This window comes from Lampetra planeri, chromosome 38, assembly GCF_965212315.1.
Source record: "Lampetra planeri chromosome 38, kcLamPlan1.2.h2, whole genome shotgun sequence".
Lineage (NCBI taxonomy): Eukaryota > Metazoa > Chordata > Hyperoartia > Petromyzontiformes > Petromyzontidae > Lampetra > Lampetra planeri.
The window spans coordinates 5,410,424-5,537,406 of record NC_136144.1 but is presented as its reverse complement, the minus strand read 5'-3'; the positions used below and the strand labels follow the sequence as shown (position 1 = coordinate 5,537,406).

Sequence of the window (126,983 nt, the reverse complement as noted above, 5' to 3'; positions counted from 1 at the left end):
CTCACTCTCAATCCAGTTGCTCACTCACTCACTCTCATCCAGTTGCTCACACACTCACTCACTCTCATCCAGTCGCTCACACACCTCACTCACTCTCATCCAGTTGCTCACTCACTCACTCACTCTCATCCAGTTGCTCACACACTCACTCACTCTCATCCAGTCGCTCACACACTCACTCACTCTCATCCAGTTGCTCACTCACTCACTCACTCTCATCCAGTTGCTCACACACTCACTCACTCTCATCCAGTCTGCTCACTCACTCACTCACTCTCATCCAGTTGCTCACTCACTCACTCACTCTCATCCAGTCTGCTCACACACTCACTCACTCTCATCCAGTTGCTCACTCACTCACTCACTCTCATCCAGTTGCTCACACACTCACTCACTCTCATCCAGTCGCTCACACACTCACTCACTCTCATCCAGTTGCTCACTCACTCACTCACTCTCATCCAGTTGCTCACACACTCACTCACTCTCATCCAGTCGCTCACACACTCACTCACTCTCATCCAGTTGCTCACTCACTCACTCACTCACTCTCATCCAGTTGCTCACTCACTCACTCACTCACTCTCATCCAGTCGCTCACACACTCACTCACACACTCACTCACTCTCATCCAGTTGCTCACTCACTCACTCACTCTCATCCAGTTGCTCACTCACTCACTCACTCACTCTCATCCAGTCGCTCACACACTCACTCACTCTCATCCAGTTGCTCACTCACACACTCACTCACTCTCATCGAGTCGCTCACACACTCACTCACACACTCACTCACTCACTCACTCTCATCCAGTCGCTCACACACTCACTCACACACTCACTCACTCTCATCCAGTTGCTCACACACTCACTCACTCACTCTCATCCAGTCGCTCACACACTCACTCACACACTCACTCACTCTCATCCAGTTGCTCACTCACACACTCACTCACTCTCATCCAGTCGCTCACACACTCACTCACACACTCACTCACTCACTCACTCTCATCCAGTCGCTCACACACTCACTCACACACTCACTCACTCTCATCCAGTTGCTCACTCACTCACTCACTCTCATCCAGTTGCTCACTCACTCACTCACTCTCATCCAGTTGCTCACTCACTCACTCACTCTCATCCAGTTGCTCACTCACTCACTCACTCTCATCCAGTCGCTCACACACTCACTCACTCTCATCCAGTTGCTCACTCACACACTCACTCACTCTCATCCAGTCGCTCACACACTCACTCACACACTCACTCACTCACTCACTCTCATCCAGTCGCTCACACACTCACTCACACACTCACTCACTCCACACTCACTCACTCTCATCCAGTCGCTCACACACTCACTCACTCACTCTCATCCAGTTGCTCACTCACTCACTCACTCTCATCCAGTTGCTCACTCACTCACTCACTCTCATCAGTCGCTCACACACTCACTCACTCACTCACTCTCATCCAGTCGCTCACTCACTCACTCACTCTCATCCAGTTGCTCACTCACTCACTCACTCTCATCCAGTTGCTCACTCACTCACTCACTCACTCTCATCCAGTTGCTCACTCACTCACTCACTCTCATCCAGTCGCTCACACACTCACTCACTCTCATCCAGTTGCTCACTCACACACTCACTCACTCTCATCCAGTCGCTCACACACTCACTCACACACTCACTCACTCACTCACTCTCATCCAGTCGCTCACACACTCACTCACACACTCACTCACTCTCATCCAGTCGCTCACACACTCACTCACTCACTCTCATCCAGTTGCTCACTCACTCACTCACTCTCATCCAGTTGCTCACTCACTCACTCACTCACTCTCATCCAGTCGCTCACACACTCACTCACTCACTCTCATCCAGTCGCTCACTCACTCACTCACTCTCATCCAGTTGCTCACTCACTCACTCACTCTCATCCAGTTGCTCACTCACTCACTCACACACTCACTCACTCTCATCCAGTCGCTCACACACTCACTCACTCACTCACTCTCATCCAGTCGCTCACACACTCACTCACTCACTCTCATCCAGTCGCTCACACACTCACTCACTCTCATCCAGTTGCTCACTCACTCACTCACTCACTCTCATCCAGTTGCTCACTCACTCACTCACTCACTCTCATCCAGTTGCTCACTCACTCACTCACTCTCATCCAGTCGCTCACTCACTCACTCACACACTCACTCACTCTCATCCAGTTGCTCACTCACTCACTCACTCACTCACTCACTCACTCTCATCCAGTTGCTCACTCACTCACTCACTCTCATCCAGTCGCTCACACACTCACTCACTCTCATCCAGTTGCTCACTCACACACTCACTCACTCTCATCCAGTCGCTCACACACTCACTCACACACTCACTCACTCACTCACTCTCATCCAGTCGCTCACACACTCACTCACACACTCACTCACTCTCATCCAGTTGCTCACACACTCACTCACTCACTCTCATCCAGTCGCTCACACACTCACTCACACACTCACACACTCACTCACTCTCATCCAGTTGCTCACTCACTCACTCACTCTCATCCAGTTGCTCACTCACTCACTCACTCTCATCCAGTTGCTCACTCACTCACTCACTCTCATCCAGTTGCTCACTCACTCACTCACTCTCATCCAGTCGCTCACACACTCACTCACTCTCATCCAGTCGCTCACACACTCACTCACACACTCACTCACTCTCATCCAGTCGCTCACACACTCACTCACACACTCACTCACTCTCATCCAGTCGCTCACTCACTCACTCACACACTCACTCACTCACTCTCATCCAGTTGCTCACACACTCACTCACACACACTCACTCACTCTCTCATCCAGTTGCTCACACACTCACTCACACACTCACTCACTCTCTAATCCAGTCACTCACCCACTCAACAACCGCGAAGAGGAAACTCATCGCGCGACCAACAACAACAACAACAACAAAACCGGGATCGCGACAATAACTCACGGAATCGCCGAAGAGGGAAAATCGGTGCGGCGGGCGGGGTGGGTTGGGACAAAGGTCACGGTAATTCTTGTGTAACAGCTCCTGTTTTGGCAGCGCCCAAAGTGATTGTTCTCCGGCAGGTTACAACAAGACTGCCGCCTTCCCTTCCTGGACGCTGCTCCGATCAAAACTAAACACAAAACAATCGATGCCGGCGTGTTCGAACCCCGGCCAGCCGCTCGCTCGCTCGCTCGTGCCGCGTCTCCCACGGCGACGGTGCCGGCCGCGCCGTCGGTCCAGGAACGCGAGCAAGCCAAATCGTCGCGGCGACGGCGGCTGGGAGGAGCGCGGTGGGGGGCGGTGGTGGCGGTGGTGGCGGTGGTGGCGGTGGTGGGGGGCAGGGAGCGGTGGTGGCGGTGGTGGCGGCGGTGGTGGCGGTGGTGGCGGTGGTGGCGGTGATGGGGGGCAGGGAGCGGTGGTGGCGGTGGTGGCGGTGGTGGTGGTGGTGGCGGTGGTGGTGGCGGTGGTGGCGATGGTGGGGGGCAGGGAGCGGTGGTGGCGGTGGTGGCGGTGGTGGCGGTGGTGGGGGGCAGGGATGGTGGGGGGCAGGGAGCGGTGGTGGCGGTGGTGGCGGTGGTGGGGGGCAAAGAGCGGTTGTGGTGGTGGTGGCGGCGGCGGGGGGCAGGGAGCGGTGGTGGCGGTGGTGGCGGTTGTGGCGGGTGGTGGCGGTGGGTGGCGGTGGTGGGGGGCAAGGAGCGGTGGTGGTGGTGGTGGCGGTGGTGGCGGTGGTAGCGGTGGTGGGGGGCAGGGAGCGGTGGTGGGGGTGGTGGCGGTGGTGGTGGGGGGCAGGGAGCGGTGGTGGCGGTGGTGGCGGTGGTGGGGGTGGTGGCGGTGGTGGGGGGTGGTGGCGGTGGTGGCGGTGGTGGGGGGCAGGGAGCGGTGGTGGCGGTGGTGGTGGGGGGCAGGGAGCGGTGGTGGTGGCGGTGGTGGCGGTGGTGGCGGTGGTGGGGGGCAGGGAGCGGTGGTGGCGGTGGTGGCGGTGGTGGGGGGCAGGGAGCGGTGGTGGCGGTGGTGGCGGTGGTGGCGGTGGTGGGGGTGGTGGCGGTGGTGGGGGGCAGGGAGCGGCGGTGGTGGCGGTGGTGGCGGTGGTGGGGGTGGTGGCGGTGGTGGCGGTGGTGGGGGGCAGGGAGCGGGGGGGGGGGGGGTTGGTGGTGGTGGGAATGTGAATCGGACCCTCTCGTCCGATTTACGTCGCCAGAAGTCGCAAGGCCAATCCACCGCGCTGTTTTTGGTCCTGACAATGAAAATACACTATGAGACCTCCCCTTTACCAGTGGCAAAATATAGTAGTAGGTTTTTACCCTTTCAACTGGTACAAAAACTGACACCTTTATACAAGGCATCATGTTTGCAATAACCACAACACAAGCAGTCAAAATGCAAACAAAAAGAAACAACTCTGAAGTATAGTACTATAGTAATAGAGCAAGTGCAGAATCACTGAACCAGCTTGACAACATTTAGAGCGGGCCCTTGAAAGTGCGGGGCCCATAGCTACTACACGTGTAGCTACTTGTGATACTGGGATCATCCGGCACTGCCCCCCACCGCCGCCTCCCCCCCTTTCCTTTACTTTTACTTTTGTTCCTTTCCCCCTTGCCTTCCTCTTTCACCCCCCTGCCCCCCCTCCCTCCCCCCCGTGTAATAAAAATCCGTCGGCTCACGCTCGCCCGACTACTAGGAGGCGTGGGGGGGGGGCGGTGAGCCCCAATCGTCGTCACCTTCCCCACACCCAGGAGCAAGGGAATTCGGCCTTTGGTCGTCCGCGGAATTTCTGTACCCCCCCCCCGCTCCCTCCCTCGTTACAGGTTCGTGCCTTTTACTAGGCTCTTGTCAATAAAATGTTTACATTTTTTAATATACAGAGAGACGACGACGACGAAGATGTTGACGACGACGACGAAGATGTTGACGACGACGATGATGATGATGATGACGATGTTGACGACGACAATGATGACGAATGATGATGACGACGATGATGACGATGATGACGACGACGATGATGTTGACGACGACGATGATGTTGACGACGACGATGATGACGATGATGATGACGACGATGATGATGACGATAATGTTGACGACAATGATGATGATGACGTTGACGACGACGACGATGATGACGGACTGCGCGCAAGCGGCGTAGGTTAATTGCTCGGGGCGCCGGGTGCGTCGAAGCCAGCGCCGGGGGCAGGTTCCCAGCCCGTGTCGCTGAGCGTTTCATTGGTGGCACGTCGATTCTTTTGATTTTTCCCCGCGGCCCCCGCACGCACGTACAGTGCGTAGCAGCCAAATGTCACGTCGCCAAAGACTTGGCGGCGAAGATCAAATTCCAAGTTCTAACACCACACCCCCACCACCACCACCCACCCCCACCACCCCCCCCCACACTTTTTGATCAATGTCGCCAGCTTTCCCGCAGTCAAGAGCGACGAAAACTTCACGTCGAAGTCTTCGCCGGCGGTGGATCGTCTTTTTGCCGGCGTCAGCGGGCACCCCCCGTGCGTCACGAACCACACGGCCAGACGGGTGCAGGTGCCAGCCTGCCATTGGTTGCTCTTCCCAGCGATTAGGGGGCCGTCCATAAATGACGTCACGTGATTTTGGACGATTTTTGCCCCCCCCCTTCCCCCCCTTGTCACACGGCGTCACAAAAAGCCAGACCCCCCCCCCTCTCAAAGATGACGTCACAAAGCTCTGCCCCCCCCCCCCAAAAAAAAATAAAACATGCTTCAGATCGCTTTAAACTATTGTCGTTGTAGTGCGTATTTAATGTGGCGCTGCACTCTGATGTTGTAGGAGAAAACATTAAAGTCTATTTAATTAAATTTCGATTTAAAGCTTTCGTGACTGCAGGGATTCATCTTCTTGGTTCTTTCGGTAAAGTCACGTAGAATGGAAATAATAAAATAATAAACATTTATTAAGTAGAACGTGTTGTCTATATTTATTTTAAAGTTGCGCATTTTGACGTGACGTCACATTTATTAAACCCCCCTCCCCCCTCGTCACACATCGTCACAAATGTCTGACACCCCCCCCCCCCCTCTAGGTGCGTGACGTCATTTATGGACGGCCCCTTAGCATGGTTGGCTAAGGTGCATTGCGAAAGACTTTCAGCGTACTTAGCAGAAGGACTTCTGGCTGAACACACTTAAAGGGCATCTCCCAAGACATGGGCCATTTACGCCTTTCATCAACGTGGGGAGTGTTTTTTTGTCCCCCCCAATCGGAGAAGTCCCTAATAGTAGCGCAACTTTACACTCAAGCTTTGCTTCTTACAGAGAGCTCGTGCATAAAAGCTCTCTCTTACACCCGAGTAAAAACATTTGGTAATCTAAAGTCACAGGCGAGTCGCCGCTCAAATGGACATCTAAACGGCACTCATCCCGCCCCCCCCCCCCCCTGTGTATAGCCCCGAGCCAGCGGTGGAAATTCCACATTACTATGGCGAGGGTCGAGGGTGGCGAAGGGTCAGTGGGGACGGGGCAGTCTATCCAAAGCACAACCGCCTACAACTCTCTCAAAACCAAATCGCAGCTCCCGACGGCCGAACCGCCCGGCCGCGTGGGCCGGTCAACAAACATCGGCGCGCCGCTCAACTCCGGCCGGCGGGGTTGGAAGGCGGCGACCGCCACCGCCGGCGTGCGAAACACCACCGCCGGCGTGAGACCCACCGCCACCGGCGTGCGACCCACCGCCGCCAGCGTGGGACCCGCCACCACCGGCGTGGGACCCACCACCGCCAGCGTGGGACCCGCCACCGCCGGCGTGCGACCCGCCACCGCCGGCGGTTCACAGCGGCCGTGGCCGTGCCGAGCGCCCTCGCTTCGGCGGTTGCGAGGGCCGTTCTCGTGCACGCTCAGGGGGCCCGTGCGGTAAATATAGCCGGTGCCGGTGGCGGTGGCAGTGGCTGCTCTTGCTCGGGTTACAGCGCCCATCGTCGTGGTGGGGGGTGGGTGGGGGGGGATCGCGTCCCGGCGCCCTTTCCATAAAATCGCCGCGGCTAAAACCGTCTCATCCCAGCGCCTCTCCCGCCGGTGCCAACAACAATTATTTTCGTTCTCTCATCGACGGGAGGCGCCGTCGGTGCCGAGGGCGAGTGGGTGCGGGGTGGGGTGGGGCAAGCGAGGTGCCGCTGCCGCCAGCTTCGCTCCGGACGTGTCGGCGGTGATACATTCACCAATTTGTTCGTTTGTTTGGCGATCGCGCGGCGGACGGAGAGTTATTTTTTTCATTTTCAAACCCCCCCGACGTTTTATTTATCGCCTGACAGCAGGTTGCTCAGGTTTTTCCTCTCCGCATTACCACAATTTTTGACATCTATTATCCCGACACTTTTACAAACGTCTGGGCAATCAGTCGCGTTGCTCAATTTTAAAACCGCAGTAGCTCCCGCGATGGGGTTCCAGCAATTATTTTGGCAGGCGGCCGCATTCATCTCGCCGAACGTTGCGCTCACGATGACGTGATATCTCACCGCCCCTTCGCTGACCATCGAACAAAGACGGTCCTCCCCGCTTCGGCGGCCGTCTGGAACGCTCTCCCCTCCGACATTAGGAAGCCACTGGAGCTTTGCACTCTTAAATGTAAACCGAAAACTCATTTCTTCACAGCTGGCTGTGGCAGCGGTGGCTGTGGTGGCAGTGGTGGCTGCGGTGGCGGTGGCGGTGGTAGCGATTAGCGCTGCGCTACGAACACGGCGACCAGAGTCCGATTCGCGCTCATGGCCACCAACACCGGTGATGATTATATGAACCGGTCGTGGGCCTCCCCGAGGTCGACTCGGTCTCAAATGGGTGCGATGTGTAAACATCGCAGCTCGCGAGACAAAGGTGGCCGGGCGTGGTGCCGGAAACCCACGCCCTCGTGTGCCGTGCAGGCCTTCAATAGGTGCTCGCTCAACAGCACTTGCCCCGAAAGTCTGTTGAGGCTATCCGGGGGATCTTTGTTTTTGGTGGCGGCACACACACGTGTGCGCACACACACACACACACGCACGCGCAACATCGCCACTTGGAAGACAAAGGCGGCCGGGCGTGGTGCCGGCCTTCGCAGGTGCTACTCGCTAACAGCACTTGCCCCGAAAGTCTGTTGAGGCTATCCGGGGGATCTTTGTCTTTGGCGGTGGCGGCACACACACGTGTGCGCGCACACACGTGCGCGTCGTCGCGCGCGTCGCTCCGAGTCTGCGTCGCGTAGCTGCTCACGGAGGAGAGTGCTGGGAGTCACCAAGCCCCAGAGCGGTCTCGGAGTGGACAGATCGGGTGTCCAGATAAACGCCGGGCCCCACGACGCGCCAACAACACGCACACAAGACCACGCCGATCGCAAGAGAGGGGGCGAAATTTTACTCTCCGACTTTACCGAACGTCTGACAGCAGCCAGGCGCCACAAGGGACAAGTCACGCGCCTACAGCGATGTCCTTGCTCCGGAAACTTGTATTGCCAATCTCAAATTAACTAACTACTTGTCTTGCCAATCTCAAATTAAACTAAAGTAAACATTGTGTAAGCCCTCCAACTGAGATATAATATAGTTATTTTTCAGAAGTGACCTGGCTACCACAAATTATAGCTGTGGCTTCTCATCATCATCACCACAGGGAGAGAGAGACACTCAAACTCCAAATATACAGCAGCAGGCGTCAGGGTCGGAGATCGAACCCACGAACTCCTGCATAGCAGGCGAGGTAGTTAACATCTCATAGCCACCGTGGTGATGATGAGAGAGAGAGAGACACTCAAACTCCAAATATACAGCAGCAGGCGTCAGGGTCGGGGATCGAACCCACGACATCCAGGCGAGGTAGTCAACATCTCGCCGCCCGAACCAACGTGTTCTACTACGAGTTTCCATCTAACGTAAATCTAAATTCCATTGCGCAACACGCGGCCTGCCAACACTTCGCGGGGAACGTGCCCGTTCTAATCAGATCTCAGAGGCGAAGCAGATTTGAGGCTGGATTTCAAGTTTCAAGTTTTCAAGTTTCATTGATTAGGTATAGCCCTGTGAGCCATTCGGCTCTTGAATCGGGTGCAACCGCAACAAACAAAAAAACTAAAACATGAACAAGAAAACATCTTATAGTGACTATGTGCAAACAGAAAATCCAAAAAAAGACAGCAAAATATTGCAGAAAAAGCACCGTACACCAACGCTGTGTGCAAAATTCCCAGTGGGATGCAAGTCAAACAACAACTACAAGACAACTTAGATTACTCCGTACTACAACAAACAAAACACGGCCAAACCAAAAAACTTTTCAAAAATCACCAAAATAAAGCCATGAAAGCAGGATGAAGCTTTGTGGGTGGCATGAGCCACCACTGTGCCCACGAGTTTGTCACGGGGATGTGGGGCTGCTTCAAGCCGGCCACTGCACCAAAAACCCCATCGTTGTACCGCACTTCTGTGCGCCCACACTTATGCAGCACCCGCTACCACCTGCGTGCACTTTTAAATAACACTGGTCAACATACTTTTTCTGGCATAAGGTATTCCAACGGCTTTAATGTAATTTGGGGTGCTGATTCCAAATCTGGCATCAGTTTTTGTCTATCACATCAGGTTTTTGAGATATCAAATATTGCATTTTCAATAAAAACTGCAGAAGAAAAATATTAAATAAATGTGGATATCTACATAAAATGATATTATAAACACACTATCCTAAAAATACAGCACCATATTTTAACACTAAAGCAGTCACTGACTCGCAACAACCTGCAATCTTAATGTGTGACAGAGTTAATTTCGGGTAAAATCAATGAAAATGGGGTATGCCGATAGCATAAAAATGAGATGTGATAGAGCAAATCTGAGATCAGATTTGGAATCAGCACCCTGAAATTAGTATAAAACAGCTGCAAAAGTCCAGGCCAGAAAAAAATGTTTTTTTTGTTGACCAGTATAATCTTGATTAACAAACTCATTTCTTTAGAACTGCTTTTTGTGTTTAGTTTGTTGTCCTTCCCCTGCACCTCCAACTAGCGCGGTTGGCTACGTACAGTGCGAAAGAAGTTCAACACGCACGTACATATCCAATGCAGCTCATGTCAACCTTTTCAACGTACAACCAAATGCCCCTTTTGCCCAACGCACGGCCACTGTGCAGTCTCCATATGCGGCGGACACCGTCTCTACAAACAGCTGGGGGAGGGGGAGCGGGGGGGGGTGGGGGGAGCAGGGGGGGTGGAGGGCGGGGGTCGGGGGGAGGGGGGGCAGGGTAGCCCTCCCTAGTAGAATGGAACAACTGCCCCCCCCCCCAAACACCTGCCCCCCCCCCGAAACAGCAGGGCCACAGACTCGATTCCCGCAGCTGTCTCGTGCAAATCCCAGCGACGAGACGGACGGGATCGTCGTCGTAGTCAGCGGGGCGTTCCGTGATCGGGTCCGCCAGACTTAATCCCAAAATCATGAATGTCACGCGTACAGAGTATTCGACTGCTCTAAATTACCACGTGATAAGCCAGTTTTATTCTTTGGTTCTTTCGGTTAAGTCACGTATAAAGATAAAATAATGAATAAAATGCTATTACTTAATTTATTATTTTATCTTTATACGTGACTTCACCGAAAGAACCAACGAATAATTCCTGCAGTCACGAAAGCTCCAAAATTGAGAATAAGCCAGTTTGTTGAGCGATCATTTGTGGCCAGATCGCTTCTGAAAAATATCCATATAGCTCAGTGGGGCCTTACCTGGTAAAATAAAAAATTGTTTAGTTTACAGTTTTTAGAAGGCTGCCTGCTGATGTTTAAGTGCCGGGCGTCTCTCCGATACGTCCCCCGCGCCGCGTGCTGTCGTGCGGACGAGACGTCCGACGTTTTGCTCCCACGTCCTGGTGGCTTTACATATTGCAAACTACAGGGACATCGTGGCTCGTCGGATTCGACCTCCTGCCGTCTAAACAAAGACTCCGATCGCGATGCAGTTCCGAGTCACTAAATGCCTAGAATGACTTTTGCGCTGCATCTCTGCGCTAAAAATATCCATCGAGTCAATCCGCAAGTTGGCCTTCTCGATTAACGTTCATCATCGTCGTCGTCGTCATCATCATCACCGTCGTTGTCAGCCATGATCAAGCCAAAGCCTCCCCCACCAGGCAACCACCATCCCTCGCGATCCGGCGATGCAATGGATCCACTTGGCACCTGCACAAGAGCCGATTTTTTTGATTTGCTCCAACTCCACGATTGGGACGTTGACGTCGGATGCCCCCCTGGGCACGCGAGCTCCACATGAACCACCGAGAGGGGGGGGGGTGGGAGAGGGGCCAGCATTCTGTTTTGAAGCGAGCAAAAATCGACTGGAGGCGGCTTTGACCTCCCGGGTCTCATCAGCGGAGGCGGCTTTGCTTGCCAAACAAATATCCGCCGGTTGCCGTACACGCCGTTGTGTTTTTCCCCGAAACTCTGAATTCTCCCCCCTTGTTTGTTCAGAGTCTCCCCCGCGGGACGGAGGTCACACGTTTCCCCTCCGAGGTCGTGCGTCTCTCTCCTCCTCCTCCTCCTCCAACGACGACGACGATGACTCCGTGACAGTCACGGAACCTTTGGCCACAACAACCGCAACAACAACAACCGCAACGGCAGCGCAGGTGATGGCCCAGGTCGCGAAATTCTCTGATCAAGCTGGGCTGTCGTCCGATCATCCTAGTCACCGATGACTTTACCGATCGTCGGTTAGGATAACTCGACTCCAGGAGAATCCCTCTTATTCGCTGTGGCTAGGAGATGTTAACTACCTCGCCTGGTATACAGGAGGTCGTGGGTTCGACCCAGACCTTGACGCCTGCTGCTGTATATTTGGAGTTTGCGGTGTCTCTCTCATCATCATCACGGTGGCTCGGAGATGTTAACTTCCTCGCCTGGTATACAGGAGGTCGTGGGTTCGACCCAAGCCTTGACGCCTGCTGCAGTATATTTGGAGTTTGCGGTGTCTCTCTCTCTCATCATCATCGCGGTCGCTCGGAGATGTTAACTACCTCGCCTGGTATACAGGAAGTCGTGGGTTCGACCCTGACCTTGACGCCTGCTGCTGTATATTTGGAGTTTGCGTGTCTCTCGCCCCCTGGTCGCGTGGATTTTTCTCCGGGTCCTCCGTTTATTTCCCTCTTCGTTTAGAATCAACAACGCGCGTTCAGAGCATTTGGCTGCTAGAAATTTCCGCGTGATGATGATGATGAGCCACTTCATTGAGCTATCACCTGTGGCCAGGTCGATTCTGAAAAAAGAGCTACATAGCCCAGTGGACCTTACCTGGTGAAATAAAAAGTCTACGTGAGATATGGAGGTTGGGGGGTGGAGACCACTATCACGAATCCTGTTATCCGAAATTTTATTCTTATCCGCGGGGTAAAAACATCGCAGGTAACCCCCGCGAGAGGCGATATTTACAAATTGCGCCAGGTACTCATTTGAGGCCGAGTCGACCTAGGGAAGGCCCAGAATCGGTTCAGATAATTGTCACCGGTGTTGATGGCTGTGAGCAGGGAATCGAACTCGGGTCGTTGGGTTCGTAGCGCAGCGCGCTTAATGCTGCACTACCGCGCTCCCCGTAAAAAAAAACACAAAGACATAGATCCCCCGTATAGCCTGTGGCATAGTGTAGGGGCAAGTGCTGTTAGCGAGCACCTGTGAAGGCTCCCCTGCATACACACAAAGACAAAGAACCCCCGTATAGCCTTAACAGTCTGTAGGGGCAAGTGCTGTTAGCGAGCACCTATGAAGGCCGGCACGGCACACGAGGGGGTCCAGTGGCCAGCACCACGCCCGACCGCCTTTGTCTCCCCAGTGGCGATGTTTACACACCGCACCAGGTACTCATTTGAGGTCGAGTCGACCTAGGGGAGGCCAATGACCGGTTGAGATCAACGTCACTGGTGTTGACCGTGAGCGGGGATCGAATCGACACGCCGAGAACGACGAGCTAAAGGGCAAATGCCCCGTGGGTGAGCGCGTGTGCGCTGTCTGACATTTCAGCCCAAGAATCTCAAAAACCCGAGGTGGCCCAGTGGCTCGTATGTCGTGTGCACCACGCTTGCCCCGGGAGCCTAGGTTCAACTCCTGGTGTCCGTCACCAGCTTCTCGGGTTGTTTTTGCGGGTTGGCAATTTTCAGCCTCAGTCTCCCAAATGGATGAAACGCACAGAGCCATGGACACGTCCGGGAGTGGCTCGGAGACTCGCACGGTGAGCCGGAGGACGACTTGCGTGCATCCAGTTTAAAATGGGTTCTCAAGTTTCGATTTAAAGCTTTCGTGAGTGCAGGGATTCATCTTCTTGGTTCTTTCGGTAAAGTCACGTAGAAGGGAAATAATAAAATAAAATACAACAAAATAAAATACAATTCTCACGACGTTTCGGCCACAACGCAAGCAGCGTCGGACGCCGTCTTTCCGACAGACCTGTTCTTCACCTGAGGACGGCTGCTTGTGTTGTGGCCGAAACGTCGTGAGAATTGTATTTTAATATGTTTCATTTTTATTATTTTATTATTTCCCTTCTACGTGACTTTACCGAAAGAACCAAGAAGAAGTGCTCTCAAGTGTTAGAGGGCTCGAGTCAAGTCACCAAAATGACTACGCACGCACACACACAACACCCCCCCCCCCCCCATCACATTAAATCAGAGTTCAATCCCTGACAGGTGAAGCGGTGGATAGCGCACTACGCTACGAGAGCTGGCGGGCCCCAATTCACGGCTAACATTAGTGGCAAGCGATATCTGAACCGGTTTAGGGGGTTCCCTACCCATGTCGCCCGCCCAACCCCGGCCACATATTTCAACAACCCACACTGACCGTTGTGGTGAAGTATGGCCCATACAACCCCCCCCCCCCCCCCCCCGCGTGCGACCGACACGGAATAGGGGAGGCCCTTCATCCAGCAGTGGATCGCCAAAGGCCATTAGATTAATTTTAAGGAACTCGATTGCGATCCGTTAAAAAAATATATGAACATATTTTCGGCCCGCAATCAAAAGTCAGAATTTGTAAGTAACGTCCGGGTGGGCTCTCACCCAATTAAATAATAAAAATATATATATTTTTTTTAATAATAAAAATATATATATTTTTTTTAATAATAAAAATATATATATATTTTTTTAATAATAAAAAAATATATTTATTTTTTGTATTTAACCGATGGTAACGGCTGACATTTCTAATGTTGTGAAGGGTTAAAGGCGCAGCCGTGCAATGCCCTGCCCACTCCACCGCCGGGTGGAAGGGCCGGGGGCGCTCAAAAAGCCCCCCCCCCACCGCCCCTCTCGACGGTAATTTGGCCTACTCTTCCACACTGGCCAGCCAGACATATTGGAGCAATTTAGAGGCGCCCACACTTTACCCCACCACACTTTACCCCACCACACTTTACCCCACCACACTTTACCCCACCACACTTTACCCCACCACACTTTACCCCACCACACTTTACCCCACCACACTTTACCCCACCACACTTTACCCCACCACACTTTACCCCACCACACTTTACCCCACCACACTTTACCCCACCACACTTTACCCCACCACACTTTACCCCACCACACTTTACCCCACCACACTTTACCCCACCACACTTTACCCCACCACACTTTACCCCACCACACTTTACCCCACCACACTTTACCCCACCACACTTTACCCCACCACACTTTACCCCACCACACTTTACCCCACCACACTTTACCCCACCACACTTTACCCCACCACACTTTACCCCACCACACTTTACCCCACCACACTTTACCCCACCACACTTTACCCCACCACACTTTACCCCACCACACTTTACCCCACCACACTTTACCCCACCACACTTTACCCCACCACACTTTACCCCACCACACTTTACCCCACCACACTTTACCCCACCACACTTTACCCCACCACACGTGACCTGCCACACGTGACCTGCCGTACGACTAACTTGGGGCGCAGCCACTTATCCTGCTGGGTCTGTGTATGCATGTTGTATGCGTGTTGTATGCATGTTGTATGCATGTTGTATGCATGTTGAATTTCTTTGGCACTGCACGTAGTGCTAATCGGAAGTGGACAGAGGCGGTGGAATTGGGCAGGAAGGGGGGGTGGTGAAATAAACTTGCACCACAGTCTCAACTACCACGCTGGGTGATTGATTTGAACCGGTGACCTCTGGATTGCCATTACAGTGGCCCAACCGTTACCCCCCCACGACAGAATCGCCCCCCGCCCCCCGCCCCCCATCACGATGCGTCTAACGTTACAGGCATCACGCTGTGCCACGGGGGGGGGGGGGGGGGGGTATTGTCTTACGTAACGCCACGCATCACGTCCGCCCGCTCAGACCACCATTCGTCTCTTCATTGCACCCTTGGCAAAGGCGCCACGCGGCTCGTGAAGTGCTGACGAGCGAGCGGAGCGCGCAATCCATGGCACCAAGGTGGCATGATAATGAGCGCTTCCCAAAAAAAAAACACGCAATGCGGAGGCGGACGTGGTCAACGAGCACCCCCCACCCCCCACCGTTGGCACCACGACGAAATACTTAACTCAATATCGCGACGGTTCGTCGTCGATTTCTGGGTCGGATCGCCGCCGCGCGAGTGAAATGTCGCATTGCCGTATGCCCCCCGCCCCCTCTTCCTCGTCCCACCCGACACGGGCCAGCTGATGGGAGCTGCGACGTGATGAGCGGAACTCGCCGAGTGGTTTTCCGCTCCCAACAACACGGGCCACGTGCGTGCCCCATTTAATTGCTGGAAATCGATTTGTCGCCGCAATCGCTGGTCAGGGTTGTTCGTCCCGCAACAAGCCCAATGAGTTGTCCGTGTCGGGCAGGGTTAAGGGCAGAGGTCGCAAACGGGTTTGAATTCCTTACCCGTATCCGTACCCGGCCGCACCAGCGTCGCAAACGGGTACCCGTACCCGGCCGGGTATGGGTAGAATACGGGTATCGGGTACCTGATTGCGACCTCTGGGATGAAGCCATGTTGCAGGCGTGGGTGGGTTGATTCTAGGAACTTGAATTGTGAGAAGAGACAAGACGTTGGGAAATGAGTGACAAACGGTGACTCACCAGTGACTCACGGCCGACCTGTACCCGTACCCGGCCGCACCAGGGTCGCAAACGGGTACCCGTACCCGTACCCGGCCGGGTACGGGTAGCCGGGTGTCGGGTAGGGTACGGGTATCGGGTACCCGGTTGCGACCTCTGGTTAGGGCCCTTCAGGACACAGCATTCTACTTACGTGGTCGGACCCAAAAATCGACTGTGAATTGCGGCGAAACAATAATCGTGCGATATCAGGGTGCCCCCCCCCCCCCCCCCCCCCCCCGTAATCGTCACGTCAGGTTTTGCAAATGATACACGCTTGTTTGAATGTTAAATGTTTACCCTGTAAACTCACTTGAGATGCAGCATCCATCACGTTTGCAAGGCACGTGAAGGTCGGGGCTTATTTGTCCATTTCTTTTTTAACCGGGCGACGAAAAAACTCAAGGAAGGGCCCAGGAGTGATCCCGAGCCACGAAATTGACGAAACATTTGTCTTATTAAAAAAATGTTATAATTAAAAGCTATCGAGCAAACAGAAATCAGTGCAAAAACAACAGCGTTACCTGGGTAAAAATTATTAATTCAATCGTAAATTATCATTCCTCGTTTATACGTTTAATTCGCATTTAACTTCTCGGTGAAACATTTGTTTTAAAAAAACTGTCAGTTAAAGTTGCAACGAAATGGCGAAATTAAGTGCTTTGCAAAATGTCCGTCAGAGTAATTCACATTTGGGCGCTTCTCCAACACCGCGACGATCGCGGTTAATTTCGTGATGTCCTGTATCGCTGGCAGCAACGTGCGTTACGAGCGTCAAAAACATCGCTTGCGTTACAATCAACAGAAGGCATACGTTGAGCAAGACCGCAGACGAACAAATTCTAATCTTTCTTCGTACCAGACGTACAGCAAAAGTGCACAAACAAAGCGATCAAAATGTGACACCGTAGAGAAAATTCACCTGGTGATAATTGTCATATCGCGTAAATACGACACCGCCCATACCGTGAAACGTGATATCGTGTCCAACAACAAAGACGAGCGATTGTGGCGGTGCAAACCAAACGAGGACCTAAAGCGTAAAAACCCAGAGACACACAGAAACATAAAGACTCGTAGAAATACAGAGACTCAAAGAGACACACACGGATACATAGAGACCCTTAAAGATACTTTAAGGACAAGCCACAGTCGTGGGATTGTGGCCAAGCAACCCAAACCACAGCCCAAATAGTAAATCCATAGAGACACAGAGAAACACAGAGACACATGGAGACACATCTTGGCCCACAGAGATACATAGACACCCATAGAGATACATTCAGGACAAGCCACAGGAGTGCGATTGTGTCCACGCAACCCAAACCATGCCCCAAGAAGTAAACACAGAGACACATGGAGATACACAGCAGCTCACAGAGATACGTAGAGACCCATAGAGACCCATAGAGACACGCAACCCAAACAAATGGACGACATAATAAACCGCTGACGTCTACGTTCCTTCAGTGGAGGAGGATTGTCAAAACGACACCAAACTCTCAACCGAAGCCCTCTCGTGCCAAGCCGACCCCGACAATGGCATCGAGTCTCCCGAATATACGGGGTGCTTCTAAATGTCTTTACTGGTAGGAACCTCCTGGTTACACCAGCCCACAGGGGATTATTGTGTCCGTCGTGCAGGGAGGGGCTGGGTGGGAAGGGAGGGGCTGGGTGGGGAGGGAGGGGCTGGGTGCGGAGGGGAGGATGGGGAGGGGCTGGGTGGGGAAGGGAGGGTGGGGAGGGGAGGGTGAGAAGGGGCTGGGTGGGGAGGGTGGGGAGGGGCTGGGTGGGGCTGGGTGGGGGGGGTGGGAGGGGTGGGGCTGGGTGGGGTGGGGAGGGGCTGGGTGGGGAGGGTGAGAAGGGGCTGGGTGGGAAGGGTGGGGAGGGGCTGGGTGGGGAGGGGCTGGGTGGGGAGGGTGGGGCTGGGTGGGGGGTGGGAGGGGTGGGGCTGGGTGGGGTGGGGCTGGGTGGGGAGGGGCTAGTCACCCCGTGGTGCCCTTATAAAACTCAACGTTTAACCTACTCACGCCGGCTTGTGCCCACCCTCACAGTCGGGCATATTTGCGGAATACACCACGCCGCCGTTGACCCTGCAGGCCATTGACCGAGCAACCCAACGTTCCCACCAGCTCCCTCCGCAGGAATGTGTTCACACTTCTGATCATTTGCAACAACACCACAAGCAATGTGTTGCCTCCGGGCTCTGAAAACCACCTGGAGAAGATTCCAGACGTAGCGTTGAGAATAATGGCGAACGAATGAGACTAGGCTCTAAAGAAAGCTGTCTGGTGTGGATCAATCAGTTTCAAAGACAATGCATCATCATCTACTACCAGAGCACTTTGTTTTGCATGTTCACCACAATTATATGTGGTTAATGCAGACATGGATCCTTGCAAAAGGTTTCAGTTTGGCGTTTAAACATCTTAACACAACTGTTTTATTGCCAGAAAGGGTAAAACCTATGCTTATATAATTGGAGACTCTTGACTTTTGAAAGCTATTAACATGCATTTGTTATCACATTAAAATGTATATTATATGTTCTAGATTTGAAGCTTTCGTGACTGCAAGGATTCATATTCTTAGGTTTCTTTCGGTAAAGTCACGTGGGTGAAAAATAAAATAAAAAATAAATAATAGAAATACTAATAGAAATAAAATTATAAATCACGACGTTTCGGAGGCAACATGATGACGGAGACTTGTGTTGCCTCCGAAACGTCGTGATTTATTATTTTATTTCTATTATTATTTATATTATTTGCTTCATTTTTTACCTATTCAATTTCGATTTAAAGCTTTCGTGACTGCAGTGATTCATCTTCTTGGTTCTTTCGGTAAAGTCACGTAGAATGGAAATAATAAAATAATAAAAATAAAGAATGGAAATAATAAAATAATAAAAATAAAACGTAATAAAATATTTTATCATGTTTTATTTTTATTAAGAAGACTATATTATATATTATTTTTCCATTAAACACGATAGTCGCATGTATGTGTTCACATTTTTTTAAGCACACTGTATTTGCTGGCCTGACCCAAGTACAGAACACGCAGTCAACCCCGGACATCTTCTTGGTTCTTTCGGTAAAGTCACGTAGAATGGAAATAATAAAATAATAATAATATAACAATGACTCTGTCTACTCGACAGACCTGCTCTCCACCTGAGGACGGCTGCTTGCGTTGTGGCCGAAACGTCGTGAGAATTATTTTATTATGTTTTATTTTTATTATTTTATTATTTTCATTCTACGTGACTTTACCGAAAAAACCAAGAAGATGAATCCCTGCAGTCACGAAAGCTTTAAATCATTATTTTATTATGTTTTATTTTTATTATTTTATTATTTCCATTCTACGTGACTTTACCGAAAGAACCAAGAAGATGAATCCCTGCAGTCACGAAAGCTTTAAATCATTATTTTATCATGTTTTATTTGTATTATTGTATTACTTCCATTCTACGTGACTTTACCGAAAAAACCAAGAAGATTAATCCCTGCAGTCACAAAAGCTTTAAATCGAAACCCCGAACCTTACAACATTCCCGACCCACGTCGCGTGGCGCTCATCAGCAAGCCACGACCACTGCATCATGGGACCTCCTTTGCCAGTACCAAAATATACTAATAGGGTTTTTCCCCTTTTTCTGACAACAAAACTGACACCTTTTGCAAGGAATCATGCTTACATTAACCACAATACTTGCAGTCAAATGCAAACAAAAAACAATACTCTGATAATGTATGCATTGTCTTTGAAACTGATTGGTCCACACCAGAGACAGCTTTCTTTGGAGCCTAGTCTCATATGGTGTTCGACCAGATGACGGCAAAAGGCGCACAGTTCAAAGACAACGCACTACCAGAGTAATGAGAGCTCGGGGTGAGCAGCTACATAATGGGACCTCCTTTGCCAGCACCAAAATATACGAATAGGGGGTTTCCCCTTTTTTCTACCACGGCCACTACTCAACGCGGTTGCCAGCATGCGTTGAAGCCCCGGTGGTGAGATGACGCAGCACCAGGGAAGCATCAACGGAGGAGCCGGGCTCGCGGGACCACGACCTCTCCTGGGACGTCCCCTTCGTGGAAGTTGCCCGTCAAATGTCAGCGGCTCCGTGATGAGCGCCAAGGGCGGTGAAACCAACCGGAGCCCGCCCATTGCAATGGACGATTTGTCTCACGGGAGGAAGATCCGTGACGTTTTGTTCGATTTCGTCGTTTGCTTTTCAGCGGCAACTCCGATCACGAGGCGGCCTTGTAGCTGGGCAAAGCGCGTCAAACAATTCAGGGTCGCGATTCGGATGGTGCAGCAACGCGTCCAAAACCTTTCTTGATCGCGGGAGAGAAATGCGGCGTTGATGAATGTCCTCTGGCGAAGTGACGGGGTTTTACCCCGACCCAGTGCCGGATGACCCTAGTAGCACAAGTAGCTACATGTGCAGTAGCTACTACATATGTAGTACATATGTAGTAGCTACTGCACTTTCAAGGGCCCCGCGCTAAATGCTTTCAAGCTATCAATTCCGGTTCAGTGATTCTGCACTTGCTCTATTACTATAGCACTATACCGCCTTCAACTTTTACGAATAAACCGGGTGTTTAAGGTTAGCGATTTGTCGTATTATCTGGCTGTATAGCAAATGAAAAAATACAATTACTTTACTACGCAAGTTAAACATTTACGTGTTTTAATGTTTGTTTTATTTAGGGTCTCTTCATAACATATGCTACAGGCCCTGCACTAGCTTAATCCAGCACTGCCCCCATCCACGTTGGGATGATGCCACGGAGTTTTCTGTGGGTGCGATAGATCATCGTCGGACTCGTTCCATAAATAATCCGCGTTATTGAAACCGCAGGGAGGTCACCGTTCCAAAATGACACCTCCCCCCCCCCCCCCACACATATGGTTCAGATGCCCTTTGTGAATTTGACCGAGGTGTCCGTGTGACACGTACATTTGAAGATACACGGTGACCACGAAGCACCTCTCTCGTGCGTGAAGCTTCGGGTGAGAGGAGTTACCGAGGCAGAACAATGCACGGTTTGTCAACGCAGACGAACCTACGTTCATACTCTTTGGTTCTTTCGGTAAAGTCACGTAGGTATAAAATATAACTAAATACATCACGACGTTTCGATTGCAACACAAGCAATCATCATCAGGTGGGTAAAGCACAGCAAGGATTTTTTTTTTTGCGGAAACTTTCAAATCTAGATTGAACCTACGTCCGCTATCAAACCGGGTAACCGTCACAACCAGCCGGGCCAGAAAGCCAACAGAATGGCCAATTAGCCCAAAAACCTCAACATCTACATCTGCCAACTCTGCAACAATCAGAGTTAATCAAACCACCACCATCCCACCAAACCAACCATTCACCGATCCAACTGGCCATTTACCCAAGCAGCTATACAACCCAGCAACGGATTACACAATCACCCAGCAAGTCACATGCAACCAACCAGCCAATTAACTAATCAACTACCCAACCGCCTTACTAATCCACAATGCAACCAATCAGCCAGCCAGGCTAATAACAAACTGTGGAGACAATCGATCAATCAGCCATACGACCAATCAGCCATACGACCAATCAGCCATACGACCAATCAGCCATTCAACCAATAAGCCATTCAACCAATCAGCCAGACAGCCAGCCATGCTAATAACAAACTGTGTAGCCAATCGATCAACCAGCCGATCGACCAATCAGCCATACGACCAATCAGCCATACGACCAATCAGCCAGCCAGCCATGCCACAAAACAAACCGACACAATTAACACTGAACAATTCAACCAATAAACCACTCGGCCACAACGCAGTCAATTGATTCTGAATGATGCCCCCCCCACTCACCGCTGACCACGTGCTTGAGCCGCGCGTATTGCTGCCTCAGGAACTCTGGCTTCTGCTGCGGGGCTGTCATGTCGTCACCACCTCCACCACCACCTCCACCTCCACCACCACCTCCACCTTCTGCCATTGGGGTCGAGCAGGACGTGAACGGGCTGACGTGGGGACATTGCCCCATGGGGCCACCAGTGCCGACGAGACCGGAGCCACGGCTCTGCATTCGTGTCTGCTGGTGAATGTGTCCACAGTGGTGGTGGTGGTTGTTGCCATTGTGCTGCTGCTGATGTTGATGGCAATGGTAATTCCTCTGCTGTTGCTGCTGCTGCTGATGTTGATGGTGGTGATGTTGGCGATGGGTGCTGGACACGTTGTCGGAAGAGTGCCCACCGCTAGCGGCCACGCTCAAGATGTGACAGCTCCTGGAAGCTGCCGTCCTGTAGACGGCACGAAGGGCTCCAACAGGGGGCATGGCGACTCGCTGAGATCCGTGGTGGTGTAGGGGAGCAACCGCGCCTGTGTGTGTGTGTGCGCTGAACTTCTTTCGCTCCCTACGTAGCCCAGCCAAGCGGGCTATTATGGGAGTGTGTCCGAGCTAAGCGAGGGTTTGTGAGTGGAACGAGGGCGCATTTACGAGTATGCGTGTGTGTGCTTTCGGCCTATGTGGGTGTGGATTAGGTTGTGTGTGCGCGTGTGTCGGTCTGTGTGCTAGTGGAGTGTACGTCGGAGTGTGCGCGTTAGGTACTTGCAGTATTACTTGGGGAGGAGGTGCCGTGGATCGAGTGTCGCATGGAATGTACGGCGAACTTCTCTCGCACCGTACGTAGCCGGCGGTGCTGATCGGAAGTGCGGTGCACCGAGTGTTGGTGAGTGGTGACGCTGAGCGTGTGTGTGTGGTGGATCGCGTGTATCGGTGCGTGTGCGTTAGAGCGTGTGTGTGTGTGTCTCTCTGTCTCTGTGTGTGTCTCGCTGTCTGTGTGTGTGTCTCGGTCTCTGTGTGTGTCTCGGTCTCTCGGTCTCTGTGTGTGTCTCTGTCTGTGTGTGTGTCTCTCTGTGTGTCTCTGTCTCTCTGCGTCTCTGTGTGTGTCTCTCTCCGTGTCTCTGTGTCTCTCTCCGTCTCTGTGTGTGTCTCTCTCCGTCTGTCTCTCTCTCTGTGTGTCTCTCTCTGTCTCTCTCTCTGTGTGTCTCTCTCTCCAACCCACGCCGACTGAAGCCGGCACCGGCGTGAACCAGCCTTATAATAGCCACTGGCCACGTCACGGCCACACACTCACGCCCACCGCCCGCGTTTAACCCCTTCGGCTCACAGACTCTGCCTTTAAAGTCAGGACCGCCACCCCGGGGTGTAGGAACTTAGCCACTGGGGAGACAAAGGCGGCCGGGCGTGGTGACGACCACGCCACAAAAGCCCCCTTCGTGTGCCGTGCCGGCCTTTCATAGTTCTGCTGCTGCTGCTTCTCTTTAGCAGCACTTGCCCCAAGCATACTCTTAGTTCTTTCGGTGAAGTCACGTAGGTAAAAAATGAAATTAAAATAAAAACTCATTTTGTTACCTACGTGACTTTACCGAAAGAACTAAGAGTATGAATCCTTGCAGTCACGAAAGCTTCAAATCTAGAATTGCCCCCAGCAGTATGTTAAAGCTATACGGGGGATCTTTGTTGTTTGTGCAGTGATGAATGTAATACGTTGCACTTGATGCATAGGTGGTTGTTGTGGTCTGTGACACGTCTAGGTTGCCTCGGTCTTCAAAAATATACATTAGTCGGAGGTCAACTTAATTATTGCAGAGTGGTTGTGGTCGTGCCGGTGGTGATTTTTGTTTATTGGTGGGTTGTGATGATGGGTGGTGGTTGCGGTGGTTGTGATGGTGGTGGTGGTGGTGGTTGTAGTGGTGCTATTGGTTTGTTGTGGTCGTGTTGGTTATATTGCTGTGGTGATTGACTTTTCGTTTTGATTGGTTGTGATGTTGGTGTGTGACGCACCTAGGTCGGCTCGGCCTAAAATGCACGTAGCACTTGTTGCATTGGTGGTGGTGCTGCTCACGAAGTTTGCGGCAATTGTGTTGGTTGTGGTAGTTGTGGTTGTTGTGGCGATGATGATGATGGTGGTGGTGGTGTTGGTTTGTGGCACACCTGGGTGAACTTAGCATGAAATAAAATAAGTACAATCGCACGTATTGAAATAGTTGCGGTTGTGGTGATGGCTGGTTGGTTGTGATGTTGATGGTGGTTGCATTTGAGGTTCTTTTGGTGATGCGTGTTATGTGGTGGTGGTGATGGTGGTTATGGTGTTAATTTCTGCTGGTGGTTATGATAGCGTTAATTGCTGATGGTAAAAATTGAGGTTTGTGGCGGTGATGGCTGTGGGCGTTATTGTGGTGATGGTTGTCCTGTTTTTCTCATTTGTCCGACCCCACGCTCCTCGGATTAGCATGGTTGGCTACGTACGGCGCGAAAGAAGTCTAACGTACACACCTTTTGTCTTTCTACCTCGGTAATAATTCCAAGCACGTATCTGCCCGTGCCAATGTGTGCAACATTTCAATTTTTTTGTTCAGTTCTCTTAACGAACGACTTTGCATCTCTACGGTAATTTCCGTTGGGCCGGTGGTGGAAATTCCACATTCCTATGGCGGGTGCGGATGTCTACCCAGAGTGTTGCTTGATAATAATATAATGCTTTTACGCATACGGTTGGAATGCACGTGCGGTCAATCGACGCTGGTTTTCGTCAACCCCAAGTGCGGGCACAGACAATGTTTTATTTACACGTTTTATTTACACGCTTTCTTTAATTAACTCTGTTGTCGTTGTTGTATCCTCTGAAAATCTTGCAACTCAATTTTAACCCACTTCCAAATGTGCTATCGACTGCAAACTTGGTATACTCATGTCATACCGATGACTATAATTATATTCTATCATAAAACAAATTAAAATTATATATTTTTAAACGTTCTTTTTACACGCTTTTATTTAACTCGCTCCGTCTGTTGTCGTATCCTCTAAAAATCTTGTAACTCAATTTTAACCCACTTCCCAATATGGTATCGACTGTAAACTTTGTATACTTACACTCTGAATGACAATACTATATTCTATCATAAAAATAAATAAAAATATGTTTAAACATTATTTTATATGTGATCTTTCGGCTTGGGTACAATTGTCCACGCTCAACTCACGTTGGCTGTAATTGACCAACGGTCCCTTACGTTGTGGCAAGCTTCGGGGCCACTTCATGGAGTCGTGGAGTTCTTCCATTACTTGTACATTTCATAAAATCGTGTTTTTTAGAAAAGTTTTTTTTTTAATATTACTTATCGTCAATCCACTTACTGGATGAGAGGGCCTTCCCACGCCGTACAGGTCACCGGGGCTATAAGACCAGACTAGACCATACCAGTCAATGCGGGTTGGTGAACAAGGAAGGGGGTGGGGAGTGGCAGGGTGCTAACTCTAGATGTGAGATCAAAGTATGGCACAGGCAACAACAACAAGAAGAAATATTTTACTGGTTACACCAGCCCACAGGGGATTATTGTGTCCGTCCGTCGTGCATACTAAAATGGGAGGGGTGGGGCTGGGTGGAGAGGAGTGTGGGGAGGGGCTGGGAGGGGTGGGGCTGGGTGGGGAGGGGCTGGGAGGGGTGGGGCTGGGTGGGGAGGGGCTGGTCACCCCGTGGTGCCCTTATAAAACTCAACGTTTAACCTACTCACGCCGGCTTGTGCCCGCCCTCACAGTCGGGCATATTTGCGGAATACACCACGCCGCCGTTGACCCTGGTGGCCATTGACTGAGCAACCCAACGTTCCTACCAGCTCCCTCCGCAGGAATGTGTTTGATTTTTTCGGTAAAAAAAAAACTCAACAAAACTTCAAGAGCAGCCGCGCACCGTGTGGTGAACACGAGGTGGTGCGGGTCATCGATACGACGCGTCACGAAGCAGCAGTTCCTTAATGAGCCGCAGACCCCCTTGTCCATGGTAAACTGGACTTCGATGGTGAACTGGACTCCAATGGTGAACTGGACTCCCATGGTGAACTGGACTCTCATGGTAAACTGGGCTTCCATGGTGAACTGGACTCCCATGGTGAACTGGACTCTCATGGTGAACTGGACTCCCATGGTGAACTGGACTCCAATGGTGAACTGGACTCCCATGGTAAACTGGACTTCGATGGTAAACTGGGCTTCCATGGTGAACTGGACTCCCATGGTGAACTGGACTCTCATGGTGAACTGGACTCCCATGGTGAACTGGACTCTCATGGTAAACTGGACTCCCATGGTGAACTGGACTCCCATGGTGAACTGGACTCTCATGGTGAACTGGACTCCCGTGGTAAACTGAACTCCCATGGTAAACTGGACTCTCATGGTAAACTGGGCTTCCATGGAAAACTGGACTGCCATGGTGAACTGGACTTCCATGGTAAACTAGACTTCCATGGTAAATTGGACTTCGATTGTGAACTTGACTCCCGTGGTGAACTGGACTCTTGTGGTGAACTTAACTTCCATGGTGAACTGCACTTCCATGGTCAGAGGTCGGCAACCAAAATAACAAAAAGAGCCTCTTATATTTTTGTTTTCGAATTTCAAGAGGCGCCTCTGCAGGGCCCTTAAAAGGGCCACCCACTGCAGCTCCACCCCGCAGGTTGCCGAGCCCCTGGTGGTAGCAGCAGCAGCAGTAGCACATCGATGTAATTTCGCTGCACTGCCCCCTAATCGCTGCTGCTCAAAACGCATCCACCACGCAAGCCGGTTGCGTGCGGGTGACCTGGATAACTGATTGTTGTTGTGCCTTCAACGCAGCGGTCGTCGCCCATCCGAGAATTGTTCTGGCTCAAGTCTGCTCAGCTTCCGAGATTCTGACGCGATTAGGAGGATTGATTCATTAGCAGCCGTGCGTTTTTGTTACAAAGCCTCTGGTGCAAGTGGCAATCCCCATCGGCGTACAGGGGAATCTCGAGGTAGGTACTTTTGAACGGCAATTCCTATTAATCAACAATTGCAGAAAGTGACGTCACTTCTCTATTTTGTATTTGGGGGCCGTTCTTCCTGTAATATAGAAAAGCGCAGCCCTGCAATTTCTTGCTCGCATCATTGCGAGCGGAGAGGGCCCTCCAATTGAGGGGTCGGTACCTTGGCCTCCTCTTCCTCCAACCTGCCCAGACATCTTGGCATGGGTGGGGTGGTGGGGGTACCCACACTTTAACCCCACTGCACGCAAACTGCAGGTCGATTAAACTACAGCGTTACCCAATCACTGCTGGATGGACGGAGGTGGTGGGGGGTAGATTTGATAAAGTTTCGCAATTGTTTCAAATGCCGCGCCGGTAGATCGAACCAGCGACCACTGGTTTGCTATGCCAGCATGCAATTTACGCATGACCTTAAAACGCTGTGCCACTGAAAATCACTACATTTGACACTACAGGAAGCGTCTCATCACAGCGACCGGTGTTGCAATGTCAACAACTCAGCCAGACGTTGTTGTCCATGGAGCTCCTCGATTTAATTTTACCATCACCCAGGATAGTTCACACTGTCACCTTGTGTGCTACACGTGCACATGGCTATAAAAACACAAGCAGCAATTACAGTGATTGATCATTATTGATGTTTGGGCTGGGCCACGTAATCTCCCCCTGTTCCCAATGCATTTTGTCCACAACACAGTGGCCTTAAAATAGAGATGCTAGATTTGAAGCTTTCGTGACTGCAAGGATTCATACGCTTAGGTTTTTCGGTAAAGTCACGTAGGTAAAAAATAATAGAAAAAATAATAGTAATAATAATAGAAATAAAATAATAAATCACGACGTTTCGGAGACAACACAAGTCTCCGTCATCAGGTGGGACCGTCACAGCTAGATTTACTGTCTCAGGTAAATCACTCCGAAACGTCGTGATTTATAATTTAATTTATATTATAATTTATTATTATTAATTTTTTTTACCTACGTGACTTTACCGAAAAACCTAAGAGTATAAATAGAGATGCGTTTGGCGACATTCCGGGCAGTAGGAACTTTGTTGTAGCATATCCTGTAAATGGAAAAGGGTCATTGTCCGTCATTTACGAATGTGTCGCGTTTTTTTTTAAATGCATTAATTGTGCAGTGTGTACCACTTGTCAACGCAGCAGCATTCCCAGATGTGGACCCCGATGTGTCTCGTCAAACCCCTTCACCGCCCGACACAGCCAACCAAATTGTCACGGCCCACAGGCGTTTCAACGCCCCCAATATTCGTTTCAGAACGAAGCTCACAATCCAACTGAGCAATTAATATTCAAAATCATATTATGAATAATAATAGTGCTGGCTACGGAAAAAAAACATCTATCGTGTTTAAGTTATACTGGTAGGAACCACCTAGTTCCACCAGCCCACAGGGGATTATTGTGTCCGTCCGTCGTGCATCCAAAAATGGGAGGGGTGGGGCTGGGTGGAGAGGGGAGGGTGGGGCTGGGTGGGGGGTGGGAGGAGTGGGGCTGGGTTGAGAGGGGCTGGTCACCCCGTGGTGCCCTTATAAAACTCAACGTTTAACCTACTCACGCCGGCTTGTGCCCGCCCTCACAGTCGGGCATATTTGCGGAATACACCACGCCGCCGTTGACCCTGGCCATTGACCGAGCAACCCAACGTTCCTACCAGCTCCCTCCGCAGGAATGTGTTTAAATTATCGGATTGTCTAGATTATAAGACTTTTTTCGCTGTTAGTTTCAAACAAGAGTTGAGGGTGCATCTTATAACATGGAAAGCACCATAGGTGTGTGATGAGATGTGTGTAACTTTAAAGCACAGCAAGTTGGTACAGTAGGGGGCACAGGTGGTGCATCAGCCAGTCATCTCGGTCAGTCGACCCGTGGCACCTGCTGGGTCTGCCCCGTGACCTCCTGCCAGCGGGCGTTCGACACTTCATGTGACCTCAAGGTGCACATGGCCTGGCACAAGCGTCGTGGTGACGTCACCGCCACTTAGTGGCGAATGGCGGTTGTTGTTGTTGTAACTTTATCGGCACTATCATTAATAGTTTCCGGGTGCGTCTTACTTTCCGGAGCGTGATATAGTCTGGAGAATACGGTACGTACATCTGACCCGTCGACCATACCTATAATGCCTGCAGTATAATTGGGTTTCAGACTCGATGAGTGACCCTGTGAAAAACGCAGGGCAGCAAAGAAGAAGTTTATGAACGTTAAACAAATAAAGATAGAAACTTCCAAGGTCAAAGATGTTTGCGCACTGCAACCGACTGTTTCTCAATCCTCATCGGTGAGCTGGAGCCAATAACCCGGTCGACATGGAACGATGGGCCAAACTTCGATTTAAAGCTTTCGTGACTGCAGAGATTCATCTTCTTGGTTCTTTCGGTAAAGTCACGTAGAATGGAAATAATAATAAAATAATAAAAATAATAAACTAATTCTCACGACAGACCTGTTCTTCACATGAGGACGGCTGCTTGCGTTGTGGCCGAAACGTCGTGAGAATTGTATTGTTTTATTTTTATTATTTTATTATTTCCATTCTACGTGACTTTACCGAAAAAACCAAGAAGATGGGCCAAACGTTGATGCGTCCAATGGTTCCAACGGAAAGTCAACTTAGATTTGTGGTAAGACCGCAGTATTATTGACGAATGTATTTCGATGTTTTTGTTTTTGCTGCAAGGGCGTCCTAGGGGGGTTTATAAATCAACACGCTATGATGAGCATACATTGCAATGCATTCTATCAACTGAAGCCTGTTTTCTTCTTTCGTATGGCATAGTGAAAAGCAACAGTTTTTATTTTTTCATAATCATAAATTAATGCAAATGTTTCTCATTCATCTTCTTGGTTCTTTCGGTAAAGTCACGTAGAAGGGAAGTAATGAAATAATAAAAATAAAACATAATAAAAACTATTCTCACGACGTTTCGGCCACAACGCAAGCAGCCGTCCTCAGGTGAAGAACAGGTCTGTCGGAAAGCCAGCGTCTGAATGAACACCGCCAAGCTTGGCAGCGTATATTTAAGCTGGGTTAGAGGGGGAAGGGCGCCTTGACAAAAGGAATTTGCATATCAACAGATGAATTTAGCATATTTATGGAAATGTAGATATGGGATTAGTCACTACTTGTGGAAAAGTTTCTCATTCAGTCCAATAATGTGGTTGACGCAGTGTGTATTTCAGCGACACCGCCAGGATGTGCATGGATGGAGCATTCATTGGTGATGTGCTTGATGGTTTGGACTCATCCACAGTCGCACAATCGGTGACACTTGATTGACAGCTCATAGAGCTGAGGGCCAACCCCACGTGGTTGGCAAAGACAAAGATGCCCCGTGTAGCCTTAACAGACTGTAGGGGCAAGTGCTGTTAGCGAGCAGCACCTATGAATGCCAGAACGGCACACGAGGGAGTGGGTGGCCAGCACCATACCGCCTTTGTCTTCCTCAGTAGCGATGTTTACACACCGGTTACTCATTTGAGGCCGAGTCGACCTAGGTGAGGCACAGGATCGGTTCAGATAATCTGTCACCGGTGGTGGCCGTGAGCGGGAAATCGAACTCGGGTCGCCGGGTTCGTGGCGCGCTCACCGCTGCGCCACCGCTCCCCCAAACAGGAAGAGCGGAGGGCCACCCCACGTGGTTAGCACGCGCACACGCGGTGACGTCACCCAGAGAGGCACATCCGCGCACGTGACCGCCGACCGCAGCGCTCCTATTGGGCGAGGGCGGGTCATGCGATGACGTCGACGCGCAAATCTTCCACCCCCACGAACCCCTCTCTAGCCCCGCCCCTCCCTCCCCCCCACCGTGTGCACGTGACAGCCCCGATCGCCCCCCCACCCCCACGAACCCCTCTCTAGCCCCGCCCCTCCCTCCCCCCACCGTGTGCACGTGACTGCCCCGATCGCCCCCCACCCCCACGAACCCCTCTCTAGCCCCGCCCCTCCCTCCCCCCCACCGTGTGCACGTGACAGCCCCGATCGCCCCCCCACCCCCACGAACCCCTCTCTAGCCCCGCCCCTCCCTCCCCCCACCGTGTGCACGTGACTGCCCCGATCGCCCCCACCCCCAAGAACCCCTCTCTAGCCCCGCCCCTCCCTCCCCCCTCCGTGTGCACGTGACTGCCCCGATCGCCCCCACCCCCAAGAACCCCTCTCTAGCCCCGCCCCTCCCTCCCCCCACCGCGTGCACGTGACCGCTCCGATCGCCCCCCCCACCCCCACGAACCCCTCTCTAGCCCCGCCCCTCCCACTCGCCCCGCCCCCCTGTCCTGCAATCGGCCAATGTTAAATGCCCGGCACGAAGACGCTGCTGCTACTGCTGCTGCGTTGTAAGGTCAATCGCAATTAGCGCCGTTATCTTAATAATTAAACCTTCGGCTGTGACCTCCCCCCACACACAACAACCATCATCACCCATTGAAGCCGGATTAATATCGCGTGCCCCCCCACCACCACCACCAGCAACAACGAGGAAGAGGTACGCAACTTGCATCGGGCATCGAGCGCTGTGCTGCTGATGCTGATGGACCCGGTTTGACCCCAGTGCCGCGTTAAGGGCCCCCCCTCCTCCTCCTCCCCCACTCTCGCCCGCTCTCTCACGGCTAACGCCAGTGGCGAGCTGACGCCTGAACTGGTCCTGCGAACGATCTGCTCCATCGTCCTCCCTTCGTTCCCTCCTCCTTCCACTCTCTCAATCATCGTGAAGTGTTCAATCGGATTAACGTGGGGGGCCGTTACGCAAGCGGCTGGCGTGGTTGGCGGTGGTGGTGGTTGTTTTGGTGGTGGTGGCGGTGGTGGTAGTGGTGGTTGTTGGTGGTGGTTGGTGGTGGTGGTGGTTGTTGGTGTTGGTTGGTGGTAGTGGTGGTTGTTGTTGGTGGTGGTGGTTGGTGGTGGTGGTTGTTGTTGGTGGCGGTGGTGATGGTTGTTGTTGGTGGTGGTGGTGGTTGGTGGTGGTTGTTGTTGGAGGTGGTTGTTGTTAGAGGTGGTTGTTGTTGGAGGTTGTTGGTGGTGGTGGTGGTTGATGATGATGGTGGTGGTTGTTGTTGGCGGCGGTGGTGGTTGTTGTTGGTGGTGGTTGTTGGTGGTGTTGGTTGTTGTTGTTGGCGGTGGTGGTTGTTGTTGTTGGTGGTTGTTGTTGGTGGCGGTGGTGGTTGTTGTTGGCGGTGGTGGTGGTTGTTGTTGTTGGCGGTGGTGGTTGTTGTTGGTGGCGGTGGTGGTTGTTGTTGGCGGTGGTGGTGGTTGTTGTTGTTGGAGGTGGTGGTTGTTGTTGTTGGTGGTGGTTGGTGGTGGTGGTTGGTGGTGGTTGGTGGTGGTGGTGGTGGTTGATGGTGGTGGTGGTTGTTGTTGTTGGCGGTGGTGGTGGTTGGTGGTGGTGGTTGTTGTTGGCGGTGGTTGTTGTTGGTGGTGGTTGGTGGTGGTGGTGGTTGATGGTGGTGGTGGTTGTTGTTGTTGGCGGTGGTGGTGGTTGTTGGTGGTTGTTGTTGTTGGCGGTGGTTGTTGTTGGTGGTGGTTGTTGTTGGAGGTGGTGGTTGTTGTTGTTGGTGGTTGTTGTTGTTGGTGGCGGTGGTGGTGGTCGAGAAATATCTTTAAATATATTTAAATGCATCCCCTTCATTGCGCCTGGTTACATCTACACTGTACACGACTGTACGAATACATTGTTAACATTTCGTTAATTAAGGAGGCCCCTTAACTTCATCTGAAAACATATCAACGTTTACTTGATACAACACTTTATCAATCCGCTACTGGCCGAGGGGTCGTACATAAATGACGTCACGCGATTTTTGACCCCCCCCCCTCAAATATGACGTCACAAAGCTCTGCCCCCGCCCCCCCCCCAAAAAAAAAAACCATACTTCCATTTTGAAAATAAAACGTGCTTCAAATCGCTTTAAACTATTGTCATTGTAGTGCGTATTTAATGTGGCGCTGCACTCTGATGTTGTAGGAGTGTTGTTATAACAATTAGTGTTATAACAATTTTCTATTTATTTAAAGTTGCGCATTTTAATGTAACGTCACATTTCTCAGTACCCCCCCCCCCCTCTCGTCACACATCGTCACAAATGTCTGACCCCCCTCCCTCCCTAGTTGCGTGACGTCATTTATGGACGGCCCCTTAAGCCACACCCGGGTCGTGATGGTTATCTGACCATACTTCACCACACCGGTCCAGATGAGGTGGACGAAGGGTCTGGTTTTGCGACGCCACTCACCACTTGATGTCAGCCGTGGCCACCGCTCCAATTGTTGTAAACACCTGGGGAGAAAATAGCCCTCGGCTGAGGCAATTACCTAATGGATCGTTGTTATTATAATTGGAAGTGAAATCCTTGAGGGAAAACAGCCTTCGTTCTTTAAATCAGGTGAAATCCCTTCACCGTTCCTGAGCGCGTTAACACACCTTGGGTTGCATAACGTTTGAAACAGACAGCCACACAGACAGGCACACAGACAGCTACACAGACAGCTGCACAGACAGCCACACAGACAGCTACACAGACAGCCACACAGACAGCACACAGACATCCACACAGACAGCCACACAGACAGCCACACAGACAGCTACACAGACAGCCACACAGACAGCCACACAGACAGCCACACAGACAGCTACACAGACAGCTACACAGACAGCTACACAGACAGCCACACAGACAGCTGCACAGACAGCCACACAGACAGGTACAGCCACACAGACAGCTACACAGACAGCCACACAGACAGCCACACAGACAGCTACACAGACAGCCACACAGACAGTTACACAGACAGCTACACAGACAGCCACACAGACAGCTACACAGACAGCCACACAGACAGTTACACAGACAGCTACACAGACAGCCACACAGACAGCTACACAGACAGCTACACAGACAGCCCAACAGACAGCCACACAGACAGCCACACAGACAGCCACACAGACAGCCACACAGACAGCTACATACACAGCTACACAGACAGCTACACATACAGCTACACAGACAGCCACACAGACAGCCACACAGACGGCCACACAGACAATTTGTCTAGTGCTTCAACTGGGTCATCGAGCTCATGACCTCTGGGTTGCAATTCCAGTGTGCTGACCGTAATACCGCAGCAGCATTCATATGCCAGGCAAGTTGTCTCACGGGATGCGTAAGAACAGATAATTAATTAGCAGCTGACGCAAATAATGTCCAGGTGACACAAAATGTTACATTGAGCCTGATGGAGCGAACGAACGAACGAGGAACTTAGCAGACGAGGCGGTAAACAACACGTGACAAAAATAATCGATTCCTCACTTGGATCGCATCTCACGAGACCTCGACGTGTCATCGAATTTTGCCTGAGCGGAGGGAGCCGTGAACTTGATGCATGGTCCACGAGATAAGGAGCGTGTATTTGTCGAGTAGGGGGTGGGGGGGGGGTGGACGAGTGGTGGCGTGGTGGCGTGGTGGCGTAGAGCTGAACACACTGCACCCTGAACCCGGATACCCAGGATTCGCCAACTCTCCCGTGGCCATGGCTGACAGCGCTGCTGGTGAGTGAGAATTGAACGGTCGTGAGCACCGGCGACCCGCACTGACCATCACGGTGAGGTACGGCACAACGACCCGACCCGTGGCCCACGCGCGTCGTGGAAGAGGCACAACATCCAGCAGCGGAGCGACGAAGAGGGCTGCTGTTACGTGAACACCCGGTCGTGTTTTCCGCTAACCGCTGGGCTCTCTGTTCTGCTGCTGCTGCTGCTACTTGTGCTGCTGCTGCTACTGCTGCTACTGCTGCTGCGTATGTTTCCGCGGTTGTGCGGTGCTGCTCTCCGGAGTTGTTTTTGGTCGTTGTGAGGTTTGATTGTACCGGGTGTTGTAAGGGATAAGTACGCCGGTGTACATTTCCATAATAGAGGGTTTTTTTTGCGTGGCGGGGGGGGTGGGGTGTTCGATGGGGTTAGATCGGGGTAAGTATAAATGCTGCCGTTGACCCCGTCGCCACCCGACACGGCCAATCCGTAAGGAGGTTTGTCACGTAAACAGAACGTGGCAATTCGTTACCAGTCCAGCATACCCGTTGTGTTTAGGAGAAAAAACCCACAACCCGATTTAATCCCAAAAGAAACTAAAAAAAGCCTCTGTTATGGATAACATTGGGTGCGAAAAGCCACGTGATAAACAGACGTGCATTTAAATTTCGATTTAAAGCTTTCGTGACTGCAGGTATTCATCTTCTTGGTTCTTTCGGTAAAGTCACGTAGAATGGAAATAATAAAATAATCCCATAGACTCCAATGTTAAAGTCTCCCATAGACTTCAATGTTAAAGTCTCCCATAGACTCCAATGTTAAAGTCTCCCATAGACTCCAATGTTAAAGTCTCCATAGACTCCAATGTTAAAGTCTCCCATAGACTCCTATGTTAAAGTCTCCCATAGGCTCCAATGTTAAAGTCTCCCATAGGCTCCAATGTTAAAGTTTCCCATAGGCTCCAATGTTAAAGTCTCCCATAGACTCCAATGTTAAAGTTTCCAATAGGCTCCAATGTTAAAGTCTCCCATAGACTCCAATGTTAAAGTTTCCCATAGGCTCCAATGTTAAAGTCTCTCATAGACTCCAATTTTAAAGTCTCCCACAGACTCCAATGTTAAAGTCTCCCACAGACTCCAATGTTAAAGTCTCCCATAGACTCCAATGTTAAAGTCTCCCATAGACTCCTATGTTAAAGTCTCCCATAGGCTCCAATGTTAAAGTCTCCCATAGGCTCCAATGTTAAAGTCTCCCATAGACTCCTATGTTAAAGTCTCCCATAGACTCCTATGTTAAAGTCTCCCATAGACTCCTATGTTAAAGTCTCCCATAGGCTCCAATGTTAAAGTCTCCCATAGGCTCCAATGTTTAAGTTTCCCATAGGCTCCAATGTTAAAGTCTCCCATAGACTCCAATGTTAAAGTCTCCCATAGACTCCAATGTTAAAGTTTCCCATAGGCTCCAATGTTAAAGTCTCCCACAGACTCCAATGTTAAAGTCTCCCACAGACTCCAATGTTAAAGTCTCCCACAGACTCCAATGTTAAAGTCTCCCATAGACTCCAATGTTGAATTCTCCCATAGACTCCAATGTTGAATTCTCCCATAGACTCCAATGTTGAATTCTCCCATAGACTCCAATGTTAAAGTCTCCCATAGACTCCAATGTTAAAGTCTCCCACAGACTCCAATGTTAAAGTCTCCCACACACTCCAATGTTAAAGTCTCCCATAGACTCCAATGTTGAATTCTCCCATAGACTCCAATGTTGAAGCATAGCTGTCAACCCATACAGTTTACCCGGTATTCTTGTCCAGGAAAATTTAGATTTTTAGGTCCACAAGGCGTACGGCCGTTTCAATACGGGCAAAAAATGTCTATTTGTTAGTGCTTCTACCTTGTGATGGGAATTTATAGGATTAACGTTGAGATTTATAATGAGCATGGGGTGACCAATAGGGTCTGAATTGGCCTGCAATAAGGTAGGCACTGATAGTAAGGGGTTGACTGGTATGAGTATGGTTATGTAAGGTCTGTTATCCTACAAAGCCACGTGTTGTTTTCATAACGCCAATTTGTATATAACCCGATGAATGTGTTGGAACACATTTTTGCATAGCGCCGACACGAAGTGGATATTCACGGGATCTGAGTGAATGGAACTACGTCGCGTGAGTAGGAATAAGCTGTTGTACGGCTGCGTCGGAGTAGCGTCACGCGGGGCGGGATGCTGCTGGATACTTCTAGACGCTTCCCACGCGCCTCAGCCTTTGTTCGGCCTGCGCACGCATCTCAGGTGTTATCGCGGACCGTGCTTTAGCCAATATTATTAATTTATAACGCAGATTTTTCCATAATGTGGTGTTCTTCGGGAACGTAACGACGACCGCGTTATAGCAGAACATGCTGTGTATGGTCAACAAAGCCATGGGGACCGTGGGAAGGCCTTCATTCAGCAGTGGACTGGCACGTGCTGTCCGTGGGGGAACAGCACTTGCCCCATCGTTCTGCTTGGCTATACAAATAATGACAGCGTACCGGAGCACATTTCGTATTGATGTGCGTGCCATCCTCATAGCCCATGGCTATCACGAAGGTGCTGTGTTTCACAGATAATATCGTCTGCCAGGGGGGTCAGCGATACTGCTGTGTGTGTGATCCCAACTCAACAATTCGCAGGTAATTTTTGACGTACTTTGGACCGTTACGCTGGCTCGTGTTCGAACGACGTCGGAGGATCTTTAACAGTGTCCTACGGTTAATACGCCCGCAGTAGTAACCGGGGAGAGCCGCCGGATTCGAACAACGAACCACAGCTGTACCGTGGCACACTGCTCCCCCCGATACGGGTGATCCTGGCCTCCTTTGTCTTCCTCCTTTTAACCCGTCGGCGGCCTCCGTTCGCTTTTGTGCCGAGCAGGAGGAGGAGGACACGGCGGAGGAAGAGGCACGGTGGAGGGGGTCAGGGTCCGGGTCGGCCACGTCTGTCCCGGCTCCGCGTCGGCCGCGATGGCTTCGGCCGCGGAAGCGAAGTCCTTCCCACGGAAGGATCAGCCGGATCCAGGCGGAGTGACCGCCGCCGAGATGGGACCGCTGCTGCCGGGACGCACCGTGAGTCGCCGGGAGCTGGCAGTGGCCGTCGGGTGTCGGGGCGGCACATGTCACCGCGTTCAGTTGTCGGGTCCGCCTTCGCTAACCCGCAGTGACCAACGTGGTGAAGGATAGGCGTTCAATCCGACAGAGAGACACTTGATAATTGTTTTTTTTTACCCTTCTATCTGCCAACAAAACTGACACCTTTTTACAAGGAGTCATGTTTGCATAGACCACAATACCTGCAGTCATAATGCAAACAAGAAACATAACTCTGATAATGTATGCACTGTCCTTGAAGTTGATTGGTCCATACCCGAGACAGCTTTCCTTAGAGCCTAGTCTCTCATGGGTTGGACCAGATGACGCCAAAAGGCGCACAACTCAAAGACAATGAACCATCAGAGTATGAGAGCTCGGGTAAGCATTTGCACCACTTGCGTGGAAACTGTCCACAACGGCCACATGGGCAGACACACAGGGCAGTCGGACCGCCAGGCAAGCGGCAATACACAGATGCACCCATAGCCGCAGAGACGCACAGATACACACAGATACAAATATCCCTCGTACAGCCTTTAACAGTCTGTCGGGGCGAGTGCTGTTAGCAAGCACCTAATGAAGGCCCGCACGCGTGGTGGGGGTGGGTGGCCAGCACCACGCCCGGCCATCTTTGTCTTCACAAGTGGAGATACTCTTAGTTTTTTCGGTAAAGTCACGTAGGTAAAAAAATGAAATTGAAATTAATTATTTTTATTAATTTTAATTTCATTTTGTTACCTACATGACTTTACCGAAAATACTAAGAGTATGAATCCTTGCAGTCACGAAAGCTTCAAATCTAGAATAAGTGGAGATGTTTACACACCGCATCCAGGTGCTCATTTGAGGCTAAGTAGACCTCAGGGAGGCCCAGGACCGGTTCAGATGATCGTCAATGTTGTTGATCGTGAGGGGGAATTGAACTCAGGGGGCCGGGTTCGTAGCGCAGGGCGCTAATCGCTACAATCTACCGCTCCCCACCATCACACAGCCACGTGTACAGCAACATGGACAGATACATAGACCATCACACAGACAGCCACACAGCCAAATGGAGAGCCACAAACGCAGCCACACAGGTGCACAGATACATACAAACAAGAAAAAATTAACCCGTAAAATCAAAGTTCTTCACTATAAATCCTTTATATGCATGGCATCGGGGCGGCTAGAGTCCTCTCGTCCTCTGGCTTGAGATGGCTGCCACCTATGGGTCAGATGATTGTCTGGCAGCATTAAAAATTGGTAATTAAATATTTTAAAAAAATTCCCTAAACAGTGTAAAATTTTGGAAATTTTTTTTTCACGAAAATAAATTGTCACGCACAACGAGTCTGTGTGCAAAATGTCAGCTCGATTGGATCACGGGAAGTGGGTTAAAAAACGACCGAAAGATTTGCACGGTCCTAAGCAAGCAAGCGAACTTAATATAAAGGATTTAAAAAGCTAGATTTGAAGCTTTCGTGACTGCAAGGAATCATATTCTTAGGTTTTTTCGGTAAAGTCACGTAGGTAAAACTACAAAATTAATGAAAATAAAATAAAATAAAAACAAAAATCACGACGTTTCGGAGGCAACACAGAGACTTGTGCTGCCTCCGAAACGTCGTGATTTTTGTTTTATTTTATTTTCATTAATTTTGATGTTTTACCTACGTGACTTTACCGAAAAAACCTAAGAATATGATTTAAAAAGCGCAAACGTCTGGGCTTTGTGTCAACACTTGGCGTCGCTTAGGTGCTTTCAGACTTGGCGAAACAACTGTTTCAACATCACGCGATTTAAATAGAGCTTTGTGTCACCCCGCAGTGTGAATAGGGTGCAAAATAACGTTCTCCCGTTGGCAGCGGAGCGTGAAAATGCATTTAGAGGAGAGGGTGTCATCTTCTTGGTTCTTTCGGTAAAGTCACGTAGAAGGAAAATAGGTTTTATTTTTATTATTTTATTATTTTCCTTCTACGTGACTTTACCGAAAGAACCAAGAAGGAGAGGGTGTCTTTTGTATCTCGGCGCTGCACTGTCTTGCAATGTACCAGTCCGGTCCTTCTACCAATCCCCTGCTGGGTTTATGGCCTCCCCATGGCAAGTAGGCCGTGAGCGATATTTGACCATGCTTTCCCCGCGCTGCTCAGTGTGGGTTGGTCAAGGTATAGATGTGTGCGCATCTATACCTTGACCAAGGTATAGATGCACCAGCCCAGAGGGGATTATTGTGTCCGTCGTGCAGGGAGGGGCTGGGTGGGGAGGGAGGGGCTGGGTGGGGAGGGGAGGGGAGGGTGGGGAGGGGCTGGGTGGGGAGGGAGGGGCTGGGTGGTGAGGGGAGGGGCTGGGTGGGGAGGGTGGGGGCTGGGTGGGGAGGGTGGGGCTGGGTGGGGAGGGGAGGGTGAGGAGGGGCTGGGTGGGGAGGGGCTGGGTGGGGAGGGTGGGGAGGGGCTGGGTGGGGAGGGTGCGGTGGGGCTGGGTGGGAGGGGTGGGGCTGGGTGGGAGGGGTGGGGCTGGGTGGGGAGGGAGGGGCTGGGTGGGGAGGAGAGGGGCTGGGTGGGGAGGGTGGGGCTGGGTGGGGGGTGGGAGAAGTGGGGCTGGGTGGGGAGGGGCTGGTCACCCCGTGGTGCCCTTATAAAACTCAACGTTTAACCTACTCACACCGGCTTGTGCCCGCCCTCACAGTCGGGGAATACACCACGCCGCCGTTGACCCTGGCCATTGACCGAGCAACCCAACGTTGCTACCAGCTCCCTCCGCAGGAATGTGTTTCGATGGATTTCGCTGCACTGCAAACAATGCCCCGTTAACACAATTGCAGCGTGGTTTGGTAAAAAGGCTAAGCTGGTCTTTAAACGACGAATTTAAACAAATGTATGCCATATGCTCCCATTCTATAACGGGCACCACGTGTGTTTTATCAACGGGAATACGTATATAATTAGCGGTAATGTATAATTAGCGATGATGATGATGATGATGTAGAGACGCCGACACATGTTCTTGCTACTACGAGCCTTTTATTTTGGACGCAACACGAATTCTAGGCCCAACCGTCCCTTCCCCTCGTGCTGTCCCCTTTTATTTCCCTCAAGTTCAAGTTCATTTATTAGGTGTAGCCCTGTGAGCCATTCGGCTCTTGAATCGGGTGCAACCGCAACAAACAAAAAACTAAAACATGAACAAGAAAACATCTTAAAATGACTATCCAAGAAAATCCAAGAAAATCCAAGCAATATATTGCAGAAAAAACACCGTACACCAACGCTGTGTGCACAAATCCCAGTGGGATGCAAGTCAAACAACAACAACAACCACAAGACAACTTAGATTAAGGCCATCAGTCTTACTCCGTACTACAACAAACAAACATGGCCAAACCAGTAAACTTTTCGAAATCACCAAAATAAAGGGCCCCTTTCTCGAATGTTCGCTCACCGCCACTCCCCGCAGCCAGTCCTCCTTCCCGAACGGTCGTCAACCGTTACCCCCCCGACAGTCCACCCTCGTTTTCACCGCCTTCTTACCTTCGAATTTTCCTTCCAATCACTTCAATTCTGAGACCTCCCTTGCCAGTATCAAAATATAAGAATAGGTTTTACAGTTTCTGGCCATCATAAAACAGCTGTGTTAAGATGTTCAAACCCCCAACTGAAACATTTTGCAAGGAATCGTGTCCGCGTTAACAACACGTACCTGTGGTGAACATGCAACAACAACAAAATGCTCTGGTAGTAGATGATGCATTGTCTTTGAAACTGATTGGTCCACACCAGAGACAGCTTTCTTTGGAGCTGCTGCTCACCCCGAGCTCTCACTCCTGCCCTTCTCATCTCGCTTTGCTCCCCTCAATCTCCCACCTCTCTGCACCCATCTCGCTCTCTGTCTTCTCATCCCATGCTAGGCCACTCCACACCAGATGTCGCAAACGGGTTTTGATTCCTTACCCGTACTCGGCCGCACCAGGGTCGCAAACGGGTACCCGTACCCTACCCGATACCCGGCTACCCGTACCCGGCCGGGTATCGTGTAGGGTACGGGTACGGGTACCCGATTGCAACCTCTGGGATGAAGGCATGTTGCAGGCGCGGGTGGGTTGATTCTAGGAACCTGAATTGTGAGAAGAGACAAGACGTTGGGAAATGAGTGACAAACGGTTACTCACCAGTGACTCGCGGCTTACCCGTACCCGTACCCGGCCGCACCAGGGTCGCAAACGGGTACCTGTACCCGGCCGGGTATGGGTAGCCGGGTATCGGGTAGGGTACGGGTATCGGGTACCCGGTTGCGACCTCTGCTCCACACAGACTGTCCTACAGCTCCCCGCTCATCATCTCACTCTACCACCCTTCCCACATCCTCTACACTCCGGCAACCCAGCCTTTTTATAATGGAAGTCCAACAGTCAACCTTCGATTAGTGGGAAGTTGTTTATTCCCATCTGCTACCCTCATTTCTGGAAATGGATTTCTCCAGCCATCTGTACTATCGACTCCCTGCCTCAAATCCAAACTAAAGTACTTCCTTTTTTCACAATGACTCGCTGCCTTCGTGCACATATTAAATAAATAAGTCCACGGTTTCTGTACAGTTTCTTCAGATGTGGTCACAATTTGACACTATCCGAAACCAAAATGTGTGGTCATTTTCAGTGTACGGAGACCCCCAGACTCACATAGAGCCTATAGACTCACATAGAGCCCATAGACTCACACAGACTCGTAGACTCACATAGAGACCCATAGAGTCAAATAGAGACCCATAGACTAACATAGAGATCCATTTACAGTACAATACTCACACGAGACTCGTATAAGTGGGCTGAGGCTTTAGGCACGAACTTTCATACAGAAATTCGTAGCAGCAGCAGCAGCAGCAACGGCCAACGTGGACTTTCACCCGATAAAAGATTGTGCGGTGCTTGTGAAATTGATGTTGTTCCGTGTAAATCCTCCAAGGCGGACATGCGGGGGGGGGGGGAGCGCTGGTCCGGACCGCTGAAAAGTCCGGCAAGCCGCTACACTCAGTTGAACACGCAGTAGTAGGGCTTTCGAGACAAATATCATCCATAATACAGGTTTTTTGGGTTAGATCGGGGTAAATATAAATGTGTCGTTAAACCCGCCACCACCCGGACACAGCCCAATTAGTTAATGTTTGTCACGTAAACAAAACGTGGCCAATTTGTTATTAGTACAGCACACCGGTGTGTTGGAGAGCAAATCCACAACATTAAAATCGACGTAAAACAACAGCAACAATAACACCAAGCCATTGTTGCTATATATGTATGACTGTAAATGTTTTAGGGTCTGTAGTGTGTGTTATTGTACAGACCAACACGTAAACTGCTGCTAATGCTACGTGTTGTGTACTAGTGCTGTACGGCAATTATGTATTGTCCAGTACGCGTGAACGCTGGTCCCCCCCCTCCCCACCATCCCCCATCACCCCTCCCCTATCCCCCCCCTCCTCACCACCCCTCCCCATCACCACTCCCCTACCACCCCCTCCTCACCACCCCTCCCCTATCCCCCCTCCACCCCACCCCCCACCACCCCCCCACCCTCCACCACCCTCCCACCACCTCCCCCCTATCACCCCTCCCCACCATCCCCACCACCCCTCCCCTATCCCCCCTCCCCACCATCCCCCACCACCCCCTACCACCCCCCTCCCCACCATCCCCCACCACCCCTCCCCTATCACCCCTCCCCACCACCCCCACCACCCCTCCCCTATCACCCCTCCCCACCATCCCCACCACCCCTCCCCTATCCCCCCTCCCCACCATCCCCCACCACCCCCCTCCCCACCATCCCCCACCATCCCTCCCCTATCACCCCTCCCCACCACCCCCACCACCCCTCCCCTATCACCCCCACATTATACACAATATATAACGTATACCCAGTGCTTGTGTACTATACGTTACATGACGTATTTTACGTAGTACAGTATGTCATTGTCCTATTATATTGACTATCTCTTTGCATCCCACTGACATTTTAGATTATTTATTTTTTTCAAATACCCAACCAGTCCGGCTAAATACTAAATCCGGCTAGCGAGATTCTGGTTATCCAGGGTCCAGCGAGCCAGGGATTTACTTCATTACAGCAGTGAGTGCCGCCAGTGGTCAGCGCACTGCTCTACGAGTCCGGCGGACCTGAGTTCGATTCCTGTTCACGGATAACATCAATGGCGGGTGTAAATATCTGGCTGCCCACGTAACTTCACTGGCCAGCATGGTGAAGTATGGACGAAGATGCCCCGAGACTGACATAGCGTGGTGTAGATCTTCTTGGTTCTTTCGGTAAAGTCACGTAGAGGGGAAGTAATAAAATAATAAAAATAAAACATAATAAAATAATTCTCACGACGTTTCGGCCACAACGCAAGTAGCCGTCCTCAGGTGAAGAAACAGGTCTGTCGAGAAGACAGACCTATTCACCTGAGGACGGCTGCTTGCGTTGTGGCCGAAACGTCGTGAGAATTATTTTATTATGTTTTATTTTTATTATTTTATTACTTCCCATTTACGTGACTTTACCGAAAGAACCAAGAAGATGAATCCCTGCAGTCACGAAAGCTTTAAAGCGTGTTGTAGATGTTTAGTTCTTGGAATATTTCATTTATAATTTTCTGTGTAGTTTATCTTGTATATATATGAAAGGGAAATTAGTGAATGTGTGTGTCTGTTCGAAATGTTTAGCATACTTCCCAACATGCAACAAACTTTAAATTTGGCATGTGGGTAGCTTCCAGATTGTACACAATGCAAAAAGCATCAAAATCAACTTTTGTATTTGGGGGGTGACGTCACATCTGTGATGTCACCCGCATGCGGAAGCATTAAGCAGTGTGCCTGCTGATGTCACGCATCCTCCCCCCCACCCTCCGCGTAGGCCGTGTATTAATCCAAGACAAGAATCCAAGTCTCGGGCGAAGCCGGCGAGTAAAGCTAGTGTGTTATATGATGAACTTCTTTTGCACCGTACGTAGCCAAGCGTGCTAATCGGCGGTGTTTGTGTTTGCGTACCGATTGTTGTCACTCGTCTTGGTAGTAAATCCACCTGTGGCCACCCAGCAGAATAAACAGCACAGTCGGTCAATCGGCACGTCGTGTGTGATGGGGGTCAAAGTGTGGGTGATCCCACCGCTTCTGAGATGTCTGCCTAGCGTGGAAGACCAATCAAGGCAGGGGGGGGGGGGCGGTCTTTGGATCTTCTTCTAAAAACTAAACTATTTTTTTTTTTATTCGAAGCTTTCGTGACTGCAGGAATCCATACTCTTTGGTTCTTTCGGTAAAGTCACGTAGGTAGAAAAATAATAGATCACGAAGTTTCAATCACAACTTCAGAAGTTTTTTCTTGCTGTGGTTGTCCCACCCGATGACGATTGCTTGTGTTGCGATCGAAACGTCGTGATCTATTATTTTTCTACCTACGTGACTTTAGCGAAAGAACCAAAGAGTGTTTTAGATTTTTCCAGGTTACGCCCACAGAGCTTTATAGCGCTTTTTCAGAAGCGACCTGGCCACAAATGACAGCTCAACGAAGTGGCTCATCTATCACGTGAAAATGTATGTCAGCCAAATAGTCTAAACCTGGGGTCGGCAACCTACGGCTCCGGAGCCGCATGCGGCTCTTTACGGGCTGCTTCTTGACGATATGTACGTGAGTACGTACTCAGATGCATTGCGGCTCTTGAAATACTGAATTTTGTACCGAATTGGAAAGAAATGGCTCTTCTTGTTATTTTGGTTGCCGACCCCTGGTCTAAACCCACGTTGAACATGCAAACTCTAAATATACAGGCGTCAGGGTTGGGATCGAACCCAAGACCTCCTGCATGCTACGTTGCGAAAGATGTTCAAGATAAACGCATACAGGCGAAGTAGTTAACATCTCTTCTCGGTTCTTTCGGTAAAGTCACGTAGAAGGGAAGTAATAAAATAATAAAAATAAAACATAATAAAATATTATTTTAAAAAATAAAATATTTCATTATGTTTATTTTGTTTTATTTATTATTATATTATTTTATAATGTTTTATTTTTATTATTTTATTACTTTCCTTCTACGTGACTTTACCGACAGATATTATTTTTTAAAATAAAATATTTTATTATGTTTTATTTTTATTATTTTATTACTTCCCTTCTACGTGACTTTACCGAAAGAACCAAGAAGATGAATCCCTGCAGTCACGAAAGCTTTAAATCGAAAAATAGTTAACATCTCGCCACCGTGACGCCTCCAGTGGAGGGCCTTCTGCCAGCGGTGGCACGAGCGAGGCATTTCAGGGCTGCGCCTTTTACCAATCTGCGGGTGTGCAGGATGCGCGGACGACTTCTGGTGGAGCCACTGAGGAGGAGGAAGAGGAGGAGGAGGTGCCCCTGAGAGTCATCACGCTGCCCGAGCAGGCCCACCACGCCATGGAGAAGATGGAAGAGTTTGTGTACAAGGTACGTGTGTTGTGTGTGTACGTTGAACTTCTTTCGCGCCATACGTAGCCGACCGTGCTCATCGGAGGTGCGGGGGAAGGACAACAAACTATGTACAGATAAATTTCGATTTAAAGTTTTCGTGACTGCAGGGATTCATCTTCTTGGTTCTTTCGGTAAAGTCACGTAGAATGGAAATAATATAATAATAAAAATAAAACAATAAAATAATTCTTCACCTGAGGACGGCTGCTTGCGTTGTGGCCGAAACGTCGTGAGAATTATTTTATTATGTTTTATTATTTTATTATTTCCATTCTACGTGACTTTACCGAAAGAACCAAGAATATGTACAGATAGTCCCCGAGTTACGATGGTCCGACTTGCGATAGTTCGATCTTACGATGGCAGGCAAACGCAGCAGCAGCGTACGAGGTACGAATCTTGGTGAGTGCAGTACAATATGATACGTTACGATACGTGCAATGCATGTGTGATGCGTAGCTTTAGCGATTTCATTTCAGGGTTACCACGATACGATACGTTTAATGCATGTTAAAAGTTTTTTTTATAGCAGATCGGATTGTTTCCTGAAAAAAACTTTCTATTAAATTGCAGTTCATATAGGGCGGCGAAGAATATACCTTGTTTTTTTACTTTACATTTTACCGTGCAATACAGTATTGTAATTAATAAATACATACAGTATATAGTTTATACAGTACGCTACTGTAAATTGCTCTGTTTTGCTAAATAATCACCATTCTTTAAGACTCCTGGGTAGGCTAGGCCATCTTCGACTTACGATATATTCGACTTACGATGATGGGGTCGTCGTAACGCATCTCCATTGCAAGTAGAGGACTTACCTGTATGTTGAACTTCTTTCACACCGTACGTAGCCGACCGTGATAATGGCAGGTGCGGGGGAAGGACGAAGCTGCCACGCTTCTGAGAGACTCAAGCACGACTCATGAGGAGTCCCTCTCACCCTCACACTCTCAGCACCGCCCACAAGAAAAATACAAATATCCCCCGTGTAGCCTTAACAGACTGTTGGGGCAAGTGCCGTTAGCGAGCAGCACCTATGAAGGCCGGCACGGCACACGAGGGGGGTGGGTGGCCAGCACCACGCCCGGCCGCCTTTGTCTCCCCAGTGGCGATGTTTACACACCGCACCAGCTACTCATTTTAGGCTGAGTCGACCTATTACATAGCCACGCTCGCTCAGCTTACTACCCCACCTCCTTGCTCTTTCTGATGTGCCTACGAGTATATTTAGTGGCCACTCCATACGCTCATAGGTGCTGCCCACTCCTCTGCATCCCGGATAGCTCTGCCCCGCTGCATCATGGGTCGCGCACGAGGGTAGAATGATTTTACACGGAGATTAAAAAAATCTCTCAAATTTCACAAAAACAAAAACCCGTGGACATCGGTCGCAGTGTCTGTCGCGTAAGTGACGGCATTTTCTGCGTGATTATCATCGTCATCGTCATCAACGTTGTTATCATCATCGGAATCATATTAATCATCATTATCACCGTCATCATCATCATTACTCTCATCATCATCATCATCACGATTGTCGCCGCGATTATCGTCATCGCTGCCTCTTGTTTATTTTACACTTTTTTTTCTCTGCCAAAAGGTCGTGGCTTCCGAAATATGCAGCTGCCTTGCCCGTCTTTTGACCCAGAAGACCCCGTTATAGCAACGTGGGAAGTGGTTGTTTACAGTGAGCATCATCAACTGGGCACAGCTGAACAATAGCGGGGGGGCGGGGGGGCGTGTGAGCAGCTACAAACACAAGCGGAATTGCAGCGTAAACGAATGCAAGTCGATTACCCATTGTCTTTGGTGGGCAGAGGGGGGGGGGTCACGAGGCAGTCATAACAAGAGAGGTGGAGGTCAATATTTACACTGGGATATTTGCACAGGGTTGGTGTACGGTGATTTTTCGGCAATTTTTTGCTGTCTTTTCTTGGATTTTCTGTTTGCACTCAGTCACTTTAAGATGTTTTCTTGTTCATGTTTTTTTGTTTGTTGCGGTTGCACCCGATTCAAGAGCCGAATGGCTCACAGGGCTACACCTAATAAATGAACTTTGAACTTTACCAAAGGTCACTGAGGTTGGTTACATAGGTTTGTAGGTCGACTCAACCTCAAATGAGTACCTGGTGTGGTGTGTAAACATCACCACTGGGGAGACAAAGGCGGCTGGGGTGCAGTGATGGCCGCCCACGCCCTCGTGTGCCGTGCCGGCCTTCATAGGTGCTCCTCGCTAACAGCACTTGCCCCAACAGCCTCTTCAGGCTATACGGGGGATCTTTGTCTTTGTATCGGGAGAGATGGTCCACTAATCTTCTTGGTTCTTTCGGTAAAGTCACGTAGAAGGGAAGTAATAAAATAATAAAAATAAAACATAATAAAATAATATAATATATTATTTTATTATGTTTTATTTTTGTTATTTTATAATAATAAAAATAAAACATAATAATATAATAAAATAATATAATATAATATTGTTTTATTATGTTAGATTTTTATTATTTTATTACATAATAAAATAATATAATATTATATTATTATATTATATCATTTTATTATGTTTTATTTGTATTATTTTATTACTTCCCTTCTACGTGACTTTACCGAAAAGAACCAAGAAGATGAATCCCTGCAGTCACGAAAGCTTTAAATCGAAAATCAAAAGCGATTTGCGAAGAGTCGAATGACCGAGGAGCGTTTTTGGAAGCGGTTGGAATTTCCAGCGTCTCTTTCTTGTCTAGAGGTGTTACGGGAGGGCGAACAAACACACCAGGGGTGGTTATGCCCGCACGCGGAAGGATGCTTAAACGGCGCTGTGATTCCCCATGGCCCCACACCTCGGTGGGGGAGTTGCTGTACAAGGCGGTGAGCCGGAGGGCTCGCGGTTCAGTATTTAGCTTAAACCAGCGAAGAAGGAAGACCGGCTAGATAGGCCCTGGGACTCCACTGGATCGCCGTCCTTCTAAGGACCGACCAGGGCAAGCCAGTGGCGTGGCCCCGAGAGCCCAGAGCCGATGCTCTTGTAAGAGGCGGTCTGGTGACTCAGGGTGCCGTGATCCCAGCTTGGCCAGAGCTGGGTCAGCTAGCCTCCCCTAGCTCTGTAGTGGAGGACCTGGGAGTAGGCTAGCCGGGATAGAGATTGTGGGATCTCCCTGTTAGACGGGTAAAGGGGCCGATACCCCTTCGAGTGTCGTATTCCTTGGCCTGTATATAGTGGAACGTTTAATAAAGAAGTGTGTTTCCGACTACGTCGTCCAAGTCTCTTTGAACCTACTACACATGTGTGAACCCATCCACGGCGCAGGTGTGGGAACGGCGCTGGCAGGTCATCCCGTTCGACCTGCTACCCAGCTGGCTGCAGGACAATGACTATCTCCTGCAGGGCCACCGGCCGCCCATGCCGTCGTTCCGCGCCTGCTTCAGCAGCATCTTCCGCATCCACACGGAGACCGGCAACATCTGGACGCACCTCATCGGTGAGAGAAGGTTTTTGCGCGAATCGCGGCACCAGGATCGCGGCGATGGCTTTGCCGTCTTTTCTTGGATTTTCTGTTTGCGCATAGTCACTTTAAGATGTTTTCTTGTTCATGTTTTTGTTTTTTGTTTGTTGCGGCTGCACCCGATTCAAGAGCCGAATGGCTCACAGGGCTATACCTAATACATGAACTTGAACTTGACGATGGCTTTGTACGTTTGTTCGAGACGCAGGGGTGTCGCGAATGTGATTTGTTTTACAGACGCAGCCTTGCAGTGGTTTAGCAGTAGGGGGCGATGCTGCTACGTGTAACGAGTGCTTTGCTGGTGGTTTTATGTCGTTGCAAATTTGGAACGTGAGGCTTGCATACAATGGCCTATGTGTGTGTGTGTCTGTCTCTGTGTGTCTCTGTGTTATCTCTCTGTGCTTATGTGTCTGTCTGTGTGTGTCTGTGTTGTCTCTCTGTGCTTATGTGTCTGTCTGTGTGTGTCTGTGTTGTCTCTCTCTACTTGTGTGTCTGTCTGTGTGTCTGTGTTGTGTGTCTCTCTCTGTGTGTCTGTGTGTGTCTCTCTCTGCTTGTGTGTCTGTCTGTGTGTCTATGTTGTGTGTCTCTCTCTGTGTGTCTCTGTGTGTGTCTCTCTCTGTGTGTGTGTGTCTGTCCATGTGTCTATGTTGTGTGTCTCTGTGTGTGTCTCTCTGTGTGTGTGTGTCTGTCTGTGTGTCTATGTTGTGTGTCTGTCTGTGTGTCTATGTTGTGTGTCTCTCTGTGTGTCTATGTTGTGTGTCTCTCTCTGTGTGTCTCTGTGTTTGTCTCTCTCTGCTTGTGTGTCTGTCTGTGTGTCTATGTTGTGTGTCTCTCTCTGTGTGTCTCTGTGTGTGTCTCTCTCTGCTTGTGTGTCTGTCTGTGTGTCTATGTTGTGTGTCTGTCTCTGTGTGTCTCTGTGTTATCTCTCTGCTTATGTGTTTGTCTGTGTGTCTCCGTGTCTGTGGTTTGTCTCTCTCAAATTTAGCAATCTTTGGAAGAACGTAATCAACCAGGTAGGGTGTTGACTGTTATGTTAGCCGACTCTCTGTGCTGTAAGTTTGCTAGGTTTGTTTTATCTTTTATTTGTACCTGATGATGATTGCTTGTGTTGCAATCGAAACGTCGTATGCTGTTCTTTGATAAAGAAAAATATTTCTACGTGACATTACCCAAAGAACCAAAGAGTAATTCCTGCAGTCACGAAAGCTCCAAGTCAAGTTTTAATGGCCTACCCATTTCGAATGGCGTAAGGGGATCGTTACCGTTCTACTGTGAAGAAGGTTAAATTCTAGATTTGAAGCTTTCGTGACTGCAAGGATTCATATTCTTAGGTTTTTTTCGGTAAAGTCACGTAGGTAAAATTTTTATAAATTAATAAAAGTAAAATAAAAATACATTTTATTTTACTTTTATTTTTTTTTTAAATGTACCTACGTGACTTTACCGAAAAAAACCTAAGAATAAGAAGGTTCAAGTTAGGCCTCGGGCTTTGTGGTTAGGTCAGAGGTCGGCAACCCACGGCTGCGGAGCCGCGTGCGGTCGCTCTTGAAGGACTGTAGCGGCCGCTCTTGAAATTCTAAACAAATGGCTCTTCTTGTTATTGTGGTTGCCGACCCCTGAGCATGGAAGCCGAGTTTACCATGGGAGTTCAGTTTACCATGGGAGTCTAGTTTACCATGGGAGTCTAGTTTACCATGGGAGTCCAGTTTACCATGGGAGTCTAGTTTACCATGGAGGTGCAGTTTACCATGGGAGTTCAGTTTACCATGGGAGTTCAGTGTTCCATGGGAGTCCAGTTTTCCATGGGAGTCCAGTTTTCCATGGGAGTCCAGTTTACCATGAGAGTTCAGTTTACCATGGGAGTCCAGTTTACCATGGGAGTTCAGTTTTACATGGGAGTACAGTTTACCATGGGAGTTCAGTTTTACATGGGAGTACAGTTTACCATGGGAGTCCAGTTTACCATGGGAGTCCAGTTTACCATGGAAGTCCAGTTTACCATGGTAGTCCAGTTTACCATGGGAGTTCAGTTTACTATGGGAGTCCAGTTCACCATGGGAGTCCAGTTTACCATGGGAGTCCAGTTTACCATGGTAAACCATGCAGCTCGCTTCATGACGTTTATTTATGGGGCCATCCATTCAGTACGTACGCAAAAATCTGTCAAAACTTGACCCCTCCCCCCCTCCCTGTACGCACGCTTGACGCACGCACCCCCCCCCCCCCCGGATCCTATAGAACGGCCGATATTTAATCCACACCGAAACGATCAAGGATTAATAATATTAACGTGTTTAAGCGAACAGATAGGCCACCGCCGGCTGCATTTACAGAATTAAGTTGCGTACCATTAAAGAGGTGACGGCGTATTGTCGGAGTTTCGTCACCACGCGCAGTGTCAGGCTGCAGCGCAGCGGCGTTAGCTGCGGCCTGCTAGGCCGCCGCCTCAAGATCATCCACAGCGTCGCTGACGTCGTCGTCATCGTCATCGTCATCGTCATCATCAGAGGTGTGGACTCGAGTCATGTGACTTGGACTCGAGTCAGACTCGAGTCATGAATTTGATGACTTGCGACTCGACTTGGACTTGCATAACAATGACTTTGTCCCACCTATGAGATGTGGACTCGAGTCATGTGACTTGGACTCGAGTCAGACTCGAGTCATGAATTTGATGACTTGCGACTCGACTTGGACTTGCATAACAATGACTTTGTCCCACCTCTGGTCATCATCCAGCTTTTGGTTGTTCTCACTGTCAGACGGCTCCGTCGTGTGAATGCGCTGGTGTCGTTTGACACTGGCCTGCGACGAGTGATGCTACACGCCGCGCACGGGACATGTGCGCTTGATAATCAGTTCAGGTTGTGCGAGTGACGGACAGCGCATTATCAAATGTCCGCGCAGCATCGGCACGAACAGATTCGCGGCTAAAATCTTGAGCCGGCGGCAGTCTGCGGTGAGGCCAGATTGAAGGATGTGTCATCCATGGGGCAGGCCGCCAGACTGTGAGACTCGCTGCTGAGCTGTGTGATAGCTGCAATTAGGGGTACGGTGGCATACAAGTGTAGTGACTGTCACTGTGTGGTGCCGGGCTTGCGAGGCCACGGCAGATAATACGTTGCCATTACGTGCAGCCCGGTTACTGGGTGTAGTAGCACCAGCCCTAGCGGGGCTTGGGTGAGGCATCACGTCCAGTGTGCGGTGCGGGCTCCCGGTGAGGGAGCGAGAGGGAGCGTCATCCAGCCAGGGTGACGTTGGGGCATGATACGCCGGTTGACCTGCCGACACGTGACCGGATGATATTGGAGGGGGGCCACCGGTGGACGGGGGGCCGTTGGGCGGTCACGTGGTATAGAGGAGCTCTCGGGAGCCTTCGGGAAAGAGCTCGAGAGAGATCTAGAAGGTGGGCGGGGCGAGGGGCGGAGCCGGCCCCAGCACGGGCGATATAACGGGGGCGGCCCCGCGAGAGGCGAGGGGTTTACACCATTGGAACCTCATTTGCCAGTAAAAAAATATGATAATTGTTTTTTTACCCTTTTATCTGGCAACAAAACTGACACCTTTTTTCGAGGAGTCATGCTTGCATAGACCACAATACCTGCAGTCATAATGCAAACAAAAAACATAACTCTGATAATGTATGCACTGTCCTTGAAGTTGATTGGTCAACACCCGAGACAGCTTTCCTTAGAACCTCGTCTCACATGGTGTTGTGCGCCTTTTGGCGTCATCTGGTCCAACACCATGTGAGACTAGGCTCTAAGGAAAGCTGTCTCAAGGACAGTGCATACATGATCAGAGTTATGTTTTTTGTTTGCATTATGACTGCAGGTATTGTGGTCTATGCAAACATGACTCTTCGTAAAAAAGGTGTCAGTTTTGTTGCCAGATAGAAGGGTAAAAAAAAACTATTATCAGGCTCGGGGTTCTTCGTGTTGCTGGTGAAGAAGGCCCGCGTCGGGTTGAAGAAGCCTCTAGCCACGCGGTCGGTCCGGGACCCAGCTCGCGGTGCGGACCGAGATAGCGAGACCGTGTCTCGCTCTGCCGTAGCGTGGTCAGTGTAGGGTGATGGTGGTGCTGCCCCCCCCCCCCACTCGAACAGGCTTCGTGCTGTTTCTGTCGCTGGGCGTGGTGTACATGCTGCGCCCCAACATGGCGTTCGTGGCGCCGCTGCAGGAGAAGGTGGTGTTCGGCGCGTTCTTCGTGGGCGCCGTGCTCTGCCTGTGCTTCTCCTGGCTCTTCCACACCGTCTACTGCCACTCGGAGAAAGTCTCGCGCACCTTCTCCAAGTGAGTGGCGCACCTTCTCCAAGTGAGTGGCACGCGAGGGCGCGGGCTGACGGGCACGAGCTCGCGGCCAGCAAAAAACTGAAATCTTGGGCGCCGCGGTTGGAGAGATGTTAGTTTAACACGTGTGAGGCTTTCGCGACCAATATTATTCATAATCAACGTTTTTGGGTTAGATCGCGTTATTTATAAATGTGTCGTAACCCTCCACCACCCGACACGGCCAATCAGCAAAAAAGTGTCACGTTGACAAAAGACAAATAGTTCACTGCTTTAGCCCACCGGTGTGTTGAAGTGTGAAACCACAACATTTACAATTTGAGTACGACGTTTCGCTGGTAATTGCATCCAGCATCATCGGGCAATTCGCCAGAATGGTGAGGCTCTGCTGTGTCTCCCGTTCTTATATAGAGCAGCAGCAGGGTGACGTCATCATTAACTCATCAGGTGCAACGATTTGAGAGGGGGGGGGTTATTGTAATTATTTACTAGATTAGTAATCAGTCAGTTGTTATGATGCGAGTTGTAGATTAGTAATCAGTTGGAATGTGTTTTATTGTGATTATACTACGTAGCATAATCACAATAAAACACATTCCAACTGATTACTAATCTACAACTCGCATCGTAACAACTTCCTGATTACTAATCTAGTAAATAATTACAATATAAGAACGGGAGACACAGCAGAGCCTCACCATTCTGGCGAATTGCCCGATGATGCTGGATGCAATTACCAGCGAAACGTCGTACTCAAATTGTAAATGTTGTGGTTCCACGCTTCAACACACCGGTGGGCTAAAGCAGTGAACTATTTGTCTTTTGTCAACGTGACACTTTTTTGCTGATTGGCCGTGTCGGGTGGTGGAGGGTTACGGCACATTTTTAAATAACGCGATCTAAACCCAAAAACGTTGATTATGGAGAGATGTTGACCGCCTCGCCTGGTATACAGGAGGTCGTGGGTTCAATCCCCGATCCTGGCGCCTGCTGCTGTATATTTGGAGTTTACGTGTTCACTTTCCCTGTGGTGGTCGTTGGGATTTTTCTCCGGGTCCTCCAGTTTTTTGCTTCACAGTTAGAATCGACGTCACGCGTTTAGAGAATTTTGCTGCTATAAATGTCCACGTGATCATAAGCCACTAAGTTGGGCTAACGTTTGTGGCCAGGTCACTTTTTAAAAGGAGCTACGTAGCTCAGTGGGCCTTACCTGGTAAGATAAAAAAATAGTTTAGTTTCATAGTAAGTAGTTCTTGTTATTGCCGAGGGCCACAAGTTTCAAGTTCAACTTCATTTTGTTTAACCAGAGACTAAGTTAGTCTCATTTGCAAGAGTGAGTGAGTGGTTCTAGATTTGAAGCTTTCGTGACTGCAAGGATTCATACTCTAAGGTTTTTGTTCGGTAAAGTCACGTGTGATTTATTATTTTATTTTATTTCCATTGTTACTTTTATTAACTTTAAATTTTATTTTTTACCTACGTGACTTTACCGACAACACCCAAGAGTAGTGAGTGAGTGGGTCGGTGAATGGGCAAGTGAGCGAATGAATACATGAGCGAGTGAATGAGTGGACGGGTGAGTTGGAGGGCGAGTGGGTAAACGATGTAGTGAGAGAGTGATTACATCTAAGTTGATATTGTGCAATCAGGTGAGTACTCATGAGACCAGGATGAGCCTCTAATGTAAGCGTGACCTGGGCGAACAAAATGACAAAAGGAAAACTTAACATCGTACAAATTGCGATTTAAAGCTTTCGTGACTGCAGGGATTCATATTCTTGGTTCTTTCGGTAAAGTCACGTAGAAGAAGGGAAATAATAAAATAATACAAATATAAAACAATAAATATTCTCACGACGTTTCGACTGCAACACAAGCAATCATCATCCCTTCTACGTGACTTTACCGAAAGAACCAAGAATATAATATTGCATCGTACAGTTCAACACGTATCTATCCCCTCTATTTAAGAGAACGAAACAGGATTTCTCCACAAATCTGGCTGTCGCCTGATGATGCCGGTTGTAATTACTGGCGAAACGTCGTACTCGGATTGTAAATGCTGTGGCTTGGCTCTCCAACACACCGGTTAGTGCTGTACTAGTGACAACTTGGCATGTTCTGTTTACGTGACAAACCTTACAAATTGGCTGTGGCGGGTTTAAGGACACATTTATACTTATTCGATCTCACCCAAAAAAGCCTGTACAGTACAGCAAGACACTACATCATCTATCGCTTATTTTTTTTACAGTGCCCTTCATCATAAATTCGAGTCTCGTTGCTTTGCAGGAAAATTTTAATAACTAAAATACTCTAAATACGTACATCGGAGAACAATGAAAATGGCAAAAAGCGTGAGAGCGCTATCGAAAGTGGACATGCATTGGAAATATAAATAGTTGAAAGAAAGCCGTAAATGATTGATTACGAGCATTTGAACGCTGGGTCGCACAAATATGTTCTCACTTTAAAAATAGCAACAGACGGAGCCCCTGGTTCGTAATTATATTCTTCAGGGTTAGGTCGTCGTGTGGGTATAATTGTCAATGTTTTTACTGTAACCCTCCATCGCCCAACATGGGCAAATATGCCAATTGATTTGGTTATTCAGCAAATCAGCGGAATTTCGGAGATACACTGTGCTTGCTTTTAAAGGGCAATGTTTGCATGCTTATCAACACGACGACGTAACCCCAAAATAAACTAAATATGGGCCTTATCTCGTAAAATGTAATCAAAAGAAATAAATATGAATCATTGGTTGTGAAAACCTACGTAAGAGGGAAGCCTCCCTTACAGGTCGTGGCAGCTCATTCCCGGAGTCGATGCTATACCGCCGCGGCCTTCATAGCAAGGCCTCCTGCGGGCCACTGGCGGCCCCTGACGGCCTTTAGTGCGGCCCCTGACTTGCGGCCCCCGACAATACACAACGTGTGAGAACACCCCCCCACGATCATCGTGATGCTGTCCGAACCCCGATGCTTTCAAACGGTGTGGCGGCCCTCGCACACGGACTGATGTCTTATCGGCCAAAGTGCCCCCCCCCCCTCTGAAATTCAATGAAGAATCCCGCTCTGCACAGCACACGATCGCGTGCCGTTGTGATTGTAAAGAACTTCGGACGAGGTGAGTAACGCTCGACTTCGTGCTTTATTCACAGGTCACCTGCAAACGCATGGAGGCCACACTTTTCGAGGCTTCCCTCCAGAATGCGCGACCGGCTCTCTCTCTCTCTCTCTCTCGGCCCCCTTGTATATCCCGAACTCCCCTTTCTAGCAGGTTCTCCTCTCTCTTCCAATCCCCTTTCTCCTTTTCCAACGGTTATCAACCGTTCCTTATTCATTACTTTAATATTTCCGCCCCCTTCCCTCTGCACCAATCTGATTCGAATGCTCCGATGCCGTCCAATCAGATGGGTTGTCGGCGGCTCTGCTACTTTTAAACTTGGCTCTGCCTGTGCAGCAGAGGTCGCAACCGGGTAACCGATACCCGTACCCTACCCGATACCCGGCTACCCGTACCCAGCCGGGTACGGGTACGGGTAGCCGTTTACGACCCTGGTGCGGCCGGGTACGGGTAGGCCGTGAGTCACTGGTGAGTCACCGTTTGTCACTCATTTCGGATAGGGTACGGGTACGGGTAGGGAACGGGTACCCGTACCCGGCCGGGTACGGGTACGGGTACCCATTTGCGACCCTGGTGCGGCCGGGTACGGGTACGGGTAAGGGATCAAAACCCGTTTGCGACCTCTGCTGTGCAGTCGTCACGACTTCTGGCAGGCTACCCCCCCCACCCGCCCCCTCACTCACAGACATCGTGTTGGCCGCCAGGTCCGACCCTTCGTGATCAGACGTCGTCTCCTGCCGCTCGGAGAAAGCCTCGCGCACCGTCCGCGTGCGCGAGGAGCTCTTCACGGGAGCGAGCGTCGGTCGGGAATATCATAACCCGTTCTGTGCCTCCCCTAGGTCGACTCGGCCTTCATTGGGTACCTGGTACGGCGCGTGTGGCGACGGTCGCACACCCCGCTCTGGTTGGTGCTCGCTACCACCGCTTGCCCCAACGGTCTACAAGAGGCCGCCCGGGGGGGGGGGGGGATATTTGCCTTTGTACGCGCGCACGCGTGCAAGTGTGCGTTGTGCGCTCACGCGTGAAAGTGGTGTGCGTTGTGCGCGCACGTGTGCAAGTGTGCGTTGTGCGCGCACGCGTGAAAGTGGTGTGCGTTGCGCGCGCACGTGTGCAAGCGTGCGTTGTGCGCGTACGCGTGCATTGTGCGACGCAGGCTCGACTACTCGGGCATCGCGCTGCTCATCATGGGCAGCTTCGTGCCCTGGCTCTACTACTCGTTCTACTGCTCTCCGCAGCCGCGCCTCATCTACCTCGTCATCGTGTGCGTGCTCGGCGTCGCCGCCATCGTCGTCTCGCAGTGGGACCGCTTCTCCACGCCGGCCTACCGGGCGGTGCGCGCCGGTGAGGCCTGGCCAACGTCGTCTTCGGTGACGCCGACGCCGACTGACGGTGATCGTTGACTGACGCTGATCGTGATCGCTGACTGACAGTGATCACTGATCGTGATCGCTGACTGACAGTGATCACTGATCGTGATCGCTGACTGACAGTGATCGCTGACCAAACGATGATCGCGATCGCCGACTGACAGTGATCACTGATCGTGATCGCTGACTGACAGTGATCGCTGACCGACGCTGATCGTGATTGCTGACTGACAGTGATCACTGATCGTGATCGCTGACTGACAGTGATCACTGATCGTGATCGCTGACTGACAGTGATCACTGATCATGATCGCTGACTGACAGTGATCGCTGACCGAACGATGATCGCGATCGCCGACTGACAGTGATCACTGATCGTGATCGCTGACTGACAGTGATCGCTGACCGACGCTGATCGTGATTGCTGACTGACAGTGATCACTGATCGTGATCGCTGACTGACAGTGATCACTGATCGTGATCGCTGACTGACAGTGATCGCTGATCGTGATCGCTGACTGACAGTGATCGCTGACCGAACGATGATCGCGATCGCCGACTGACAGTGATCACTGATCGTGATCGCTGACTGACAGTGATCGCTGACCGACGCTGATCGTGATTGCTGACTGACAGTGATCACTGATCGTGATCGCTGACTGACAGTGATCACTGATCGTGATCGCTGACTGACAGTGATCGCTGATCGTGATCGCTGACTGACAGTGATCGCTGACCGAACGATGATCGCGATCGCCGACTCGCCGATCACAATCGTTGACCAAGTTTGAATCTGGGTTGCAGTCGCCCGCAGTCATAAACCAGCTCTGAAGCCGTAGTGAGCCTGCTGGTCTTAGCGAGTTGTCGTGGTTTAATTGAGTAGGGAAGGTACGTGACGGGGTCGACCGTGCCGTGAGCGTCCCCTCTGCACCTCTGAAGCGGGGCACTCTCGTATTCCTGTTCCCGCGCATCCGTGCTGTCATCACAGCGGTCGGGAACGTACGCTCCAGCCTTTGGACCTCGGTCCCGGATCTCCAGATTCGCTGAAACCCGCAGCATGTGCGGGAGACGTGTGACACGCGCAGCCCTGCGCTGTCGGCGCCGCGAGACGCGGGATCCGTGCGGGAACCCTCGCGGCAGGGTGCGACTCTTTGTGCAAGAGAACAGCCCACGGAGCTTGATGTCACAGAGCTACATCTTAATATCAATTCCAGTGACCTCTGGTCCTCCGCACGGGAGAGGGGAGCACTTTCCCACCCGACCTGCCACGTGGAGTAATGTTCATTGTGTAATGTGAGGTTATATCCGGGTCGTTGACGGATTACAACTCGTCACGACGATTGGCTCTGCCGGTCCTGGTTCCTCCTGGTTCATAGCCAATGGGGGGAAGCCTAGGGGCATGGCCCTGACGTAATGGAAAGGTGACAGCTGTAAGTAGAGGATTGGTTCTGCTGGCTTTAGCCACAGCCAATGGGGAGACGAGTCAAGGGCGTGGTCCCGGGAGCCTCTGGAATATTCCATGGAGGCTAACCAGGATTGGTGGAAACGTACCACGTGACCCGGGTATTAAATAGGGGTGGAGACGGACGACACGGGGTCAGAACGGGAACGAACGGAGGAAGGGGGCCACGCGGGAGCGGGGCTCCGGGTTGCCACGTGGCAGTGTGTCTCTCTCTCTATCTGTCCCTCTCACACTGCCTGTCAGCAGCGTGAAGGAAAGCTGTAATACAAGTTGAATAAAAGACGGATTCCAGAAGTCGCCTCAACGAGCTTTATTGCAATCGCATAACAGTCCACCGATATATATATATATATTTGTTTCAATTCTTAAAGAGATGGAAATCCCACCAAACTTAAGGCACAAATTGAATGCGAAATTGTTTTGTACGTCATCCGATCGCGTCTGTCTGCCTCTCTGTCTGTCTCTCCCCCCGGCAAGGCGTGTTCCTGGGCCTGGGTCTGAGCGGGGTGGTGCCGACCGTCCACTTTGCGGTGGCCGAGGGCTTCGTGAAGGCCACCACGGTGGGGCAGATGGGCTGGCTGCTCCTCATGGCGGTGCTGTACATCACGGGCGCGGGGCTGTACGCCGCGCGCGTGCCCGAGCGTTTCTTCCCGGGAAAGTGCGACATCTGGGTACGCTGCTGCCGCTGTTGCTGCTGCTGATGCAAAAAGCAGTTCTAAAGAAATTGGTTTTCATTTCAGAAGCCGCGCTATAAACTGTACAGTATCACCACTTCCTGCTTCTGTTCCATTGCACAAATGTATCTGCAGTCGATCACCACGAGACGTTCTTGATGGACAATAAAGAGCTGGCTTTGATGTAATCCTCATCAGACGCTCACCACTCGCTATAAACACCGAGCAGACACTCACCACTCGGCAGACAGTCACCTGACTCTGCACAACACTGAGTAGACATTCACACTCGGCAGTAAGTATGTACCGTATGTTGAACTTCTTTCGCACCGTACGTAGCCAACCGTGCTAATCGGAGGTGCGGGGTAAGGCCAACAAACTCAAGCCAAATATCTGTTCTAAAGAAATTCGTTTTCAATCTACATTTAAAAGTGATAGCACCAGTGGCTTCCTAATATCGCAAGATGGCCGCAGAAGCGAATGTGAAAGCGCCTCGACGTGGTGACCCTCTTTGTTCGATGGCTGTGCCAGTAGACACCCAAGACACCCAGTAGACACCCCTCGTGCGCATCGCCGGCCTCCATACGCGCCCGCCAATCAGCGCTTGCCCCTGGGCTACACGAGAGAAACTTTGCTTTTGCGTGCACGGCGTGTGCGTCTTCTGTCTCAGTTCCAGTCGCACCAGATCTTCCACGTGCTGGTGGTGGCGGCGGCGTGCGTGCACTTCCACGGCGTCTCCAACCTGCAGGAGTTCCGCTACTCGCTCGGCGGAGGCTGCACGGACGACACGCTCTTCTAAGGCGCGGGCCGGCACGGACGAGCCGCCCCTCATCGCCGCCGCCAGCAGCAGCAGCAGCAGCAGTGGCAGCAGCAGCAGCGGCAGCAGCAGCAGCGGTAGCAGCCGTCACTTTAGGCGGGCGGAGCAGTGTTTCTGCTCCCCCCCCCCCCCAGTCTCGGTCCCGTTCCATCCATTCCCGTTAATTCCGGATGCTGCACACTGGTCTGGTAAAGTGTGGCGTCGTGACGGTGCCGGCCTGCGGCTCCGGCTGCCGCCACCGCCGCGATCGGTGGCGGCGGCGACGTTTACTTGAAAGTATGCCGATGAATCGGCGACAGTTCGTCCACTTTTTGACCGTCGATGAAACCGTCCACTGGACTCTCCTTCAACCTTCGCGTTTGCAGTTCCCTCTGTCGGCGGTGGGCCCCAGGCGGTAGCCGTGTCGGCGCAGGGGAGTGCGGTCTGCCTGTTGTCGCTAGTTATTTTCTGCTCTTGCCGCCGTTGGCGCGAACCCGTGCGACCCCGTGCGACCCCGTGCGACCCCGTGCGACCCCGTGCGACCCCGTGCGACCCCGTGCGACCCCGTGCGACCTTGTGCGATCCCGTGCGACCCCGTGCGACCTCGTGCGACCCCGTGCGACCTCGTGCGACCTCGTGGGACAGGGGCTGAGATGGAAGGGGGCGAGGGCGCCCTGGGCGCGGAAAAAATGGCTCATTTTGACGTGCGCCGTTAAATCCTCGCTGCGTGACCGACCGTGCGTTCGTTCCCCTCTCCGCTGCCAACCCTCGGGGGGGTGGGGGTGGGGGGTGGAAACTCGCTGAATTTGTTCAGGGATGGAACAAGCCTCTGACAATCTGGTTTTGGGTTTTTTTTTGTCTCCTTTTTTTTGGGGAGGGGGTCTTGCGGAGCGAGACGGTGGCGGCGTTTAGATCTTCATCCGTTGGTCACCCTTGTCGAGAAAGTTTGCTCTTTTCAGCATTTCACCGTGTGGATTGGGATGCCCACTGGCTGCGCTACGGCCCGGACGTCACCTTCTGAGTTGAGCCCTGCGGCTGCTTTGAGCAGCTGCCGGCAGAAGGGCCCTCCCGCCTATTTCCCGAGAGCCCTTTCTGGGAGGCGCTTGGCCTACTCTTCCATGCTGGCCAGACGTCTTGAAGGAGGTGGGCCTGCGCACGCGCTCTGGCCAACCGCACGCGACCTGCCGATCGACTCACCGTGGTGAACCCATTTATGCTGCCGGGTGGATAGAGGTTGGGGGGGAGGGGGGAGATAAAAAAAAAAGTTGCCCGCTATTTCAGATGGTTTTTTTTGCAAAAAACTTTTTTTATTTTACCGGGTAAGGCCCACTGAGCTATAATAGCTCTTTTTCAGAAGCGACCTGGCTTCCACAAATGATAGCCCAATGAAGTGGAAATGTATAGCAGCCAAATACTCTGAACGCACGTTGATTCTAAATGTGGAGGTAGAAGCCAAGGGACCCCGTAAAAAATCCACGCCGACCACGTGGAGAGAGAGAGACACGCAAATGCCATACACAGCAGCAGGCGTTAGGGTCGGGATAGAGCCCACGACCTCCTGCATACCAGGCGAAGTAGTTAACATCTCCTAGCCACCGTGATGATGATGAGGGTGAGAGAGACACACAAACGCCATATACAGCAGGCGTTAGGGTCGGGATGGAGCCCACAACCTCCTGTATACCAGGCGAAGTAGTTAACATCTCCTAGCCACCGTGATGATGATGAGGGTGAGAGAGACACACAAACGCCATATACAGCAGGCGTTAGGGTCGGGATGGAGCCCACAACCTCCTGTATACCAGGCGAAGTAGTTAACATCTCCTAGCCACCGTGATGATGATGAGAGAGAGAGACACACAAACGCCATATACAGCAGGCATTAGGGTCGGGATGGAGCCCACGACCTCCTGCATACCAGGCGAAGTAGTTAACATCTCCTAGCCACCGTGATGATGATGAGAGAGAGAGACACACAAACGCCATATACAGCAGGCGTTAGGGTCGGGATGGAGCCCACGACCTCCTGTAGACCAGGCGAAGTAGTTAACATCTCCGAGCCACCGTGGTGCCCCACGAATCGAACAGGCGACCACTGCATCAAGCCCACCATGGCAGAATCCCCCTATGAGAGTGGAGCTGTGGGTACAGCATGCCCATCGGGAGCAATGCCAATGGTGCTCATGATGATGATGATGATCATTTACGCTTCTTTTGCCAAGCAAGGCCTCAAGACTCGTTTTTCAGGAGGGTCCTGTCAGATTTTTTGCAGTTGGGGGACGATGTTATTTGCGCCCTTTCAGATGCCCTTCCGCGGCCGTCTGGAACACGCTCCCCCTTCCGATATTAGGTAGCCGCTGGCGCTGTGCACTTTTAAATCCACGTTGAAAACTCTTTCTTTCGAACTGTTTATTGTGCTCGGGTTTGCCGTCCTTCCCCCGCACCTCCGATTAGCACGGTTGGATACGTACGTTGTGAAAGAAGTTCAACGTACATACAAACAGTCCAAATTTAGTCAGTCGCAGGTTATTTTGCCCAGCATTGGGATGCTGGGCCAATACTAATTAAACGCGCGCGTGTGTTGTAGCTATAGTGGGGAGCGGTAGTGTAGCGGTTGTGTAGCGGTTAGCGCGCTGCGCTACAAACCTGGCGACCCGGGTTCGATTCCCGCTCACGGCCAACATCAGTGACGGTTATCTGAACCGGTGCTGGGCCTCCCCTAGGTCGACTCAGCCTCAAATGAATACCTGGTGCGGTGTGTAAACATCACCACTAGGGAGACAAAGGCGACCGGGCGTGGTGTTGGCCACCCACCCCCTCGTGTGCCGTGCCGGCCTTCATGAGGTGCTCGCTAACAGCACTTGCCCCAACAGTCTGTTAAGGCTATACGGGGGATCTTTGTCTTTGTAGCTAAACCCATGCAGAGCGTGTAGAGAACGTACTAACTCCATGCAGAGTTGGCACCAACATGAGCAATTGAAGCCAGGCCCTCTCGCCGCGAGGCACGAGTGTTGCCACCCTGCCACCCCAGAGTGCCCGCTGCCATCACAAATAGCCCATTGCCTTCCATCAGTGCAACGCAAGTGTGTGTGGTGGGTGTGGGTGGTGGGTGTGGTGGGTGTGGTGGGTGTGGGGGGTGAGTGTGGTGGGTGTGGGTGGCGAGTGTGGGGGGGGGGCGGTGGTGAGTGTGGTGGGTGTGGGTGGTGAGTGTGGGGGGGGGGGCGGTGGTGAGTGTGGTGGGTGTGAGTGGTGAGTGTGGGGGGGGGGGGGCGGTGGTGAGTGTGGTGGGTGGTGAGTGTGGTGGGTGTGAGTGGTGAGTGTGGGGGGGGGGGCGGTGGTGGTGAGTGTGGTGGGTGGTGAGTGTGGTGGGTGTGAGTGGTGAGTGTGGGGGGGGGGGGCGGTGGTGAGTGTGGTGGGTGGTGAGTGTGGTGGGTGTGGGTGGTGAGTGTGGTGGGTGTGAGTGGTGAGTGTGGGGGGGGGGGCGGTGGTGGGTGTGGGGGGGGGTGGTGAGTGTGGGGGGGGGTGGTGAGTGTGGTGGGTGTGAGTGGTGAGTGTGGGGGGGGGGGGCGGTGGTGGGTGTGGGGGGGGTGGTGAGTGTGGGGGGGGGGTGGTGAGTGTGGTGGGTGTGAGTGGTGAGTGTGGGGGGGGGGGGCGGTGGTGAGTATGGTGGGTGTGGGTGGTGAGTGTGGTGGGTGTGAGTGGTGAGTGTGGGGGGGGGGGGGCGGTGGTGAGTGTGGTGGGTGTGGGTGGTGAGTGTGGTGGGTGTGAGTGGTGAGTGTGGGGGGGGGGGGCGGTGGTGAGTGTGGTGGGTGTGGGTGGTGAGTGTGGTGGGTGTGAGTGGTGAGTGTGGGGGGGGGGGGCGGTGGTGAGTGTGGTGGGTGTGGGTGGTGAGTGTGGTGGGTGTGAGTGGTGAGTGTGGGGGGGGTTGGGGGGGCGGTGGTGAGTGTGGTGGGTGTGGGTGGTGAGTGTGGTGGGTGTGAGTGGTGAGTGTGGGGGGGGGGCGGTGGTGAGTGTGGTGGGTGTGGGTGGTGAGTGTGGTGGGTGTGAGTGGTCAGTGTGGGGGGGGGGGGGGGCGGTGGTGGGTGTGGGGGGGGGGTGGTGAGTGTGGGGGGGGGGTGGTGAGTGTGGGGGGGGGTGGTGAGTGTGGGGGGGGGTGGTGAGTGTGGTGGGTGTGGGAGGTGCGTGTGGGGGGGGGGGTGGCAAGTGTGGGGGGGGGGGGTACAATTTGAGCAGTCGAGAGACCGTGCGAGCTAAGACGCTGGTGTCAGCGTGCGATCGACTTGAAATACCGACGACACGCGAGAGGGACTAACACAAAAAAGCCGTTGCTCGTGGTTTCTTTTCTTACAGAAGAAATGCACCGAGCCGCGCGTGTTTCTTTTCCCTTGTAAGAACCTGCGTACGGCAGCAGTTGGCATCGCGGGCTCGCGAAGGGGGGCGCTTTCCCGCCGCGTTCCTCCTAAACTCCTCTATCCTGCGCGGGCTCTCCCGATCTTTCAGGGACGTGACCGAAAAAAAAAGAGGAAAATCTCAACTCGGATTCGGTCGAGGGCGTGCCGGCATCCCCACGCGGCAGCGATGTGTTACAAGTAAAACAAAAAAGGCATTTTTCATTTCTCTTCGGCGTGAATTGCCGTCGCGTTAATTCCGCTCGCTTATGGATTCGAGGACATAAGCCAAGCTATAGATGTCATATTGACTTTAATAGAAAAAAAACTACGCGGGCTCGGGGCCCGGGGTACATCAAGGAGAAGGGATGATGGCGGTGGCGGTGGAGGGGGTGTGGGGGTTTCGGAACTACCGACGGGACGATGGGAGTAGCAGCCTAACGCGCCCCAGAGGAATGCTCGCTGCGGAGCTATTGCGATAAAAATTAACCCGTGAAAACAAAGTTTTTCACTATAAATCCTTTATATGCGTGGCATCGGTTTTATTTTATTATTCATTTCTGTTTTTCTTGAGCAAGAGTTTCATTTTTATCACATTGGTATTTTAAATAAAATATGAACATTTTTTTTCCTAAAAAGTGGAAAATTTAGGAAAAATTTTTTCACGAAAATGATTTGTCTCGCACAACGAGTCTGTGTGCAGAATGTCAGCTCGATTGGATCACGGGAAGTGGGTTAAAAAACGACCGAAAGATTTGCACGGTCGTAAGCGCGCAAGCAAACAAGCAAGCAAGTGAACTTAATATAAAGGATTTAAAAATGGGCTTGTGTGCAGCGACTCACGCGGATCGTCGCATGGCGACGCACGGCGAGGGAGGCCTTTCATCCAGCAGCAGTGGACCAGATCGTGGCCCTATGGTGACGACGACGACGGGCGACGTCTTCCCGGTCCTTGATTATTCCCGCTCATTTTGCTCGCGTAAGGTCGTCGCGCTGTGCACCGCGTGCGTCTCCGCGCGTGCGTGCGACTCGTGGTCGTGGTGGGGGGGGGGGGGGGTCCCCTTGTAAGCGTTCGTGGCTGAGATGCCCTCGGCTCCGCCAACCCGTTTCCCCGCGTTGCCGATCATTTTCGCTCGCTTGACGAATAAAATGGGTCAAATTTCGATTTAAAGCTTTCGTGACTGCAGGGATTCATCTTCTTGGTTCTTTCGGTAAAGTCACGTGGAATTGAGATAATAAAATAATAAAAATGAAACGTAATAAAATAATTCTCACGACGTTTCGGCCACAACGCAAGCAGCCGTCCTCAGGTGGAGAAACAGGTCTGTCGAGGAGACAGAGCCTGTCTGTTTTTATTATTTTATTATTTCAATTCTACGTGACTTTACCGAAAGAACCAAGAAGATAAAATGGGTCACTTGGAAGTTTGAACGCGCACAGCCCCGGGACGGGCACCACCGCAAAGGAGACGCGGGGCGGCAAACAACGCTGGGACTCCGGAGATGAGTGACGCTGCCGAGATGTGGCGTGGGAAGGCGTTCTTCCAGCGGTGGATCGAGAATGATGGTCATACCGCCCGCTACTGTTGCTGCTGCTGCTGCTGCAACTGAGCTGTGGCGGTAATGTTGGTGGAATCTTCAATTCTGAAGTATCGGGACACACACGCGGACGTCGCCGGGAATTGAGCCCCGGCCGCTTGGATGTCCACACGGAGCGAACGGACCGCTGCGCTGCCCTAGTTTGTACGTTTATTTTTCTAATCGAAGCCACATTACGTGGTGGCGTGTGTTAGCGGTGATTGGGAGCGGTAGGGGTATCTGTGCGTGCGCGCGCGTGTGTGTGTGTGTGTGCGTGGCGCAATCCGGTGTCATCAATTGCATCTGTGATGTGTACAATAAACGTGGGGGGGAAAAAACATCTGCGTAGAAAGTGTCGTCATTGCTCTAATTACCATTCACGCGCGCGTGTATTTGTTGGCAATTCTGGTGGACAATTTCAATACCCGCCAAATTATATATTTATTTTTAGTCTTTTCCCACAATTGTCTCTGTCATCTCATAACAATTTGGAACTCGCAGAGAATTGCAACCCCCCTCCCCCCCCCCCACAATTTTAGAGAACTGCCCACGGAAGAGGATATTGCAGAACGAACTCTGAGATTCCATCAAAAGGCCCACGATCAATCAACACTTCCCCACCCAGTCTGTGACGAGAGTAATGCTCATCGCAGAACAGTCAAACCCCCGAGATATTACTGGTAGGAACCTCTGGTTACACCAGCCCACAGAGGATTATTGTGTCCGTCCGTCCGTCGTGCAGGGAGGGGCTGGGTGGGGAGGGAGGGGCTCGGTGGGGAGGGTGGGGCTGGGTGGGGTGGGGCTGGGTGGGGAGGGGCTGGTCACCCCATGGTGTCCTTATAAAACTCAACGTTTAACCTACTCACGCCGGCTTGTGCCCGTCCTCACAGTCGGGCATATTTGCGGAATACACCACGCCGCCGTTGACCCTGGCCATTGACCGAGCAACCCAACGTTCTTACCAGCTCCCTCCGCAGGAATGTGTTTGATTCCGAGAGCTGTCGAACCACATTTTAAAGTACATCATTTTATTAATAATGCGTTCGAGGCTGAGACCATCAACTCGCTACACTCTGATTAACTAGATCACAGGCGGCTGAAACCTGGGGTCGAACCCAGCGTTGTCAACGGTGCTGACTCAGTGTCTCGGACCTCCTCTTGAGCCATGGAGCCACCGAGCCAGCCCCAGGCGTTTCAGTCGTCGCGAGCGGTACACGCGCGGACAGCGTGCATTGCCCTATGCGACGGTCTTAACGGAGAGGAGGTCAAATTTCGATTTAAAGCTTTCGTGACGGCAGGGATTCATCTTCTTGGACAGCTGTCTCCCCGACAGACCTGGTCTTCACCTGAAGACGGCTGCTTGCGTTGTGGCCGAAACGTCGTGAGAATTATTTTATTATGTTTTAAATGTATTAATTTATTATTTCCCTTCTACGTAACTTTACCGAAAGAACCAAGAAGAGAGGAGGTCACTTCAAGGTGTGCTTTTGAGATGCGGTGGCACGGGGGGAAGGCGTGGAAAGAATTTGCGGCTGGTGCGATGCGAATGCCAGCGTGGGAGGTGTCGCTCGCAAGGCCCCGCGTCTCCTCGATTAGCGCGGGTGGCAACGTAACGGCGCGAAAGAAAATTCAGCAACGTACCCACAACCACGTCTCAGGACGATTCGCAGGGCAAGGGGAAATGAAAACAAATTGGGACTTGGACCTTTTGAACGGGGGCGCACAAAAGGAGATCAAGAAGAAGAGGATTCCATACTCTTAGGGTTTTTTTCGGTAAAGTCACGTAGGTAAAAATATATTATAAAATAATAATCATAAATGAAAATAACTCAATTAAATCACGACGTTTCGGAGGCAATACAAATCTCCGTCTTCAGGTGGGAACGTCCCCAACTGAAGAAAAAAAACCCTTAGAGTATAAATCCTTGCAGCCACGAAAGCTTCAAATCTAGAAAGAGGATTCCAGACAGCGGGAGCAGAAGCCGAAAAGGAGCGACCCCCCCCCGCCTCCTCCTGTTGAACGAAGGTTGACTGCGGGCGGCTTTGGCAGAAGGACGCCTCTGTTCATGTCCACCCCCCCTCTCCACCTCGTGGTCACCACCTGGGTAGGGCAGCAGTGTGGAGCCCAGTTTTCCCTCCCTTCATTCGGGGGCCCCCCGATCGCGAATGTAGGAGGAAGTTAACGTACAATACAACCCCATACCTTTCGATTGAAAGCTTTCGTGACTGCAGGGATTCATCTTCTTGGTTCTTTCGGTAAAGTCTACGTGACTTTACCGAAGGAACCAAGAAGATGAACCCCATACCTGTCCGACCCCCTTATCAGTGCCCTAACTTCTTACAGGCCAACTCGGATCTTAGTGGTCACCCCGCGGTGCCCTTATAAATCTCAACGTTCATCCTACAACGTACCATCGCAAGGCCAAAACACAAACAAATAGACAAAAACTATTTTTTTGCCCTTATTAAAACGACCTGAAAACTAAATTTCCCTGTACAAGAATACGGGATAAACCGTATGGGTTGACATGTATGCTACTATATACAACAACAAACGCCATTCGCCACGAAGTGGCGGTGACGTCATCACGACGCTTGTGTCAGGCTGTGTGCACATTGAGGCCACGTGAAGTGTCGAACGCCCGCTGGCACGAGGTCACGGGGCAGACCCAGCAGGTGCCACGGGTCGACTGACCGAGACGACTGGCTGATGCACCACCTGTGCCCCCTACTGTGACAGCTTGGATATCTACATAAAATGATATTATAAACACACTATCCTAAAAATACAGCACCATCTTTTAACACTAAAGCAGTCACTGACTCGCAACATCTTGCAATCATAAGTGACGTAATTAATTTCGGGTAAAATCAATGAAAATGGGGTATGCCTATAGCATAAAATGAGATGTGATAGAGCAAATCTGAGATCAGATTTGGAATCAGCACCCTGAAATTAGTCTAAAACAGCTGCAAAAGTCCAGGCCAGAAAAAAACTTTTTTTTTGTTGACCAGTGATATCATCCACTAGGTGGAGACGCTGATTCGGGTGTCGAGTTTTGAGTGCAGTGTCCCACAAGCCAGGCTCCGTCCGACCTCGTGTTACTTTGTTGAGTTTTCAGGTCCACACGGCGTACAGCCGTTTCAATAATGGCAAAGAAAGTAGATTTATATTCTTGGTTCTTTCGGTAAAGTCACGTAGAAGGGAAATAATAAAAACGTCGTGAGAATTTTATCTTAATATGTTTTATTATTATTATTTAATTATTTCCCTTCTATGTGACTTTACCGAAAGAACCAAGAATATGGTTAGAAAATATTTACGTTCATCATCCGTACATTTATTTCTCAGAACCTTGTTGGGTCAGGCAAAGGGGGGGTGCTCGGTTGAAACAAAATTCAACAAGGGGAGTAACAGAAGCCAAAATGAAGATTGAGAACCACTCATCTGGACAATATGGTTATTACTATTCTTAGGTTTTTTTCGGTAAAGTCACGTAGGTAAAACATCAAAATTAATGAAAATAAAATAAAACAATTTATTTTATTTTATTTTCATTAATTTTGATGTTTTACCTACGTGACTTTACCGAAAAAACCTAAGAATATGATTCCTTGCAGTCACGAAAGCTTCAAATCTATGGTTATTACTCTTTGGTTTTTTCGGTAAAGTCACGTATAAAGAGAAAATAATAAATTAAATAATAGCATACGACGTTTCGATTGCAATACAAGCAATCATCATCAGGTACAAATGAAAGAGAAAACAAACCTAGTATACTTAGAAATATAATGCATTACAACACAGACAATCGGCTAACATAACAGTCAACACCCTACCTGGTTGATTACGTTCTTCCAGAGAATGCTAAATTTGAGAGATGAAACACAGAACCAGAATCTATGTCTCCGGTTCTGTGTTTTATCTCTCTCTCAAATTTAGCATTCTCTGGAAGAACGTAATCAACCAGGTAGGGTGTTGACCGTTATGTTAGCCGACTGTCTGTGTTGTATCGCATTACATTTCTAAGTTTACTAGGTTTGTTTTCTATTTCATTTGTACCTGATGACGATTGCTTGTGTTGCAATCGAAACGTCGTATGCTATCGTTTAATTTATTATTTTCTCTTTATACGTGACTTTACCGAAAGAACCAAAGAGTAATTCCTGCAGTCACGAAAGCTCCAAATTAAATATGGTTATTGCCAGTGAACGTGGATCGTGGGACCAACAGCTGACCCCATGTTTCCTGGCACTGCCATTGGCATCGGTCGCCGCGTTTAAATGAAATAAACTCTCCAGTAGTAGGAGTAGTAGTGGTGGCGGTGGGACTGTGGTCATCCAGAACAGACGGTACACACACATGATGCCAGTAGTAGGTGTAGTAGTGGTGGCGGTGGGACTTTGGTCATCCAGAACAGACGGTACACACACATGATGCCAGTAGTAGGTGTAGTAGTGGTGGCGGTGGGACTGTGGTCATCCAGAACAGACGGTACACACACATGATGCGAGTAGTAGGAGTAGTAGTGGTGGCGGTGGGACTGTGGTCATCCAGAACAGACCGTACACACACATGATGCCAGTAGTAGGTGTAGTAGTGGTGGCGGTGGGACTTTGGTCATCCAGAACAGACGGTACACACACATGATGCCAGTAGTAGGTGTAGTAGTGGTGGCGGTGGGACTGTGGTCATCCAGAACAGACGGTACACACACATGATGCCAGTAGTAGGTGTAGTAGTGGTGGCGGTGGGAATGTGGTCATCCAGAACAGACGGTACACACACATGATGCCAGTAGTAGGTGTAGTAGTGGTGGCGGTGCGAATGTGGTCATCCAGAACAGACGGTACACACACATGATGCCAGTAGTAGGTGTAGTAGTGGTGGCGGTGGGACTGTGGTCATCCAGAACAGACGGTGCACACACATAATGCCAGTAGTAGGTGTAGTAGTGGTGGCGGTGGGACTGTGGTCATCCAGAACAGACGGTACACACACATGATGCCAGTAGTAGGTGTAGTAGTGGTGGCGGTGGGACTGTGGTCATTCAGAACAGACGGTACACACACATGATGCCAGTAGTAGGTGTAGTAGTGGTGGCGGTGGGACTGTGGTCATCCAGAACAGACGGTACACACACATGATGCCAGTAGTAGGTGTAGTAGTGGTGGCGGTGGGACTGTGGTCATCCAGAACAGACGGTACACACACATGATGCCAGTAGTAGGTGTAGTAGTGGTGGCGGTGGGACTGTGGTCATTCAGAACAGACGGTACACACACATGATGCCAGTAGTAGGTGTAGTAGTGGTGGCGGTGGGACTGTGGTCATCCAGAACAGACGGTACACACACATGATGCCAGTAGTAGGTGTAGTAGTGGTGGCGGTGGGACTGTGGTCATCCAGAACAGACCGTACACACACAGATGATGCCGCCCCGACCCGCACATACAAAAGGAGAACTCCTTAGGTTTTTCCGGTAAAGTCACGTAGGTGAAAATAAATAAAGAATAAATATTTAAAATAATAGTAATACAATTTTATTATTTTAATTTTATTTCTATTATTTCTTCCATTATTTTTATTATTATTTATCTTTTATTATAATATTTTTTTCACCTACGTGACTTTACCGAAAAAAAACCTAAGAGTATGAATCCTTGCAGTCACGAAAGCTTCAAATCTCGAACAAAAGGAGACGTCACAGCGATGATGCGACGACGCCGCTGGATCGACCACGTGACAGTGAAATTGTAGTTGTTGCTGTGGATCGACATCAGCAGCCGTACGAAAGAAGAAGTTTCATCTTCTTGGTTCTTTCGGTAAAGTCACGTAGAAGGGAAGTAATAAAATAATAAAAATAAAACATAATAAAATAAAATAATTCTCACGACGTTTATTTTATTGTTTTATTTTTATTATTTTATTACTTCCCTTCTACGTTACTTTACCGAAAGAACTAAGAAGATGAATCCCTGCAGTCACGAAAGCTTTAAATCGAAAAAAGAAGAAGTTTCAGAAGAAGAAGAGTGAAATAAAACAGGACCCTGCGGGGTGGGCTGGTAGGAATAATACTAATACCGGTACAGGGAAATCGACCGCACACACACGCGCGCGCACACACGCACATACACGTACACACGCACACGCACCGCACGCACACACACACACGTACACACACATGCACGCACGCACACGTAATGAAGTTGTGTTGCTACGCTTCCAGTTCGCCGTGAATAACGATCCGAAGCCCAATAGCGCCCATTCATCACGCCGCTCGATTGGGCCGGACACGCACACACGCACGCACACACACGCACACAGTCACACATATACACACACGCACGCACACACAGACACACACACACACGCGCATACACACGCACACACACGCACGCACTCAAACACACACGCACACACACGCGCATACACACGCACACACACGCACGCAAACACACACGCACACACACACACACGCGCATACACACACACACGCACGCAAACACACACGCACACACACGCGCATACACACGCACACACACGCACGCAAACACACACGCACACACACACACACGCGCATACACACGCACACACACACGCACACACACGCACGCAAACACACACGCACACACACACACACGCGCATACACACGCACACACACACGCACACACATACACACACGCACGCACGCGCACACACACACACACACGCCCCTCTCACCTGCAAGGCAGCGGTCGCCGCTTCTCCTCCCACATCTCTCGTCGCGGCAGCTGTAACGATGGTGCAAGTTTGTTTTTATCATCAATTCCTCCTCTACCCCTCCCCGCCACTGTTCACCCACCAGAATAAATGAGTTCGCCCATAGTCAGTCGATCAAAAAGTTTCGCCGTGAGGCGCCGGAAGCGACGGCCATCTTGTTTAATTCACAGATCGCAGGGGGAGCGGGCGGCCATCTTGTCGGACAGGGTCATGCCAAGTGTCTGCAGTAGGGGGCGATGTTGATACATGGACGGACGGACGGACGATATAATCTATTGGTGGTCTGGTCCACTTTGTTCCTACCAGTAACAGGACCCTGCGGGTGGGCTGGTAGGAATAATACTAATACCGGTACAGGGATATCGACCGCACACACACGCGCACACACGCGCATAAACGTACACACGCACACACACACGCACACACACCGCACGCACACACACATACATGCACGCGCGCACACGCACACGTAATGAAGTTGTGTTGCTACGCTTCCAGTTCGCCGTGAATAACGATCCGAAGCCCAATAGCGCCTATTCATCACGCCGCTCGAGTGGGCCGGACACGCACACACGCACGCACACACACGCACACAGTCACACATATACACACACGCACGCACACACAGACACGCACACACACACACACGCGCATACACACGCACACACACGCACGCACGCAAACACACGCACACACACACGCGCAGGGGGAGCGGGCGGCCATCTTGTCGGACGGACGGACGGACAAACGGACGCGGACGGACGGACGGACAAACGGACGCGGACGGACGGACGGACGGACAAACGGACGCGGACGGACGGACGGACAAACGGTCGGACGATATAATCTATTGGTGGTCTGGTCCACTTCGTTCCTACCAGTATAAATGCACACTCAACACATTCGTCAATAAACCACCGTGGCCCTTAAACGGAAAAAAAATGTTTGCGTCAAAGTTTATTTGGAGGGGGGAAGGGGAGATTTTCTGTTGCGGTGAGACCCACGTTTTTTTCTCATTTCCGTGACACAATGTTCGCATTACGCCCGGTCAAATATCCCGCTTGAGGCCAGCCTACATGCATGCGTACGGTCAGAAAGAGTTTTTTTTTATATTTGAAATCCACGTTGGGTCAGTTATGTTAAGTGAGGAAGTTACGCAATGCATTCGCCTCTTGTCGCAGGGGTTTCACGGATTAGAATCCGGCAGTGTGGTGCCCATTATTAACCAGGGCGTTAATAATGGGCACCACAGCGATTAGGAGATGTTAACTCCCTCGCCTGGTATACAGGAGGTCGTGGGTTCGATCCCGACCCTGACGCCTGCTGTATATTTGGAGTTTGCGTGTCTCTCTCTCTCATCACGATGGCTAGGAGATGTTAACTACCTCGCCTGGTATACAGGAGGTCGTGGGTTCGATCCCGACCCTGACGCCTGCTGTATATTTGGAGTTTGCGTGTCTCTCTCTCTCATCATCATCACAGTGGCTAGGAGATGTTAACTCCCTCGCCTGGTATTCAGGAGGTCGTGGGTTCGATCCCGACCCTGACGCCTGCTGTATATTTGGAGTTTGCGTGTCTCTCTCTCTCATCATCATCACAGTGGCTAGGAGATGTTAACTCCCTCGCCTGGTATTCAGGAGGTCGTGGGTTCGATCCCGACCCTGACGCCTGCTGTATATTTGGAGTTTGTGTGTCTCTCTCTCTCATCATCATCACGGTGGCTAGGAGATGTTAACTCCCTCGCCTGGTATTCAGGAGGTCGTGGGTTCGATCCCGACCCTGACGCCTGCTGTATATTGGGAGTTTGCGTGTCTCTCTCCCCCCGCGGCCGCGTGGATTTTTCTCCGGGACCTCCAGTTTTTCCTCTCCACATTTCGAAACATGCTTTCAGAGTATTTGGCTGCTTTACAGTTCCACATGACAAGCATGCAAACAAACCTCCTCTGGTAATATAGCCATTGTCTTCGTTTGCATGTTTTTTCCTCACAAGTTCGTGTAGTTAATAATGTAGACCAGCGGTTTCTTAACTTTTAGTGCAGCCTGCACCTATTTGGTCCTTAGAAAGGGCATCTCGCACCCCCCCCCCCCTCAGGGATTGCGTGCACCCCAGGTTAAGAATCACTTGCTTCGAGAATTAAATGGGGAGGGGAGGTCACAAGACATCTGGACCATCTTCTTAGTTATTTCGGTAAAGTTTTATTTTCATTATTTTATTACTTCCCTTCTACGTGACTTTACCGAAAGAACCAAGAAGATGAATCCCTGCAGTCACGAAAGCTTTAAATCGAAACATCTGGACCATCTTATTCTTAGGTTTTTTCGGTAAAGTCACGTAGGTAAAACATCAAAATTAATGAAAATAAAATAAAATAAAACAAAAATCACGACGTTTCGGAGGCAACACAAGTCTCCGTAATCAGGTGGGACCGTCACAGCCAGATTAGCTGCATCAAGATCTGGCTGTGACGGTCCCACCTGATGACGGGGACTTGTGTTGCCTCCGAAACGTCGTGATTTTTGTTTTATTTTATTTTCATTAATTTTGATGTTTTACCTACGTGAATTTACCGAAAAAACCTAAGAATATGATTCCTTGCAGTCACGAAAGCTTCAAATCTAGAATCTGGACCATCCTGTACAAAAAAGCCGAAATTATTTAACCAAAGCCCCGCCCCCATCCCCCAGTTAACCCGCAGCCCCTCCCCCCCCAAGGCCATCTCGCCCCGCCCACTTCATCCCACTGAGGTTTTCCAGGGCTCGCCAAGGTAGAGCCTCACCCAGTGTGGCCCGAAAGTAAAAACAAATATATGGGGCCGTCCATAAATGACGTCACGCGATTTTGGACGATTTTTGACCCCCCCCCCCACCCCTCGTTATATGGCGTCACGAAAAGTCAGACCCCCCCCCCCCTCAAATATGACGTCACAAAGCTCTGCCCCCCTCCCCCCTGAAAACCATGTTTCCATTTTGAAAATGAAACATGCTTCGAATCGCTTTAAACAATTGTCATTGTAGCGCGTATTTAATGTGGCGCTGCACTTTGATGTTGTAGGAGAAAACATTTATTTACAAGTCTATTTAATTAAGTAGAACGTGTTGTCTATATTTATTTAAAGTTGCGCATTTTTATGTGACGTCACATTTCTCAACACCCCCCCCCCCTCGTCACACATCGTCACAAATGTCTGACCCCCCCCCCCCCCAGGTGCGTGACGTCATTTATGGACGGCCCCTATGGCAGAGGGGACGTTTCGGGCAATGGCCCTTCGTTTGGCGCATCATGATAGAACACGGCAATAATTACACCTTTAAAACGTCTCCTCGTGAAGTGTGTTTATTATCACGTGAATAGTTACATAGTATTCGCTCTCTACTAACGCATAAAACCTCAAATAATTCAAACGTATGAGTGTATGACTAAATAAACTCAATTCTAGATTTGAAGTTTTTGTGATTGCAAGGATCCATACTCTTTGGTTCTTTCGGTAACGTCACGTGGGTGAAAATAAGAATAAAAATAAATAAAATAAAAAATTAAAATAACTAAATTAAATAACGACGTTTCGGGCGCAACACAAGCGTCCGTCATCAGGTTTCACCTACGTGACTTTACCGAAAGAACCAAAAAATATAAAAAAAACTCAATTGTATTCAGAGACACATTGTCCTATCCCCTGTTGACCCCGCCTCTCTCCCCATTGCCCCACCACTTTTCCCCATTGTGAAAAGAGCTTTAGAGCTCATCGGATTCCTCATGTTGTCTAAATTATAATTCTGAGTCAAATTGCTCGCGCCCCTCCCCGATTGCCCCGCCCCCCAATTGCCCCCCCCCCCTCATTGCCCCACCCCCTACCCCAATTCCTCGCCTCTCCCCCCCATTGCCCCACCCCTCCCACATTACCCCTCCCCCCCGCATTGCCCCACCTCCCCCAGTGCCCCACTCACCCATTGTCCCACCCCCTCCACCCAGTGCCCCGCCCACTCATTACCCCACCTCCTCCCACATTACCCCACCCCCCTCCACCCATTGCCCCACCCCCCTCCACCCATTGCCCCCCCCCCCCCCTCATTGCCTCACCTTCCCCAGCGCCCCGCCCACTCATTGCCCCACCCCCTCCACCCATTGCCCCCCCACTCATTGCCCCACCTTCCCCAGCGCCCCGCCCACTCATTATCCCACTCCCTCCACCCATTGCCCCACCCCCTCCACCCATTGCCCCGCCCACTCATTGCCCCACCTTCCCCAGCGCCCCGCCCACTCATTATCCCACTCCCTCCACCCATTGCCCCACCCCCTCCACCCATTGCCCCGCCCACTCATTGCCCCACCTTCCCCAGCGCCCCGCCCACTCATTATCCCACTCCCTCCACCCATAACCCCACCCCCTCCACCCATTGCCCCACACCCTCATTGCCCCACCTTCCCCAGCGACCCGCCCACTCATTGCCCCACCCCCTCCACCCATTGCCCCCCCCACTCATTGCCCCACCTTCCCCAGCGCCCCGCCCACTCATTATCCCACTCCCTCCACCCATTGCCCCACCCCCTCCACCCATTGCCCCGCCCACTCATTGCCCCACCTTCCCCAGCGCCCCGCCCACTCATTATCCCACTCCCTCCACCCATTACCCCACCCCCTCCACCCATTGCCCCACCCCCTCCACCCATTGCCCCGCCCACTCATTGCCCCACCTTCCCCAGCGCCCCGCCCACTCATTATCCCACTCCCTCCACCCATTGCCCCACCCCCTCCACCCATTGCCCCGCCCACTCATTGCCCCACCTTCCCCAGCGCCCCGCCCACTCATTATCCCACTCCCTCCACCCATAACCCCACCCCCCTCCACCCATTGCCCCACCCCCTCCACAGCTGCCCCCCCCCACCGCCCAGTTCATCATGGCGGACGCGTCGACTCGCTGGTTCGTCGCGTCTCCCGCGCTGCTCGCCAAGGAGCTGGCGCGCACTTTCCGCGCCTTCGGCCGCCTCAAGCAGCACTTCCAGAACAACCTGCAGGAGACGGAGGAGTACTTCGCCGAGCTGCAGGACTGCGGACACTATGACGAAGGCGAGTGCCGAGTTTGCCGAACGCCGCAGTTCCAAATCGCGGCATTTTTTTCCATTTTTTGCTTCGCTTCGAACGGGGGGGGGGAGGAGGGTCGGCGTGGCCACGCCCCGCCTTGCGATTTCCCAGTGCGGATAGGCGTGGGATTACCGCGGCGGCGCACGCCCATTGGATGAACGTTGCGTCACGTGGGCTGCCGGGGCCAATGGCGCGCGCGGGGGTTGGGGGGGGGGGGTCTTGCGCTTATGCGAGCTGGGAAATATGAACGGCACCGGCGATTGTAAACAAACTCCACGTTACTCCATTGTAACCTCATTTGCCAGTAAAAAATATGATAATTGGTTTTTTTACCCTTCTATCTGGCAACAAAACTGACACCTTTTTTTACAAGGAGTCATGTTTGCATACACCACAATACCTGCAGTCATAATGCAAACAAACAACATAAGTCAGTGCACATTATCAGAGTTATGTTTTTTGTTTGCATTATGACTGCAGGTATTGTGGTCTATGCAAACATGACTCCTTGTAAAAAGGTGTCAGGTTTGTTGCCAGATAGAAGGGTAAAAAAACAATTATCAAACTCCACGTTAGTTTATTAACGCGTAAGTCGTAGCAGTGGTGGTGGTGGTGGTGGTTAGTCGGGCGTTTTGCGATCAATATCATCCGTAATGTAGGTAGTTTATTTCGATTTAAAGCTTTCGTGACTGCAGGGATTCATATTCTTGGTTCTTTCGGTAAAGTCACGTAGAAGAAGGGAAATAATAAAATAATAAAATTTTAACAATAAAATTCTCACGACGTTTCGATTGCAACACAAGCAATCATCATCAGGTGTGAAAACCACAGCAAACATTTTTCAAATTGTCTTGCATTTTTTTTTTCAAATTGTCTGGTTTTCACACTTGATGATGATTGCTTGTGTTGCAATCGAAACGTCGTGAGAATTTTATTGTTTTATATTTTTATGATTGTATTATTTCCCTTCTACGTGACTTTACCGAAAGAACCAAGAATATAGGTGGTTTAGTTAAGGTTTTTGCCACGTAAACAGAACGTGCCCATTCGTTACGAGGCACGGCAACCCACAACAACCAGTTGCGTGTTGGGGGTTTCTCTCGATCCGCTGCTGGATGACGACCTCGCCGTGCCCCCACATCGATCGCCCTCTCGGCTCGCGCGACGTCACACACGTGTTGTGTCCCCCTTGCGATTAATCGATTTGTGCGCCTTAATCCGCTCGCTACGATTAATCGATTTGTGCGCGTTAACCCGCTCGCTACGATTAATCGATTTGTGCGCGTTAATCCGCTCGTGGGTTTCGCTTGGCGCGCGGTCGAATTGACATTTGTCGATGGTGTGAAGAGGAAGAATAAGAAGATGGCAAAGACGACTCGATGCGAATCTTCCCCTTGTAAATTTTACGCGAAAGATTACGAAACTAAACGAGTTACTCGGTAAGCCCTCCCCCCCCCACACCCCCCCCCCCCCCCACTGAGCTTATGTTGTAGCTATTTTTACAGAAGACGACGACCTGGCTGTCACAAACGATAGCTCAACGAAGTTGGCGGCTTATTATCATCATCATCATCACGTGAAAATGTAAGCAACCAAATTAGTCTGAACGCGTGATAATGTGGAGAGGGCGGGGGGGTGGAGACCGGAGGACCCAGAGGAAAATCCACGCGACCACGGCGAGAGAGGCACGCAAACTCCAAATATACAGCAGCAGGCGTCAGGGTCGGGATCGACCCCACGACCTCCTGCATAACGGGTGAGGTAGTTAACATCTCCAAGCCACCGTGGTGATGATAAGAGAGAGAGAGATGCAAAATCCAAATATACAGCAGCAGGCGTCAGGGTCGAGATCGAACCCACGACCTCCTGTATACCAGGCGAGGAAGTTAACATCTCCTAGCCATCGTGATGAGAGAGAGAGACACGCAAACTCCAAATATACAGCAGGCGTCAGGGTCGAGATCGAACCCACGACCTCCTGTATACCAGGCGAGGAAGTTAACATCTCCTAGCCATCGTGATGAGAGAGAGAGACACGCAAACTCCAAATATACAGCAGGCGTCAGGGTCGAGATCGAACCCACGACCTCCTGTATACCAGGCGAGGAAGTTAACATCTCCTAGCCATCGTGATGAGAGAGAGAGACACGCAAACTCCAAATATACAGCAGGCGTCAGGGTCGGGATCGAACCCACGACATCTTGTATACCAGGCGAGGTAGTTAACATCTCCTAGCCATCGTGATGAGAGAGAGACACGCAAACTCCAAGTATACAGCAGCAGGCGTCAGGGTCGAGATCGAACCCACGACCTCCTGTATACCAGGCGAGGTCATTAACATCTCGCCGCCGCAGCACCCCATGCATGGTGTCATCATAACCAGCTGCCATTGTTGGCCGAGGGATCCTCCGTTCCCACGCCGTGCTAGTTGCGGGTCGGTGAAGACTGGCGAGCGCTAGTCGTGGGAGCATAGAGGTGGCGTGCAACAATTGTTTTTGTTGTTGTTGCTCCATTGCACTTGCGTGGCTGCTCACGCACCACGTGAGCCTGCAAAGCCACTGTGACAACCTGCCTTGTGCGTGCGTGTCGTCTCCAGACGGCATGTGCAGCGGTTAGCGCTACGCTGCGCTACGAACCCGGCCACCCGAGTTCGATCCCCCCCCTCTCGCGGCCAACACCGGTGGCGATTGTCTGAACCGGTCCTGGGCCTCCTCCCCTAGGTCGACTCGGCCTCAAATTAGTACCTGGTGCGGTGTGTAGTCAACATCGCCACTGGGGACACAAAGGCGGCCGGGCGTGGTGGTGGCGGCCACCTATCCCCGTTCGCGTAGCGTTCAGGCCTTCATAGGTGCTCGCTAACAGCACTTGCCCCAACAGTCTGTTAAGGCTACCTGAGGGATCTTTGTCTCCCGACGGAGCGCCATGCAGGCTCAAAACTGCTTAGCTTGCGACAACATCTCGATGGGGTCGTGTGGCACCCGCAGTCAGTCAGCCCCATGGCACCTGCTGAGTCTGACCTGTGACCTTCCTGCCAGCGGGCGTTGGACACTTCAGCTGCCCTTATTGTGCACATAGCCTGGAACGAGCGCCGTGGATGACGTCACCGCCACTTAGTGGCGAATGGCGGTTGTTGTTGTTGATTTGGTCATTTCTTGAATAGGGGAAAACAGACACGACCCTTGAGGCTTGATTCATGATTCATCGCAGTGATGCCGTGGTTGGTTGGGGTGACACAAGTCTGTTGACGGAGGACTGACCCCCTCCGTTGTTTCTGGTCATTGCCATATTCGTCGGTCAGTCTTTAGACTCGGAAAGATCACCGCCACTGTCGTATTATTATCATTCTTCACCGGCATGAGACTTCCCTGAAATGTGTTCTCATCTTTTGTTGATTTCTAAGCACGTGTTTAATATTTCACCAGGCTCGTGTGTCGCGTGTGTTTTTTGTGTTAATGATTTGCGCCCCAGGTCTCCTTTACAATCCGAGACTTGTTGCCAAAAGGACTTTCACCCACTTAAACCGTTTTCTCCGGATTATATGGCACTCTGGAAAGTAATCCGCAGCCAAAACTTGTGCTTGATGTTAATAAAGTTAGACGAATCTGGTCTCCCACGCAGACACATCTTGTACGACGCACTCCCCAACTTTTTGTTTACATTACAGGGGAAAAGAGTTCATGATGCACAGAATCCGATGCTTAATTGCACCGTACATTATGCACCTGGGGTTGTGGCAGTGGTGCAGTGAGTGGTTAGCGCACAGTTCTGTGAACTTCAGAGTGGAAGTGGATGCTAACGGAACGAAGTTAACAATTATGAAACGATAAACGAGCAGCTAAACTTCAGAGATGTTGTGTCAAAGCAAAAGAAAAGTGAATGCATTATCTATCTCGCGAGGAAATCTACAGGAGCATCACAAACTCAAGGTGAGAAGTGAGATAAAATAATTGACGAAAGGTCTTGCAATGGAACCGGGTGTCATCGGGAAGTGGCAGTGTGAGATTGCTGAACATTACTTGGAAGTTAATTCAAACGAGCGTAGCTTAATGTAATCGAAAGTAAACAACTTCCTAATAGGTGTCACAGTGTAATTTTTCAAGACATAATATAAAATTTCACAATTTAACAATTAGCGTGATATTCTTGGTTTTTTCGGTGAAGTCACGTAGAAGGGAAATAATAAAATAATAAAAAGAAAACAATAATATTCTCACGACGTTTAGATTGCAACACAAGCAATCGGCATTAGGTGTGAAAACCACAGAAAGAAATTTTTAAAAAAGTGGCGTTTTTTTGAAATTTTCTTGCTGTGGTTTTCACACCTGATGAGAATATGAATCCCTGCAGCCGCGAAAGCTTTAAATCGAAAATTATTGTGATATCAGTTTCTCGTGACTTTGTAATTCACTTCACATTTGTATTAGATTTTGTGTGCGTTGCTGCACTTTTGGTACGAATTTACATTGATTAAAAGTTATTCAACTACAGTTCACACAATACATCCTTGCCATGAGTCTCGGTGGCTAGGAGATGTTAACTACCTCGCCTGGTATACAGAAGGTCGTGGGTTCGATCTCGACCCTGACGCCTGTTGTATATTTGAAGTTTACTTGTTCTCCCCGTGGTCGCTTGGATTTTTCTTGGGGTCCGCCGGTTTTTCCCCTCCATATTTAGAGTCAACGTCACGCATTTAGAGTATTTGGCTGCTATACATTTTCACTTGTTAAGCCACTTAGTTCAGCTATCATTTGTGACCATGTTGCTTCTGAAAAAGAGCTGTATAGCTCAGTGGGCCTTACCTGGTAACATCGTTTCAACAGTTGAATCATTAGAACGCATGATGCTTATACTTCGATTTAAAGCTTTCGTGACTGCAGGGATTCATCTTCTTGGTTCTTTCGGTAAAGTCACGTAGAAGGGAGGACGGCTGCTTGCGTTGTGGCCGAAACGTCGTGAGAATTGTATTTTATTATGTTTTATTTTTATTATTTTAATATTTCCCTTCTACGTGACTTTACCGAAAGAACCAAGAAGATGCTTATACTGTCAGTGAAATGGAAAATAATCCATTAGTTATATATATAATGTCATCATCACCAAAACGTCAATTACTCCTGAAATATTTTAAAAAAATTTCTCATATAATACATATTTTTTGAATCACATTTAATTACGGTGTTATATTGTAGAATATGTTGCCAGGAAGTGGAATATTTAGGAACATTTTAAAGTGAAATGATACTTGCTATCTAACAATATTTTTCGAAGTGGACGAGATGTTGGGTTATGTTTGAAATGACATGTTTTTGTACAGTTATTTCCAGGCTACCCAGATTTCACATTTAACCACACCAGGTCGGCTAAAATCAAAAAAACATCGGTAAAACAAACTGAAATGCAATACAATATTAATTATATTAATGATAAGGTAGAAATTGAATAGCAAATATAGCTTGCAGTATAACTATAATTACTTTTCATTAGTTTATTTGCACAATTAACACACATACACACACGCTACATATGCCCCCACAACATTCATATACATACAATGACACCATATACGTATGCAGCTAAGGTAGCCACAGGTTTGTTGATATCTTTTTTTCCATTCATGTTAATTAATGTAGCGGCTAACCGGACTTTTCTGCTAGTAGGGCCACGGCTCTCCACCCCCGTATTAGTCTGGCTAGTGGAGCTCTCACTGGATTGCTATAACACATTCCTGCGGATGGAGCTGGTAGGAACGTTGGGTTGCTCGGTCAATGGCCAGGGTCAACGGCGGCGTGGTGTATTCCGCAAATATGCCCGACTGTGAGGGCGGGCACATGCCGGCGTGAGTAGGTTAAACGTTGAGTTTTATAAGGGCACCACAGGGTGACCAGCCCCTCCCCACCCTCCCCACCCAGCCCCTCCCCACCCTCCCCATCCAGCCCCTCCCCACTCTCCCCTCCCCTCCCAGCCCCTCCCTCCCCACCCAGCCCGTCCCTGCACGACGGACGGACACAATAATCCCCTGTGGGCTGGTGGTAACCAGGAGGTTCCTACCAGTATCACAGCAGCCTTTGTCACGAAGGAGATAGTGAAAAAAAGGCAAAATACAAATTAAAAATACCAATGCACCTGGCGGTGATGATCTTGATGGTGATGATGAGGAAATCGGTATCGAACAGAGCAAGCAATTGGGAGAATTAGGACGAGAAAAGTTTTCATAGTTTCGAGCAGTGAAATTGAAAAAGAAGGCACATTTCAAAGCGAGATCGGAAAAGTCGGCCTTCGGTAGACTCGTACAAAGGAAGCAATGCAGTTGCGTGTGGCGATCACAGGACAGCTAGTCTCATGAGTCACACAGCGGAGATCATGTTAAAAATTATTGGCAAACGATGACATTTTTATTTTGTAATTTATAAGCCCCTTTGTCAATCTACAGCTGGACAAATGCCCTGGCCAAGCCACGTCGGTCATGGGGGGGAGGGGGATGAAGGGAGTTTGTTTTGACCAAACTGCAAGACATCGCTCGCCACTTGATATTCGCTATCGCCGGGAAATCATAGCACAGGAGGAGGACGTTATATACCCAGGCGGCTCTTAACTGCTCTCTCACTCGAGTCGTCGGTGCTCCGAGGCCAAGTGAAATGAAAGGCACTTGGTGAACTGTTAATGGGATAACCCGGGTGGTCGATTTGGACTGTGGGGGCCAGGCCAGGTCTCTGCATACACCCCACCGGTGCGGCGGTCAGTGTGTCCTCAAGACTAAACCTCGCCGGGTCTTCGGAGGCTAAACAGGTCGGCGCCTGGTTCATGCTCGCATGGGTGGCCAAGGGGGCATTGTTCCGGTGTCGTCGGTGTGTGTGCGAGGCCGTGAGGTGTGGCCAAAAAGTTGGCGGGTGCCGAGGTTGTCACCCCGTTGTACGTAATTTACACTTGGTGGGTTTCGATTTAAAGCTTTCCTGACTGCAGGGATTCATCTTCTTGGTTCTTTCGGTAAAGTCACGTAGAAGGGAAATAATAAAATAATAAAAATAAAACATAATAAAATAATTCTCACGACGTTTCGGCCACAACGCAAGCAGCCGTCCTCAGGTGAAGAACAGGTCTGTCTTCAGACACTGTCTTCTCGACAGACCTGTTCTTCACCTGAGGACGGCTGCTTGCGTTGTGGCCGAAACGTCGTGAGAATTATTTTATGATATTTTATTTTTATTATTTTATTATTTCCATTCTACGTGACTTTACCGAAAGAACCAAGAAGACTTGCTGGGTTTTCACTAGGTTCCCCCAGATTCCTCTCGCACGGAGCCGAACTCTTCAATGTCGAACTGGTTTTACTTTAAAATGTTGCAGAAACCTCCTGACATAAGTTTTGAGGCACACGGAGGCTTTTCAGTTGTAAAGCGCCGTGGATAAAGGCGCTTTATAAATTACTGGCTTTACTCATCGGCTTTGCCCGAGACTTGGATTCTTGTCTTGGATTAATACGCGGCCTACGCGGAGGGTGGGGGGGGGATGCGTGACGTCAGCAGGCACACTGCGTGACGTCAGCAGGCACACTGCGTGATGCTGCCACATGCGGGTGACATCACAGATGTGACGTCACAGCTCACTTGCCGTGCAAAATATATCCATTATTGCGCCCCCCCCCCAAAAAAATACAAAAGTCTATTTTTTTATACTTTTAGCATTGTGTACAGTCTGGAAGCTACCCACATGCCAAATTTTAAGTTTGTTGCATGTCGGGAAGTATGCTAAACATTTCGAACAGACACGCATATTCACAAATTTCCCTTTTATATATATAGATAAGATGTTCTCCCCTTGGGCAATGAAACATTTATTTATGTACGTATCTGATGTGTGCAGCGCCTTGAGTACATGTTGCATGGCGCTTTATCAATATCACGTATTGTTATTAGTAGTTGTGGAGCTCTGCCGTTGGGTGATCTCAGGTCTCCATTCAGTGGCAACAAACATAGCCATCCGTGGCTGTGCCGGTCATAATTATGTGGCCATGTTGTCTTGAGCAGAGCCGTGTTATTTCTTCTCAGCTGCCTTAAGTTGAGTGTTGTTTCGATTTAAAGCTTTCGTGACTGCAGGGATTCATCTTCTTGGTTCTTTCGGTAAAGTCACGTAGAATGGAAATAATAAAATGATAAAATAATTTTCACGACGTTTCGGTCACAGACCTGGTCTTCACCTGAGGACGGCTGCTTGCGTTGTGGCCGAAACGTCGTGATAATTATTTTATTATGTTTTCTTTTATTATTTTATTTTTTCCATTCTACGTGACTTTACCGAAAGAACCAAGAAGTTGAGTGTTGTTCTTCCTGGATTTGGTCTCACTTCTGTGGCCTCCACCTTCCTGGCCGTCCTCTTTCCCCACGCATTCCTAAACCCGCGCCATATTATAATAATAGTTTTTTTACCCTTTTATCTGGCAACAAAACGTGACACCTTTTTTACAAGGAGTCATGTTTGCATTAACCACAATACCTGCGGTCGGAATGCAAACAAAAAACACAACTCTGATAATGTATGCACTGTCCTTGAAGTTGATTGGTCCACACCCGAGACAGCTTTTCTTAGAGCGTAGTCTCACATGGTGATGGACCAGATGACGCCAAAAGGAGCACAACTCAAGGACAATGCACCATCAGAGTATGAGCGCTTGGGGTAATTATTTACATCATTGGAACATCCTTTGCCAGTATCAAAATATGATAATTGGTTGTTTTTTAACCGATTATATTTTTCTACTGGCAAAGGAGGTCCCAATGGTGTAAACTGCGCCATATTCTCCACGTCCACTCCAGAGGCCTTTACATCCTTCACATCCCTGGTTCACCACTTGTAACCAAATCCTTCTTAGGCCAGCTTCTCGGTACTCTGTCTTGGTACTTCGACATTCTTTGCGTTTCTTCTTCCAATGTGGTTTTCCTCTATTCTTATCGCGTGTGTCCCCCTGGCCAGCTGAGTGGACTTCCTCTCTGCGTTTCCGAGACGGGCACCACGAAACCCTAACCCTAACCAATAAGCTTCCCTGGCCACCTGAATAGATGCTTCTCTCTGCCAGTCTGTGGTGGCCACCTTGAACCTCGAACTATAACCCCTGATCGATATATCTTAGCCATCCTGAGTCATTTCTTTTACTCAGTTGTCTGAGATGGGCACTGACCCGCTGGTTTGTTCCTCATCTTCTCGGTGCGGTCTTCGTCAGCAATAAAATAAATAATTCTACTTTGCATAGGTCATTTCCTCAATTCCACGATCCACACATCTGGGAGAGGCATTCAGAAAATGTGGTGACCATTAGGCCCTGGGGGGGGCATGGGGTTGCTTCGCTTGGTGGTGAAGGCTCAGTGGTCATGGCACGTGTTTTCGGTACAGTGATCCCTCGTTTATCGCGGTTAATGGGGACCGGAACCCCTCGCGATAGGTGAAAATCCGCGAAGTAGGGTTGGCCCCCTAGGAATTTCCGTATATGTGTGTGTGGGTACCAGAATGTTTAAAATATGTATATTTATACTTTATATATATATTTTAATTAAATCTATTTAATTATATAACCTTAATATTATACATTCACTCTCTCTCCTACGATACGTATCATGGTGTTCTACACTCACCAATGACAGTAGTATCTTGAGACTTGACTCCAGTAATGACGACGATGACAATGACGATGACAATGACGACGATGACAGACCTGTGCAGTTCGATGAATGTGATTATGAATGATGATGATGGTGTTACTGCACAGGTATAATGAGGCCTTTAAATCAGTTAGAAAAATCCGCGATGCACTGAGGCCGCGAAACTTGAACCGCGAAGTGGCGAGGGATTACTGTATTTCCAAATTATATTTATCCATGGTCATGATCCACCCACCGCTGGATGAAGACCTCCCCGAACCCATCGACCTCTGTGTTGCCCATGCCGGTTTCGTCGCTTCATTTCCGCAGTCAACATCCTCTTGGGTGCACTCATTCCCTTCGCTGCCACGCCGTCGTTATTTTCGACCACCGGCCACCGTCGTTTCTCGTGAACACCTCCACTGACCATGCCGGTCGGTAGGAAGGGGGAGGGGGGGCTTGAAGGCGGGCAGCATATACGCGGGAGCATAGGGGTACAGTTTGGCGCATAGGCTTTTCGCGACCAATATTATTCATAATTAGGTTTTTTTAAAATCCTTTATATTAAGTTCACTTGCTTGCTTGCTTGCGTGATTGCGTGCATGCGTGCTTGCTTGCTTGCTTACGACCGTGCAAATCTTTCGGTCGTTTTTTAACCCACTTCCCGTGATCCAATCGAGCTGACATTTTGCACACAGACTCGTTGTGCGTGACAATACATTTTCGTGAAAAATTTTTCCAAAATTTTACACTGTTTAGGGAATTTTTTTTAAATATTTAATTACCAATTGCTTAATGGTGGCAGACAATCATCTGACCCATAGGTGGCAGCCATCTCAAGCCAGAGGACGAGAGGACTCTAGCCACCCGTTTCATGATGATGCAAATGTTGACTAACCACATGGCATGAAATCCCTGCCCCCACGCTGTACAGTGGAGACTATTTATAGAGCAGTTAAATTGAAGCCGCCAGGTTCTTGAAAGTGGTAAAACGGGTCAACGCTAGTGCCCTCGGGAATATACGGGGAATGTCAAGAGGTGATCTTACATATAAAGGATTTATAGTGAAAAACTTTGTTTTTACGGGTAAATTTTTTTTGGTTTAGATCACGTAAGTGTAATTGTGTCGTAACCCTCCACCACCCGACACAGCCGGTAAGGTTCGTCACGTAAACATCGCGCCGATGAGTTACAACTTCAGCCCACCGGTGTGTTGGAGAGTAAATCCACAACATTTACAATTTGAGTAGCACGACGCTTCGCTGGTGAGTACACCCAGCGCGGTGTCGGGCGATTTGCCAGAATGGCAAAAAGAACACCTTCATTATGAGCATAGAAGTACAGTACAACAGTATGTTTTTTCTGCACTGTCCATCAGCTGTTCGCCAATGCAGCCGCACACACAGCGCTTAGCCTATAAGACCTGTTCTGTATGGTGGTCACCCATCAGGAACTCTGTCCAAGCTCAACCCTAGTTGGCTTCTGAGATACACAAGTGGAAAATTAAGGCCTCAACACAGAGGCGTGGTTTCTCTTTGTGCCTATGTTTGTCTCTCTCTATGTATCTCTGTGATATCTGTCTGCTTATATGTCTGTCTATATGTCTCTGGTTCTGTGTTTGATCTCTCTCTCAAATTTAGCATTCTCAGGAAGAACGTAATCAACCAGGTAGGGTGTTGACTGTTATGTTATCCGACTCTCTGTTGTATTACATTACATTTCTTTCGGTAAAGTCACGTATAAAGAGAAAAGAATAAATTAAATACTAGCATACGACGTTTCGATTGCAACACAAGCAATCATCATCAGGTATAAATGAAATAGAAACACAAATCTAGTATACTTAGAAATGTAATGTAATACAACAGAGAGTCGGATAACATAACAGTCAACACCCTACCTGGTTGATTACGTTCTTCCTGAGAATGCTAAATTTGAGAGCTAAAACACAGAACCAGAGACATTTCGACAGACATATAAGTGGAGACAGATATCACAAAGATACATAGGCACACAGAGAAACCACGCCTCTGTGTCGAGGTCTTAAATAGCTTTTACACTATGAGACCTCCTTTACCAGTGGCAAAATATAGTAGTAGGTTTTTACCCTTTAAACTGGTACAAAACTGACACCTTTATACAAGGCATCATGTTTGCAATAACCGCAACACAAGCAGTCTAAAAGAAACAACTCTGATAATGGTAATGATATGCATATCATTACCATTATCAGAGTTGTTTGTTTTGCATTTTGACTGCTTGTGTTGCGGTTATTGCAAACATGATGCCTTGTATAAAGGTGTCAGTTTTGTACCAGTTTAAAGGGTAAAAACCTACTACTATACCTTAAATAGCTGTTGGAATCGCTCGGCGGCAAGGCCACTTTAAGGCGGCATGACCCAATCTAACATTGCCCGGGGACTGCTCCACTCGGGCAATTAAATACCGAATTGTTTTTTTACTTCGTTATTTCATATTTATTGGAATGAGGGAGGGGGCCCCGGGGCCGGGGCTATTGTAGAACTGAAATTGAGGTTGGATGCAAGCCTCAACAACACGAGTTTTAATGACTCAAGCGGCGTGGGTGTGGCACCCAAGCCGACTAAAATTGCGAACCAGCCTGTCACTATGGCTAGGAGCTATAAAAGCGAGAGTGGCACTGCTCGTTGGTCACGATGGGGGGTGGGGGGTGATGGTTTGGCAACGTTAATGCTGAAATATTTGTAGCAAACGAGAGAAGAACACAAGTGATTTAATTATCTTCTTGGTTCTTTCGGTAAAGTCACGTAGAAGGGAAGTAATAAAATAATAAAAATAAAACATAATAAAATAATTCTCACGACGTTTCGGGCCACAACGCAAGCAGCCGTCCTCAGGCGTTGTGGCCGAAACGTCGTGAGAATTATTTTATTATGTTTTATTTTTATTATTTCCCTTCTACGTGACTTTACCGAAAGAACCAAGACGATGAATCCCTGCAGTCACGAAAGCTTCAAATCGTGATTTAATTATAACGAGGCGTCCGCGCAGGAGGGCGTGGGTCATTTCACCCGCCGCTCTTCACCCCGCGTCACGCCTGCAAGTTCGATTTTCCTCGTCTCTCGAGCCTTCACCTGGCTCGTGAACGGAATGAACTTGGGATTTTCGGTGAAGTCGCTTGAGGCTTCGCCGTTCGCTGGTGCTTTCGGTATTTGCGGCGAATTCTTGAAGAATCCCGAACGCGCTCTCGTGCGACTCGCTTGGGCAACCTGCAGCAGAGGTAGCAACCGGGTACCCGATACCCGTACCCTACCCGATACCCAGCTACCCGTACCCGGCCGGGTACGGGTACGGGTAGCCGTTTGCGACCCTGGTGCGGCCGGGTACGGGTAGGCCGTGAGTCACTGGTGAGTAACCGTTTGTCACTCATTTCGGTGAAATATTTAAGTATCTCCCTGCAAGAGAAGATAAAAACTTTGACCTGCCTAAACAAGTAGTGAAGCTTGAACGTCATCGCATATTGCAAGTTTTCTTAAGAGGCTGTGTGTTTTTAGGTCAGCCAGCTCTGTGCATGGCGGTATGGCTCCAAATATTTATCTACGTTCTATTCACTGATGCATGAAGGCCTACCCCCACCGTTCCATGTCAAAGAAATTCAGATTTTTTTTTGGTACACCATACTTCACCACGCTGGTCAGTGCGAATTGGGGAAAAGGGATGATGCCCAGGGCCATATCAGATCTCCAAAGTTGTTCACTGGGAGTGCGGTGCACTAAACTCTGTGCCCGCTACCCACCCCCCCCCCATGCCTCCTTCACACAAATAAACATGAATTTGCAGTCTTCTTGGTTCTTTCGGTAAAGTCACGTAGAAGGGAAGTAATACAATAATAAAAATAAAACATTATAAAATAATTATCACGACGTTTCGGCCACAACGCAAGCAGCCGTTCTCGGGTGAAGAATGAAACACCACCAAGCTTGGAGCGTATATTTAAGCTGGGTTGGAGGGGGGGAGGTGGGAAGAAGAGCGACCTTGACAAAATAAAAATAAAAATGAATTTGCAGTGTTCATGCGAGCCGACGTGAGACAAATGCAATATAATAGACTGCGGGCATTGACTGGTAGAGAGAGAGAGGGGGAAGGAGAGCGGGTGCAGTGCGCGTGCTTGTTAGTTCTCCCAGAAGTGTTCTCAAGTCGATCTCATGACGATGAAATTCCGTCTTTACGATCCCGCCGAAGCTTCATTACAGTGGCCCGCACAGGGACGCATATTGTGTGCGCTGGTTTTAAGTGGCTTAAAGCGAGCGATTAATACAGGGTGCATACGCTTTTCACGCACGCACGCTCATGCTTGCATGCAAATGGTGTCACTCTTGCGGGAAATCCTGGTTCGGGGCATCGTCCGCAGCGGAGCTAAAACGTTTATGTAATTGTTTTATTTTTTTCATCGCAGCTCTTCAACACAAGGCCCAAAGTGCCCAAGCGGCCTGTTACACACAACACCGCTTGTTGTAATTGATAACAGTCGGTACGTTTCTTGGGTTGAGAAAGGTCTTTGTGACCTTGGGAAAAGAGACGAAGGGAGGGAATTCCAAAGTCGGTCAATGCAAGGGAGAAACAGAAAGGAAAATGTTGTGCAGTGCGTGAGTGTTTTGTTGTGACCTGCAGTGTGGTGAGTGAGTTGTTGTGACCTGCAGAGTGGTGAGTGAGTGTGTTGGTGTGACCTGCAGCGTGGTGAGTGAGTGTGTTGGTGGGACCTGCAGTGTGGTGAGTAGGTGAGTGTGTTGTTGTGACCTGCAGTGTGGTGAGTAGGTGAGTGTGTTGTTGTGACCTGCAGTGTGGTGAGTGGGTGAGTGTGTTGTTGTGACCTGCAGTGTGGTGAGTGGGTGAGTGTGTTGTTGTGACCTGCAGTGTGGTGAGTGAGTGAGTGTGTTGTTGTGACCTGCAGTGTGGTGAGTGGGTGAGTGTGTTGTTGTGACCTGCAGTGTGGTGAGTGGGTGAGTGTGTTGTTGTGACCTGCAGTGTGGTGAATGGGTGAGTGTGTTGTTGTGACTTGCGGTGTGGTGAGTAGGTGAGTGTGTTGTTGTGACCTGCAGTGTGGTGAGTGGGTGGGTGTGTTGTTGTTGTGACCTGCAGTGTGGTGAGTAGGTGAGTGTGTTGTTGTGACCTGCAGTGTGGTGAGTGAGTGAGTGTGTTGTTGTGACCTGCAGTGTGGTGAGTGAGTGAGTGAGTTGTTGTGACCTGCAGTGCGGTGAGTGGGTGAGTGTGTTGTTGTGACCTGCGGTGTGGTGAGTGAGTGAGTGTGTTGTTGTGACCTGCAGTGTGGTGAGTGAGTGAGTGTGTTGTTGTGACCTGCAGTGTGGTGAGTGAGTGAGTGAGTTGTTGTGACCTGCAGTGTGGTGAGTAGGTGAGTGTGTTGTTGTGACCTGCAGTGTGGTGAGTGAGTGAGTGAGTTGTTGTGACCTGCAGTGCGGTGAGTGGGTGAGTGTGTTGTTGTGACCTGCGGTGTGGTGAGTGAGTGAGTGTGTTGTTGTGACCTGCAGTGTGGTGAGTGAGTGAGTGTGTTGTTGTGACCTGCAGTGTGGTGAGTGAGTGAGTGAGTTGTTGTGACCTGCAGTGTGGTGAGTAGGTGAGTGTGTTGTTGTGACCTGCAGTGTGGTGAGTGGGTGGGTGTGTTGTTGTTGTGACCTGCAGTGTGGTGAGTGAGTGAGTGTGTTGTTGTGACCTGCAGTGTGGTGAGTGGGTGAGTGTGTTGTTGTGACCTGCAGTGCGGTGAGTGGGTGAGTGTGTTGTTGTGACCTGCGGTGTGGTGAGTGAGTGAGTGTGTTGTTGTGGCCTGCAGTGTGGTGAGTGAGTGAGTGTGTTGTTGTGACCTGCAGTGTGGTGAGTAGGTGAGTGAGTTGTTGTGACCTGCAGTGTGGTGAGTGAGTGGGTGAGTGTGTTGTTGTGACCTGCAGTGTGGTGAGTGTGTTGTTGTGACCTGCAGTGTGGTGAGTGAGTGAGTCAGTTGTTGTGACCTGCAGTGTGGTGAGTGGGTGAGTGTTGTTGTTGTGACCTGCAGTGTGGTGAGTGGGTGAGTGTTGTTGTGACCTGCGGTGTGGTGAGTGAGTAGTTGGTTTAATGCGGTGTGGTGAGTGAGTGAGTTGTTGTGATCTGTGGTGTGGTGAGTGAGTGAGTTGTTGTGATCTGTGGTGTGGACAAAATAAATCCTCATTCCGGGAGGAGGAAGCAAGGAGCAGAATTTTCGAGGAGAGCTGGTCGACGTGGAGTGACGTCACCAGCGTTGCACACAGACATTCTTGGCTCAAAGTAGGTAATGATAATGGAGGGGCGTCCATTTGGGGGACGTCACCTGCTCATGAATATTAATTCGTGGGGCTGGTCGATGTGGAGTGACGTCACGAGCGTTAAGGACATTCCTGGGTGATTTTTGTAGGTATAAGGCAGCGGGGGGAGGGGGGGTGTAGGAGGGGACATGCAAAATTAATCTCATGGTACAATGTAGAGAACGCCATTGGGACTTTGGTAACCCCATTAGACCTCCTTTGCCAGTACCAAAATATAATAATAGGGTTTTCCCCCTTTTTTCCGGCAACACAACTGAATCTTTTGGGGCACCGTTGAATTGGGGTTAAAAAAACTCCCCCAAAAAAAATAATCGATATTTTTGTAACATTTTACAAACTATACTCTTTGTTTGTTTCGGTAAAGTCACATAGGTGAAAACAAAATAAAATACGCTACAGTAATTTTGCCGGAGCGGTCACACCTGATGACGGATGCTTGTGTTGCTTCTGAAACGTCGTGATTTAATTTAGTTTTTGTTTTCACGTACGTGACTTTACCGAAAAAAACAAAGAGTATGGATCCTTGCAGTCACGAAAACATCAAACTCTAGAATTTGACAAAGCACTTCTAAAGCCGACTCGCGAGCCGGCGACAAAAACAAACGACAGCCGCACGGCTGGAATGGTAAGCGACGTTCGGCGCCCCCCCCCCCGCTGCGATCCCGAGAAGAGTCACGTTGCTTCTCGTGCGGCACCGACACAGACGTGCTCGTGAAACCCCGCGCTCTTTGGCTCTTTGTTTGAGTTTTTCGTCGGCGTCCTGCGACCAACGATTTTGTGCGCGAGCGAAGATCGTGCGAGCGTCCGCAGTGGAATCTCCCTTGCCGGGTACGTCCGAGGTTTTGCTCGTCCGGGTCAATAGTTGACCAGATTTACCGCTAACTTGTGAAGAAGTTGTGAAGCCCTTTGGACGGGAACAAATGAAAGTGGACTGCCTTATGAAGTCCTGTCCACGCACAGTACATTGTCACTCATCGTCACACATTCCTCACTTGGCCCGAGAATTTGTCGTCCTGGCAATGATGAGTTTGCCGATGCTCTGCAGACATCTTTGCGAGTGTTACGTGCCTTAATTAACAACAACAGAAAGTGAAAATTGAGTGTGCGCTGTTGCGTAACGTTTTTTGGTTAAGAACGTAAATAATCGGACTTTCTATCGTCTAGGTTTTTTGCGTGGTTGTAAGGGAGTTAATTCAGAAGTTGTTCCGTGACTCCTGGCGACGTTTTGCGACGTGGGACGGACGGCGCTGCGGCCGCGAGAGTTTCCGCGTGGACATTTCTGAATCTCGTGACACAATGATGCTGGTCGTCTGTCCGTCATGCTCGGTAATTACCAGACTCAATATCGAATAGAAATAATAGCTTGCAGCCCATTATTCTTGGTTCTTTCGGTAAAGTCACGTAGAATTGAAATAATAAAATAATAAAAATAGACAGACTCTGTCTCCTCGACAGACCTGTTCTCCACCTGAGGACGGCTGCTTGCGTTGTGGCCGAAACGTCGTGAGAATTATTTTATTATGTTTTATTTTTATTATTTTATTATTTCAATTCCACGTGACTTTACGGAAAGAACCAAGAAGATGAATCCCTGCAGTCACGAAAGCTTTAAATCGAAATTTGACCCATTTTATTCGTCAAGCGAGCAAAAATGGGGATTTTTTAAATTATAATTTATTTCTTATTTCTTTATTATTTATTTTATTGTTTCCCTTCTACGAGACTTTACCGAAAGAACCAAGAATATGAATCCCTGCAGTCACGAAAGCTTGAAATCAAAATTTTACAGCCCATTGTCAATCAACCACTGCATAAGGGACTTTCCACACTTGCAGGCGATGAAAGTTGTTTGGCTGTACATCACCATACCGCTATGCTTTTCAGATGCGCTTCTGCGGCCGTCTGGAATGCTCTTCCCTTCTGATATTAGTCAGCCACTGGAGCTATTCACTTTAAAATCTAGATTGGAAACTCATTTCTTTAGAATTGTCTCTTGTCTTTAAACTTAATTTGGAGCTTTCGTGACTGCAGGAATGACTCTTTGGTTATTTCGGTAAAGTCACGTAGAAAGAGAAAAGAATAAAATCAAATACTAGCATACGACGTTTCGATTGCAACACAAGCAATCGTCATCAGGTATAAATGGAATGGAAAACAAACCTAGTAGACTTATAAATGTAATGCAATACAACACAGACAGTCGTCTAACATAACAGTCAACACCCTACCTGGTTGATTACGTTCTTCCAGAGAATGCTAGAGAATTGTCTCTAGCCTTTAGTTTGTTGTCCTTGCCCCGCACGGTTGGCTACGTACGGTGTGAAAGAAGTTCATAATACGTACATGCTCATTGCAGGTTGGTGAACGGGGGGGGGGTGGGGGGGGGGCGCTCAGAACCGGATCAGTTATTACACACCACTGGTTGGGAATCGAACTCAGGTTTCCAAGTTCATTTCGCTTACCGCCCTCGCCAACTGTTATCCAGGAGCGTTTTTTTGTTCAAGCGGAAAAATTCTGTGGCCCGGTCTCACTCGTTGTGATCTCATTTAGCAGTCAGGCTTTGTGAATCTTGCTGCTGTAAGGGTTTAATGTCACGACCACTCGCTCTAAAAGCCATGCGGCGTGACCACACAAATGGATTTGCGAGGTAACGGATTAATTTGATGGAGATAAAACGGGGAATAAACATTGTGGAATAAAAATAAAATAAAAATCACGACGTTTCGGAGGCAACACACCGTCACAGCACGATAGCTGTATCAAGTGAGAAGCTCTCAAGCTCTCACTTGATACAGCAGTCGTGCTGTGACGGTTCCACCTGAAGATGGAGGCTTGTGTTGCCTCCGAAACGTCGTGATTTTTATTTCATTTTTATTTAACTTTTATTAATTTTAATTTTTTACTTACGTGACTTTACCCGAAAAAACCTAAGAATATGAATCCTTGCAGTCACGAAAGCTTCAAATCTAGAAATATTGTGGATTCTCTAGCGGTATTCAATGTGAGTTTATCCGCAACAACAACAAAAAGATTTATATGTCCCGTGAAAATGATCCCCGAGGCAAACGCTAGGTAACAGCAGCACCCCCTGACTTGTTTTCTAAATTGGCGTTCGCTCCGCTGGAATGCCTCGATTGTGGTTTGGCTTTTTTCTCCGTGGCCTTAATCCAGGCGGAGCCAATCGGTTTTCCGCCTCGAAGTTGGACCAGAAAACAATCGGAGAGGACGAGCGGTTTTCCAGGCGACTGACAGAAAACTGTAATTTTCCCAACTCCGTTGTGTTAATGTGATCATTGCACTTATCATCATCGGCAGCAGCAGTAGTAGTGCCACGCTGGCGAGATGTTAACTACCTCACCTGCTATCTAGGAGGTCGTGGGTTCGATCCCAACCCTGACGTCCGTTGTATATTTGGAGTTTGCGTGTTCCCTCTATCCCCGTGGTCACGTGGATGTTTCTCCGGGCCCTCCAAATGTAGAATCAACGTTTCGTTCATAGTATTATATAGCTGCTATGAATTTCGACTTCATGAGTCACTTGTGATGGAGCTATAATTTGTGGTCGCCAGGTCGCTTCTGAAAAAGAGCTACATAGCTCAGTGGACCTTGCCTGATAAAATTTAAATAAAAACAAAAAAATTTAATGTTTTATTTTTATTATTTTATTATTTCCCTTCTACGTGACTTTACCGAAAGAACCAAGAAGATGAATCCCTGCAGTCACGAAAGCTTTAAATCGAAATATAAAATTTAAATAGTTTAGTTTTACCAATCTTGAAGCTTTCGTCACTGCAGGAATCCATACTCTTTGGTTCTTTCGGTAAAGTCACGTAGATAGAAAATTCATAGACCACGACGTTTCGATCGCAACACAAGCAACCGTCAGACAAACACAGCAGTTCTCCTGCTGTGTTTGTGCTCACCTGGTGACGGTTGCTTTAGTTTTGTCGTTTTGTTCATTTGGTCCGTAATCACACACCTCCAATGAGCACGGTTGCCTAAGTACGGTGCGAAAGAAGTTCAGCATACACACATCAGCATCAGAGGTAGCAACCGGGTACCCGATACCCGTACCCTACCCGATACCCGGCTACCCGTACCCTGGTGCGGCCGGGTATGGGTACGGGTAAGGAATCAAAACCCGTCCACACAGCAGTGTCCGTCGCTACGCAACTCCAGACGCGTCACACGAAACGTGAAGCGTTAAACGAGTTGGGCCTTAACAGAGCGGTAGACACGAAAAATGAAGGAATTTATACGACCACATTAACCCCCCCCCCCCCTCTGGTCTTCGCACCCGACTGGCTCACAGTTGACGACGTCACATTTTTACCCCCCTCTATTTGAGACCGCAACAGGACGAGGATTTCTCCACATATCTGCGGCTGTCCGCCTGATGACGCTGGTTGTTGTAATTTGCCGGCGAAACGTCACGGCACTCGAATTGTAAATGTTGTGGGTTTACTCTCCAACACACAAGCGGTGTGCCGTACTAGTAACTAATTGGCATGTTTACTAATTGACTGTTTCGGGTGTTGGCGGGTTTAACGACAACATTTATATTCACGCGATCTAACCCCCACAAAACAACTGTTATGGACGCATGCCCACGAAAACAGATGCGCCTGTTTTCATGGGCGGGGTCTCAACTGCGCTCGGTTCAAGCGGCCGAGAATTCCAGACCCCAGAAGCCGTGGCGGGAGCGGCGACCTCCTGTGGCGAGTCGACCGCGGATCAGAGCAACGCTCATCCCTGTCGAGCGTGGAAGAGTCGCAGCAGGGCGGCGGCGGCGGCGGTGGCGTTGGCGGCGGGCCGTGCACGCCTGTGAATCGAGCAGCGTGGAGGCGACGGTTGGTGGATTGCGCAGATGTCGTGCAAGCCCCTTCCCGTGGACGTCGGGGTGCAAGCAAATGTGGAACTCTGCGTGCTGCACGGGGTCGGGTGTTGTCGCCCGTGTGGATCTTCTTCGGGTACTCTGGTTTACCTCCCGCGTACAAACCGTCGTTAATTGGCTGAAAACATCTTAATACGTCGGGGACTGCAGAGCTGGGGTAACTGGTGGCGCCGGCTCACCGCCCGGCTGCGTTCCCACTTCAAGTTTCATTTCATTCAAGTTTCATTTATTTGGTATAGCCCTGTGAGCCATGTGGCTCTTAAGTCGGGTGCAACCGCAACAAACTAAATATGAACGGAGAACATCTTAAAGCGACGACGCGCAACAGAAACATCCTGGAATAAACCAGCAAATCTTCCAATAAAAACAAAATTCTCCCGTGGTTCCTCCCCGTGCCCCTTGAGTCGTGCTCTCTCTCTCTCTCTTTGAGGGCGAGCGAACGCTGCGTGTGCGTTACAAGTTGAAATTATTATCCATAGTGGGCCCAAAATTGCGTTGAGATGAGCGCTCTTCGGCCCCCTCTTGAGTTGTGAGGCCCCTTTCCTCCACCTTCAGAACTGCTCTTTGTGTTTAGTTTGTTGTCCTTCCCCCGCACCTCCGATTAGCACGCTTGGCTACGTACGGTGCGAAAGAAGTTCAACGTGCAATGCCGGTAGCCGCAGGGCTGCACGTGCGCCGTTTGTTGTATAATCCCGAGGCGTGTGTTCATATGTGGATTGCCAATAGTATCTGAGTATCTTGTTCGGCCCTTAGTAAGGAAATGCGTTTGGCTGGTGATATGGCTGAGGGATAGCACGTTCTCCACCGATCATCATTACAGTCACCTTGTTATTGTTGTGGATCTGATAACCGTGAATGCCGTCAGCTTCACTCGCAACTGACGCGAAAGAACCCCCCCCGATGTCATTCGCAACAGTTGGCCATCTGCACCTCCGATTAGCACGGTTGGCCACGTACGGTGCGAAAGAAGTTCTACTTACACACACACACACACGTACGTGTGCGTCAGTATCCGAATGGCACGGCAGGTTACTCAATTGCATTACACGTGATTGAACCCACGACCTCCTCCGACTGGCAGACGAATGAAATGCCCTCGGTCACTCTCGCAAGTGACATTGCTCTCGCCTTGGTTATCGCGAAATCAACTTGAAACTGGAAGGTTTTCCCCGCCCCGTGGTTTGGGGCTATCGGACGGAGCGAGCGCCGCTGCCATTCTGCTCTTTTTTTCTTTGTTTTGTCGCGCATCATCCCGTTGCCTCCACCCCGCCGTCGACAAATGGCGGTGCTCACAAAGCCGCTACTGTACTCCCGCCGGTTTGCGTGGCCGCCGAGAAAGGAAAAAAATCCGACGATGAAGTTGTTGTGCGATTCCGCAGCGTCGCGTTTTGCTCGGGGGCCGGGTGACGGTTTAAGAGGATTTTTTGAGCAAATGATTCGAATGTTGTATTCTCCGGATTATGACGCGCTTGTTTTTCCCCGCATCTTAAGGCAAAAGAAGGTTGGGGGGTGCATCGTTGTCAACTAAGAGCACTGACGATGTTACAGCAGACAGGAAAAATTATATATTTACTGACATAGGACACGCACAAATCGGATCCATACGTTAATATAGGGCCCATAAACTCACGTCGGACCCATACACTTACATAGGACCCATACCTTAACGTAGAATCCAAACACTTATGCAGGACCCATACACTAACATAATACGCATAGACTTACATAGAATTCATACGCAAACATTGGACCCATAGACTTACAAAGAACCTCACTGGAAGCATGAACGTAAACACAGAAATGGTCAATCACGTGATGATGATGTCGTTCATCCACTGCTGTGGCTGTGCGTGGTCACTGCAGTCCAGCGCATCACCTGGAGTTTGGCGATAATGACAACGATGATGTCAATGGTGATTATTCAGCCTCGTCGTGGTCCCGTGTGTGTGTGTGTGTCGTCACCGTGGGCCAGTTTATCATCTACAGCTTGGAGATGATGATAATGTTGACGATGATGACGACGACGATGATGATGATGATGACGATGACGACATTCATACATTCTCTTCACCGGTAGTCCTGGTGGTGCCGTGCATGTTTTCTCACCGCAGGCCAATGCATCATCTACAGCTTGGAGATGATGATAATGTTGACGATGATGTTGACGACGATGATGATGATGATGAAGACGACATTCATACATTCTCTTCATCGGTAGTCCTGGTGGTGCTGTGCATGTTTTGTCACCGCAGCGCAATACATCATCTAGAGCTCGGATATGACGACGATGGTTATCACGACGATGACGATGACGACGACCACGTTGATCTGGCCCTCTCTCCGCCGCTGCTCGTGCTGGCGGATGCGTGTGTTGTCCACGTCGACCAGTGCGCCGTCTAAAGCTCAGAGACGACGACGACGTTAATCCGCTCGTGTCCGCTTGACCCCCCCCACACCCCCCCGCAGACCAGCGCAGCTGCATCTCTTTCCCGGCGCACGAGCTTGCCTACCTCCACTCGGTGGGCGACTGCGCCCCGTGCCTCCTCATCGCCGGCACCAGCGACGGCGCCAAGCTGCGCGCGCTCGAGTGCATCCTCGGGGAGCGCGTGCTGCCCGACCTTCCCTCGGACGGTGCGGCCCCGCTCTCGTCACCTGCGGTCAAACGGCAAAGGGGTCGACCGTAAACTCGATCCTCCCCCCGTGCAAGGGGATTAATCCGCTTGTGCTGTACTGGCACGTATTGGCAAGCCGAGAGATGAATTGTGAGCTATTTTAAACTATTTAAACTGGAAGCTATTTTCTGTGTTACCAGGTGTTAAGGCCCGCTGAGCTATGGAGATCTTTTTCAGAAGCGATCTGGCCACGAATGAAAGCCCGATTCAGTGGCTTGTCATCATCACGTGGACATTTATTAGCAGCCAAATACTCTAAACGCGCGATGTTGATTCTAAATGTGGAGGGAAAAACCAGAGGACCCGGAGAAAAATCCACGCGACCACGGGGAGAGGGAACATGCAAACTCCAAAAATACAGCAGCAGGCGTCAGGGCCGGGATCGAACCCACGACCTCCTGTACACCAGGCGAGGTAGTTAACATCTCGGCACCGCGGCTTTCTGATGATCATTCAACACCCTTTGTTTGGCATTTTTGCGATTTTTGAAATTGCTGCCTCATACCACGACCTGCCAGAAATACCTTCACGAGGAGGGGCTCTAGGGGGCCCTTCTGGGGGGTGGGGGGGGGTATTTGGCCTACTCTAGCCCCAGGGGTGCAATGAGTTACATCGGTTTTTGACAATGTTTAAATGCACGCCCGTGCGTCAATATTCGGATGAGCTTTCTCATTGTGCGGACGACGCGTTTCAGCGCCTCTTCAAGCAGTCGTCCGCGTGCGACTAAGTAAACGTACTTGTACACGCACGAGCCCATTCGCCCAAGACCGACATACTTCGAATGCCTCGGGGACGAGACTGCATCGTGCGAAAGTGGAATCCGTCCCAGAGGTCGCAACCGGGTACCCGATACCCGTACCCTACCCGATACCCGGCTACCCGTACCCGGCCGGGTACGGGTAGCCGTTTGCGACCCTGGTGCGGCCGGGTACGGGTAGGCCGTGAGTCACTGGTGAGTAACTGTTTGTCACTCATTTCGGGTAGGGTACGGGTACCCGTACCCGGCCGGGTACAGGTACGGGTACCCATTTGCGACCCTGGTGCGGCCGGGTACGGGTACTGGTAAGGAATCAAAACCCGTTTGCGACCTCTGATCCATCCCCAACAGCTCCCCCTCAACCGCACTCCGCTCTCTCTCCTCCCGGCCTCCCGGCTGTAGCGGACAATGCGGGCGGTGGAACGGCCGACGGCGTCGGGAACGGCAATGGCGGCGACGGCGACGGTGGCGGCAGCGCGGGAGCGGCGTGCCGAGCAACCCGGCTGCGGCACGGCACGGAGCGCCGCGCCAGCCTCGTCCTGCCGGGGCAGTTTGAGCTGCTGCACCCGCAGCAGGCCACGCCGCCGCAGCAGCCTCTGCAGCAGCAGCAGACGCAACAGCCGCAGCAGCAGCTGCAGCAGCAGCTACAGCAGCAGCTGCAGCAGCAGCTGCAACAGCAGCTGCAGCAGCAGCACGAAGACGACGACTGGGAGAGGACGCCGGCTGCTGTTGCTGCTACCGCTGCTTACCTGCGCATGCTGCAGCCCGAGTGCCAAGACCCGGCGTTCCGGCAAGCTCAGCTGGAGCTCAGCCTGCCGCACCCGCTGCTCAAGGTGACCGCGCGGGGCGCTGCTGGCGGTCGCACGGAGGGGTTGACGATCAGCTGATCTCGAGGAGCCGTCCGTGGGGCCCGCCACGGTGGCTAGGAGATGTTAACTGCCTCGCCTGGTACACAGGAGGTCGTGGGTTCGATCCCGACCCTGACGCCTGCTGTATATTTGGAGTTTGCGTGTCTCTTTCTCTCTCATCACGGTGGCTAGGAAATGTTAACTACCTCGCCTGGTAAACAGGAGGTCGTGGGTTCAATCACGACCCTGACGCCTGCTGTATATTTGAAGTTTGCACGTTCTCCCTGTGCTCGCGTGGATTTTTCTCCAGTTCCCCCGATTTCCTCCCTCCGCCTTTAGAATCAACATCACGCGTTTAGAGTATTTGGCTGCTAGAAATACCCACGTGATGATGACAAGCCACTTCGTTTACCTATCATTAGTGCTAGCCAGGTCGCTACTGAAAAACAGCTGCGTAGTTCAGTGGTCCTGACCCAGAGGTCGCAAACGGGTTTTGATTCCTTACCCGTACCCGTACCCGGCCGCACCAGGGTCGCAAACGGGTACCCGTACCCGGCCGTACCCGTACCCTACCCGTACCCGGCCGGGTACGGGTAGGGTACGGGTATCGGGTACCTGATTGCGACCTCTGGGATGAAGCCATGTTGCAGGTGCGGGTCGGTTGATTCTAGGAACTTGAATTGTGAGAAGAGACAAGACGTTGGGAAATGAGTGACAGTTACTCACCAGTGACTCACGGCCTACCCGTGCCCGACCTCTGGCCTGACCTGGTAAAAGAAAAAGTTTATTTTGTTTTTGCCATGATGATGAATTACAAGCACCCACCAACGAGATATAATTAACGGCGCGGGAGTTTTAACAACGCGGTGCCGGAACGTCGCGGCGGGGCGCGCCACGATGAAGCCCGGCGCCCACTCACGTGCGGAATGTCGCACGGGCAGGAAGACTTCATTAGCACCGAGTCGACACGATCGGCAAGTGAAAAAAAAAAACACCCAATAAACATCCCATATATAATGTATGAAAATATATATGTGAAGTACAACTTCGCATATCCGAACAGCTGGGGACTGACGTACAGGCGGACAAGTGAGAAGGTCGGATATTCGAACGTGTGTGGGGAATGACGGTCAAACACAAAGGGGTCCCGCATCAATTCGTCGTCTTTCCCCACCGCCCCCCCCTCCGACCGTCACGGTTGGCTACGTACGGTGCGAAGGAAGCTCGGCGTACGAGCACCGAGGGCCTCCCGAAGCCCGTCGCCATCTCTCACGATCGCACGGTGCAGGAACCCGGCGGCCGCGTGCACGCGAGATGATTTCACGGCTCCGCGTCCCCCTCAGGAGTGGCCCCCTCCTTGTGCTCGCGTTCCGCTGTGAGGCATGACCCTCGGCCTTCACGACGTGTCTGGCCTGCGCGCGTTCTCTCGCCCCGGCCTGTCCTCATCGCCTACACGCCTTGTCCCCCCCGGTCCCGACACACGCCCCTCAGTTTTCATCGCCCTCGCGAGCGCGTAGAGAACCTGCAGAACTGTCCCATTGTCACGAGCGTAGTTCCTAAACCCAATATGTCGTCGCCTTCACGCCCCTCGCGCATTATTGCGGCCGCGTTGGCATTGTCATGGCCAGCAGGCGTCCTGCTGGCACTGCTGCGGCGATGTCATCGTCGCCGTGTGCGCGGGGAACGCAGCGTGCAATGCAGCGTGTTGTTGTGGTGTGTGCGGGTAACGCAACGTGCAAGGCAGCGTGTTGTTGTTGTTGTGGTGGTGTGTGCGGGTAACAACGTGCAAGGCAGCATGTTGTTGTTGTTGTGGTGTGTAGGCGGGTAACACAACGTGCAAGGCGGCGTGTTGTTGTTGTTGTGGTGTGTGCGGGTAACACAACGTGCAAGGCGGCGTGTTGTTGTTGTTGTTGTGTGTGCGGGTAACACAACGTGCAAGGCAGCGTGTTGTTGTTGTTGTGGTGTGTGTGGGTAACACAACGTGCAAGGCAGCGTGTTGTTGTTGTTGTGGTGTGTGCGGGTAACACAACGTGCGAGGCAGCGTGTTGTTGTTGTGTGTGCGGGTAACACAACGTGCAAGGCGGTGTGTTGTGGTGTGTGCGGGTAACGCAACGTGCAAGGCAGCGTGTTGTTGTTGTGGTGTGTGCGGGTAACACAACGTGCAAGGCAGCGTGTTGTTGTTGTGTGTGCGGGTAACACAACGTGCAAGGCGGTGTGTTGTGGTGTGTGCGGGTAACGCAACGTGCAAGGCAGCGTGTTGTTGTTGTGGTGTGTGCGGGTAACACAACGTGCAAGGCAGCGTGTTGTTGTTGTTGTGGTGTGTGCGTGAATAACACAACGTGCAAGGCAGCGTGTTGTTGTTGTTGTGGTGTGTGCGTGAATAACACAACGTGCAAGGCGGCGTGTTGTTGTTGTGTGTGCGAGTAACACAACGTGCAAGGCGGCGTGTTGTTGTTGTTGTGGTGTGTGCGGGTAACACAACGTGCAAGGCAGCGTGTTGTTGTTGTGTGTGCGAGTAACACAACGTGCAAGGCAGCGTGTTGTTGTTGTTGTGGTGTGTGCGGGTAACACAACGTGCAAGGCAGCGTGTTGTTGTTGTGTGTGCGAGTAACACAACGTGCAAGGCGGCGTGTTGTTGTTGTTGTGGTGTGTGCGAGTAACACAACGTGCAAGGCAGCGTGTTGTTGTTGTGGTGTGTGCGGGTAACACAACGTGCAAGGCGGTGTGTTGTGGTGTGTGCGGGTAACACAACGTGCAAGGCAGCGTGTTGTTGTTGTGTGTGCGAGTAACACAACGTGCAAGGCAGCGTGTTGTTGTTGTTGTGGTGTGTGCGGGTAACGCAACGTGCAAGGCGGCGTGTTGTTGTTGTGTGTGCGAGTAACACAACGTGCAAGGCAGCGTGTTGTTGTTGTTGTGGTGTGTGCGGGTAACACAACGTACGAGGCGGCGTGTTGTTGTGTTGTGTGCGAGTAACAACAACGCTCCCGTGTTGCCAGGGAAAGTTCATACCGAGTTGCCTGCAGGCGCAAGGAATGCTGCGCGCGAGCTCCAATAATCATCTGCTTTGTTTTTTAACAACATGTGCGGTTACCATGGGAACTGGAAAGTTTTTAAATACTGGGCACCACGGCGGCTAGGAGATGTTAACCACCTCGCCTGGTATACAGGAGGTCGTGGGTTCGATCCCGACCCTGACTACGCCTGAATATTTGGAATTTGTCTATCATTATCATCATCACGGTGGCTAGGAGATGTTAACTACCTCGCCTGGTATACAGGAGGTCGTGGGTTCGATCCCGACGCCTGTACACACTTGGAGTTTGCGCGTGTCTCTCCCCGTGGTCGTGTGGATTTTTTTCCTGGTCCGCGGTTTTTTCCGCTCCACATTTCAGCAACGTCACGCGTTTAGAGAATTTTGCGGCTATACATGGACACGTGATGACAGGCCACTTTGTTGGGCTACCATTTGTCACCAGGTCGCTCTTAAAAAAAGAGCTGCATAGCTCAGTGGGCCTTAGTTGGCAAAATAAAAATAGTTGGTTCCTAATAGCAAAGCATGGCCTGTTGTATGTACGTATGTTAAAATTACTTTGCACCGTACATAGCCAACCGTGTTCATCGAAGGTGCGTGTTGGTGTGCGTGCGTGCGTGCGTGTGTGCGTGTGTGCGTTTGCGAGTGGAGGGCGTGGGACGGTGGTTAGCGCAGTGGGTTTACTACCCAGCACACCTGTTTTACCTGCTTCATTGGTTGTCCGTCTACCTGTTTGACTGTGTCCGCCTGCCTGTGTTACTTTCTGTCTGCCCATCTGTCTACCTGTCGACTTGCCTGCCTGACCATCGGGTCTCTACCTGTTTGACTGACTTTCTGACTACCTGTCTTTCTACCTACCTGTCAATCTGCCTCTCTTTTCTGCCTGCCTGTTTGTCTCCCTGTTCGCCGGTACATCCGAATACCTTTCCATGAATATGCGTGGTATGCACCAGTGCAGTGGTTGGCACATTGCGCTACGAACCCACCGACTTGCGTTTGATTTCCCGCTCGGTGGAGAGTGGTATTTGATCTTCTTGTTGTCCTCGGCCTTCTCGGCCTTAATTAAGTACCCGGCACGGACCGTTAAACAACACGGGCAGTCAGGCATGCTGCTGGATACACGCCACCCACAATTCGTACCGTGCCATCCTTAATAGGTGCTCCATGCGTCTGCGTGCCCCTGTGTCTATGCCTCTGTGTGTCTGTGCTTATGTCAGCTGATCTGCCAATGTTTCTGTATGACCATGCGCCTGTGTGCCCGTCTGCCTGTGTGTGTGCGCGCCTGTGTACCTGTCTGTGTGTGTGTGCGCCTGTGTACCTGTCTGTGTGTGTGTGCGCGCCTGTGTACCTGTCTGTGTGTGTGCGCGCCTGTGTACCTGTCTGTCCGAATGTCCACGTGTGACCACGTGTCTGCGTTTCTGTGTGTGCGTGTCCGTCCGTGTGTCTGTTTACCCCTATATATATTTACGCACGTGTACGTTTCGCGCCGTACATAGCCAAACGCGATAATCGGAGCCGTGCCGTGCTAACCGTACAACCCGCGTCACCCCCACGTGCCCGCCCCACCAGGAGGTGAGCGTGGTGCTGGCGCCGTCGCGGCAGCTGCAGCCGCTCACCGCCGCGCTGGAGGAGCTGCGCAGCCACTTCCTGCCCGTCGTCCTCTACGCCGTCGCCTGCGACCGGCTGTGCGACGCCGACGCCCTCGAGCTGGCGCACCTCAAGCAGAACTTCTCCGAGCCGGTCTTCTTCCTGCGCCTGCCCCCCGCGCACGCGCCGCCCCCCGCGCCCGCGCCCCCCTACGCCCGCCTCACCACCACCTACGCCAAACTGGAAAGGGACCTCCTGAGCGCCGGCAACAACTGCGGCGGCACGGCGCTGCACCAGCAGCTCGTCGGGCTGGACTACTTGGGCGGCACGTCGGCGGGCACGTCGGCGGGCCGGGCTCACAGCGCGCTGACGGACTGCGCCGACCGGCTGCCGCACTTCTCGCGGCTGGCGCTGCACGCTCGGCTCGTGGAGGCGACGGGTGTGCTGGGCGGGGTGCATGCCCGCGGCCTCGACCTGTTCATCAGCCACGCGTTCGACATGGCGCGCGACCTGCAGATCACGCCGCGCCGCCTGCAGTACACGCGCGCCAAGGAGGAGGAGCTGTACGCGTCGCTGCTCGAGATCGCCAACGAGAAGCAGGAGGAGATCCGCCAGATGATCGTCGACACGCTCGACAGCATGCGCAAGCAGCTGCTCGAGGAGGCGGCCACCACGGAGTTCGCCGGTTCGTCGGCGGGGCGGGGTGGGTGGTGGTGGTGCGGTTGTGGCTGTGGGTTAGGGTTGCGGTTAACGGATAGGGTTTTATGGTTCAGGGTTAAGGGTTTGGCGAGAGAGAGGGGAGATGGGGCGGTCGTTACCGCGGGTTTGATGCGAGAAATTTTTGCCGGGATTTTTTTTTTGATCGCGGTTGTCAAACACAGGCCCCCAAAGGGCACAATCGCGAGCGTGTACAGGAGTTTAACACGCAGCAGTCGCAGGAGGAGGAGGGGGCTTTCGCGACCGATATAATCCATAAGAGAAGCTTTTGGGTTAGAGCGAGTAAATGTGTCGTTAAACCCGCCACCACCCGACACAGCCAATGAGTAAGGTTTGTCACGTAAACAGAACGTGCCAATTCGTTACTAGTTCAGCACACCGGTGTGTCAGAGAGCAAACCCACGACAACATTTACCATTCCTGTACCGTGACGTTTCGCCGGCAATCACAACAACCAGCATCATCAGGCGGACAGCCGCAGATTTTTGGCGAAATCCACCTCCTGTTTCGGTCTTAAACAGAGGTGGGGATGAATGTGATGTCGTCACTTGCGAGCCAATCGGGTGCGAAGGGTGGGGGGTGGGGGCGGTTAATGTCCAGCAGGTCACAAATCTTCTCCGCGTACTACTTTCCTCGCACCGCTCCGCACTGGAATTCCCTCCCATCGCTTATTTTCCCACTTTCTCCTCGTAGCCATGCTCACTTCAAACAAACGTGTTTACACCTGTCGCCGATTGGCACTTTATCCGGATGACAAGAAGCTCTGCGGAAAAGTAAGACGTGCCCAAAACTCGTGCCCGGTGTCCACGCAGTTGCACGGATCTGGTTACGCACCTCCGATTAGCACGGTTGGCTACGTACGGTGCGAAGGAAGTTCAATGCACGCACGTGCAACCAGCCCCCCCAAACCACCCGGCCACCTTCACAAGCCAACTTTGTCAACGACGATAATTTTATTGCGTGTTGACCCCCGTAGCTGTACGACCCCCGATAAATCGCACGCGGTCAAAACCGGCGCTCTCGGAGATACCAACTCCAGATCTCGGCTGTGCCGACTCTTACACAGCCATTATGAATCCTGACTACTCCCCCCGCACCCCACCCCCCCTTTGTGCCTTGCCGTTAAACATAAATTTATACATTCCCTTACATACACACACGCACATCAACCCAATTATAGTACGCACCCCACATTTTTGGTCTGAAATACAGAGGCAGTGGTGCGTCTTACAATCAGCAGAATAAAGTGAGGTGTAGCAAGTTGACGTATCCTGAACTGGGCACAAATAGTACAAACTTCTTGTGAGAGAGGGAATTCCAAAGTGGAGGCAGAAAGCGAAGCAGTTGTGGCCTGCAGTGTGGTGGGTGCGTGCGTGGGTGGGTGCGTGGGTGGGTGCGTGGGTGCGTGCGTGGTTGCGTGGGTGCGTGCGTGGTTGCGTGGGTGGGTGAGTGGTGCGTGGGTGGGTGGGTGGTGCGTGGGTGGGTGGTTGGGTGAGTGAGTGGGCAGTTAGGTGGGTGGGTGGGTGAGTGAGTGGGTATGAATCCTTGCAGTCACGAAAGCTTCAAGTCTAGAAGTGAGTGGGTGGTTTGGTGAGTAGGCGGTTGGGCGGTTGGGCGAGTGAGAAATACAAAAACAGCGGCGCCGTCTCTGCGCGGCCAGTGTAACGTACTGCCGCGGGCAAACACGCGTCGGGAAACGTTACTTGCCGTTGTTTTTGTTCCCCCGCCGCGTTGGGGAAGAGAAAAACAACAACAACAACAACCGGGCATCGCCGCCGTTGTCTTTCGTCGCAGACGTTCCTGTGAGCAACGGGGAGTCGGGCAGCGGACGTGGCGTCCAGCGCTGCTCCAAGCACATCCAGGAGCTGGTGCTGAATCGTCTGAAGGAGGCGGTGGCCAGCAAGCTCATCGCCTCGGTGGACTACCTGCGCGAGAGCTTCGTGGGCACGCTCGCGCGCTGCCTCGACTCGCTAGAGAAGTCGGGCGGGGACGTCACCAGCAACAGCCTCACCAGCTCGCACCTCAAGCAGGTGGGGGTGGGGGGGGGGTGGTGAGGTGTGCACTGTCTGCCTGTGTCTGTCTGTCCATCCATCCGTCTGTCCATCCATTTCTCTGCCTGCCTGTATGTCCGGGTTTTCAAGCGTAGTGTTCATTGACCGTTTCTGCCCAGGTGACCAATTAAATTCATAGAGACCCGTAGATTTATACAGAAAATCCATGGACTCAGAGCGGGAGACCTGTAGAAATTCAGAGACCCACAGATTCACGGAGAATGAGTTGTGATTCAACTGGGCGCTGGAGCCTAACAAGTCGATCGTCTCGGCCTGACCACCGCTGCAAAACAAAACCCTCGCGTTACATTCGTTTCTGCAGTGAATTTGCCCGAATTTCATCTCTGAGAATGAGAATGTGGGGCTGACGGTCTTGCGACGAACCCTCACTCGCTGCTGCCTGTGCCGGTGCGAGTGGGAAGTCGCTTACTTATGCCCGCGCGTCACTTGAAGCGAGCTCTGCGTTATCTGCCTCTGCGTCCCTTTTTTATTTGATAACAAGGACTTCACGTTATCGGTTGTGTGGGGGGTGGGAGTTGCTCACTCGCTCTGTCCTCACCGTGCCCCCCCCCTCCCCACGCGCGTCCCGGCAGATCTTGAACGCGGCCTACCACGTGGAGGTCACCTTCCAGTCGGGTTCCTCCGTCGCCTACATCCTCTGGGAGCAGATTAAGCAGGTGGGCCTGGTCTAGTTTGTTGTGTTTCTTACGTCTGGTTCGTGCAGTGTTGTCCACTCTATAAGCCCGTACGTAACATCATCGCCTCGTTTGAATAATATTACGGTGGCAGCGGCCCCAACAGAGGAGCGGCCCCACGAGCGCCGCCCCCTTGTGCTCATGACCCCTGGGTGTCAAGGGTCACGAGGCTGGGTGCCGCCCCCTTGTGGCCATGACCCTCGGGGGCCTGGGGTCACGAGTCTGAGTGCCTCACCCTTGTGCTCATGACCCCCGGGGGTCAGGGGTCACGAGGCACAGGCTCGGCGGGCCGGCTGGCAGCTCGTGACTGCGTGCGCGGGGGGTAGCGGACAGTGGCGCTTTGTGTGCCACCGTCCAATGTGACCCTCGGGGGGTGGGTGGGTGGGGACATTCTGCATTCTGGCGCTGACCCTAGCAAATAAAGCGTCGCGGTTCTAATTTGTATGTTGCGCGTTGCGTAATCTTAAGGTTAGCGATAAAACAAAAGTTATCTAGTTTAATTTGTATATTGTCAAGTGATTTGTTTAACTTCCCCATACTTTGCACTCCCGTCATGTTTTTGTATTGATTCCCAATTGTGGAAAATAGCTTCATAGCTCATCGTATTCCTCCTGTAGTATAAATACATATTCTGATTTGTTTTTGATAAGAGCAGCAACCGTGTTCACCGGAATGTCTCGGGAGCGCTTTTCCGCGCAATAAGCGGCTCACGTCACATCTTCATCTCGAACGTTGAAAAGGGGCACCTCCAGTGGCAGCTGTCTCTGTGCAGCACAAGGTGACTCGGGCGCTTGACCTGAGTCTACCCGCAAGGGGCGCAGGAGTGTAGTCGCAATTGACCGATTTGCAGGTACATCTTTTTGAATTTGGCAAATTTACCGGAACGCAAAGGGTTTCACACCGACCCAAACGGATACTTTGCCGTGATCAGAATCGCGATAAAATTCGGGCGAAAATTTACGAAATACGGAAAACGCTAACAAGCCGGCTGGCGAAAGGCTCCCTTGCTTGACTGGCTTTGCGGCCTGTCGACCTGTTCCAACGCCACGCGGCGTCCCGTACGCGACCCTGCGTCTGTGCGGAACCACAGCTGATCCACAGCCTCACGTGGACAACGCCGCCAGCGCCCACGGCCGAGTGGAAACGCAAGGTGGCGCAGGACACCATGGAGAGCCTCAGCGCCTCCAAGCTCGCCAAGAACATCTGCAGCCAGTTCCGCGCGCGGCTCAACCACTCGCACGAGGCCTTCGCGTCCTCGCTGCGCCAGGTGAGACGCCGCCGCCGCCGCCGAAGGGGAACGGTGAAGTCTGGGGTCGACGGGTGCCGTTGCGGAATCGTGATGGGCCGTGATTTGGCGCGTTTGGTACGCGCGCAGATCTTTGAAGCGCAAGGCTGTCACGAAGGCGCCATATCTCGCAGACACGGGCTGTGGGGTAGTTTCGCAGGAGGTTGACGACGTTGCGGCGCGGTGCAGTAAAACCTTGGACTGCGAGCATAATTCGTTCCGGAAACGTGTTTGTAATCCAAATCACTCGTAATATCAAAGCACTCGTGTATCAGTTGTGATCACGTGACCCTCGGCAGACAAAGCGTATACACGTACTACTCGTATTGCAAGGCCTCGCTCGTTTATCAAATTAATATTCATTTAAAATGTTTGCTCGTCTTGCAAAACACTCGCAGACCAAGTTACTAGCAATCCAAGGTTCTACTGTATTTTCCAATCGGGGAATTTAATCGAATTTGGCAAATTTGAAGCGTGACGCCGGCACACGCACGGTGGCCTACTCTTTCCGAATGACTTATGCGATCTTCCTCGTCCACCGTGAAGCGGACTGCGCGTGCGCGTACGCTTAATAACCGCGGTGGTAATAACCCAGGGCAACCTGCCGGATTCAAACCGCGAAACCTTCTGCGTCCTGCCGGCGAATGCGCCACCGCTGGGCCGCGTCGCCCGGTCCACAATCGAAGATCGCGTCGTACCGCGCGAGCGACCGAGCGACCATCGATTATCTTCGAGTCGGCACACCGTCGTAGTTTTGGCGACGCCGTGGATTCTCTGGATCCGACGGCGACGACTGCGGCGGCGTGCGAGTTTCCGTCGTGACCCCCCCGCCCCCCCCGCTCGCCGTTTTCACAGCTGGAGGCGAAACACTCGGGCCGCCTGGAGCGCACGGAGGACATGTGGCTGAGGGTGAGGAAGGACCACGCCCCACGCCTCGCCAGACTGTCGCTCGAGAGCCGCTCGCTCCGAGACATCCTCCTGCACGGTACGCTGGCGCCCACTCATCCCCCGTGTCTTTGTGTCTTTAACTCCACCCGCCACCCCCCCTCCAACCGTGCTTTCGGCGTCGGCGTCACGCCACGGGACGCTGAATACACACAATAGAGGTTTTTTTTTGGGTTCGATCGCTGAAATGTAGATGTGTGTCGTTGAACACGCCACCACCCGACACAGCCAATGAGTGAGGGGTTTGTCACGTAAACAGAACGTGCCAATTCGTTACCGGTTCAGCACACCGGTCGTGCGTTGGAGAGTAAAACCCACTGCAGTATTTACCGTTAGAGTACGGGGAGTATTACGCGAATGCATCTCGCGAAACAGCGGGCGACCCGTTGATTCTTCGTCAATACCGCCATCCACGCGACTCTTCTCTTACACATGTAACAAAGGTCGTGGAAGCGACTTCTGGAATCCGGTCTTTATTTGTCTTTCGTTCACAACACTCCCGTCTTACTCCTTCACGCTGCTGACAGACAGCGGGAGAGGGAGAGAGAGAGAGAGAGACACGCGCGGCCACGTGGCAGCCTGGACCCCGCTCCAGCGTGGCCTCACCCTCCGTTCGTTCCAGATCTGACCACGTGTTGTTTGTCTCCTCCCCTTTTAATACCTGGGTCACGTGGTACCTTTCCACCAATCCTGGTTAGCCTCTATGGAATCTTCTAGACTCCATCGTAGGCTCCCGGGACCACGCCCCTGACTCGTCCCCCATTGGCTGTGGCCAAAGCCAGCAGAACCAATCCTCTACTTACAGATGTCACCTTTCCATTACGTCAGGGCCACGCCCCTCGACTTCTCCCCATTGGCTATGGGCCGGGACCAGCAGAGCCAATCATCGTACGAGTTGTAATCCAACAGCAACCCGGATATGTCCTCACATTACACACATTTAACGTGCAGCATTCCCTGCAGCCCACTCGGTATAAATGACAAAAAGAGTCTAATCTAAAATGAACTCAACTTTTTTAATTTTGCCACGTAAGGAAGGCCCACTGAGCTACGTAGCTCTTTCTCAGAAGCGACCTGGCCACGAATTACAGCTCCGCAAAGTGGCTCGTCGTCGTCATCATCACGTGGAAATTCACAGTGGCCGAATTCGCTAAAACGCGTCGCGATGTTGATTCTAAATGTGGAGGGAACAACCGGAAGACCCGGAGAAATATTCACGCGGCCACGGGGAGAGAGACACGCAAACTCCACATACACAGCAGGCGTCGTCAGGGTTGTGATCGACACACCAAGGTGAGGTTAAATAACATACTGTAGTTTAGTTTAACGTCTTTGAGACATCCAGTTCTGAAACCGCGCCAGCAGATGGCGCCTGCCGTTCGCCACGTAGCTCAAGCCCTCACCTCCACCGCCGCTCGTAGCCCGTTGGGGGGGTGGGATATCCGAACACCGTCTTCTGAGGACGCGCGCGCACTCGGTACGTGCACACTCAGTGCGCGCACTCAGTACGCAGTCGCGAATTAGACCATCGGGACGTGCAGTTCGACCGCTCGTCAAACCCCATCGTTGACGACGTTCCCAAGCGTTTGCGCATCGAGCACAGTTTGCCCACAAGTGTCCCTCTCTCCGTTTCGCGTGCCCCTCTCTACTCCCGTCCCCTCTTCAGCCCGCCCCCACCCTCCCTCCGGACCGTTTGCGAGCACTCGATGTGCGAATCGGAGCGCGGTCGTCACCGTGGACGAGCAGAAGAGCCGTGTGTCTACCTTGAGGGCCCTTGTCGTCGTTGTTGTTTGTGTCGTCGGCGTGTGTGCGTGCGTGCGTGACGCTTGTTTTTCGCGCTGCCGTTGTAATGAAGGGGGTCCCATCCCCGACGGATGCTCGCTCATCTTCACTCTCCGTCGGCGGCGCGGGTCGGAGAGTGGCTTTAAAAAAAGCCCCAGGCTGACGCACTCATTGCCTTTGCTTTAAGCGTGTAACGGCCGCTTCGTACAACTTGTGTATTTTTAAAGATATTTTTTAAGATGGATCGGTGGTCCTTCACCGAGCTGGCAGGCGATCTACCCTTCAGATGTTATACACGCGTGCTAATTGTGCGAGCGGCCATGCGGCGGTGAGTGCACTTGCTCTACAAACCCCGTGACCCGAGTTCCATTCCTGGTCCACGGCTAATCTCGGCCAGAAGTCAAGGGTCAATGTGCGGGCAATGTACGCTCATTTACATGAGCATTAGGGCATTTGGTTATAGCGAGGTACCAGAGTGCGTACAACGGGATTGGGTATCAATTTAGTCGAGTACATCATAGCGAAAGTACGTCAAACGGAAAGGCGCAAATTGGGTTATTGTTGTCTACGCGGTGACGCGTTGGTTGTATGATGTATGTATGTTGCACTTTCACACCGTGCTTAGCCAACCGTGCTAATCAGAGGTGCGGAGGAAGGACAACAAACTAATGCCAAAAAGCAGCTCTAAACAAATGAGTTTGAAGTGTCGATTCAAAAGTGCATAGCTCTGGAGGTTTCCTAATATCGGGAGGAAGAGCGTTCCAGACGGCCGTAGAAGCACGCACCTGAAAGCGAGCGATGCAGTGAGCCATTGGCGTGGCTGCCACCACTTGAACCAGTCTCGTCCCCGCCATAGGATTATGGAATTTCAACAAATGGCTCCCGTGTTTTGGAAGGTTACGGAGGCCTAGGATCTCTCGCCGCTGAGGTTAGCCGTGGCTGGGAATAAGACTCGGGTCTGCCACCTTCACAGCTAGCGGCGTTGCGGTGACCACTGCCCCCCACCTCGGAGGGTATATCTAAATCCAAATTCTACTTTAATTGTGTTGTTTTTGCAATCCTCGTCTTATATAAATCCCATTTCACATTTTGGCCCGAGAGCACTTAATACAAGGGCAGCCAGTAAATCACACCTCCCACAAGTCTCCACCATCCACTGATTTACTCAGGGGGTTTTTCCGTCTTAATGAGGCAGCGTCTGTTGTCGCGAGGTCAAGGTCCCGTGGGATACCATGGAGTCACCGCATCTGGAAGATGTTATGGCCACCCTTTGGATTTGCGCTCAGTGTTTCGCGTTCAGATTGTGTGCGGCTGCGTGGTTTGCCGGTGTGGCGCGCCTCGCGCTATGAAGCCAGCCGCCCACCCGAGTCTCTATTCTTCCTGGCTACAGCGAACGTCAGCGGCGGGTGACGTCTGATCTTGGCCCTAGGCCCCTCCGCCCCTCATCCAGCATGCGCTGGTGAAGTATGCTTCAAGCAAAACCCCGTGACGGACTTGGTGTCCGGAGGCCGTCATCCGGCATTGTTATTAATATTTGTACGATTATTACGTAGACGACTATGCGGACGTGAGCGGTCGCTGCACATAAATTAACCGACCAAGGCACCTTTTTGGGTTCTTGAGCCTGAGGCTCACAGAGGCATAAATAAGGAACCTATTACTCATCGGATTTTGACATCCCATATTCCCAATCGCCAATATCCATGCACATTTTAACATGAGTGATGAAGTGAGAAAAGGCTACAAATGAGAGGGGGCCAGTGGCCTCCATATCGTTAGCGCTAGATCGATTCTAGATTCTCCTTGAGGCACGTGTGATGTACGTTGAACTTCTTTTGCACCGTACGTAGCCAACCGTGCTCATCGGAGGTGCGGGGGAAGGAAAACAAACTATGTACGCTGAACTGAACACAAAAATCCAGTTGTAAAAAAATATGTTTTTCAATCTGGATAACTTAAAAGTGCATAGCTGCAGTAGCTTCCTAATATCGGAAGGAAGAGCGTTCCAGACGGCCACAGAAGCGTGCGTCTGAAAGCGCCACGCGATGCGGTTGACCGTCTTTGTTCGATGGTTAGCCAAAAGTTGCTGCTGCTGCCAAGTCCCAGTGAATCTAATGACGAGGCTGGTTGTAATAAACGGCGAAACGTCACGTTACTCGAATTGTAAATGTTGTAGGTTTACGCTCCCAACACACCGGTGTGCTGTACTAGTAACGAATTGGCCACGTTCTGTTTACGTGACAAACCTTACGAATAGGCTGTGTCGGGTGATGGCGTGTTTAACGACACATTCATCTTCTTGGTTCTTTCGGTAAAGTCACGTAGAAGGGAAATAATAAAATAATAAAAATAAAACATAATAAAATAATTCTCACGACGTTTCGGCCACAACGCAAGCAGCCGTCCTCAGGTGAAGAACAGGTCTGTTGGAAAGACAGCGTCTGAATGAATGAAGTTTCATTCAGACGCTGTCTTTCCGTCTGAATGAATGAAGTTTTCCGAAAGACCTGTTCTTCACCTGAGGACGGCTGCTTGCGTTGTGGCCGAAACGTTGTGAGAATTGTATTTTATTATGTTTATTTTTATTATTTTATTACTTCCCTTCTACGTGACTTTACCGAAAGAACCAAGAAAATGAATCCCTGCAGTCACGAAAGCTTTAAATCGAGACACATTCATATTCACGCGATCTAACCCAACAACAAAAACCTGTATTATGGATCTCACGTGTTATTCCCCGCAGTGCCTTACCCAGGTTTTATTATTGTAACGCGATTTTTCCCAAAACGCGTTTTTCTTTTCAGGAACGCAACTCCTCCAGCGTTACAGGAGAAACAGATGTGGCTGCATTTGGGCAACAATTGTTTTTGGAAATACAGAACGACGTGGCAACGGTTGCCATCAACAATCGCCGCGAAATTGCACCGAATACGTCAACAGCCTTCGAGGCCAAACAATAATCCTCGCAACTCAGAAATGCCGTGCGGTAATAACAGGACAGCCACGGGAACCCACGCGGGAAATGTAGCGATAACAGCGTGTCACGCGTTAGCAATGCCGCTGTAATGAAACCGACAGTTACATTTCAGTAGCCGATACTAGTTACGTGAACTCTACCAAGCTCCACTTGCTCGTTAAATTGGAGAATTTGACTTCCTTGATTTTTTTGATTTTCTCTCTCTGTGTGAAGTCTCTCCCCCCCCGCACCTTTCCCCTCCCGTAAGGGTATGTCACTAATTACGGCACACTGATGAAAGAGTGAAATTCAAAACTTAACAGCTTGGGGTGGGGTGGGTTTAGAGGGGAGGGGAGGGGGGGGGGTGGGGAGGGTCAATTTGACCGTGCAATTTAATGATTTCGCTCGGCATCGATAAAATCGTGAGCTTGTCCCGGCCTCGCTGATCAACGGCGGCCTCTCACGGGCTTCCGATGCCCGGCGGGGGTACGCGCGCTATAAAGAGTCGGGGATGAGTTGGCCGTGTAGCTCGTTAGCCGTCGTAATGGACATTTGCCTGGGCCTCATCCGGCCGGCCCGGGCGGTCCTTGGGAGGAAATGTAGAGGACGCTGCCCCCTCCGCCTCGTAAATGGGAGCGGAGCTTTTGTTTTGGCCAATTTCTTGCCACTTTCTGCTCCCTGTCCTCCCAGCCCCCCCCCACCCCCCCACTACCCCTTGCCTCCTTCGGGAACAGCACCTGCCGGGAGCTGACAATTGCAAATGTCACCAGGGGTGGGTCAGAGAGCGTTCAGGGGGCCGGGGGGGGCGGGCGGGCGGTAACGGTCAGCGTAGTTGTTGCCGCATTATACCGCACACGCGTTGCGCTTGGCGTGGCTGTTGATGGCCTTGCGCCAGACAAACGGGCGCACAGATCAACGGTTGAATGAACGGGACGCGCAGATGGGTAGGTAGGGGGAATGGATAGACAGACGAGACAGGCAGGCAGGTAGGGTGGCATTCAGGCCTGCAGACAGACTGACAGACCGATTGATGGACAGACAGACTGATTAGATGGCTTAATCGATAGATCAATTAACTTTGAAACAGATGGTTATATAGGCGAATGAATAGTAATAACAGCGGCTGCCTCTGCAGCGCCGTAACACGGCAAGCCGTTCGTCGTAAGGGCGCCCTCCACGCTTCTTTGCGCGCGTTTCAGCTCTCGTTCAACCCCAGTTCGTCTCGCCCGTTCGTCTGCCGCGTGTTGAGATTCCGCGCGTTCTTCCGATTCTTTCGCAGTTCCATACAAAGATCGGTTCCCTCTCTCGTGCTCGCATTGTGGTGGTGACGATGGCCGCACCTGCAGTTGGCTGCAAAAAGTGAGAGCGTACAACGTAGGCGGATAGAACGAATCGCACCAAATTGCCGCTCTCGTAATGACGCCGGTGTTAACACTAATTTCCGTGAGTAAAGTGGAACTTCAACCATAGATCCCACCAATGCATGCCGCCGTGTATGGAGAGCCAGGAGATGAACAGGACCTGCAGGGCAAACGGCTAGAACTAGTGGGGGGTGAAGGCTAAATTTACCCACTCACTCACCCACTGACTAACCCACCAACTCACCGAGTCACCCACTTACCCACTCACCCATCAACTCACACAGTCACTCATCCACTCACCCACTCACTCACCCACCCACTCACCCACCAACTCACCCAGTCACTCATCCACTCACCCACTCACTCATCCACCAACTCACCCAGTCACCCACTTACTCACCCACTCACCCATCAACTCACCCAGTCACTCATCCACTCACCCACTCACTCACCCACCAACCCACCCAGTCACTCATCCACTCACCCACTCACTCACCCCGATTGTATAAAATCCGAGTTTGACAAGAGGGAACACGCGGATGAGAAACAATATACGCCAGATAGAGATTTATATTGGCCGTTAAGAAAAAGCGAGCGGTCTTGGGAGGGTCGCTTAGAAGTAATGGTGGCCGCCAGTGAAGACTTAACTGCAAGAGTGTCGGCCAAATGAGGGAGTTATGCCCGGGAGGGTCACCCTCCGCGGAGATGGAGCGTTGAAAGCGACACTCTCCTGCAGGCGCTCGATGGTTTGCAGCATTGTGGGACCGCGTGTGGGAGAGGCCTTTGTCCAGCAGTGGATAGATCATGGCTGCTGATTATGATGTGGTGTGAACGAAAAGTACGGGACCCCACAACAAATGTTGTTTAAAAACACAGGGGTTCAAAAGCATTTCTTATAACCTGGAGAACGTTGTATCTGTGTGCTTCATATGTCCCAGGACTCTTCTGGAAATTGCGATTTCCCCCCCCCCCCCCGTATGGAAAGAGAGACCTCCCAGTTAAATAAAATTGAACTGAATTGCCTCGAAGTCGCGATCCAAATTTACTGCGAGTTAGGACACGGAATCCAGCGGAGGGGCAACTCCGCTGGGCGCCTCTCTCTCCCCCTCCGCCCGCCTCGGCACGGCGAGGTTTTTGCTTTTCGTTTTATTTTGTGGCGATGAAGGTGTAAGAAGGGTCGCCCTAAAATGAACGGGATAAAAATGTAAAAATGTTGACTTATTTTCCCGGAGAGGAGGAAATGAAAACAGATTTGCGGAGGGACGCACGCCGTCGATTTGGTTCGCGTCGCGAGATTGAGATTGTGGCCGTGGGGGGGGGGGGCCGTATTGTCGTTGCCATGGTCACCCGCGATGTGGCGATACCACGATGCATCGTACGATACGGGATCCATGATGGAAGTTTAAATGTTCTAAGACACGTTCCTTCGGAAGTGGGCAGGTAGGAACTTGGTTGGACAGCGCATTCGTGCGATCCGTGTCACGCGGCGCGTCACGTGGTGCTGAGCCCGGCCGAAGGGCTCTATGAAATACAAATCGAGGGCGTGGCTATGCACGACAGACAGACAAATACTCCCTGGTGGGCAGTGTGGAACTATTGTTCCTACCTGTATGAATAGATTATTATTGGTGCGAAGACGAATATCGGAACGACGTCAGTCGAAGTGATTTACACGGTGGTAGTGGTAGTGGGTGGTGGTGGAGGCTGAGAGTTAACGGATAACGAGACAGGACGGGCGACGATGCTGCGGGCGACGATGCTGCCAGCGACGTTAAGGCGATGCAAATCAGGTAGCGGTGTTAATAATAAAGTGACAATGGATTTCGAAAATGACGTTGAAGGTGGAGACGTCCATCGGGGTGTTGCTGTATCGCCACAACAACCTGGTGCTACGGATGTACTGACGCCACGTTGATTCATGGTCCACTCGTTCTTTCGGCAAAGTCACGTAGAAGGGAAACAATAAAATAATAAAAATATAAAAAATTCAATTCTCACGACGTTTCGACTGCAACACAAGCAATCAGTTTGCACATAGTCACTTTAAGATGTTTTCTTGTTCATGTTTTTGTTTTTTGTTTGTTGCGGTTGCACCCGATTCAAGAGCCGAATGGCTCACAGGGTTATACCTAATAAATTAACTTTGAACTTTGATCATCATCAGGTGTGAAAAACACAGAAAGAAAATTTTAAAAAAGTGGCGTTTTTTTCTTAACGTCAGCACCACGGACAGCGATTTTGGCAGTTGTTCAGATGAACTAGTCCATCTGTGTTTGGAAAAGAGGAGGGGGGAGAAGAAAAGAATGGAATGTGGTCTGAAAGTCACCGTAAGCCTGAACACAATCAATTAAGACCCGAAATGGTTTATCAAATCCTTCCCATGATTGCTAAGCCAGAACAACTGGTGGTCAGTTCTCCCCCTTATCACTCTTCTATCACAAGTGGTTGCATTCGTGCTGTTCCCATGAACTTCACTCGCTGATGCGGGGAACTCGGTCTACTCGACTCACTGGTTCGTCTCGTCCATGCTGCGTTCAGCCACCAGACCGCAGGTCACGACGACCACACTCATTCACCCATCCACCCACTCGCCAACCCACGCCGTGCCGCCTGCCTGCACGACACGCACCTCCGATTAGCACGATTGGCTACGTACGGTGCGAAAGAAGTTCAAAGTACGCACACGTGGCGGCACATGGCGTGGCCTCATTCACACGCTCGCTCATCCCCCGCTGGTCAAGCCTCTTCCCTTTCCGCTTCTTTTCTCACAACGCTCAACTTTGGAGTTTACTTCTCTCATCCAATTTCTGAAGCTCTTACAATGACCTCGCTCGGCTCGAGAAAGAGTTCATCTCAAATCGATTCCGACTTCAAGAGTTCCATTTGTTGCTGGCCGCTTTGTCGTTTTTTCGGTGGCTTGGGCTCGGCAACGAATGTTCGCGCACCTCCGATTAGCACGGTTGGTTTACGTACGGTGCGAAAGAAGTTCAACATACACACATACTCACCCACCCACTCATTGACCCACTCACCCACGCATTGACCCACTCACCCACTCACTCACCCACCCACATACTCACTCACCCACACACCCACACACTCACTCACTCCCCCACCCACTCACTCACTCACCCACACACTCACCCACTCACTCCCCCACACACTCACTCACCCACCCACTCACCCACCCACTCACCCACCCACCCACTCACTCCCCCACCCACTCACTCACCCACACACTCACTCACTCACCCACTCACCCACTCACTCCCCCACACGCTCACCCACTCACTCACGGTTGGCTACGTACGGTGCAAAAGAAGTTCGGCGTACGTACACGCACCTAAAAAAGGATGACGCAGCGGGTCACCGTGGTTGCCACCGCCGGCGTGGTGGGGCCACGCGCGTGCCGGGGCGATGGTCGCTCCGCTTCAGCCGCGATTGACGTCGAGGGGCGAGCGTGCGAGGGGGCGAGCGTGCGAGGGGGCGAGCGTGCGAGGGGGCGAGCGTCTGCGGAGCGCAGCTGGGAGGCTCGCACCGGAACACGTGGCCGGCGCCGCCAACCGACGCTGCCGCTCATCGTGCCCCGTTGACGTGAGTCGCCGTGGCAGCAGACACATGCGCGCACACACATGCGCGCACACACATTCGCGCACACACATGCACGCACACACATGCACGCACACACATGCACGAGCGTGTGTGTGTATGGGCGGCGGGGAGCGGTGGTGTCACGGTCGGCGTGCTGCGCTACGAACCCGGCGACCCGAGTTAGATTCCCACTCACGGGCCAGCATTGGTGACAATTATCTGAACCGGTTATGGGCCTCTTCCTATAGGTCGACTCAGCCTCAAATGAGTACCCGGTACGGTGTGTAAACATCGCCACTGGAGAGACAAAGGCGGTGGGGCGTGGTGCTGGCCACCCACCCCCTCGTGTACCGTACAGACAGATGCAGGCAGACTGTTGAGACAGACAGACAGACACACACGTATACACAGGTAGGCAGTCGGACAGGCAGACAGGCTGCTGGATGAATGTCTCCCCAAGCCGCCACCATCTGTCACGGTCTTGCGATGCGGCAATCCATCTCACTCCTGCACGTTGAGCCGATTGGATCGCTCCATCTCACTCCAATAGACATTCTCTCGGGCGTGTGTCCCCCCCTCCTTTGGCTGCGACTCTGGCGTTAGCCTCGAACACCGGCCATCCTTCTGGTAACGTGTCCTGCCTCCAAAGCCAGATAGAAGGGTAAAAAACCAATTATCATATTGTTTACTGGCAAATGAAGTTACAATGGTGTAAATGCTTACCCCAAGCTCTCATACTCTGATGGTGCATTGTCTTTGAGTTGTGCGCCTTTTAATGTAATCTGGTCCAACCCATGTGAGACTAGGCTCTAAGGAAAGCTGTCTCGAGTGTGGACCAATCAACTTCAAGGACAGTGCATATATTATCAGAGTTATGTTTTTTGTTTGCATTATGGCTGCAGGTATTGTGGTCTATGCAAACATGACTCCTTGTAAAAAAAGGTGTCAGTTTTGTTGCCAGATAGAAGGGTAAAAAACCAATTATAAATTTTAACGTACGTACATACATACATCTCTCCGTGCTTATTTGAGCAAACATTTCAGCTCGGGTTCCAATCTCTTCTGGTTGGGTGTCCGTGTGTCGGACCCATCCACGTCACGGCCGGTCACGTCCGCCGGTAAAACTTTCGTCTTCAGGCGCATTAATAATGGATGAAGATCAGAGCTCATTAATTCCGTGTGTCCCCACTCAATTCCCAACGCCGCTTAATCACAGTTCTCCACGTATATATTCCCAGGCGCTTGGATAAACCCTAATTCCTCAAACTTCCCCCCACCCCCCTCCTCCTCCTGTAAATGAGGCTGGGTATGCGTCCCATCTACAAACAAGATCTGCTCGTTTGCTCGCGAATTACAAATGAGGTTTAGGAGCGGGCGAGGAAGCCGCCTCCCGATCCTTACGCTCTCATCTCCGATAGCGACCGCACCGCCTCGGAGTTTTGTCCTGCCTTGACCCACAGGCGCTGAGTCACGCGAACAGTCAAACGAGGCCTCGTCCACGTGCTGGGTTTGAAACCCGCGCGACCTGTTTGCGATCGTCGCGGCCGGGTAGCGAACGCTTGAAGTTCGGCGGCCGGCAGAGGCGGCCTTCGGGCGCACACATCGCCGCCTAACGTGAATTATTAAGGCGCAGAAATTACTGTCAGGGGGGGGCATAATTGCTTGCTCCTGTCCAAAATTGCAAAGCGTTGAGTATCGAGCGAACGCGGTGAGAAGTCGGTTCAGGAGACTGCAAAAATATATGAAAGCGTTTTTTCTTCCTTTATCCGAGTTGTGAGTGGCTGTCGTGTTTCTTTCTTTTTTTTTGTCAAGAGTTGTCAGCCACAGTTGATGTCTTCAAAGAAGCATTCAAAGCAGCTCTGTTTAATGCTTTGCTTCATGCACGCGCACACGGACGGACGGACGGACGAATGAGCGATCACATTTCAGCAGGACGTGCCGCAAAGCAACAAAAAAGAATTCCAAGATGAAATCGGCCTGGACGTACGGCGGCGTGCGTGCCATTTCGCCTCGGGCTGCCCTTCTGGCAAATCTGGAGAGTTACAGACGCAAAAACGCACGCGCTCAAACACCCGTGCAGACGCGCGCGCACGAACACACGCTCACGAACACACGCTCACGAACACACACTCACAAACACACGCTCACTAACAAACCTGCTCGAACACATCCGCACGAACACACGCGCTGAAACACACCCGCACGAACACACGCGCTCAAACACACGCGGTCAAGCAAACGCACACACGCACAAAAACAGGTGCACAAACACACCCGCACAAACACGTGCACAGGGGCCACTAACTTCAGCCATGGGCAAGGGGGGGGGAGAGGGGTTGGGGGGACAGAGGGGGTGGAGGAGACTGGGGGGAACAGGGACAGCTCTGTGTGCCCAGGGCGCCGTGACCCCCCCCCCCCCCCCCCAAGTCATGATCCGACCGAACAGAACCACCCCTTCGTCGCGAGACAAATCCTACCACCACCACCACCGTCGCAACTCTGCCATCTGCCTTGCCACCTTGTTCCTTCGGCATTTGATTGCAGAGCAGGCATGTGTGTCGCCGTGTGTGTCGCCGTGTGCGTGGCCGTGTGTGTCGCCGTGTGTGTCTCCGTGTGTGTCTCCGTGTGTGTCTCCGTGTGTATCTGTGTGTGCGTCGCCGTGTG

At 51.0% G+C, this 126,983-nt stretch overlaps 2 protein-coding genes across 3 annotated transcripts; both read left to right on the top strand.

The window, feature by feature from the left end:
• The first annotated feature begins 31,295 nt into the window (after nucleotides 1-31,295).
• On the top strand, nucleotides 31,296-63,861 carry LOC144731238 (adiponectin receptor protein 1-like). Of its 2 annotated transcripts, XM_078612256.1 has the most exons (9): nucleotides 31,461-31,504; nucleotides 33,121-34,561; nucleotides 37,460-37,650; nucleotides 46,000-46,128; nucleotides 49,466-49,637; nucleotides 53,767-53,953; nucleotides 58,233-58,420; nucleotides 60,386-60,579; nucleotides 61,253-63,861. In XM_078612256.1, exons 2-9 carry the CDS (start codon nucleotides 34,396-34,398, stop codon nucleotides 61,379-61,381), a joined length of 1,356 nt encoding a protein of 451 aa, XP_078468382.1. In that variant the 5' UTR covers nucleotides 31,461-31,504; nucleotides 33,121-34,395; the 3' UTR covers nucleotides 61,382-63,861. The 2 variants fall into 2 exon arrangements, with proteins under 2 accessions (XP_078468383.1, XP_078468382.1); XM_078612257.1 differs by lacking the exon at nucleotides 33,121-34,561 and having other exon boundaries at nucleotides 31,296-31,504.
• Nucleotides 63,862-78,990: 15,129 nt separating this feature from the next.
• Nucleotides 78,991-114,788, top strand: DSTYK (dual serine/threonine and tyrosine protein kinase). The gene is made up of 8 exons (XM_078612127.1): nucleotides 78,991-79,174; nucleotides 102,508-102,672; nucleotides 103,873-104,303; nucleotides 108,919-109,621; nucleotides 111,448-111,683; nucleotides 112,298-112,381; nucleotides 113,490-113,666; nucleotides 114,540-114,788. Exons 1-8 carry the CDS (start codon nucleotides 79,006-79,008, stop codon nucleotides 114,786-114,788), a joined length of 2,214 nt encoding a protein of 737 aa, XP_078468253.1. The 5' UTR covers nucleotides 78,991-79,005.
• Nucleotides 114,789-126,983: the final 12,195 nt, after the last annotated feature.

What these genes read in the sequence shown, in the direction of transcription:
- LOC144731238 (XM_078612256.1), top strand. Translation starts at nt 34,396, where the DNA reads ATGGTCCACGAGATAAGGAGCGTGTATTTGTCGAGTAGGGGGTGGGGG. An exon ending in CATGGCTGACAGCGCTGCTG is followed by an intron (nt 34,562 to 37,459) that starts GTGAGTGAGAAT and finishes TGTGCCGAGCAG; the next exon opens with GAGGAGGAGGACACGGCGGA. An exon ending in CATCTGGACGCACCTCATCG is followed by an intron (nt 49,638 to 53,766) that starts GTGAGAGAAGGT and finishes CCACTCGAACAG; the next exon opens with GCTTCGTGCTGTTTCTGTCG.
- DSTYK (XM_078612127.1), top strand. Translation starts at nt 79,006, where the DNA reads ATGGCGGACGCGTCGACTCGCTGGTTCGTCGCGTCTCCCGCGCTGCTC. An exon ending in CCAGCTCGCACCTCAAGCAG is followed by an intron (nt 111,684 to 112,297) that starts GTGGGGGTGGGG and finishes GCGTCCCGGCAG; the next exon opens with ATCTTGAACGCGGCCTACCA. An exon ending in TCGCGTCCTCGCTGCGCCAG is followed by an intron (nt 113,667 to 114,539) that starts GTGAGACGCCGC and finishes CCGTTTTCACAG; the next exon opens with CTGGAGGCGAAACACTCGGG.